Here is a 144,179-nt window from a genome sequence, read left to right as displayed (position 1 = left end):
TACTGCTGAAGATGGAGCTACCTTGAGATAGCCAGGTCGCAATGCCGGGGGAGACTGCACTTCTCCAGACAGTCATAGACATCTGTGCCCCCACTGCTGAAGACCCCACACCTTGCAGCACTGGTTTCCAAGCCCTGACAGTAGCCGTCAAAGTCACTGTTGCCTTGAACTTCTTCACTTCTGACTCCTTCCAAGGAACAGTTCTGGACATTAGTGACATCTCAAAAGGGGCTACAGGCCACTGCACCTCGCTGACCACTGATATCCACTTTGCCAGAGCTGGATAGAACATTCATTGCATGACAGCCATGGCTCTCACAGGGACAGAGGACATTGCTGGGTTCCCTGAGGTGAGGGGCATCATCGATTGGTTATCAAGGTACCCAGTGACTGACCAGTGAAATCCATCAACTGGAAGGGCTTTCATTTTGTCAATGCACAACTGGTCTGCGACCATAACAAGAACTTCCTCCACATATGCGCTCACTTCCATGACTCCTTCATCCTCTACTAGGCCAATATTTATTGTCTATCCCTAACTGCCCTTGTACAGAGGGCATTTAAGAGTCAACCACATTGCTGTGGTTCTGGAGTCACATGTAGGCCAGACCAAGTAAGGACAGCAGATTTCCTTCCCTAAAAAACATTAGTGAACCAGATGGGTTTTTACAACAATCGGCAATGATTTTGTGGTCATCATAAGACTTTTAATTACTGATTTCTATTGAATTCAAATTTCACCATCTGCCGTGCTGGGATTTCATCCTAGGTCCCCAGAGCATTACCCTGAGTCTCTGGAATACTAGTCCAGTGATAATACAACTAAGGGGAGACGATGGTGTGTGCAATCCAGCAATGTGGTTGACTCTTAAATGCCCTCTGGGCAAGGGCAATAAGGGATGGGCAATAAACGCTGGCCTAGCCAGCAATGCCCACATCCCATGAATGAATACATTAAAAAAAAATGTCAACACCTCCCCTTAGTACAGAAGACTTGTGCTCCAGAACTTGCTACACCCCTAGCCAACAACACTGGCATCTACCCAGCAATGTGGAAAATTGTCCAGGAATGTTCTGTACACAAAAAGGACAAACCCAACCTGGCCAATCACCAACCCATTAGTCTACTCTCAATGATCAATAAAGTGATGGAAGGGGTCATCAACAGGGCTATCAAGCGGCATTTGCTTAGCAATAACCTGCTCACTGAAGTTCAGTTTGGGCTCCACCAGGGTCACTGAGCTTCTGACCTCATTACTGCCTTGGTTCAAACATAGACAAAAAAGCTAAACTTCAGGGGTGAGGTGAGAGTGACTGCCCTTGACATCAAGGCAGCATTTGACTGAGTGTGGCATCAAGGAACCCTAGCAAAACTGGAGTCAATGGGAATCAAGGAGAAAACTCTCCACTGGTTGGAATCATGCCTAGCACAAAGGAAGATGGTTGTGGTTGTTGGAGGTCAATCATCTCAGTTCCAAGACATCGCTGCAGGAGTTCCACAGGATAGTGTCCTAAGCCCAATCATCTTCAGCTGCTTCATCAATGACCTTCCTTCCATCGTAAGGTCAGAAGTGGGTATGTTTGCTGATGATTGCACAATGTTCAGCACCATTCGTGACTCCTCAGATACTGAAGTAGTCCGTTTCCAAATGCAGCAAGACCTGGACAATATCCAGGCTTGGGCTGACAAGTGGCAAATGACATTTGCACCACACAAGTGCCGGGGAATGACCATCTCCAACAACAGCGAATCTAACCATTGCCCCATGACATTCAATGGCAATGGCATCGCTGAATCTCCCACTAACAACATCCTGGGGGTACCAATGACTAGAAACTGAAATGGACTAGCCATATAAATACTGTGGCTACAAGAGCAGGTCAGAGGCTAGGAATCTTGCGGTATGTTACTCACCTCCTGACTCCCCAAAGACTGTCCACATCTACAAGGCACAAGTCAGGAGCGTGATGGGATATTTTCCACTTGCCTGGATGAGTGCAGCTCCAACAACACTCAAGAAACTTGATACCATCCAGGACAAAGCAGCCCACTTGATTGGCACCTCTTCCACAAACATTCACTCCCTCCACCACTGATGCACAGTAGCAGCAGTGTATACCTCCGACAAGGTGCACTGCAGAAACTCACCAAGGCTCCTTAGGCAGCACCTTTCAAACCCACGACTGCTACCATCTAGACGGACAAGGGCAACAGATAAATGGGAATACTACCACCTGGAAGTTCTCCTCCAAGCCACTCACCATCCTGGCTTGGAAACATATCGTCGATCCTTCACTGTCACTGGGTCAAAATCCTGGAACTCCCTTCCTAACAGCACTGTGGGTGTACCTAAACCCCAGAGACTGCAGTGGTTCAAGAAGGCAGCTCACCGCTACCTTCTTCTCAAGGGCAATCAGGGATGGGCAATAAATGCTGGCCTAGCCAGCGACGCCCACATCCCGTCAATGAATAATAATAAAAGAAATCGGAAAACAAACCGGGCTCCCGTTCCCCACTTCTATGGTGAAAATTCAGCCTAAGGAATTCCCAAGTCGGAGATGGAAGGGAAATTCATCCTGGGCTGTTTCTACACACTCCCAATGGTCAGGTTTCACAATAGCATGACCACAGTTCCCACATGTGGGAATAACTTGCAGTGATACTGGATAGAGGCATGGGGAAACAAGAGAGAGGAGGAAGGCAAGGTGAAAATTCCTTCAATAATATACTAATCTACACATATATAGTATTCCATCCAGGACATTTGCTGCAGCTCAAAGTTTTTCAAAGGGAATGCAGGCTTTGCAGATGATATATGCCAAAGTATGTTCATAGAACAGCAAGAAATCATTTGATCATAAGAAATAGGTGCTGGAGTAGATCATTCAGTCTACTGAGCCTGCTCAGTCACCCAACTAAATCATAGCTGATCTGATTGTGGCCACAACTCCACTTTCCTGCCTGTCCCCCATAACCCTTAACTGCACTGTTGACAACTCAGTCTTGAATATATTTAATGACCCAGCCTCCACTGCTTTCTGTGGAAGAGGATTCCAAAGACTAATGACCTTCTGAGAGAAGAAATTCCCCAAATCCATCCTAAATGGGAGGCCCCTTGTTTTTAAACTGTTCCCCCTTGTTCTAGATTCCTCCTCAAGAGGAAACACCCTCTCAGCATCTACCCTGTCAAACCCCCCTCAGGATTTTATATGTTTCAATAAGATCATCTCTTATCCTTCTAAACTCCAATGAGTACAGGCTGAGCCTGCTCAACTTTTCCTTGTAAGACAGCCCCTTCAACCCAAGAATCAACTTAGTGAACCTTCTCTGAACTGCTTCCAATGCAAGTACATCCCTCCTTAAGTATGGAGACCAAAACTTTACACCGTACTCCAGGTATGGTCTCACCAATACCTTGTACTGATGCAACAAAAATATCCTACTTTTATACTCAATTCCCCTTGCAATAAAGGCCAATATTCCATTTGCTTTCCCAATTCCTTGCAGTACCTGTATGCTAATTTTTTGTGATTCATGCACAAGGACACCCAGATCCTTCTGCATTGAAGCAATCTGTGGTCTCTTTGGGGAACCTACTAATAAATGGCATATCTTGATAAGCAAATGTTAAAAAAAGCACGAGAAACCAGTTATTTCCTACAGCATTCTTCTGACTTTCATAACCTCACCACCTTGTGGGCTTTTTATACGTAGTCATTAATCTAAAGCTAAAAGTTCCCTAAACAAGACCAATTAGCCTCTAAGGGACCTCAAGATATATCTAATTATACCTTGAACAGTAAGGGACCTAATACTGAGGCCTGCAGAACCCACTGGGAACAGCCTTCTAGTCACAAAAAAACCCGTCAGCCATTATCACTTTACTCTCTCCCACTGTGCCAATTTTGGATCCAACTTAGCACTTTCCCTTGGATCCCATGAGCTTTTAATTTTCTGATAGTCTGCCATGTTGGACCTTATCAAAAGCCTTGCTAAAATCCACGAAGACTGCATCACACATGCCACCTCATTGAACCTCCTTGTTACCTCATCAAAAAATTCAATCAAGTTAGTCAGACACGACCTTCCTTTAACAAATCAACGCTGACTGTCCTTTACTAACCTGTGCTTTTCATAATGATGATGTATAGTGTCTCTCTGAATTGTGTCAAATAATTTGCTAACCACTGACGTTAGGCTGATTGGCCTGTAATTACTCGGTCTATCCCTTCCCCACATTTTAAACAACAGTACAACAAAGTCCTCCAGTCTCCCAGCACCAGGCCTTCAGCCAGAAAGGATTGGAACATGATGATCAGTGCCTCCACTATTTCTTCCCCTGCTTCTCTTAGTAGTCTGGGATACATTTCATCTGTGCCTGAATATTAATCCACTTTCAAGGATGTTAAAAACCTTAATAATTCATCCATCACTATGCTTATCCTATTCAATAGTTTACACTCTTCCTCATCATCTACAATGTCTGCTTCGTTTCCCTCTCGTGAAAAAAGGCACAAAGTGTTCAAAAAGAACCATATCCACACATAAATCACAGTCTTGGCCTCTAATCAGGCCTATTCCTTCCTTAGTTATCCTCTTGCTCTTTATATATTTATAAAATATTTTTGGGTTTTCCTTGATCTTACTTCCCAATATTTTTTCATGCCCTCCCTTTTCTTTCCTAATTTCATTTTAATTTCACCCCTGCACTTCCTCTCCTCCTCTAGGCTTTCTGCAGTATTAAAACTTCTGACATCTGACATAAGCTCCTCTTTCTTCCCTTATCTTGTTCTGCATGCTCTTTGGCATCGAAGAGGTTGTGGTGTGGTGTGGGGGGGGCCTAGTGTCTTGAGTTGTAAATTAAACCTCTTTATCTCTTCCACTGAATGCCCACTGCTGGGATACTGATTTACCTTCAAGTAGCTATTTCTAGTCCTCTTTTGCCCAATCACTTAGTAAAACTGGCCTTTTTCCAATTTAAAATTCTTAAACTTGATCCATCTTTATCCTTTTCCATAACTACTCTAAACCTAACTGAATTATGATCACTTACCACTAAGAGGCTCTCCCACCAATATCCCTTCCACTTGCCCAACTTCATTCTCTAAAACTTTATCCAGAACTATCCCGTCAAACACATTCCAACACTATTCCAACAAACTACTGAGTGCCTCTAATGTTTTATCATCCGTAAACTTTATGTCACCCAAAACCCTGGATGTGTCCTAATTTGAACCACGTTCTGTTCACCCATCATTCCCAGCGCTCACTGGCCTGTACTGGCTCCCAGTTAAGCAATGTCTTCTAAAATTGTCACCCTGGTTTTCAAATTCCTACATGGTCTTGTTCCTCTTTATCTATGTAATGTCCTCTGACCCTTTAACCATCTGAGATGTCTGTGCTCCTCTAATTCTGGTTTTTGACCATCTTCAATTTTAACTGCTCCACCATTCAGTTGCCTAGGCCCTAAGATCTGGATTCCCTCCCTAAACATCTCTAACTCATTTTCTTCCTTTAAGATGCTCCTTAAAACCTACCACTTTGATCAAACTTTTAGCCACTTGCTTTAGTATCTCCTACGTAGCTCGGTGACAAATTTTGATTTATAATGCTCCTGTGAAACACTTTGAAGCATTTTATTCCTTTAAAAGGAGCCGTTGAGACTGCTTTCCTCAAAGAAGTCCTTTTTCTTATTGGAAGTGAACTATCAAGGTACAAACACTCCCCTTATTATATTATGCATTATGTGTATTATGTTAAGCGTTTTTACTATTATCCAGTAATGTTTCCCCAAACTTACCACAACCAACGTTACAGGAGATCAAATAACATACAGGCAAATGAAATATCTCACACTCAACAGGTTAAACTATAAAGGATTAACATGTAGATTACTCACGTAAGGAAGCACAGGAAACTAACAATGGCAATGACGACAGGAATAGAGTACAGCACTGACCGAGGCATTGAAATTTTGGAAGATTGGGCGAGCATGTTAAATTTGGCGCTTCCAACTTTAAAATGTATTCCTCGCTTTGTTCTGTGAGATGCTATGATAATCAGAGGGAATTACAAGGATGCAAAGTTGTTAACATCAAGAGCAAAATGACTGTCACACTTTCAAAATAAAATATTTCTACCTTGTAACAACTTCAGGAATACTTAAATATGTCTGTCACTTTGTTGGCACACTGATGACCTCACTACACGTAAGGAGGAACAGCACCTCATCTTCTGACTAGGCACTTTACAGCCTTCCGGACTGAATATTGAGTTCAATAATTTTAGATCATGAACTCTCTCCTCCATCCCCACTCCCTTTCCGATCCCCTTTTTTTCCAATAAGTTATATAGATTTTTCTTTTCCCACCTATTTCATTATTTTTAAATGTATTGTTTTATCTCTACCTTTTAGCCTTTTCGATTCCTTCACCCCACCCCACCCCCACTAGGGCTATCTGTACCTTGCTCATCCTGCTTTCTAGCCTTAATGTCACCTATTAGCACATTTCTTAGCTAATATCACCACCGTCAACACCTCTTTGTCCTTTTGTCTGTGACATCTTTTGGCTATCTCCACCTATCACTGGCCCTCTATCCAGCTCTACTTGTCCACCCCCCTCCCTCTTAAACCAGCTTATATTTCACCTCTCTTCTATTTTTCCTTAGTTCTGTTGAAGAGTCATACGGACTCGAAACTTTAATTGTATTCCTCTCCGCAGATGCTATCAGACCTGTTGAGTTTTTGCAGGTATTTTTATTTTTGTTTTTGTTTTGGATTTCCAGCATCCGCAGTTTTTTGCTTTTTTCTTTTTGCATGTTGGGTGACACAGAAATAGATGAATCTGGGAACAACTGTATTGACAACTGCCTCACAAATTTTGTCCTGATGCACGTTAACAACAGAAATAATTTGAATTGGCGTACCAATGGACAAGTTACTGATGTTCAATAGCATTACAGATGCTCAACTACTCCTTGTTCACTAGGTAGTGCTTAAGTCTACACCAATACTTATTTTGTATTTGAAATAATACAATTTGAAAGGGAGACAGCCCAGGAACACTGTTGGCAAAAGGTTGACAGACAGGAAAATGGAATTTGAAGCATTGTCATTCAGTATCCTTTACAGCCTACACACATTGACACAGAAGTTTGTGGCGCACTTGCTTCAGATGTTGTGTTCCAGGCATAAATATCCCTGCAGCATATGTTGGTGTTTGTCGCATTTGAGTAGTCTGGGGGCAACCTGCAGGGGAGGCAGCTAGACACATACTCAGAACTCCAACACATGTTTTATTGATGGTGATGAGATGGTGGAAGGGGAGCCTCAAGGTGTCGTGGCCAAGAGTCATCTGCTGGCCTCGGCGCCGCACATAGTTGCGCCTCCTTGCCATGGGCGCTAAGACCCATGTGTTATTCAAAGTGATGGACGCCGAATGTGTCCAAGGTGTCCGTTGGGGGAGGGGGTTGGGACCAGCTGTACTATCTTCAGGGGACTGATCACCAGTAGTGTGGATAGGAGCCACTGGAGGCCTCAGATGGACCACTATGGTTGGGGTGCGGCGTGCGCGTGCAGAGTACACGAGCGATCAGCCCCAATAAATCCTTTTCTCTGTTCTGCAGGCAAAAACCAAGAGCAATATGCAGGAGCGACAGCGGACTGGTGGTGGGCACGCCGTGCTGCAGCGCCTCACCACCTACGAGGAGCAGGACATGGAGCTGGGGAGGAGGCAGGCGGCCAGGTCGGCAGGTGTCGGTGAGGCTGGGGTGCAGCGGCCAGGTATTTGAGGGCCACAGTCCCATCTACTCTGTCTCTCCACCATCCAAAGCACTGATGATTGCTGCAATCGTTAATGTAGCAACACTGCTCATTCACAGACAGTCAGATGTGTGGGTCATACACAAAGGTCCCTCGGCCCCTTGAGGATGCACGTCTCTAGCACCTTCCAAAGTCGCCTAAATCCCATTTCTGACCACTATCCCCATGGCCTAACATGCCATGGCATCGCTGCTGCACATCCAAAGACTTATTGCATCTTAGGCGGGTTTGTACCTCCACCACCCTTTCAGCCAGTGCGTCCCACATTACTCTGTCCAAAAGGTCCTCAGCACCTCACCTGTCAACCTCATGGCACTCAAATAAATGCCACCATGTTAGTCATCCCTGCGCCAAGGGGAAATGTTGCCTTCTGTCCACCCGTTTTATGCCCCTCATAACAGTATGAAGGTCAATAATGTGACCTGTCAATCTCCTGTGCTCCATGACAAATGTCGCAAGTATATGCGATGTTTCCTCATTTCTCCAACTCTCCAGGCCAGCGTGCATCCAGGTCAGGTACCTCTGCACTCTCCCCACTCCAATGCCATCCCTCCCATGAAGCGCAGGTCACAACTGGACGCAGAAGTATAGATGTGGCCTCGACAGCGTTTTCTGCACTTGCAACATGACCTCTCTTTTCCTACATTCTATTCCTCAGCTAATAAAGGCACGTCTGGCTTCGACCTTGTTAAACGCCTTATGTTCCTGTTCTGCTACCTTAAGGGGTCTGCCCAGCAAGGTCCCTGTAATCGTCGTGTCTTCCCACGGTCCTACCATTACTCATGTATTCCCGTACCTTGCTTGTCTTGCCCAAGTGCCTAACCAAACACTTATCCACATAACATTCCACGTGGCATTCCTTAGGCCATCTGACCAGCCTATCTGTATGCGCATGTAATGTTTGGGCGTCCTCTTGACTATTTACCACCCCACCAATGTTCGTTTCCTTAGGTTCTTGAAGGGTGAGCGACTTATGAGGCGGGGGGTAGGGGGGGGGGTGGGGGTGGGGGGGGTGGGGGGGGGTGGTGGTGGTGAGAAGGGTTGAAAGATGTTATTGACAGAACGCTAACTGATGCACTGTCTTTCTTGTTAATTTCAGCATCACCACCGCATGGCCGCCACCAACAAGTCCGGAGCCCCCCCTCCGCACCTGAGGGCCAAGACTTGCAACTTGCATCACATCCTTTCAGTGAGCCAGGCACCAGCGCAGCGACAAACACTTCGGTGGGGAATATAAGGTCGGCTAGTGTCCCGGGGCACAGTGGAGAGGGCACTTCACAGTCGCTGGAGGAGATGGCACGGACAGAGAGTGCCGATAGCGCCAGCAGCCGGAGGACTGCAGGGAACCAGGCACATGCTGAGTCCAGCAGTGATGATGTGCCTCTGGAGATGTCAGCCATGCAGCAGCTGCAGGACAAGCGGCAGGGTGCGTGGGAGCATCTGGCAGGGTTGCATGAGGGTGTGCTTCATTTAGTCTCTGTGGTGGAGGAGTCCAGGCAGAGTGTAAGTGAAGGCATGAACCTCAGGACAGAGCTTCAGGCTTCCTCCATTGAGAGATTGGCGACTCTCATGGAGAGGGGCTTCCAGCAGATTGAGAATCTTCTGATTGGGTTATGCTCTGACCTGCATGCCCTCACAGCGCTAATGGCTACAGGTGGTCATTCGCAATGTGGGAGATGTTCTGGGCACCAAGTTGGCGCAGCAGCTCCCTGTCATCGTTGCGAGCTCCTTTCAGGGCACTCTGGATGAGGGCAACAGCTCCTCTGCCCTTCTGCCAGTGATTGTTGCATCCATTGAGGCTGTGACAACTGGGGAGGTGCCAGTTCTGGAACTGGCCACTCCCTCCCAGGCGGGGCCATCACAGACTCCACGGGACAGAGGACGGCTGCCAAGGTCATCGAGGCCAACAGGACAGCAGGCTGTCTCACAAGCCACTCCAAGCGATGGGGCGGCACCTAGACGTAGCACCCGCAAATGTAAGCATAAGGCACGTTAGGCACTCCATGGGTTTGTCACTGGTGATTTTGTGTTGGCCCTAGATTAGGGAAAATATAATTATGTACGTTTGAGCGACGTTTGTGTTTTATTTTGGTCAGAATAAAGTCCACTTTTCTGACCATGGCTGAGGGTGTTTCCTTTGTGCTGCATTTGCATGTTTCACAGACATCTCATGAGTGTTTGAGTGGATATTGATGTTTCTGTACTAAGCCCTTAGTTGCAGCTGATGAGGTAGAAGATGTAGCACCTAAGTGCCACATGTGGAAGCGCCAGGCAATACTGGTCCTGCAGATCGATGTGTGTGGAGCTAGCTGGAGGTTCGTTGGATTGAAGTGTCCCGGGTGTCCCTGCCTCCTTGGTGTACTGGCGGGTCGGCGTGCTGCCCCTCATCATTGCCCTGTGCTTCCATCATAGAATTGTACAAAGATTGGTGGCAGGTCAGAAGATTAGACAGAATATAAAAAACAGCAAAGCATGACTAAAAGATTGATAAGGAGGAAAAAAATAGAGTATGAGAAAAAGCTAGCTAGAAATAGAAAGACAGATAGTAAGAGTTTCCATATATATTTAAAAAAAGAAAAGAGTTAACTAAGTGAGCATTATTCCTGTAGGAGGTGAGTCTGGGGAATTAATAATGGAAAATAAAGAGACGGCAGATGAATTGAACAGGTATTTTGCATCAGTCATCATTATAGAGGATACAAATTACATCCCAGGAATAGCTGAAAATCAGGAAATGGAAGGGAGGGAGGAACTCAAGAAAATTACAATCATCATGGAAGTGGTACCGATCAAATTGTTGCACCTGCGGGCTGACAAGTCCCCAGTTCCTGATGGACTTCATCCTATGGTCTTAATACAATTGTCTAGTGAGATAGTTGATGCGTTGGTTTTACTTTTCCAAAATTCCCTAGATTCAGAGAAGGTTCCATTAGATTGTAAAATAGCAAATGTAACTCCTTTATTCAAATTAGGAGAGAGACAGAAAGCAGGAAACTACAGGCCACTTAACTTAACATTAGTCATAGGGAAAATATTAGAAGCTATTATTAAAGATGTTATAGCAGGGCATTTAGAAAAATTCAAGGTAATCAGGCAGAGTCAACATGGTTTTGTAAGTAGGAAATCATGTTTAGCTATTGGAGTTATTGCAGTTCTTTGAAGAAGTAACATGGGGTGTGGATAAAGGGGAACCGGTAGATGTAATGAACTTAGATTTGCACAAGGCATTTGATAAGGTGCCACATCAAATGTTATTGTAGAAAATAAAGCTCATGGTGTAGGGGGGGTGGTAACATATTGGCATAGGTAGAAGATTGGCTAGCTAACAGGAAACAGAAAGTAGGCATAAATGGGGTGTTTTTCTGGTTGGCAAGATGTAATGAGTGGTGTGCTGCAGAATTCATTGCTGAAAGAATTGAAGGTATGGTTGCTAAATTTGCTGACAACACAAAGGTAGGTAGGAAAGTAAGTTGTGAAGAAGACATAAGGAGGCTACAAATGGATACACATGGATTAAGTGAATGGGCAAAGGTCTGGCAAATGGAGCATAATGTAGGAAAATGTGAAATTGCCCATTTTGGCAGGAAGAATAAAAAAGAAGCATAGTATATAAATGGTAAGAGATTGCAGCGATGCAGAGGGATTGGGGTGTCCTTGTGCATGAATCACAAAAGGTTAGTATGCAGATACAGTAAGTAATTAGAAAAGCTAATAGAATGTTATTGTTTCTTTTGAGGGGAATTGAATATAAAAGTAGGGAGGTTATGCTTCATTCATACTTTGTATGAATACATATTGGTGACACCACATCTGGAGTACTGTGTACAGTATTGTTCTCCTTAGTTAAGGAAGGATGTAAGAGTGTTGGAAGCTGTTCAGAGAAGATTTGCTCGGCTAATATCTGTAATGGGAGGGCTGTCTTATGAAGAAAGGTTGGTCAAGCTAGGCTTATAGCCGCTGGAGTTTAGAAGAGTAAGAGGCAACTTCATTGAAACATAAGAACCTGAGGGGTCTTGACAGGGTGGACATGGAAAGGATTTTCCTCTTGTGGGAGAATCTAGAACTCGGGGTCACTGTTTAAAATTAATTTAAGACATAGATGAGGAGAAATATTTTCTCTCAGAGAATCGTGAATCTTTGGAACTCTCTTCCTAAAAGGCAGTGGAAGCAGAATCTTTGAATATTTTTAAGGCAGTGTAGATAGATTCTTGATAAGCAAGGGGGTGAAAGGTTACCAGAGGTGGGCTGGAATGTGGAGTTGAGGTTAAAACCAGATCAGCCATGATCTTATTGAATGACAGAGCAGACTTGAGGGCTCGAGTGGCCTACTCCTGTTCCTAATTTGTATGTTCGTTTGTGCAAAGGAGTCTGCAGAGGGATTTAGATAGGTTAAGTGAGTGGACAGAAATTTGGCAGATGGAGTACAATGTGGGAAAATGTGAACTTCTCCTCTTTGGCAGGAAGAATGGAAAAGCAGCATATTACTTAAACGGAGACAGGTTGTAGAACTATGCGCTACAGAGGGTGTCCTGGCACATGAATCACAACAAGTTAGTATGCAGGTATAACAAGTGATTCGGAAGGCAAATAGAATGTTGTCATTTATTGCAAAGGGGATGTTTTACTGCTGCTGTTGGTGAGACCATATCTGCAGTACTATGTACACTTTTCATCTCCTTATTTAAGAAAGGATATAAATGTGTTAGAAGCAGTTCAGAGAAAGTTCACTTGACTGATATCTGGGATGGGGCGGGGGGGTTATCTTATGAGGAGAAGTTGGGCAGACTAGACCTGTATACATTGGAGTTTGGAAGAATGAGAGGTGATCTTATTGAAACATATAAGATCCTGAGGGGACTTGACAGGGTGGATGCTGATAGGATGTTTCGCCTTGTGGGAGAAACTAGAACTAGGAGACACTATTTAAAAATAAGTGGTATCCCATTTGAGATGGAGATGAGAAGAATTTTTTTCTCTCAGAGGGTCATGTGTCTTTGGAACTTTCTTTCCTGGAGACCGGTGGAGGCAGGATCATTGAGTATTTTTAAGGCAGAGGTAGATAGATTCTTGACTAACAAGGAAGTCAAAGATCATCGGGGGCTGGCGGAACGTGAAGTTGAGGCCACAATCAGATCAACCACGATCTTATCGAATGGTGGGGCCGGCTGGAGGAGCTCAACAGCCTATTCCTGCTCCTAATTTGTACATTTGGATGCCCCTCTCAAACAACAATGTGAGGTTAAGAGTTGGGGAATTGCAGCTGATCAGGAATCTATGCCGATGGGGCACCTGAAATGCACACCTGCTTTTCCTCTTCGAATTGATGTGAGTACTGAGGGGCACATATTGGCTTTAGTGAGATACTTGCGGGACAATAGTATTCTTGAAGACATTCTGTTTTGCCTCGTGCTTCCTGACCATGAAACAGTACAGGGAATATTCAGTGTGTTAGGTGGCTACATGGAGGACAAAAATGTTCCCTGGGATCACCTGGTTGGATCTTGCACTGATGCTGTTCCAGCTCTGGCAGTCCACAAGATAGGCCTGCATGCCATGGTGAAGAGAATTGCTTCATCTGCTATTTGGACTAACGGCATGATTCACAGGGGGCAACTAGCAATGAAAGAACTGAGCAAAGAGCTAGGTGACATATATCGGGTCACGCAAATTGTGAACTACATTAAATCTCACCCACATATTGCACGTCTGTTTGCAAAACTGCGTGTAGACATGAAGTCTGATCACGATATGTTGTTGTTTCACACTGAGGTCCGCTGGTTGTCGAGAGGAAGTGTACTGCAAATGTTTTTTGAACTGAAGGATCAGCTGCTTGCATTTGCAATTGACTGCCAAAAAATTGAATTCATTGATTTTTCCTATGACCAAAACATGATGTGCCTCAGTACTTATATCTCACAGATATATTTGGGAAACTAAATGAATTGAATGCAAAAATCCAAGGAAAGGACACAAACATTCTGCAATTGAAAGATCAGTTCACAGAATTCCTGAAGAAAATTGCATTTTGGAAGAGTAATATCCTGAAGTTGAACTATGACTCTTTTCCCCGACTTTCCAAATTTCTCTCTAACAATGAAATCAAATCCATTCATGTGATGACCAACCGTCTCAGCCAGCTGGAGGCCCATTTCCATCCTTTATCCCTGATTTGGATATGGCAACATTTGCTTGGGGGGGTCCAAAACTCTATTTTATGTCAGCCTGAACAACTGCATTTGCCTGCATGTGAAGTTGAACAGCTCATTGAAATTTCATGTTTTTACAACAAACATTTTCCAGAGTTTCTCTGACAGAATTCTGGTTTGGTGTGAAGACAGACTATCCTGTTATCGCACTGTGCCCATTGCAAGTGATGGCTTCTTTGCTAGTACATGTTTTGCTGGATTTAGCGCACTGGTCGGCACCAAATCTCATTTTCAATCATACTCGATGTTACTTTGGAGATTATATGTGAACTATCAACTACATTGCCAGGTTTTGAGGGACTGTGTCACAACATGCATGCCCATTTGTCTCATTAGGGTAGGCCCAGTTCCATTTAATAATACAGTAGTGAAGGTTATTATCATGTTGTTTTGTTTTATTTTGGCACTTTGATATAGTAATAAAGGTTTTTATCCTGCTGCTTTGTTTCATTTTGGCACTTCAATAATAAATAAGATAATGAAAGTTAATATTCTGCTGAATTGTCTTAATCTTGCAATCTCCCTGCTCCAAAGCCGAAGCCCCCCACCCCATCCCACAACCCTCAGCTCACAACTATGGGGGTGACAGCATGCCTAAGCCAATAAAAGTTTGGGAAGTACTGCTCTAGGGTAACTAGTGCTAGGTGTTATCCTAAGATGCTTCCTCATTACCCATGCAGAAACAATTGACTTCCATTCAACATCTTCTTCCTGATAGTAGCTTCTGCTTAGGTTAGGAAAGTGATAGGATCTGGTTAGGTTAGGTCAGGGTGGAAGAATGTTTTAGTTGGGTTAGGATACTTAAGAGTGAGCAGAGTAGGCTTAGGTTAAACATGCCAGCTGTGTATGTGGACACCAAAATGCAAAGCCAAGTTATACAACTCATAAAAACATAACTTTTTTATGTAGATTTGTCTACTGATAAATTGTACTTCCCATGTAGTCTGTCTGGCACATGAGCCACACCTAAAACACTGCCAACTGGAACCCCATAACCAGCCAGCAGCAGAAACAGACTTTCCCCTTCAATATTCCCACTTCCACTGCAAGGAGATGTCTCCATTCCATGGCTCTGAACATTTGTGCTCTAACCCTCAACACCATTATACTGTCCAAAAAATCATCTTACAGTTGATAAGGTTTCAGCTACTCCCTATAAAACAGTGATATTTGAACAAGAACAGACCTGACATAACAGGCTTCTGAGCGAGCTGTGCATATCGCCTCACCACAGCTGTGATGGTGGTCCTCTCTGTAGGTGAAATTTATCAAAATGAAAATGAATACTCAAGAAAGTTAACAACTAAAAAATATTTTTAAATGTGTGTTATCAATGATATTTTTGTAAAAGGGAGAAATGCAAAACTAAGAACTTACTTTTATTCTTAAAATTATTTTTCAGAAAATTATGTATTTCATTTCTTATGGCAGTAAGAACATTTGCAGCTGGGACAAAAGAAAGTGGAAAGAAATAAGGGTCTAATCAACAAGCACAGGAGCAAATAATTAAACAGATTATCATGACTTCTGACTATAGACTGGTCTGTACAGGACAATCATTAGCAATGGGAAACAAATTACTATCATTTGATGTTGAATTTGGTACAAGACTATACAGACTGCAAAGGTCAAAGGTTTGATCCTTGGCCATGGTTGTGTTAGCACAAATTAGCCAGGGTGACCTTAGGGATACTATAATTGACCTTAGCAGTTCTGGCCTGTCCGGTGAAGCTGTCTGAAGATACAACATGGACACAGGCAAGGACTAGATCAGAATCAACTCTGATGGATCCATAATGGAAGTCTGCTGAGCTATTTCGTGAAGTGCTGCAGCACTGCTGATGCTATGGAAAAGATATTATCCAGACAAGGTTGATGCTACCATGGCATTCTCAAATTGGAAACTGTTCCTTTCTTCAACATTAAAATCCCTCACCTTCATGAACATAAAATGAACAAAAATATCCTTAAAGAGTTAAGTCCCATTTGATTTGTGTGAGTGATTGAGAACAAAACATAAGGTTTAGGAGCAGGAGTAGGCCACATGGCGCCTCGAGCCTGCTTTGCCAATTAAGGAGATTGTGGCTGATCATCTATATAAACTCCACTGTTAGTGGACTTCTTAGTGGTTACCATCACAATAAAGCATTGAGAGTCCGGTGACACTATCTCCACTTATGATTCACAAAGGAACACAGGAGTTAGGAGTAGGAGTAGGCCATTCGGCCCTTCGACCCTGCTCCACCATTCAATAAGGTCATGGCTGATCTGGTTGTGGTCTCATCTTCACTTTCCTGTTTGCCACCCCCACCCCCCGCCCCTACCTCCATAACTCTTGACTCCCTTGTCTAACAAACATCTATCTAACTCAGCCTTGAATAAATTTAAAGACCCAGCCTCCACTACCTTTTGGGTAAGAGAATTCCACACTCCACTGAACCTCTGAGAGAAAATATTTCTCCTCATCTCTATCTTAAAAGGGATCTGTTTTAAACTATGTCCCTGAGTTCTAGTTTCCCCAAAAGAGGAAACATCCTCCCTATCAGTTCCCTCAAGATCTTATATGTTTCAATAAGATCATCTCTCATTCTTCTAAAATCCAACAGGTCTAAACCTGTTCAACCTTTCTTCATATGATAAGCCCTTCGTCCCAGGAATGAATTGAGTGAACCTTCTCTGAACTGCTTTCAATTGAAAAGCAATTACATCTTTTTCAAATAAATAGAACATAACTGTACACAATAATCTACATGTGGTCTCACCAAGACATTGTACAGCTGTAGTAAAGCATCCCCACTCACATGTTCCATTCCTCTTGCAAAAAACACCAACATTCCATTTGACTTCCTAATCAGTTGCTGTCCCTAGATACTAACTTTATGCGATTCATGTACCAGGACACCCAAATCTGACTGTACCACCAAATTCTGCGAAGTCTCTCCATTTAAATAGTACACTGCTTTCCTATTCTCCCTGCCAAAATGGACAGGTTCACATATACCCATGCTATACTCCACATGCCAAATTTTTGCCCGCTCACTTAACCTGTCTATATTCCTTTGCAGAATCTCTACTTCCTCTTGACAACTTACTTTCCTACCTACCTTGTTGTTATTGGCAAATTTTGCTACCATAAATTCGGCCCCTTCATCTAAGTCATTGATTTAAATTGTAAGTAGTTGAGGACCCAGCACTGATCACTAGTTATAGCTTGCCAATCTGAAAAAGACCCATTTATTCCTACTCTCTGCTTCCTGTTAGCCAACCAATCCTTTATTCATGCTAATGTTACCCCCTACACCATCTGCTCTTCTCTTGTGTAGTGGCCTTTGATGGCACACCTTATCAAATGCCTTTTGGAAATCCAAGTACACCACATCTACCGGTGCCCCTTTATCCATCTTAAATGTTACTTGTCAAAAGCTCTAATAGATTAGTTAAACATAATTTCCCTTTCACAGAGCCTTGTTGGTTCTGCCTGATCACATCATGGTTTTCTAAGTATCCTACTATAACCTCCTTAATGATGGATTCTAGCACTTTCCCTATGACAGGTGTTAGGCTAACTAGCCTATAATTTTCTGCTTTCCGCCTCCCTCCTTTCTTGAATAAAACTATTTATGTATAGTGTTTGCTACTTTCTAATCTGCTGGGACCCTTCCAGAATCTAAGGAATTTTGGAAGATTATAACTAATGCATCTACTATCTGTGCTGCCGCTTATTTTAAGACCATAGGATGCAAGCCCTTTGGTCCTGGAGACTTGTCAGCCTTTCGGTCTAATAGTTTTCCTAGCACCTTTTCCCTGGTGATGGTGATTGTTTTAAGTCCATGCTTCCCTATCACCTCTTGATTTTCAATTATATTTGGGGAGTTTTCTAAGTCTTCTACTGTGGGGACAGACACAAAATGCCTGTTCAACACCTCGTTTTCCATTAGCAGTTATTATCTTTTTAGTCATTCTTTGCTGGTTCTTAAAGTCTGTCCAATCCTCTGACCTATCACTAATCTTTGCAGATTTGTACAGTATTTCTTTCAACTTAACACTATCCTTGACTTCATTATTTAGTCACAGGGGATGCAAGTGGTTTTTATAATTACAAGCTTTACTGCAGTGACTGATTTGGACTTCCATTGATATAAAATGTCATGCAAATAATACAATCTGGCTCCCAGGCTCTGACTACCTCCCAGCACACTCTCTGTTGTCAGAGAACTATACAAGTCCTGGGATGACCAGCTCCAACCTTCCAGACCCTCCGTGTGGCTGCATTGCTTCTAACCCTCAAGAATGCTCTGCCTTAAAGGAGACCTAATTCCATTCTTACAATATGACTTTATGTAATACATAGATTGCATATTTAGCTGAGGCCACATTTTTAGATAGGAGGTCTTGTGGCACAATGGGTAGGGTCCCTGCCTCTGAGCGAGAAACTCTGGGTTCAAATCCCATCCCAGGACTTGATGGCCGAGAAAAAAGTGTGTTCACCATGTGGTTGAAATCAACCTGCAAATCCTTCCAACACACGCCAATGACAGATGGTAAAAGTGGGAGAGATTCTTGGTCAGCTGTGTTATTCACAGCATGTTAGAGCCTCTACCATCACTATCTATAGCTCCAGACTACAACAGCTCCATGCACACCAGGCTTATGTTCTCAACACCTTCCTTTACAGTAGTGAGGCATGGGCAATTTATGCAAGCCAAGAAAAACAGCTGAACAGCTTCCACCTCCACTGCCTCAGACAAAAATTGGGCATCTACTGGCAAGACAGAGTGCCAAATATGGAAGTACACAAGAGTGCAGGGATCCCCAGCATGTTTGCCCTCTTGAATCAGCAGCGACTCTGTTGGCTGGGTCATGTGAGCCAAGGGTATGGAAAAAGCAGAGGACAAAAGAAATCCCACCAGAAGGGAAAAAACATCAGTTGACCTTGGGCTAACTCTATTCATCTGTGCCAGCTATGGAAGGGACTGCTACTCACCAGTACGGCCTCTACAGCTGCAACAGACGATATTCAATGCAGCAGTGACATGGAAACCCGGGCACAGTCCATCATTTCCTAAGATGGACAGATGTCAATAGTTGGTTGTGGTTACAACATGCATATAAAAGTGCATGTTGCCACAGCAACTTGGGCTTCCTGTGTGAACTATAACATACCATTGCATTTTTAGGTGTTCATCCAGCCAATAATCTTTACAGCTTTTGCCTCTGTACTACAAACTCTGTTAATGCTTCAGGTGAGTGTGTAGACTATATCTTATCTCTTGCTGTGGTATGTGCTGAAACTTGAACTATTTGTTGTATATATAAAGAGGTAGGATTAACCTTATTCCTTTCTACCATTTTGTTAGAATAAGAAACTTAACTGAAAGGATGCTTGGATAGATTTTAAAATCATCTTGAAACATCCTAACACACCCTTTCCCTGCATCTCTTGATTCTGTTAGTGCCCAAAAATCTATTTATCCCAGTCTTGAATATACTCATCAAGTGACAACCAAAAACTAAATTAGTATGTTGTGAGGTGTAAATAATTTATTAATAATTTGGAATTAAAATTTCTGATCAGAAGTTGACTTAACCAAAACACAATTTAGGGTGAGAGAGAGATCCCCATCCTGTTTAAGGTCATTACAATGACAAAATCTTATTCGATGATCAGAGAAGTATTGGAGGCAACCTTCAAATGAATCATTTCAAGCACAAGAGGAGAAAAGATATGTTTAATTTTAAAAAAAGAATCAGAACAATACTTGTAAAGGTTTACCTGCTAGAATGGATTGAATAGTCCATATATTTTCCCTAGTATCTTGGGAGAGTTCAAGTAGGATTTATCAGTGCAAAGTTGCTTGGCTTATGGAAAGTTTAGCCCTTACTGCAAATCACAACTAAGGGAAATTCATATTTCTAGATATATACTAAATGTCAACCTTTGAAGCTGATGGTGTATCAAAGAATCAGCTTGATGGCAGTTCACAAGGAAAATCATTTTTTGTCTACTGAAATTGGAATCTATCAATTAACCAGATCAATTGGAGGACAGAACTGGATGCTGTCAGAACCTATCAGATATGCCATTTATTTTAAAAGGTTTAACAATTACACAATTATTATCAACAGTAATTTATAGCCTCATATTTTGATTTTAATAGCAGAAAATATTTGAAGTCCACAGCAGGTTGAAAACATGTAGTTGCTTGAATGTCACCCTGCCATTGAATTTGGTTCCATATTTTCCTTCAGTAATAGTTATTATCCCAGCTGATATTAATACTGGATAAGTCACATCCCAGAGTGAAACCTGGCTAAGTAGATCCTAACTTTTTTTTGGAAACCATGGGAGTCAGTTATTGAACACATTCAGAAGAGTCTGCCAGTATATTGCTAACACAAAGAATAAAATATTTATTAATCAAGAAAAAGGAACAATATTACACTAGACAAAAAGGTTGGAAAGATTTCAATACAGATACCAGAAATGATTCAAACTTACACTATTTCTTTTATCCCAACAACCCTTACAGACACATAACCCCAGTGAAGATTTACCACTGTCTCAACACCAAGATTTCTTGCTTGGGTTAGTTCAGTTTCAAACAGTTTTCTTCCGGCGGACTTCTGAACATTCACTAGACGCTATTCTTCAGCCGGTATCTCTCCCTGAGACACCCAAAACTGCAATCTAAACTCACTATTACTTCAGCTTCAGAGCAAACACGTGAATTCCTTAAACTCAGTTCCTCAGTAGGCTTGCAGGATTTCTTATTAGAGAGATTGACCTTCTGCCTGCATTCTGTGGTATACACACACTAACTGATCACTCTTCTGTGTTTCCCTGTCTTTCTGTGTCTCTCTGGACTCTGTTGCTAGGCAACAGCACAGTTTTTTTCTACTTTTTTTCTAACTTCACTAAATTACTGGCCCCTTGGTAACCCATCTTTTCACTTGAAGAGTTGTAAAACCTCACTAAAAATGCATATAAACAGGGCCCCAGACTTCCCGGCACCCAGCTCACAAAAACTTCTGAATGAAACTAAAACCAGGTTTCACCTTAACACCTAAATACAAAATATGAATTAAACTTAAAGCTATACATTGTTCCTAGCAATGCAGACTTGTTTTTATTCCTCCTGAAGCTTCTTTTTAAATAGTTAACATAATGAAATTTATCTGATTAGAGTAGGTGGACCAAGGTAAGTGTTCTAAGAGTATATGATAGATACTGTATCAAACATATACAATTCTGAAGAAAGGTCAGTGACCTGAAATGTTAACTGTTTGTCTCCCCAAAGATACTGCCAGACCTGAGTATTTCAAACATTTTGTTTTTATTTCAGATTTCCAGCATTCACAGTATTTTGCTTTTCTATCATCAGTGGCATGCCTTTCCATGTTCAATATTATACTGCATCGGATTTATTTATATGTATATAGGTTTCACACAACTAAAAGTTCCTTCAGCTTCATAAGCGCACAATCTAATTAGAACTGGGCGTATTTCTACTGCAATTCTGTGCTGCAGGCAAATTTTAATTTTAGATCATCTTCTTATAGAACATTTGGACTTGACCTAAAAACAGATGCAAATATTTTCCTAAATCGACATGAAATGAGGAAGATTTATACACAAATCTAACGGATACAGCTGATTTTATGGTACTGATGGGACAACCATAGCTGTAAAACAACAAATATATTTGTTCTCTAAATATACAATAATCTTTAAAATCTGAAGCAGTGGTACAACATTGTGGTCCATTCAGGTATCCTGAAAATTACTGAAAACTATAAAGGAATTCCTTCAAGCTCTAATTACTCACATAATTCTGTAACATTGGGAAGTTCCTCATGAATGTTTTCTATGAATGACATGTCCTGTGAAACTGGAGGCATTTTCTTCCCTTGGAGGAAAGCATTAATGAAGGTAAGTTGTGCCACATGATTACTACCCTGTGGATATGTCTGGATCTGATAATCAATGAACTTCAGGGTGGAGTGAATTTTCTTTTCACATTTCAAACAGGAAGTCCCCACAGTTGTCACTGAAGATAATCCAATGATAGAGACCCATAGCAAAGGAAGGTGTCCAATGCTTAAAATAATCATTGTCTGTTGGTAGTACCGAGTCAATGGATGCAGCCACATTGGAGCTGTTTCTCCAGTATTAAGTCTAAGTGAAGTAAATTATTCCTGCCTACTTGTTTTTCTTGCCAGTCTTGATCTCAATCACAGGAAGCTGTAAAGATTCATTTTACTTTGCATGATTTAAAGGCAGTCTTGGTCCTGTTCCTTCCTCACTCTCTTTACCAGGGGATAGATGTGCGTCAATTACAATAAAGGAATTTTATTGCAGAGCAGTGTTTCCTTATGGCCACACATGGCGGATTCACCCATCTCAGTCACATCCGGGCATTTTCCGCACGTGGCCCCTCTTGTGACGTCAAAGTCCAAAGCGCGCGATCACTGTGGGTGAAACTATCCAGATTGGTGTGGGGGGTGGGTGGGGTGTAGAGGGAGAAAGCTTTTACCCAGGATGGCATTTTCCTGACTTTTTGCAATTGGATTGATGATTGTTTGGAAAAGTAAATGTATTATATTACAGTCCTTGAAGCCTCGTGTTAGCAAATGTAGCAATACCATTTTCTTCTATGCCTATGTATTACCCACCATATCTACCTTTAGTTTGTCCCAGAATATATATATATATAAATAGATGACGTCAGCTGGTTAATGGGCGGGAGTTCGAGGCTGTGGAATGTTGCAGTTTGTAGCGAGTTTATCAGCTGAGTGAATTGATAGTGGAAAAGCCTGGCTCACTCCTGCTGCTCGTTCCCTTTGGCGAGAGCGAAGCGGGTCCGGGAGGTTAACCAGCACAAGGTCAGCTGGTATAAAATTGAAAATTTAACTAAGTCAGTTTTGGGAGAGATGCCCGGCTGGTTTGCACCAAATATGAAAGGCAGGACTGGGGGATATGTTAGACTTGAGGATCCCCACGTTGTTGGCAGTACATAGTTTATGATATTCTTGGTTGTGTTTGATTTTAGTTTGTGGTGACTAATCCATGAATTGCAACAAATGTTAATAACATATGAAATTGATAGGCGGGAAAAGATCAGTTGATCCAAGCTTGCCCCAAGACTCATGATGGCCCGAGTTTCATGCCTAACCACTTCCTTTCCCTCCGCGTGTGATCTCGCGGGATAAGCATAGAGCAAAGCCAAAATGGAAAATTCCAATTTGCCCCTTCAATCTGGGAGGTCATATGGATTCATGTTATCCTTAAGGGAATGTATGTTCTGTATGATATGATCTCTGAACCAGTCAAGAACTGGCCCAGCTCTCTCTTGGAAGAATATCAAGAGTCAACACCACAACACCAGCTATATTCCAGTGGCTCACTACTCTCCATTGGAAAGATCTGCCTAACATCCAGTCTATTCCTATTCTTACATGGTTTAAACTTGTTCTCTGGTTCTTCCCAACCTGTTCAGCTGGAATAAATATTAATAAAGAGGCTATCCATCTCTTTAATTATTTTTTGGCTCTCTATCAAAACTGAGCACAGTACTTGAGATACAGTCTGACCAGTGGCCTGGAGAGTGTTAAAATGGTGTCCCATGGGGCTCTGAAGAAAGGTGATGATCTGAGACATTAACTCTGTTTCTCTCTCCACTGATGCTACCAGACCTGCTGAGTATTTCCAGTACTTTCTGTTTTTATTTCAGCATTCACAGTATTTTGTTTTGGGTTGTATGCTTTATGCTGTTTCTATTAATACAACCCGATAGCCTGTTAGCTTTAGACATTGTTTGTTTACATTGGCCAACCTTCAGTTATTGATGCATAATAACAAGTAGATCTTTCTCTCTTAGCCTTTTTCATTATTTTCCCTGCAAATGAATTTTTCTGTATTGGCCCTACCAACATACGTGACACTATTTATCGAGATTAAATGGCATTTGCCATTTTGTGACTCATACTAGTAAAGAATAAATCATTTTGCATTTGATTGCACTCCTCTACTGTCTTGACTCCAGCACAGATTTTGGTGTCATCTGCAGATTTACTGACCATACTCTGAATATCAGTGTCCAGGTCATTTTGCTAACAATATACTTCATCAAAGTTCCACATAATAATAGACTTGTTTGCAGATTGAAGTTCATGAGATTAAAGGGACAGTGGCAGCATACAAAATTAGCTAAGCGACAGAAAGCATAGAGCAGTGGTGAATGTTTTTTTTCGAGAATGGAGGGAAGTACACTGTGGTATTCTCTAGGAACCTACTCTTTTGGTATGTTAATCACCTGCACTTGGGTAAATAGGGCATATTTTGCTGATGCTACAGACCTCAATGATGTATGTTGAGAATAGTAACGACTTCAGGAGAACACAGACAGATTGGTGACATATAGCAGATGAAATTTAACAGACATGTGAAGCGATACATTATAGGAAGAATGAAGAGATGCAATATAAATTAAATGGTACAATTTTAAAGTAGGTGTAGAAACAGACAGACTGAATGGTAGTATGTTCATAAATCTTTGCACATGACAGGACAAGTTGAGAAGACTGTCACATGGACTCCTTTGCTTTATTCATGGAGGAATACAATACAAGAACAGGGAAGCTATGGTAAACCTTTATAAAACACTGGTTAGGTATTCTGTTCAATTATGGACATCGCTTTAGGAAGGATGTGGAGAAGGTGGCAAAGAGATTTACTAGAAAGGTACCAGGGATGAAGGACTTCAGATACTTGGAGAGACTGGGGTTGTTCTCCTTGGAGCAGAGAAGGTTGAGAGCAGATCTGATACAAATGTTCAAAATCGTGAATGGTTTTCATAGAGTAAATTTTTTTTTTAAAAAAAGCTTCCAGTGGCAGAAAGGTCAGTGACCAGAGATTTAGGTGATTGACTAAAGAACCAGGGATGAAATGAGTTTTTTTTTTACATAGCAAGTTGTTGTGATCTGGAGTGCACTACCAAGAAGGGTGGAGAAAGCAGATTCAATGTTAATGTTCCAAAGAGATTTCGATAAATACTTAAATGAGAGAAAAAGTTGCTGGGCTATGGGTAAAGAATAGGGAGTGGGACTTATTAGACAGCTGTACCAAAGTGCTGGCACAGGCGCAATAAGTCAAATGATGACCCTCTCTGCTATATCGTCCTATCGTCGATATTCTATCATAAATTAATCAAACATAATTTGCCTTTAACAAATCTGTAATCGCTGCAATTTATTAACCCACATGTTTCAAAGTGAGAATTCATTTAATCCCAGATGATTATCTCTAAAAATTTCCCCACCACTGACTTTAGGCTGAGTGGCCTATAGTTGCCAGGTTTATTCCTCTGCCCTTTTTGAACAAGGGTATAACATTTGCAAAGTTCCAGTACTCTTGCACAACACCCATTCCAAAGGAAGAATGGAAGATTGTTACCAGAGCTGCTGTTATCTCTTACTTCCCTCAGCAACTTAGGATGCATTGTCCCCACCCAACCTTTAACCAGCATTTTACTATTAATATGTTTATAAAGACTTTTGAGTTTTCCTTTATGTTACTACTAGTTTATTCTCAGACATTGGGCTGAATTTTGCTGTCGGCGAGCAGGGGGCGGGGCCCGCTCGCCGATGCATAAAATGACGCGGGATGAGTTTGGGCGGAACCCCCAACGTCATCCCGCCCCATTTAAATTTTTCAGGAAGGCGGGCCCGCAGCAAACTCAAAATTGAGGCCATTGACAGGATCATTGAAACAATTAAAGGACCTGCCTGTCCAACCTTAAGGTTGGCGGGGAGGCCAGGAGCCCTGGCGGGAATTAGAAAAAACATGAAACCTCATCCACGGGCGGGATGAGGTTTCACGTAGGGATTTAAAAAGTTTAATAAAGTTTTAGTGTAATTTATGAACATGTCCCATCTCATGTGACATTGTCACATGAGAGGGACATGTTAAGGATTTTTTTTTCTCTTTTTAACGTTTTTAAAACTGTCAGCGATCTCACTGAGGCAGCACTTAGCCTCAGGGAGATGTGTGCTCTTTCGTGCGCATGCGCAAAAGAGCGCACTCTCGCTTTTGGGGAATCCCCCCGCCGGAACAGGAAGCGCATAGCGCTTCCCGCCGGACGTCACGCTAGGCGGGCCTTAATTGGCCCGCCCACGTAAAATGGCAGCGGGGCCCGCTTCTCCGGCAGGAATCGGCTCCCCGCCCGCCCGACAGGTAGAAAATTCTGCCCATTGTCTTTGTTGTTTATATTTCCTTTTTCCATTCTTCTCAGTACTTTCTTTATTCAGCTTGGTTTCCCACTGTAAATATCATAAGTGTCCTTTATCTATTTAATTTTAATCTCCATAGCTTTAGTCATCTAGAGAGCTCTAGCTTTTGATGTCTCCTTTCCTCCTTATGAGAATATCTCAAGCCTATACTCAAGCTAAATCTTCTTTGAAGGCCTTCCATTGCTCATTTATAAATTTACCTGCCAGTCATTGATTCTAATCCACCTGGGCCAGATTCCTTTTCAACTCACTGAAAGTAGCCCTCCTCCAATTTAGTGTTTTTTTTCACATTTGATTGTTCCTTGTCCTTTTTCCTAACTACCGTAAGCTCCATTTTTATCAAAGGGTTTCTAAGATCCAGATAAATAATGTCCACCAGATTTCCCTCATTCACTACATTCTTCATGCCTCGGGACCCCAAGAATAAAGTCCTATATGTGAACAACAGTATAGCAACTTCCAGGATTTCCATTACATCACTGACAAAATGTATATACTATCACAACACAAATAGCTGGCAAATTTCGAAGTAGCAACTTTGAGACTGAGATGGTCTTTATCTAAACTAATGTTAGTGAAGGTTGTGTGCAAAATGTCATTTTGGGTTTTTTAGGAGTATAACTGAAGGCTTGAAGCAGAAATTTCAGGAAATATTCGCCTCCCTTGCAAGATTAAATACATTGTGGAGAATTCTTGATGATGTATAAGACCTCTAAGAAGAAGTAGGTTCAATTGGCCAATAGGAGTTTTTTCATATTTAAGGAAGTGATATTTTTGGTTTTAAAAAACTATGCTCCTGCTGTCTTGTTAGGGTTGTCATTCCAGCGGGGAGGTGGTGGCATAGTGGTATTGTCACTGGACTGGTAATCCAGAGACCCAGGGTAATACTCTGGGGACCCAGGTTCGAATCCACTATGGCAGATGGTGGAATTTGAATTCAATAAAAAATAAGGAACTAAAAGTCTAATGATGACCATGAAACCACTGATGATTGTTGTAAAAACCATCTGGTTCACTAATGGGAAGGAAATCTGTTCTGGCCTACATGGCAATGTGGTTGACTCTTAAAATGCCCTCTGAACAAGGGGGCAATAAATGTTGGCCTGTCCACATCCCATGCTAAATGACTTAAGATCACCCTTCCTGACACAGAGGGAATGGGGACCAGGTGGCTTAGAAGTGCACTTTCTCCAAAATAAAAAATTACTCAGTTAATTAGAATGTTTGAGGCATTTACTAAAAATTGGGATATTTTCATATTTTAACACATCCATTCAGATGATATGTTAAGTATCAACTATCCACGTGTCTGTACATTTATACATAATCATGCACTATGCACATACATTTCCATGCGTAGAGATAAATGCACCCTATTTGGACAGTTAAGCACAAGTACACATACTCTATTTATACAAAGAAATGAAGGAAAGTCAAACTTGCCAGTGACTGGCATGCCATGTAGTTTCTATATACATCTTGAAATACACTGGACTACTTGTTTTATCTTCATGATGAACTTCAAATATTGGGTGGTACCAGTAGGTAGTAGACTATGTAACAGGACTGGATAGCATAAAGTAAATTTTGTTTGCTTCTGAATTAATTTTATGGAACACATTCATCTAAATAAAGGAGTGTGTTGCATGGCTATGGATTGAAGTTTCAAATATGATGGCATTTTACTTGCTATTCACAAGTAGTCGGTCTTTGCTTCATCTGTATTACTGAAATCCTTAAAGAACACATGTAAGAAGGAGAGATTTTATGAAGTCTGGATACTTGTGGGATCATCTAGTAATATTGATTTTTATATAATTGTTACTCATGTTTATTTAATTAATGCTCTGACTGCACTCAGTCTAGGAGGAGACAGAGTAAATATACTGTATAATAACCTTATGACCAACATCCCAAAGGGATGGATGAATAAGTGATCATAATCATAATAGACTCTTAAGTAATTGCCACATTTACATATATATATTGACACGATACACTGGAAGAGAAGCAGAACTTGGAAGTCTGTATTTTTATTATTACATTTTCTTTCAAAAATCTTAAATATATTTAATTTTGCTCATTTTTAATACATTTATTTTGACTTTAAAGTCTCTGTTCTGTCTCACATCCCAATACCTCGACACGTAGGGCAATATTTCGTTGCCAGGTTTGTGGAAGAATTCTCAAATACTGAGCAAATATGGGAGGATCAAAGGTGTTCTGAACTTGGCTTTTACTGTCCACATTCCCTTTAAATACCTGTGGAATAAACAGTTCAAGATGTATATCAGCATCTGGTCATGGAACAGAAGATGAATTGCCATTAGACTGACAGCTGAACCTTGTAGTGGAGCTGGGAAGAATATTTTACTCTAGCCAGATTGTGAAAAAGAATTTATGCAGTGCCTTTCACAACATCAGGACACCCCAAAGCACTTTATAGCCGATAAAGAACTTTAATAGCCAATAAATATTTTTGAAGTATAGTCACTGTTGTAATGTGGAAAACATGGCAAACAATTTGTGCACTCCCACAAAGAGCAATGCGATAACGATCAAATAATCCGTTTTGTTGTGATGTTCATTGAGGGATAAATATTGGTCAGGACACTGGGGATAATTCCCCCGCTCTTCTTTGAAATAATGCCATTAGTCACTTACATCTGCCTGACAGAGTTCTGGACAGTGCAACACTCCCTCATTACTGCAAGGTGTGTCAGACTAGATTTTGCCACTCAAGTCTCCAGAGTGGAATTTGAACCCTCAATCATCAACTCATCCTAAAATATTTTTGTTTTACTTTCATTTCATTCTCCCTGCCAAATGTGAGGGACATAGATTTTGGGGATGAGAACACTATTTGACTGTAACACTAAATTATGTAACATTCCTGAGGCCAAATTTGGAAAATGGTCAGATATAATTCATTCAAACGGACCTTGATTAATTAGACAATGCCCAGGAAAGATCAACAAGCATGAATCCAGGGCTGGGGTTATGAAGTCTCATAGAAATGACCTTGTTTTTGTTAAGTCAAGAATGAGAGGCAATATCATACTAGTTTTTTTCAGTGATGAGAATGGATAATGTGGCTGCAAATATCTTAATTAGCTGAGTGCAAAGACCAGGTTTTGACAACATGTCAAGATAAATTTGAGATTAGAAACAAGGTTTCCCACCCACTCACTAGTACAGAATAGATCTCTCTTTAAACAGTGAATAGTGTGTTGACTAACACAATTTAAAAATTGATGCATGAGTATTTGGTTAGGAAAGGGATTATAGGTAAAAGGGATCATTGCAGAAGAGATCATAAAATACAGTATGAAAAGTGAAAGTTCTCAAATGCCTGACACCTTGTTAATGAAGTTAAATGGTTAATGATGAACATTAAAGACTTGAGACTGGACCTGATGGATATGTTTTTACGTCATTTACCTTTGAATGAAGGAAATCTTTTCTCAGCAGTTAAATGAGTTGTGTAACGTCCACAATAAAATGTACTGTGGGTGGCCTGTAGAAGGAATAGGCTTGGCAAGTGACATAACGTTGTCTTGTGCAGTGCTCTCTTAAATGTTTCCTCTACTGTGCTCTATCAAACATTTTCAGGGCAGTTAGAATGAAGCCCCTTCTACCCAAACAAATGCCTGAACGCAGCAGCACACTTGCTACTCCACCAGGATGTTATTTTCCATTTCCTACACCATTCTATTGTTTAGAACTCTGGAGTGAGTTTTCCGAGTTAGTTTCAATTAGTACTGAATTATTGTATTGTGCCCACAAATGACAAGATTATAATATTCAGAAGGTAAAATTAATTCCAGCCCAAAAACAGGCCTGGGAGAGCAATGTGCAACCAAACCACACCTGTTGTTTACAATGCAGGCGATAGGCAAACTTCATGCAGCCTACTCATTTAGATGTTTGCGTGGTGCAGCCAGTGCTGTGTGCTGCTGCATGGCTACATACTTTAGCAATGGACATAAAATCATGAGAGCCTGACATGCATTCAAGCTGGATTGTGCTACTTAAAGCCAACCTGCAGCTCTGAAAGGGAAAGTACATTTTGGCTGGAGCATGTGATGTAAGTCATTCTAGAAGTCAGTTTCACCTTGGAAAAAGACAGGAATGGCACAACATGGCAGAGAGTGGGCTACAAGGTTCTCCAAAGCAACACCGGAGGCCTTGGTGCAAGAGGTGGACAGGAAAACTGATGTCCTCTATACACGGGAGCCAGGGTGGCCCGTGCCTTTCTCATTTTGGATACCCAAGAACTGTCACCTGGCCAACCATGGCTGCAGGAGCATGAAGTGAAAGAGGAAGAAGATGCTAATGATAATGCAATGGCAGACCCGCCAAAGAGCCTCTTGTCACTCAAGGAGCATGGAGGATTCCAGAAACAACCTTGCACATGGCTTTGTGCAGAGCTTGGAGCTCATCCTTTCCAGTGTGGAAGTGGTGGTCTTCTACACTTGCGGTCCCAACGATGATGCAGTATCTGATGGCCAATATCACAGCTTCCATTGCAGCATATGTAGAAACCATCCAATGTCTGGTTAGTGTTGCAGTGAAAACTCAGGGAGATCATACAAGTTCAGCTTGCTGTCACACAAGTTCAGATTGCTGCTACACAAGTTCAGACTGCTGCTATCATGGCTGCAGAAACCAGCATTCAAAGGGGCGTACTTTGTGCTTTGCTGCAGTCTAGCAATCAGTCCTGCAACTGGAGTTGTCCGGGAGGCATGGCAGTGCTCTGTGGAGCATGAACCTGCTGTTTCTTTCAGGAATAGAGCATGCATACTCCCATTTTGCCAGTGCCCTCGCTGTTGCCTGTCAACCAGCAGTACAGACTGCTGCCATCCATGCTGAGGTGGTGCAGTGTAAAGCTGTGTGAAGTCTTGCAAGGCCCTCTCCCCTACTGATAGCAGCTTTCTGCCAACCACTGTGGTAGAACTGCATAGGCCACTAGGACAGGCAAAGGAATAGGGGGAAAAGGAATAAGGGAATGCACAAAGCTGATTAGTTGACTTTTTAATGGATTATTGGATGGTTTCATAAAACTGGTTTTAAATGTTTATTCTGTGGTGGCTTTTATTTCAACATTGTGGCTAGAAGGTCACTGTGATGATCAGTAAGAGAGGGATGGTAAGGTGTGTAGGACTGTTGGGGAATGGGGAATTGGAGTTGTGTTCACTGGTATAACTTCCAGATGAGTCGATCACAGACAGTCCGGCCAGAATGGGAAGTTGTAGTTTGCCTCCTCACTTCCTCCTCCTCTTCCTTCTGAGCTGCTCACAATATACCCAATGACAAGGGCTGTGCCCTCTTGTTGGTGAGATTGTGCAGGATGCAGCAGATCATGACAAATTGTGAAACATGCTCTGGGGAGTGCTGCAAAGCTCCTCCAGTGTGGACCACACAGTAAATGCACTGCATTAGCGGCCCAATGATCTGCTCGATGATGCTCTGTATGGCAGCATGTCTCTGTTATATGCATTTTTCCTACACATGCGTGAGTTGGACACGGAAGTCATAAGCCCAGTGCTCAGCAGATAACCCTTGTCATCCAGTAACCATCCTCTGTACTGTCAAATGCTTATGGAACAGTGGACCAGTGCAGAAAAAAGACATCATGACTGCTGCCAGGATTGTGGACAATGATCTGCATGATGCAATGTACATCGTCATACATCAGTTGCACACTGAAGGAATGGAATCCATTGGATTTGCAGTACAGCTCTGAATTTAGATGTAATACCTGCAAAGCAGCATGTGTGCAGTCAATCACACCCTGTATCATGGGGAAGCTTGCTAACCTGACAAAACCATATGCCTGCTCTACCTACTTCTCTCTGAAACGAGAGAAGGTAATGTATACTCCTCTTTATACAACAGTGGATGCAAACTGCAAGATGTTGGAGCTGACACCCTCCTCCAAACTGAAAGGAGCCCGATGTGAAGAAATTCATGGCCACAGTCATCTTCACAGCCCCTGGCAATGTTCACCTTGCCCTGCCCTGGGACTGCAAGTCTGCGTGCAACAGGTGACAGATTTCAGTGAGATCCGCCTAGTGAAACACAAGTGTCTAACTCAATCTCCCTGCTATTCTGCAGGCCAAGGGCGATGATAACTACAGCATTTATGACTGGGAGCAGTTGATTTGAGCAGAAATCTTGTAGTCAAAGCCAAGGCCTTCAAAACAGAGACTTTAGCAACTTTAATAGCAATACAAACATCTCTACTAATGCAGTATCAGCCAGTATTAATCAATTAGCAACTAACTTGAGAGTTATTAATGATCCCTTTAAATGATGCTGGTGGGTAGGGGTGCGGGTGGCCCTTCCTGCTACTGAACACATGCTCAGCTGTGTGAGGTTAAGAGATGGTGTTAGCTGGAGTGTTGAGGTTCAGAATGGCACAGCTACACCAACTCAGTGAAAAATGCTGAGTAATATCATAATCTGCCTACTCTGATACTTCCAATGCATGCCCAAAATGGCACTAGAAGCGACCTACCCAAAATGGCGCTAGAAGTGTCCAAATGCCTTTTTGGATGCAAAATGGCACTTGTAGCGCTGAATATACAAGTGCTAGCTGGATTGTGTGTCCCTAATCTCATTTTGCAGAACTCTTACCACAGGACAGAGAGTTTGAGCAAGATTTAAAATAGTTTACATTTGTCAAACAAGTGTTCTAAGTAATGACATGCCATAGTTCTCTTGTAATGATAGCTATTTAAAGACCAACAGCAAATATATTTTTAAGTATAATTTCTTGAGAAGGAATCAGTTATAGTTTGGAATGACAGGCGATCAGATCTATATCCTTCTTTGTCTGGAATAGGAACATAGGAATATAGGAACAGGAGAAGGCCATTCAGCCTGTCGAGCCTACCCCATCATTCAATACGATCATGGCTGATCGAACACTTCAATGCATTTTACCCACACTATTCCCATAACCCTTTACATTATTGTTAATCAGAAATCTATCAATCTCCACCTTAATCTACCTTAAACATACTCAATGATTGAGCTTCCAAGGCCCTCTGAGGTAGAGAATTCTAAAGATTCACAACCCTGAGTAAAGAAGTTTCTCCTCATCTCAGTCCTAAGTGGCTTCCCCCTTACTTTGAAATTGTGTCCCCTGGTTCTAGACTCCCCAACCAGGGGAAACATCTTACCTGCATCTACCCTGTCTATTCCTTTAAGTATTTTATGAGAATGAGAATGAGAAAGCCTCTTATTCTTCGAATCTCTAGAGAATACAGGCCCAGTTTGTCCAATCTCTCTTCATAAGACAGTCCTGCCATCACCGGAACAAGTCTGGTGATCCTTCGTTGCACTCCCTCTATGACAATAATATCTTGAGTTAAGGGGACCAAAACTGCACACAGTAATCCAGGTGCGGTCTAACTAAGCTTCTATACAATTGAAGCAAGACCTCATTACTCAAATCCTCTTGTGATAAAGGCTATCATTCCGTTACCCTTCTTAATTGCTTGTTGCACATGCATATTAGCTTTCAGTGACTTATGGACAAGGACACCCAGGTCCCTTTGTACATCTACACTTTCTAATCTCTTACCATTTAGGAAATAGTCTGCACATCTGTTCCTTCTACCAAAGTGGATAACCTCACATCTTTCCACATTATATTCTATCTGCCATGTTCTTGCTCACTGACTAATTCTGTCCAAATCCTCCTTTAGCCACTTCACAACACACATTCCCACCTAGCTTTGTATCATCCACGAACTTACATTTGGTCCCCACATCCAAATCATTGATATATATTATGAACAGTTGGGGCCCAAGTACTGTTTCCTTGTGGTACCCCAGTAGTCACAGCCTGTCAATGTGAGAATGACCCGTTTATTCCTACTCTCTGTTTTCTGTATTTATTTATTAGTTCATGTGATGTGGGCGCCGCTGGATAGGTCAGCATTTATTGCCCATCCCGAATTTCCTTTAAGAGGTAGTGGTCAGGCACCTTCTTGAACCACAGTCCATGTGGTGTAGGTGCACCCACAATCCTATTAGGGAGGAATTTCCAGGATTTTGATCCAGCGACAGTGAAGGAACGACGATATAGTTCCAAGTTAAGTTGGTGTGTGGCTTGGAGATACACACTAGGCACCTGCTGCCCTTGTCCTTCCAGGTGATAGAAGTTGTGGGCTTGGAAGGTGCTATCGAGGGAGCCTTGGTGAGTTGCTGCAGTGCCTCTTGTGGAAAGTACATACTGCTGCCACTGTGCCAGTGGTGGAGGGAATTAATTTTTTCTCACAAAGGTTCCCTCGACAGCACCTTTTTTTAAGGTGGTGGATGGGGTGCCAATCAAGTGGCTGCTTTGTCCTGGATGGGGTCGTGCTTCTTGAGTGCTCTCCAGTCAGGTGGAGAGTATTCTATCACACTCCTGAGCTGTGTCTTGTAGATGGTGGACAGGCTTTGGGAAGTCAGGAGGTGAGTTACTCGCCACAGAATTCCCAGCCTCTGACCTGCTCTTGTAGTCACAGTATTCATATGGCTAGTTCAGTTCAGTTTCTGGTCAATGGTAACCCCCAGGATGTTGTCAGCAATGGGTATGCCATTGAATGTCAAGAGGAGATAGTTAGATTCTCTCTTGTTGGAAATGGTGATTGCCTGGCACTTGTACGACGCTAATATCACTTGCCACTTATCAGCCCAAGCCTGAACGTTGACAAGGTCTTGCTGCATATGGACATGGACTGCTTCAGTATCTGAGGAGTTGTGAATGAACATTGTGCAATCATCAGCGAACATCCCCACTTCTGATGTTTGGCATAAAGAGACCCAAGATAAACTTTGGCATAAAGAGACCCAAGATAAACTTCATATGGCAGCAAAGAAGCTCATTGGCAGTGATTCAATGATAAAGAACTTCAGGTTAAAAGCATCTGAAGAATGTAGTTGTCCAGATTGGAGGGAATAGTTTTGATAGGATAGTCTTGTGTATTGCGCAGTTGATTTGTACTATCCAGGCCTCAAAAAGTCTCAATTCCAGTACTTCTGAGCCTTACCTCAACTAAACGTACAGCAGTGCTGGTATTTAGTTAAAAATGTAGATGTTGCTGATGGCAAATTAGGAATCTAGGTTTTTTTTCATGCATTGATGTCAAGTTGAATTCACTTCCATGTCTGCTTTATTTGATGGGAGGGGGAAGAAATGAGAATGAAGATGGACGACATTCTCTTGGGTTTAGGAGGCAGTCAAGTGTATGAATAAAGCTTCATACTTACAATACAGAAGGAATTCCTCATAACATGTCCAGTTTTTAATAATAAACAAAAACTTTGATTGACAATTATACACACGTTCCAGAAATTGTGAATAGTTTGATTTGAAGTCTCTTATTACAATTTTTTTCAGAACCTACCTTTTTCTTCAAGTTTCGTCTATCTTTAATTACTGTCCAACTGTTGCGATCATCACTGTACGAGATAATATACTCCTTCACAAACATAGCCCGCCCCAGGTGTTTGGCACCCTGGGTTATAATTCCTGTAATTTTTTTCCTGTATTGAAAGTTGATCTGAAACCATTCATGTGGATTGTTCCTCTGTGAGTAGAAAACAGTTTGTGGTACTTTAATTTCACAAAATTGTCTTTTTTTTTTGATTATATACTGCAACAGAAATAATATGGTAGCAATTCAAATAGTGCAGAAAGATTCAAAAAATTGCAGACAGTTAAGAATCTGATCTCTGAGATATAAACTACTGGAATAATTTCATAAGATACCAGCTTGTAACTCACTCCTGAGTATCCAACACTCTTTAGTTTATTTGTTTTCTTTGTTACCTTTGGTACCCATGCATTTGTGAACCCTTCTTTGTTGAGGCGAGCCAGTGATGGAACCCATGCACTCATGCTAACCCAGAATGAGGAGGCAGTGAGTTGATGGTCTGCGATGACCATACTCTCCATCCCTAATGGCAAAGAACAACCTGGAAAACAAAAGGAAAGACATCCTGAGGCACAGTTTTGCGGTGTTGCTGAGAAAGCCTGGTAAACTCATTAAATCTTTTTAAGCAAAGGGAAAGCCATCCAGTCACAAAAACACCCATTGACCATTACTCTTTGCTCCTTGCCTCTGAGACAATTTTGGATACAACTTGCCATTTTGCCTTTGATTCCATGGGCTTTTCCTTTCATTACCAGCCTGTCATGTGAGATCTTGTCAAAAGCCTTGATGACATCCATATAGTCTACATCAAATGCACTACCCTCATTGGCTCTCCTTGTTACCTCCTCCAAAAATTCAATCAATATTAGTTAGACATAACCCTACCTTAACAAATCCATGCTGACTGTCTTTGATTAATCCATGTCTTTCTAAATGAAAATTTATCCCATTCCTCAGAAATTTTTTCCAATAATTTTTCTATCACTGAAGTTAGGCTGGCTGGCCTGCAATTACTCAGTCTATCCCTTTATCCCTTTTTAAACAATGGTAAACATTAATTGTCCTCTTGCACCACACCTGTTGCCAGAGAGGATTGGAAAATTATGGTCGGAGCCTCTGCTATTTCTTCTCTTTCTTCCCTTAAAGCTTAGGATATATTTTGTACAGCCAGAGCAAGCTCAAAGGGCCAAATGACCTACTCCTCCTTTGATTTCTTTTGTTATGTAGATATGGATTCAGATGAATGTTCACTCTTCTCCTTATTTAAGTACATCGTTCAGTTTTACCCCTTTTAGCCCTCCCACAGCACGCCTATTTCCAACTGATTAGGGCATTGAGCAGTCTATTGTTCAGATGGTACTTTGTAAAGAGTAATGCGTACGTCGATGTTCCTCAAACCTCCTCTCCATCCATGTGGAGAAATGTTTCTGCTTGTCTTTATTTTTCCAAGAGGTATAGCAGAGGGAGAAACGAAGTTAATGTGTGAAGTATTGTGAACACAATCCAAATCCTACTACTTGTTATTTGATTAACAACCTCCCATTGTTATGTTATCTAATAATGATTATGGACTTTGTGAGGATAGCAGAGCTGTCTTCATATTATTTACTAAGCTCCAACTTAGTATGAGGTCAGCACTATCTGTGCCTTCATCCTATTGATGCCATTTTACTAATTCCCTAAGGGGGAGTTTAAGCAAATAAGATCAACGGAGATTGTTTTCAAAACTGTAACCTAGCTTTACAAGTGAAACAGAAATACCTGGAAAAACTCAGCAGGTCTGGCAGCATCGGTGGAGAAGAGTACAGTTGACGTTTTGAGTCCTCATGATCCTTCAACAGAACTAAGTAAAATTAGGAAAGGGGTGAAATATAAGCTAGTTTAAGGGGTTGGGTGGGGGGGGGGGGGGGGGGGGTGGGTGGTGTTGGGTGGGGGTGTTTGTTGGGACAAGCAGCCAGTGATAGGTGGAGATAACCAAAAGCTGTCACAGACAAAAGAACAAAGAGGTGTTGAAGGTGGTGATATTATCTAAAGGAATGTGCTAATTAAGAGTATAAGACAGGACAGACAAGGTACAGATAGCCCTAGTGGGGGTGGGGGAATACTAAAAGGTAGAAATAAACAATGGTGGAAATACATTTAAAAATAATGGAAATAGGTGGGAAAAGAAAAAAATCTATATAAATTATTGGAAAAAACAAAAAGGAGGGGGAAGAAACGGGAAGGGGGTGAGGATGGAGGAGAGAGTTCAGGATCTAAAATTGTTGAACTCAATATTCAGTCCGGAAGACTGTAAAGTGCCTAGTCGGAAGATGAGGTGCTGTTCCTCCAGTTTGCGTTGAGCAAGCAAGGACAGACATGTGGGCAAGAGAGCAGGGTGGAGTGTTGAAATGGCAAGCGACAGGGAGGTCTGAGTCATGCTTGCGGACAGACTGAAGGTGTTCTGCAAAGCGGTCACCCAGTCTGCATTTGCTCTCTCCAATGTAGAGGAGATCGCATTGGGAGCAATGAATGCAGTAGACTAAGTTGAGGGAAGTGCAAGTGAAACGCTGCTTCACTTGAAAGGAGTGTTTGCGCCCTTGGACGGTGAGGAGAGAGGAAGTGAAGGGGCAGGTGTTGCATCTTCTGCATTTGCATGGGGAGGTGCTATGGGAGGAGGAGTAGGGGGTGATGGAGGAGCGGACCAGGGTGTCACGGAGGGAACGATCCCTACGGAATGCCGCCAGGGTGGGTGAAGGGAAGATGTGTTTGGTGGTGGCATCATGCTGGAGTTGGCGGAAATGGCGGAGGATGATCCTTTGAATGCGGAGGCTGGTGGGGTGATAAGTCAGGACAAGGGGGACCCTATCATGTTTCTGGGAGGGAGGAGAAGGCGTGAGGGCAGATGCGCGGGAGATGGGCCGGACACGGTTGAGGGCCCTGTCAACTACCGTGGGTGGAAAACCTCGGTTAAGGAAGAAGGAGGACATGTCAGAGGAACTGTTTTTGAAAGTAGCATCATCAGAACAGATGCGACGGAGGCGAAGGAACTGAGAGAATGGGATGGAGTCCTTACAGGAAGCGGGGTGTGAGAAGCTGTAGTCGAGGTAGCTGTGGGAGTCGGTAGGCTTGTAATGGATATTGGTGGACAGTCTATCGCCAGAAATTGAGACAGAGAGGTCAAGGAAGGGAAGGGAAGTGTCAGAGATGGACCATGTGAAAATGATGGAGGGGTGGAGATTGGAAGCAAAATTAATAAATTTACAAGTGATATGGGTTGACTTAACATTTTTTGTTGATGATTCAATTCAGGTGATCAGTTTGAAAACTATGGGGAATTTACCTCTGCCCATGATATTGCATCAACATGTTATATCATTAGCCCCATTCCTTAAATTTATCTCAAAAAGAGTGGCTAGCTCTTAGATGAAAAGCAGCATCAGCTGAAATGGTGCAGGAGAGGAGGCAAGGTAGTGAGCACTGCCAATTGAGAGATGATCAGCAGTTACAAATGCAGAGAAAGTCTGCTTGAAGACATGCAACAACATCAGGGAGAGGAGGTCATCAAGTGATAGGTGAGGCACAGAATCAGCACGAAGGAAAACGGGATCACCAAGAAATGTAAGGGCCAAGACCTTTGCTCCCAGGTCGGGTGTGCAGATACGGGAGAATTTCCGGCTTTGCAAACATGACCTTTAAAAACGGCCGGCCGCAGTTGGAATTATCTTTCCAAGGGGATGGGCTGGATTAGAAGTCGGGCCCGCTGGCTCCAGGATGGGCGCAGAGGCAGGCTGAGCTGAAATCCTGTATCTGTGCTCTGGCACTGTGTTGAATTAAATTTTAAAAAATAATAAAATAAATCACTCCAGCCCTCACCCCCCCACACACATTCTCCATGCCCTATCCATGCCATCCTATGCCACCTCATGCACCCCCACCCAACCCCATGGCCCCTTATACTCCTATATCAACCCATTCCACTTCCCCCCCACCCTCCCCCCCCCATGGCTCCTCATACCCCCAATGTCAACCCATGCCCCTCTACCCACTCCCATGGCCCCCCATACTCCCTATGCCAACTCATGCCTCTCTACCCATCCCTCATGGCTCCTCATACACCCTATGCCCCCATATCCTCATGGGCCCTTATAGCCTAATGCCAACTTAGTGCTAACTCATGCCAACGCAACCCTAACCCTGCCACCCACAGACCTTTCACCTTACCCCTTCCATACAAAGTCACCTAGCATCCTTTGACAGTTTGACAGTTCCTCGAGAGGTTGATAGTTCTTTGTTTGTTCCGTAACAGCTTGACATATCCATCTGACAGGATGAAAGTTAGCTCTTCACCTATTTAATACAACTCGGCAGAAATTTCTAAATATAACCACACTAAGTTATTTGGGCCAGGATCTTCGGGTCGGCGTGCGGGGGCAGGCGCTGCTTGCCGACACGTAAAATGACACGCGGTGATGTTGGGCGTGCGTCCCAAAGTCACCGCACATCATTCAGGTCTTCAGTTCGGCCGGCGGGCGCACAGTGAAGTCGGCTGCGCACCTGCCAAACTGTCAAAGGCCTATTAAGGCCATTTAAAAACTAATTAAAGTAATTAACTGAGCTGCCCGTCCAATCTTAAGGTTGGTGGCCTTCGCATTTATCATGAAACCTCATCCACGGGCGGGATGAGGTTTCATGAAGTGTTTATAAATTGAATAAAACTTTTTATTACAGTTCATTGACATGACCCAGCTCATGTGACACTGTCACATGAGGGGACATGTCTTAAAAATTTTTTTTCTTTATTAAAATTTTTGACAATCAAACTAATCTCCGAGGCAGCTCTGTGAAAGAGCGCAGGCCCTGACTCAGCCTACTCCCCCCGCCCGCACAGGGAGCGCACAGCGCTTCCGGGTGCGTGTCACGCTGGGTGGGCCTTAATTGGCCCACCCATGTAAAATGGTGGCATGCAGCCGATTGCGGGTGGCGATCGGCTGCGTGCCCGCTCCTACTCAGGTCCCCCCCTCCAACGACGGGGAGTAAATTCTCTCTTGGAGTTCTAATTTTCACCCAATTTTTAAAGTGTATCTGTATTTACTTCCTTTGTAAGTCCCTATGTACCATACCTTAGCCATAAGGATCAGTCTATTAGAGAACTTACCCCAAGGATCTACTAAATGCTGTTTATAATGTGGTGAAAGGAAGCATGTGAGTACAGTCCAGGATAACTTAATCACCAGTTTTCATCAGCTCTTCCTCTCTCTTCACATTTAAAACATGTCAGATACTTGCTTTCGTAACCTCTGCCCCATTTTGTTTCATTTTTCTTGGTTAGTTTTAGGTTTATTCTCTTTTTTTCCCTTTAGTTTGCTGTCAGACAACAGCTGTTCATGATTCTGCCATTCACACCTCCACTGAACACACCATTTGTTTCTATATTTGTCCAATTACCACTCCCTTTGACTCTGTACTACCAACCCTTTGCCACTTAACCTTGCTTGCCTTCCACCCTATTAGAAAGTTTTCTTTTTGTTCTTCCCCTCTCCAACTTGCTTAAAATCTATTACATTTCTAACTTTTCTCAGTTCCAATGAAAGGTCATCGACGTGAAATGTTAGCACTGTTTCTCTCTCTCGACAGATGCAACCTGACCTACTGAGCATTTCCAGCATTTTCTGTTTTTATTTCAGATTTACAGCATCCACTATATTCTGTAATTGTTTTCCCTTCTTTCAAGTCTGACTATTCTGGGATGAACTTTCAAAATCATTGGGGTTATGTCTCTGAACTTACTCTGTAGATCGCAACCCAGCAACTCCATTCGTAGTGCAGAGTCTCCCATGCTTGGCTTAGGGTACACTCTGATATACCGGGCTATGATTGGTGGATTGAAATCGTTTCTCACCTGTCCTATTCCATCAGTGTTTCCTGTAAATATCTGGAATTAAAAAGTGGAAATGTGTAGTCTTGCAAATATAGATGTATACAGGGTTCTTAACAAAGATGAAAGAGACCTAGATCAAATCACACAGTTTCAAAATGATTTGGAATGGACCTACTGCTTACAACTTCACTTAAAATAATGTTTGTCTTGAAACTGATTTCCATTTGCCTTCTCATTTCTCTTTCTACAGGCTCTGAGGTTAGGAGTTTTATTTGCAACTATGCTTGAAGTGAGGAAATCTGAGTGTTCCTTCAATGATCTAATATCACCAGCACTTTAAACCATTTAGTGTATTTTTTCCAAAGGCACTGTGGGAAAGTTAGTCTACTGATCTTTGGTCTAGTTCTCCTCATTGTTTGATTGGAGTTTATCCTGAAGATTTCCCCCACAGGCTTCAGGACCCAGTCGTCAGGCTCAAGCGGGGGTCAGAAGCCTGGACTGTGTGGGGAACAGACACCTAACTGTGAATTTCCCCGAATTGGCCAATTAATGGCTAGAAGGCATGCATGCCATCCAATTAGGGATAGTGAGGGTCAATAGGATGCCTTTTCAGGTAAATGAGAGAGATGGTGCCCCAAGATGGAGGTGCAGTCTCTCCAACATTTTCAAGTTTAAAATAAAAGAAGCCCTTAATAAGCAGCCAGGCCACCATTGTTGAGGGGGAACCCCAGGTGGATATAGCTGCAGACGAAGTTAGGCAGGTGGGGAGGACCTCATAGCCTGTCAGGTCTGCCCCTGGAAGGCCACCTGCAGGCAGCTGGGCTGATCCTCAATGCCTCTGGAGACCTGGTGGTCCACTGTAAAATCCCAGTTGGCCTCTGTTAACAGGCCTAAATAGGCCAACAACCAGCTGATTTGGCTATCTGCTGCCTGTGGACAAATAGCCCTACTACACCCCCCCATCCGACCTCCTGCAAATTGCCAGCTGTGGAAATTTATGTGCCCATCTGCCTCTATGCAGCCCCCGTCAGGCCCCATCAAAATTCAGCCCCTTCATTCTCAAAGTCAGACAAACAGTATTCTACTTCATGGATTTTCATTTCCATTGCAGTTAATGGGCATGAAAATTGGGATAACAAGGGGCTAAATCGATCTCACCCATTTTATACTATCACCCAAATTACCCTCAGTGAATCCATTTTCTAGTATTAAGGTGACAGGCGAAATTACAGCACTATAACTACTTGGAAAAGGCAAAATTCTGACCTTATCTGAGGCACCAATTCATTTTGCTTTTGTTGTAAGAAAAAATGTTACTTACTTTAATGTCTAAGGAGGTATTGCTTTTGTAGCTTTTCCAGTCATAGGTGTCCATGCTATAGGAAATATAAAAGTGATCCACATATAGGTGCTTAAAATAGTGGCGGGCTCCCTGTGTAATTATTCCATGAACTAACATTGGTGTCTTTAAATCAACCTGGAAGCATATCACCAAGGCAAAGGTTAGAATTCAATCAATAAATTGAGAAGCTTTATTTTGTTAAAATGTTTGAAATCTTGAGGTGCTACATAATGTATAAAGTATAAAGTAACACTAAGTGCCTATCCTACATTACAAATGGAGGTGATGCAAGTACAGGTATGGGCAGAGAGGTGTCCAAGGTGTCCAAACATACCTCAAAGTTTCTGTTTTTAAATCAGCTCACGTCCTTTTTTGAAAGAATGTGCCTTAGATTACTTGATAAAACACAAAAACAAAGAGTGTTCTTCTAGGGTTAGTTAGTTCTCCAATTCAAACTGTGTAAAGTGATTAGCTGAGCTTGTGCATCTCAATGTTCACTGGATATGTCAATGAATAGTCGCAAAGTTACTGATAAGACTATTGGGACAAAACTGACACTTGGGCATGGTGCTCATATTAATGCCTGAAAAGATTTGTTTCTTTCCATTTGCTTTATTTGAATTGTTATATTAGTGGAAGTAATAATGTTTCTATTTGAATCTATCATCAGCTGTTGCTCCTATTTGTATTAGCAACCTAGGGCATTATCTTCCTTGATAACAAATTGTTAGATGCAGGTTCAGCATATGTGTCTAAATATAGCTTACAGTGAAATAAACTCAGTACAATTTCCTGGTGACAATTGTACCTGAATCCACGGTCGACTTCCTTTGGCCCGCCATGCATTAGTGAATCCAGAGTTGTGTAACCTTGCCAATTGAGGTCTCCATTTCCCTACAAAATCCAAAAAGAGAGAAGCTCAGATATTGATACCAGCCTTATTGACAGCTTGCCAGTTGGAAAAAGGTCATGTAATGGAGTTAGATAACAAGCTACCTCTTAAACCAGGAAGGATGGACACAGAATTTACGTTTGTAAATTAAAATGTAAACAAAAACCAGGAAATATAATTAAGGGAACAAGGACCCTGCTCTGAATCCCCTCCAATCATAGGAATGAATATCTACCCATGATTGTTCAATCGAATTATAAGTCTAACTGCATTCTTAGTGAAATCAAAATATTTCCAAATATCTTTGTTACGAGTTGAACGTGTTTGATCTTCACATTTGTGAATGGACATTCATATTTGTTTATTTGAGTCTGTTATACAGACACAACTTTTCTCTCCTTCTGAAGGTAGTGTTCCATGAGGTTGCTACCTTGTCCAAAAGTGCATGTTCTTCACATTCAAAACCTAGATGATGAGTGCTAGTGGACTATGAAACTCATAAGTGCAATAAGCAATGAGGAAGATGGTAATAGTCTTCACAAGGAAGTAGGCAGGCTGTTGGAGTGGACAGACATATGGCAGATGAAAATCAGTGCAGAAAAGTGTGAAGTGAAACATTTTAGTAGGAAGAATGAAGAGAGACAATTCATGCTAAATGTTACAATTGTAAAGGGGGTGCAAGAAGAGAAATCTCGGGCTGCTTGTGCACAAATCTTTGAAGGTGACAGGACAGATTAACAAATAAATTAATAAAGCATATGGGATCCTGGGATTTATAAATAGAGGCATTGAGCATAAAAATGAGGAAATTATGCTAAACCTATGTAAAACACTAGTTTGGACCCAGATGGAGTATTGTGTCCAATTCTGGGCACTACACTTTAGGAAGGGCATGAAGGCTTTGGAGAGGGTACAAAAGAGAGTTTACTTGAATGGTTTAGAGATGAGGGATTACAGTTATGTGAATAGACTGAAGAAGCTGGGGTGTTCTCCCTGAAGCAGAGAAAGCTAAAATGAGATTTGAAGGAGGTACTTAAAGTCATGAGGGGGGTTAGATAGATTAATTAAAGATAAGGGGAGTTTGTTAGCTGAGATGGCTAGTGTGGTGCAGAATAACACCAATAGCATGTGTTCAATTCCCGTACCAGCTAAAGAAGTTCCTGGGCCTACTTCCTCGCCTTGCCCAGTAATGATATCATGGCATAAGTCATAAATAGCAACCCACAGACAATGAGGACACTACATGAAGAAAAGAGAGAGAAATATAGAAAAAACACTTTCCAGTGGCTGAAGGGTTGATAACCAGAGGGATTTAGCAAAAGAACCAGAGGCGACATGAGGAGTACCTATTTTATACAACAGAGAGAATTTTACCAGTCTCCACAAGGCAGGAACAAGTCAAGGGACTGGTGAAAATTGGGGGAGCTGTGGTGGATCAGCTCCCTAACCATGTCCTGTCAATGGGGAGCTTTAATTCCACAAGGTGGCCTGTCAACGGCCATTTAACCAGGCTGTTGGCATTTTGCAGTGGGAGGATTGACGAAAAGTGTTTCTTTAGGCAAAGAGGGGGCTGTGGGCAGGGAAGGTGGCCTCCAGAGCCCAATACTGTCCTCAGAGGTGTTTTCCCTCCATTTTCAAAAAAATTATCTTTGGCCTACCTTCTGTAGGCTGCAGGACCCCTTCCTTCCTCAGCAGCGCCACTAGAAACGATGGCCCCTGCTGAGGCTCCTGAGCTGCTAGCCAATCAGATTGGGCAGGCAGCTCTCTGAGGCAGGACATCCTCCTGAGTGAGCTGTGGAAGTACTGCCTCCAGCCAATTAAAAATGACTGTGGAGCTGCTGACATTTTGGTGTTTGGGCAGAAAACTCCACTTTCCAAAAAATCCTGCCCAATGGGTGGTTATGATTTGGACTGCACTGCCTGATAAGGTGGTAAATATAGATTCAATTGTAGCTTTCAAAAGGGAATTGGATAAACACTTGAAGGAGAAAAAAATTGTAGTGATGTGGGGAAAGAATGGGGGAATGGGACTAACCAGATTGCTCTTTGAAAGAGCCGCACAAACTCTGAATGACCTTCCTGTATGTTGTGATTCTATGATTCTATTCTATGGTGTGAAGAGGACAAAGGAATCAGCAAAGAGATATAGGCAGGTTAAGTGAGTGGACAAAAAATTGGCAGATGGGAGTATGATGTGGGAAAATGTCCACTTTGCAGAAAGAATAGAAAAACTGTATATTATTTAAATGGAGAGAGATTGCAGAATTCTAGTCCAGAGGGATCTGGGTGTCCTGGTACATGAATCTCAAAAAGTTAGCATGCAGGTACAGCAAATGATTAGGAAGACAAATGAATGATGTTTATTGCAAGGGGAATGGAATATAAAAGTAGAGAAACTTTGCTACATTGTACAGGGTCTGGTGAGATCATATCTGTAATATGTACAGTTTTGATCTCCATACTTTAGAAGTCTCAAGTCTGGCTGTCTAAAAACTGGACATCTTTACATGTCTTGCATCAATTTTAATTGAGTAAAATGAGCAAATAACTTAACTGGACAATTTGGCTATTCACTATACTGGTGCAGTGTGACGCTGGACTAGTTATCCGCTTTGCCGCACTCCAAGTGACTCTTGACCCCACCCAACCCGGTTTGGCCCGAACCTCTCACTGCCCGAATCGCCCGATCCAAAATCTGGTAAAATCCGAAATCCAACATGTCCTCGGGTTTTGAGACAGTGTACTATAATTACATTAGAATCAGTTCAGAGAAGGTTCACTCAGCTGATTCCTGGGATGAAGGAGTTATCTTATGAGGAAAGGTTGGACAGGTCTGTCCTGTATCCATTGAAGTTTGGAGAAATGAAAGGTGATCTTATTGAAACATATAAGATAGTGAGGGGACTTGACAGGTAGATGCTGAGAGGATGTTTCCCCTTCTGGGAGAGACTAGAACCACGGGACACAGTTTTAAGACAGAGATGAGGAGAATTTTTTTTCTCTCAGACGGTCATTAGTCTGTGGAATTTTCATCCCCAGAGAGCAGTGGAGGCAAGGTCATTGAATATTCTTAGGGCTGAGTTAGATAGATTCTTGATTGACAGGGGAGTCAAAGGTTATAGGGAGTAGACAGGAAAGTAGAATCGAGGTCACAATCAGATCAGCCATGATCTAATCAAATGGTGGAGCAGGCTCGACAGCCGAGTGGCCTACTCCCTTCTCCTAACTCATATGTTCGGATGCTTTTACCTTAAGAGATAGCACAGCCAGGCCTGATCTGTCCACACATACTAGGCAGAATATTACGCCCGGCGTGTGGCTGCGTATCCGACATGCCCAAGTGTAAAATAACGGTTGATGACTTTGGGCCTGTGTCCCGGCGTCATTGCACAGTCTCACGGTATTTCGTTCCGCGGGCGCGCCGTCAATAATTAAAAGGCCTATTAAGGCCATTAACAATCTAATTAAATTCAATTTACGCTGCCCGTCCAACCTAAAGGTTCGGCGGGCAGGCCAAAAATGCCAAGCAGCCTTTACATTTTTTAGGAAACCTCATACACGAGCGGGATGAGGTTTCCTAAAGCAAATAAACATTAAATAAACACTTTATTTTTGAATTAAAAGCATGTCCCAGCTTATTGAGGGGCTGAGTGGGAGCGGGCGCAGGCGGGCGCGCAGCCATTTAATGTGGGTGGGCCAATTAAGGCCCGCCAAGTGTGACGCTCACCTGGAAGCACTGCGTGCACCTTGTGCGGGCGGGGGGGGAGGAGGCTGAGTTGGGGCCTGGGCTCTTTTGCGCGCATGCGCGCAAAAGAGCGCAGAAATCTCCTGAGGCACAGAGTTGCCTCAGGGAGATAAGTTTCATTATGAAAAATTTAAATAAAGAAAAAAAAAATAATTCAGACATGTCCCCACATGAGCTGGGACATGTCAATGAATTTTAATTAAAAAATTCATTTGATTTATAAATCATTCATGAAACCTCATCCCGCCCATGGATAAGGTTTCATGATAAATGCGAAGGCCGCCTGGGCTCTTCACCTGTCCACCAACCTTAAGGTTGGATGGGTAGCTATGTTAATTATTTAAATTGCTATTTAAATGGCCTGAAGAGGTTTTTGACAGTTCGGTGGGTGCGCAGCTGACTCTGGTGCGCGGCCGCCGAACTGAAGATCTGAATGATGCACAATGATGTTGGGACGCACGCCCAATGTCACCGTACGTCATTTTACACGTTGGTGAGCAGGCCCCATCCCCGCACACCGACTTGAAGATTCTGGCCTGTGTGACAGAGTCACATGAAGGGATATGTTTTATTAAATTTTTATTCTCTTCGTTATTTTTTTTACACAGCGCTTCAATTTCCCTGATGCCTCGGAGATTGAAGTGCTCTTTCTCGCGCAAGTGTGAACTGCACGCTAGGCCCAGCTCTCCCTCCTCCTCCTCCCACCTGCACAAGCAGCGCCGAGTGCTGCCACTCGCGATCCACGCAGGGCGGGCCTCAATTGACCAGCCCGTATGAAATCGTGGTGCGGCGCCGATCGCGGGTGGTGTTTGGCTTCCCGACAGTCCCTGCCCGCTGCCACTGAGCATCCCCAACAAGGGCAAATTCCTGCCCACTATTTTCTAAGAGTGGTAAATTCAAGCCCTGGCTGATTTTGTTTTTCATGGTACTGCTGCCTAACTAGGAATTCAACTTGGCTCGACCTGCTTTATGTAGCTACATACCCACAGTACCATTTACCACACAGAGGAAAAGTAGCCCATGCAATCTTGAGTATGCAGCTTTTTTTTTATTTGCTTAGCCAGTGTCATGATCAATTTTATGAATGTACAGCTATCCAATAAACAGAAATCACAAGACTGAAGCAACATTATACTAATTTTCCTCTTCAAGGATGTACTGAAATAATAATTCAAGGAAAGTGAGTTGTATAGATAGCAAGTTCTAGGGGGTTTCCTGTGTGAAACTGTGTAAGTCAGTTTTCTTGCCCGATGGCAGCAGCATGGAGCTAAGGTGAATTTAACCACTGGGCTTGGTTACCATGTTGCCGGTACTCCCTACATCTGAAAAGGCCTGCTTGTTGAGGCCTGATTGAAAATGTCATTGCAGTTTGATTGATCGCACCAGACACCGATTAGCATGTTTAAAGAAAGATCCCATAAGCTTCAGGATGCATGTCTTTACCACCTGCTCACAGGGGCAGGTTAAAATCAGACAGGTGGGGGGAGCAGATGGTTTTCTGCAGATAAATAACCCAGGCCATTTTAATTGTCCACCTGCCTAGTTTCTGTCAGTAAGTAAGGTTAAACCCCGCCCCTCCACCACTTCTCTCCCTTCCCCCCCCCAGTGCTGAAGGATTCAATCTTGTCAAAAATGGAAGATTTCAGCAAAGTTTCACTGACCGATGTGTCCGGAAGCTGTGAGTTGTGAATTTTCTATTCTTCCAGTTGCTAGACCCAGGGGCACTCTGCAGTCTGAAATATGAAGACTATTGTTACAGTATAAGTACCAAACCATTATGATATTTCAGTCCAATTCATATCTTACTTGTTGTGAGAAGCAGTGTCATATTCACAATCTGATTTAAATTAGTTTCTCTCCGTTTCTTATGCCTGGAAATTGACTTCCATGATTCGGAAGGTTAAAGGGCACTTCCTCTTCAGTTAGGGAGCTAAAAAATTTGGAAGAGTTACCCTGAAGACTATTATGAACTTGTCACTTTTTCATGTCAAGAATCTGTTAACACACTAAAGCATTTAATTAAAAATTAACATTTTAGATTAAAATGTCAGTGGCAGCACCTCAGGTATTGTTCCAACCTCACTTTTGGCTCATTTGGCTCTTCGTGTCTGAGGTGGGTCTTTGTTAGCGAACTCTCAAACTAATTCCACTGCCCCTATCTCTCAACATAACTCTGTATTCTCTTCTGCTTCAATCATTCTCCTCAGCAGTTCCATTCTTGCCACTGTTATTATATGGCTCATTGGTCATTTACATAGTGCATGCTGGGTGAATGGGCATGGAAGAGGCATGAATTGGCATTGAATTGGCATGGAGAGTATGAGGGGCCATGGGAAGTGGCTGAGGGGCATGAATTGGCGTTGAGTTGGCATGGTGGCTATGAGGGGCCATCGGAAGTGGCAGGGGTTGGGGAGGTCGGGGGGGGGTTGGTGGTGGTATGAATTAACCTTTGAATAGTTTCCTGAATCCAGACTATGGTTCACGACTCCTCTGACGTGCACATCTTCACCCAGGAGTCGATGAATCATGATCATGAACAGCAACTTTGGCTAATTTAGTTCCCCTTCTAAACCCAGTCCATGGGCCCTGGAAGATCAGTTGTAGGACACCTACCATTGTGATTGAGATGAGCTAACTTCGTCTGACTGGGGATCAATCATGTGACCTTCCTTGTCACTGTTACTAATTATATAAACCTGCTGAGTCATTGTCCTTTTAAGATGTACAAAAAACCCAGAATGTTTAATATCACCAATGTATGAAAGCAGATGGAATGTGTAGATAGTAAATAGTGTGCTATAAAATTTCATCACTGCCAGAATACTAAATTACTCAATGGTCTGACGAATTGAGAGGTGACAGCACCATGCTGCCTATATTAAGACACAGAGAAGTAGACAGTATGGTGTCTAATCCTACAGTTTACAGCGAGGACAAGAGAGATGGACATTGCAGTTTACAGGGACAAACCAGGGGCAATGAACCATGGGCTCATGGAGAAGCTGCAGAGGGCTAGGTGATACCTATCCCTGCATTAGAAACAGCTAGGTCAGGAGTACAGGGTGTGTGCACACTACCCATACCCTTATCATGAGCTGGTGAACATTGCCGGCACCAGGAATGGGGCCTGGAATCTCGGAATCGGGTCCTGCCTGCCATTTATAAATGGCTCCTGGCAGCATGAAAATTTGGCCCAAATTCTCCCTCACCTTTCCCTTCTCATAGAATCTTCAGTCATTTAAAACCGAATCTGAGCATCACCTAATTTACTGTCATTTGGAGCCAGAACCTCTCTCCTTGATTCGTCAATCAAATTCCTGTCACTGTTCAGATAATTATTCAGGTCTTTTGCAATGTGTTAATTGCTGTAACATTATCTATTTATCTTCATTTATGCCATATATCCATGACTAATACGCAGGAGAATAATACCCACAGGCATTGTAGACTAGGAAAATGGCACGCATCCCTGCCTGTTCGTGTTCAGCAGTCTCACAGTCCACAAGCCAATAGCCCACTTTGGTCGGGTACATTTCGATGGTTCCAAATGAACCTATGATAATGAACGTATTAAAGGAATTCACATAACCAAAAAATATGAAAGCAGAAAACTACCAAAAAATACACTAAAGCTACTGGCTAATAACAACAGGATAATATGCAGCAACTTTGGCTAATTTAGTTCCCCCTCTAAACCCAGTCCATGGGCGCTGGAAGATCAGTTGTGGGACACCTACCATTGTGACTGAGATGAGCTAACTCAGCCTGACTGGGCATCAACTATGTGACTGTCCTTGTCACTGTTACTAATTATATAAACCTGCTGAGTGACTGCTAAGTCATTGTCCTTTTAAGATGCACAAGAAAATGGAATATTTAAAATCACTGATTAGGAAAGCAGATGCAACGTGTGGATAGTAAACAGTGTGCTTTCAAATTTCATCACTGCCCTGCCAAAATACTATATCACTCAATCCTATACAATGTGGTCTGACGGATTGAGAGGTGACGGCAGCATACTGCCATGTTAAGACACAGAGAAGTAGACCACTTGCTATCTAATCCTACAGTTTACAGCAAGGACATAGAGGGATGGACATTGCAGTTTACAGAGACAAATCATTCAGGATCTCACACATTAAATGATGATGGCATTAAAATCTGTAATATAGCCTCTTAAGAAATGGTACCTAATGTGTGATGTATCCATGTATACCATAGAGAGAGACATGGAAAATATCAGAGTCTACTACAGTAACGGGTGTAGTGTGTATCAGAGATGATTATATGATGAAGAGGTGAAGTTTATAAGTTATATTTTGAAATACTCACCAGGGAACAGTGTGTAAACACCCATCCTATGCTCTTTGGATCTTCTCATTATAAAAGGTTGGCCATGAAAATGCACACTGTAGATACCAGCAGATCCAACCATGTTTATGAGATGCCAGCGGATTAATCGGTTCTGTGCCATTACCAAACCCGGCAGAGTTTCTGCCACATGCCCATTGATGGCTGCAAGAAAAATCAAAGACTAAAGGAATGTTACTGGATGTCCCTAAAGGACACTCTAGAGTTCAATGGTTAAGCAAATTGGACATTCAACAGCTTATACCGTTACTGTGATAAGTAGAAAGCTGGCTTGTTGTAGAAGAATTGGACCATCTGACCTTCTTCTCTTCATGTGGAATGCATGCTCCCAATTTGTTTACTTGAAAATCAGACACATGGGCCTTAAAAATTAGACTTGTGGTCAAAATCAGAAACTTTATCCAGCAGCCCATGCAACAGCTGGAAAATATGCCCTAATTTGCATCTCACTGACAACCAGCGGAGGGCCACCAAAAAATTTGATAAAAAGGAAGAAAATAGAATATGAGAGTAAATCAGCCATTAATGTGAAAACAAATTGTAAGAACTTGTATAAGTAAGTAAAGAGGAAGAGAGTAGCTAAAGTAAACATTTATCCCTTAGAAGCAGAGACAGGAGAAATTATCATGGGGAATGAGGAAATGGCAGAGGCATTGAACAAATATTTTGTGTCTGTCTTCACAGTAGCAGACACAAGTTTCATACCAGAAACAGACAGTAACCTAGGGGCTAAAATGAGTGATGAAATTAAGGAAATTAACATCAGCAGAGAAAAAGTATTGGCGAAACTTAAGGGACTAAAATCCGACGAATCCCTGGAACCTGATGACCTACACCCTAGGGTTCTAAAAGAGATAGCTGCAGAGATAGTGGATGTGCTGTCTATGATTTTCTAAAATTCCTTAGATTCAGGGACAGTCCCATTAGATGGGAAGATGGCAAATGTTACACCACTTTTCAAGAAAGGAGAGAGAGAGTAAAAATGAACTACAGGCCACTTAGTCTAACATCAGTTGTTGGGAAAATGTTGGAATCTATTATTAAGCAAGTCTTAACAATGCACTTAGAAAAGCATTGCATAATTATAACAAGTCAACATGGTTTTACCAAAGGAAAATCCTGTTTGACAAATTTATTGGAGTTTTTATGAGGATGTAACTAGTAGGGTAGATAAAGGGGAACCAGTAGTTGTATTATAACTGGATATCCAAACGGCATTCGATTAAGTGCCACACTAAAGGTTAATAGGCAAGATAAGGGCTTATGGAGTTGGGGGTAATATTTAGCATGGATAGAGGATTAGTTAACCAAAGAAAGCAGAGAGCGGGCATAGAAGTGACTTTTTCAAGTTGGCAGGCTGTGAATAATGGAGTGCTGCAAGGATCAGTGCTGGGCCTCATCTACTTACAATCTTTATTAATGACTCAGGTGAAGAGACAGAGAATAATGTATCAAAATTTGCTGATGATACCAAGCTAGGTAGGAAGCTAAGCTGTGGGGAGGACACAGAGAGGCTTCAAAGAGATATAGACAGGTTAAGTGAGTGGGCAACAAGGTGACAGATGGACTATAATGTAGGGAAGTTTGAAGTAATTACTTTGGTTATAAGAATAGAAAAAACAATATTTTTAAAAAGATGTGAAACTTGTAAATGTTGATGTTCAAAGAGATTTGGGTGCACTTGTACAAGGAATGCAGATAGTTAGCATACAGGTGCAACAAGCAATTAGGAAGGCAAATGGTATGTTGGCTTTTATTGCAAGGGAATTGGTGTACAAGAAGAAAGAAGTCTTGCTACAATTGTGCAGGGTTTTGGTGTGACCACATCTGGAATACGTGTACAGTTTTGGCCTCCACACTTAAGAAAGGATATACTTGCATTTGAGGCGGTACAGCAAAGGTTCACTAGATTGGTCTCTGGGATGAGGGGCTTGTCCTATGCTGAGAGGCTGAGTAAATTGTGCTCATATTCTCTGGACTTTAGAAGTATGAGACGCAATCTCATTGCAACCTAAAAATTCTGAAGGGGCTTGATAGGGTACACACAGATTGTTTCTGCTGGTCGGGGAATCTAAAGCACAGGGGCACAGTCTCAGGACAAGGGGCCAAGCATTTAGGACTGAGATGAGGAAAGATTACTTCACTCAAAGGGTTGTGAATCTTTGGAATTCTCTACCCCAGAGGGCTGTGGATGCTCCATTGTTGAATACATTTAAGGCAGGGATAGACAGATCTTTGGTCTCTCAGAGAATTAAGGGACATGGAGAGCGGGTGGGAAAATGGAGTTGAAGCCCAAGATCAGCCATGATCGTAAAGAATGGTGGAGCAGGCTCAATGGGACACGTGGTTTACTCCTGCTCCTATTTCTTGCGTTCTTGTGACAAACACCTGCAGCAAAATATTTATCAGCCCTCTTTGAAAGAGCTGAAATCCTTTGTAATAATTAAGAAAAATCTTTGGCAAGTCCAGGACACAATGCTAGAGTTGAATCTTTGGGCCCTGTCAACACCAGGAATGGACGTGGACAAGGCCCAAAAATTTTGAGGCTGGCCAGCATGCCGGCTTGCTGACCTTGTTCCTGCCGTCAGGCATTCTGGCCGACGCGGTTTCGGGGCTAGGAAGGTTATTCACTCCCCCACAAGACAGACAGCCAATAAGGCTCATTAGGAGCCTTGTTAAGGTTAAGTTTATAAGGCCAACTGGATATTGCAGTTGGCCTTCAATTTCCCTACAAGACAAAGGACGGATTGACTACCTGGAAGTGCATACCCAGCGGCAGGCTTGGGTGCCAGCGCTCCTCGTAAGACTACTGGTCCTCGCTGCCTGCTTGTGTGAGTTTACAGCCAAAGGCCACCCTCCTCACCACTATGCTCCCCCTCCCCCGCCACCCCCTCAATCACACTGGCTGCTTTTTGCAGCTTTTAATTAAAGTTTTTCAAAAGTGTCTGAGAGGAAATCTCCCCAGTTACTTACTTTATAATGCAGCCAGGTGCTCCTCAGAAGCTGGAAGGCCTCTCCTTGGCCCTCCAGCTTCAAGAGTCCAACAGCTTCCCTTAATTGGACATGGAAGCATCGCCATGACAACTTAATGGAACGCTCTGGTCAAAGTTTCAGGGCAGTGACAGTTCTACAATGCTGAGGCTTTAATTCTGACCCTTCGGTTCACCTCTGCTGGAATTGTGGTAGGATTGTGCCAGAATGCTTGTGTATTTTTGGCCCCATGTTTTTCATCGATCTTCGTTAGGATAGTTTTGGCTTCGTGTGCACTTGATTTTGTTTTTTTGCCGCATGCTACTTAAGTAGAGAGTAACTCATCATTATTGTCTAACTTTAAACCTTAAATTACAATTCGTTGTTAAAGCCCTGTGAGTTAAAAGTGTGAATAATACAAACTAAGAGCTTTTGAGAGGCCTTCTTTAATTTAATCCTTCAATTACAAAAAAATCTTTTTAATCATAGAAATCAAGGCAGAATTGAATCAGAACAGTTGGGACATTTGGAGAATTGCTGAGGTACGGTGAGTAGCTCCACATTGAGACCAAGCCAAGAATAGAGGCTCTAGCCATGGCAACTAGATTTTAATGATGGGCACATCACAGAACATAATATTAAATACTATGAATTGTGACAGTATGGAGATTTCTTTCCCTTCTAGCACGTAATGTTGACTTCCAGGTTATTCCCAAGATGAATCAAATACCACATCATCTGCATCCTCAAAAAAGAATGCGGAGGGAATTACAATTAAGTGGATAAATTGCATAAGTTGTAATGCAATCAGCTGCCTATTTCAGGGAGTCCTTACAGATGCAGTTGATTGAGGTAGGCGTGACTTATACAATTTTCTCACTACTGGTTGGACCAGGCTGTCATAGTGCTGTCATGTTTTTATAATGATATAATATTTTGGGCTTATTTACTGTACAAGGCACAAAGCGCCAATCGTTCATAAAGGATTTGGTAAACACGTTGTGGGCTCATTTATTAAGACTAGGCACATGAGAACATTTATACATAGGTATAAAGCTTGAAGCGTGTGTGTGCTCTGCTCAAAGCAAAAGAGGAGCTGAGACTGGATCACATGACACATTTCTTTCTAGTGATGTCATGCTGATATCCCTTAAAGGCATATTACAACACCCCCCTTTCTTTTTAAAGATCTCCCCCACTCCTTCCAAAGAAGTATAACCATTTAAGATACATGTTCAGCTTTAGTTACCATTACATAAATGCATAGAACTGATGAATCTGAGGCTCTAAAGTGTAAACATGAGCTGCTGGTACACCCATATCTTGTAATGGTAACCTTGTCTGGGGGTTTCTTTAATTGCTCACAGTGATCAGTGGGATTGCCATTCTTGGATGTTGTTCCTGGTTGCATTTGGGATCTTGTCCTAGATGCAATAGAATTGTACGGTGGTTGAGGAGCTGAAATGGGTCTGATTTGATAGGTTATGCCTCACTGTTGCGCTTTAAAAAACATTTATTCATGGGATGTGAGCATTGCTGGCTAGGCCAGCATTTATTGCCCATTCCTAATTGCATCAATAAGTGAGGATAATGGTCATGTTCTTGCTTCGTTCTTCCAAAGAAGCTGTGTCACCTGTGATACAGATGCATCCTGGTACACTGCATGCATTGTGGTTCATGTGAGTTTGAAAGAGAACCTGGCAACAGATGGCCTGAAAGCAAGTCATTAAAAACAGTATTGTCTGAATGGTGTACAATATGTAGTAAGCTCTTGGGACTTCTCCGTGAGATGTACTGTCCAGTAACCATGCTTGGCATCAAGATTCGAGAAGAATTTTACACCTGAAAATATTGGATTTAACTTTTCTAATGTAGGTATTTTGTAAGGACAATGTTTCAAAGCTGCATTTAAATGTCATGGATTGAAGCATACTTTCAATGATCCATCTTTCTTCATAACGCACGTGATCAAGCTGCCCCAATCTATGTCCTTTTGTACTCTTCTAATAATTCCAGCTCTCTCCGTTTTGTCTAGTTTGACCTTCAATTTGTCTTGTATGTGGATGCTGCATTTACGTGGGGCATCATTGGTGGACTTGCATTCTCCTGCAAGTGTAATGTTGTAGCTCCCTTGAAACTGCCAATTTTGTCAAAACATAGGCCAGGATTTTCCCCTCGGTGATTTGGGAGTGGGGCCCGCTCGCCGAGGGGGAAAATGACACGGGATGACGTCAGGAGGAACCCCCGATGTCATCCCGGTCCATTTAAATCTTCAGGAAGGTGGGCGGACAGTGAAATTGGGAAGGCCGCTGGGCGGGCCTTAATTGGCCCGCCCACTCAAAATGGCGTCTGGCCCCGTTTCGGCAGCGGAGTTCGGCTGCCCGCCCACCGTCGAGCCGGTGGGGCCCGCCCGCCATCCAAGGGCAAAATTCTGCCCATAGAATCGGCACTTTCTTCCTGGATATTTTGATGTTAGGTCATGAACTGAAGTGATAGGATTAGATACTGAGGCTAAACTGCCTTGTGATGTCTCATAGATTGCATGGCTTGTTACTACTATGAGGTAACGATTTGCTGGTAGGCTTGCAATTGCTGGGCCTTTAATTTCCACAATGTAGACCATCTGTGATACCCAAGAGGACTGATTATACTTGCACTCCAGGACTATGGATTCTGCACATGGAAATTAGTGAACTGCTGTATGCTGAAAGTTTCATAGCAGTAGGTTTTGCCTCATGTATATGTTTCTGATAGATACTGGATGGTCATTTTTGTTGCTTGAGGGCATCTGTTGTGTATGGTCTATTTGGATCAGTGCATGGCTCCTTGTGGCTGCATCAGCCTTTGCCCTAGTGCACTGCCACTGCTAATGGCCCTTTCTGCCACACGTCTTGCAGTATTGATGAAGAGCTGGGCATTTCCTTGGTGCATGCAGAAGACCATGTCTTCCGCATGTCTTGCTAGGTTTGGGTGTTCTAGTAAGTGCATCAACAAATCGGGGTTGTACTTGGGACCTGTAAGCTTTGTCAACCTTGAGTAGCTCTTCGATGCTATATGTTTTGGGCTTCTCTAGCAGATCATTCTGGAATGCTTCCATGAATGTGGATGTGATCACCAACTCAACAACTCTGCCTGCTAGTTATGCATTTGAAAAATCACAGAACGTACACTTTTCTCTGCATCTGCTGATGAATATGGATTCTGTAGGCTGTTGTCAAAATGACATGAACTCTAGTTGATGAATACGAAAGTTTATTCTGATTCTGAACTGGTCTTCCAATGTAGTTTATACATTTTGGGGATCCTTTAGCTCTTCTTCTATTAATCCTGACGTGTTTAGCCTGTGTAGACCTTCATTTTCAATTGCTAGGCCAATTTTTATGGCTTGCTTGTCTGGTTCAGACACACCTGAATCAAGAAACCATGGCTCTGTACACTGTTTAAACATTTTGAATTCGGAAAGTAGGTCAGCTGCATTCCAATTCAAACGGAAGAATTTTGCAGATGTTCTGACAATGTTCCTTTGACTTTCCTTCTGTAGTACCTGGGATTAGTATCGCTGTAGCCGCTTTCGCCAGCTTTTCTGAAGTTCCGCTCATGAAGACGAGTTGTGGCAGGAATGCACCACAGAGTAATGACGTCTTTGCTTTTTAATCAATTTACTGTTGAGCAACTCCTGAAGCCGCCCATTATAATCGCAACCTTCTCTGGCCTGATTTTTACGACGGTGTTTTAGTTTTTTTGTTGTTTGACTCTCCCTTGCTCGCTATCAATCTGGCCCACATCCTGGTCACTTGCCTTTCCTGACTGAGCTAACCTGGTGATGATCCTTTCAACACGCTGTTCCACTTGTTGAATTGACAGGCTATGTGCTGCAATCTCACCACAAGGGACCTGTCTGCTCACCAGCTCTTTATTTGAGCACTAGCTCGGCACTGTGTCTTCAAAGCTTTTCTTCACAGTCATGAAGCTGCGTATTCAACACTCTCCGATGCTGACACTACACTTTGGTCTGACCAAGATGTCAAGGGTCTTCTCACACCATGTAGCATGATCTAAGGCTGTTCATCATGTCGTATATGTACTTAATCTTGCTGCCACCTCTCTCACCACCGTTGATCACTATGTTGTGCCATTATAATGATATAATACCTTGGACTTGTTTACTGTAGAAGACACAAGGCACCAATCACTCATCAGGGATTGAGTAAACACGTTGTGGGTTGATTTATTAAGACTAGGCACATGAAAACAATTATACATAGATATAAAGCTTGAAGACATCAGAGCTGTGTGTGTGCTCTGCTCAAAGCAAAAGTGGAACTGAGACGAGAACACATGACACATTTCCCTTCTAGTGATGTCATGCTGATATCCCTTAAAGGCAGACAACAATAAATGCCATTTGATTGGTCGAAGCAGTAAGAAACTGGCTTAATCTCAGTAAGATATTAAGAAGAGAGATATTTTCAACAACCCACTCCCAGTCCCCACCAAAAGAATGACAAAAGCAGGGGTTAGAATAGAAATTGAATAAATATTGATTTATTTCAAAATCTAAAAACCTCGATCAAATCACCCCATAACCTTCTATATTCTAGGGATTACAAGCCTAGTTTACATAATCTTTCCTCAAAAAAAATAACCCTTGTAGTCCTGGTAACATTCAGATGAATCTGTGCTGCCCTCCTTCCAAAAACTTGCACACACAACTCCAGGTCCAATCAGAGCTTCGTAGTGCTGTAGCAAAATGTCCTCCCCTTTATATTCTAACCCTCTAGTTATAAAGGATAACATTCCATTAGACTTTTTGATTTTTTTTGTACCTGACTATTACATTTTAGTGTTCTGTGTACATGGATCCCGAAATCTCTTTGAATTTCCACTGTTTCTAGCTTTTCTCCATTTAAATAACTGTCAGGTTTAACCATTTTTGGTCCAAAACGGATGATTTTACACTTACCTTTATTAAAACTCATCTGCCAGTTTTGCTCACTCTTGTCTCTTTACAATTTTATGCCACCATCTCCTCTGCTTACTATGCCACCAATCTTTATATCATCAGTATCAGACTCTCTATTGTGTTAAATTAGTCTTTAATAAATAGAAAGATTAGGTAATGCCTCAGCACAGACCTTTGGACAGGAGCCACTTCTTTCTAAATCGAGTACAAACCCATTATCCCTACTCTCTTATTTGCTGCCTTCAATAATTTGCCTTCAATTCCATCAGCTTTAATTTTAGTTAACAGTAACTTGCACCTTAATGAGGTGCAAACTACTGAGTGAATAACTGTTTCTACGTGGCGTGTTTAAGCAGTAACTTTGTAATTGAATATAATAGAAATAGATAGTGCTTTTTGGCCAATTTAAGCATTACCCAATTGAAAAGGGACTGTAGCATTTTATAACCAAAAATAGTTTGCAGCTTGTGCCTCAACATCTATTGAGCCAGCTACTAGAAGCTATATTCACTATGTGGATAAATTACAGGCATGATCATATGCCCTTGTGCTCAATGACAATGTTCTGCCCAAGCCAAATAATGTTGTATTCAGTCAAAAGCTGAAATCAATTGATGGATTCTTACCGTGAAATTTATTGCTGTGTTGAAATGCAGGGTCCTCTGGCCTAACATGACAAGGGGTCTCACAGAACATTTTGATGTTGTCTTCTAAGTACCAGCTTTTGTTTTCATCAAAAGTCATGAAAAGCAAAGAGAATTCCTGAATCTTGAGGCTCCCATTAGCGATCTTGTGTAGCGTCCCTCTTTTACAGATGATTATAGGACCAATCAAACCTGTATGGATGTCTCGTTCCTGATTAGAAAAACAGCACAGTTTAACTCTGTAGCATTGCAGCCTGCTCCATGTAACCCTTTCGGCTTACAGTATCAGAACCTTCTTCTCATGAAGCAAGAGATTGTTTAAGTGGGAAGCTGAAAAGCAGAAAAGTTAAATTTAGCTTAAAAGACTTGGGTTAAAACTTCTTCAAAGAATTTCCACAAAGGATCAAAGATAGGAAAAAGCCAGAAAGCTAATTCATATTGCATACAGCTCAACTCGCCAAGAAATCTTTGTAAACTTTGACTTACCGGGTTGACATCTGAGTAATATGTCCAGGCTCTGCAGTCAAAGTCCTTGTCAGTGGGTGCGGATCCCTTCGTTACATGCCAAATGTAAACCTTTGTTTTATTTGGATAAACTATATCATCAGCCTGTCTAGGCCAGTCTATCAGCTCCCCCTCTTCATATCTGTATTCAGAAGGTATCTCACGTGGCACACCATGAGCATGAATGGAGAAAGGTCTGGAGGCCATATTCTTGAACTTCACCTGCATACGTAGAATAGTTTAACACCAAGAAATGGAATAGCTTTCACATCTACATCTTACTTATCCAGTTGTTTTGTCTCTGTCGGACTAAGTGTGTCTTTTCAAGCTTTAAGATCACTCTCCATAAAGTTTGGATCCTGTTTTCCCCTAAAAGGCATAACCGCAAGCATCTGTTTTCCTGAGCTAGCACCTAAATCATAAAATCTTGCAATGCCAAGCAATAATGGCAGCACGATTATTCTAATTAGGTTGTAGTTTCCAAAAACAATGAAATGTTGCCTAACAATAGGTGCACAACTAATGACAGGCAACAAAAAAAAACAATTATATGTATCAAATGGAGAAACTGAGGTTGTTCCCCTTGGAGCAGAGAAGGCTAAGAGGAGATTTGAAAGAAATGGATAGATAGAATAAATAAAGAGAAACTGTTTCCAATAACTGAAGATCAATAGTCAGAGAGCATAGAATTAAGGTGAATGGCAAAAAGACCAGAGATGGTATGAGGAAAATCTTTTTATATAACAAGTAGTTAGGATTTGAATACATTGCTTGATAGGTTGGTGACTACAGATTCAATAGCAGCCTTCAAAATAGAATTGTTGCCTTCAGGGTATAAATGTTGTCTGGTTTGGGTGCCTATGATTTCTGCCCACATTTTGACTCATCCCAATTAATTCACACCTAATGTATTAAACAACATTGTGTTTCTGCTACTTAATTCCTCACCAAGCCCTGAAATAGCAGCAAATACCTGAACTTTGGACTAACTGTTGTTAATATGGCAATCACCTTGTTAAAGGCAATTGCTAGTTAAACAGGTGATGGGCATTGATTATCCCATCTAAATAGACTAAAATGATACAGCTGGAACACTTTGTGTGGAAGTCAGTAGCACTGAGGAGTTGTCTTGAAAATAAACCAGTGTGAACCAAAAGACCAACTTGGATTAATTTTTCCACTGCAACCTCTTATTGTGAGAGTAGGAGATTTTAGTCCATGACTGGTTACTGTGAAGTTTTGGAATTTAAGATAGTACCTTGTGTATTTGTGCATGTCACAACAACAAATTTAGCTCAAATTAGATGAACCAAGTAAACAATTTGACATTTGAGAAACACTTTGCTCAGGTTTTGATTTGACCTGTGCCAGCTGGAAAGGTTGTGGTGTTTCCCAATAGGGGCAGAATGGAAACTTGAAGAAAAATTTGTGCCTTTTTGGTGACAAACAGCCTCCTAGAGACAATGTCAGTAGTGGCCTTGGAGCAGTTTATGTATTTGTCCTTCTTAGCTTGCATGTTAGACCAAATGAACAAAGAATGGGGGAAAATTTACTGGAGAGAAAAAAGAGAAATTTATGCAAAGGCTCAATAAATGAAAGTTTAAAAGTCATGTTAAAAATTCAATGAAGTTAGCTCTTAATATGATGTCACATTTGAAAACTTTTTCTAATAATGTTACAAAATATTTTTGTGGAATTGTTAAATAATTGACTTTGATCTGAGTGCTTGGTTTAGAAGAAAATTACAGCTCAACAATGTAAAACATTTATTCAAAGAAAATAATGGAGAATATGTGAATTGCTTAGTTTCAGATTTGTTGCTGACATAATTTGTTTCTGCCTTTTACAAGCCTTTTGTTTCAGTGAGACAAATAAATGAAAAAAATATCTGGATAGAGCTAGCAATAAATTACACTTATACAGCATCCTAAAAGTAACAAAGCATCTCAATGTGTTTTACAAGGTGTAAATATTTGTGGTTGGGTAATAAGGGCATGCTCAAAGAGGTAGGTTCTATGCAGGCTCCTCTAATTCTGGCCTTTTGTGGGTTCCCAGTTATAATTGCTCCATCACTGGTGGCCATGCCTTCAGTTGCCTAGGCCCCCAAGCTCTGGAATATCCTCCTTCCGCCTTTCTGCCTCTTTAAGACACCCCTCAAAAGCTACCTCTTTGACCAAGCTTTTGGTTATCATACCCAATGGGTGGGTTTTCCACATCTGCCCACTGCTGGGATCTTCTGGCCTCGCCGCAAGTCAATGGACTTCTGGCTGGGGTGCCACCTTGCCCGTGGCGGGTCCCGCCCGCAACGGGGCAGGAAAATCCTGGTCAATATCTGTGTGTGTGTGTCTTGGTGTCATACTTCGTTTTATAATGCTTCTGTGAAGTGCCTTGGAATGTTTCACTATGTTAAATGCACTGTATAAATATAAAAGTTATTGTTATAGTAAGTTGAATGAGAGCTTTCAGAGTGTAGAGCCAATATGTCTAAAGACATTGCAACTGACAGTTTTGTGGAGGGAATGGGTGATGCAACGAAAGCTGAAGAGGTGAAGGATATATAGGTAAGGATGGATGAGGCTATGGAAGGACTTAAATTGAAGAATGAGGCAATATGGACTGCTATGTTGACCGAGCCAACACAGAGCTGCAATGGACCTAGAATAGAAAGAATTGAATAGCTTTGGAGCTGTGTAGGAAGGGGTCATTGGTGGGGTTGGCAGTGGGGGAGGAAGATAGCAGAAGAGGAGCAGAAAGTGGGTTAGGGCATGAGGGAGTTGGTACATGATCGATAACATGATCGATGAAAGTGATGAAACAAGGAGGGCCAGAGCATTAGGAAAGTCCTGAGAAAATTAAAACAAAGTAAAGACTGAGTTCCAGAGTAGACACGGAATTTGGATTGGAACAAATTAGATTGGGGACCTCCTGAAGTCCAACTTAATGTGAAACTTAATTCTGAGTCCATATGTTAGCCCTGTAATCAATTTACAAAACCTCGTTTTAAATCCATATATTTATTTTAAAGCTGGTGACTCACCACAATAATATCATTGACCTCAGCACTGATGACAGGCCCAAGAATGCCCAAATGTTCTTCACTTTCTCCACGGATTACGGGACTTTTGAACAAGTTGTCCTTGTATTGCAGAAATATTGCCTTCTTGAATTTGCTGCCAAGACTCTGCCCCTGTGATTGCTGCTTCTGCCTATGTGACATCAGCATTAGTTTAATATGATATTGAGTTGATTAAATTTTCCCCAGTTAGAGCCATTAATGACTGTGAATTTATATTTAAATATATGTATTTACATTTCAGTGAAATATCTTCAGTCTCTTGCAAATGGCAGTAATACAGCTCTGTACCCAGTAAATATCACAAATACCCAGTAAAGACTCAAAATACCCAGTAAAGCAGAGAACTGCTAATTGTGCTTGGCTCCTTAACAAATAGTCAGTAAATGCTCCAATACTTAATGAATGCCTAACCAGACATGTATTAAATAACAGTAAAAGAACAAAAATTCAGTAACAGATGTAGATGTCTTATAAACCCTCAATTAAAAACCTTGACTATCTTTTTTTGATTTAAATTCATGTTTTATCTCTTTTGCCACTTTGCATCTTTAGTTCCACAGCATTCCCCAGTCAAGAGGTTGGACATGTGACAGAGACATTTGAAATTCATTTTAGAGTAGAACTGAACACTATGCAATGACCACCATTAATACAAATAAAAAGTACTTTCTGCTCATAAAAATATTCATGGATCACAGTCATAATACTATAAATAGCTGGAATTGAAGCTGTCATAATTTGATATGAGTGGAGTACTTTCACTAAAAGTTGAGGATTACATTTTCATTCTGCCAATAATGCTGGGCCACATAAAAAGAATATTGGACAAACAATGTTAAAAATAATAAGCATTTTTGAAAATTGAGCATGTTAAGATTTTGTCCAGTGGTTGGCCTCTACCAGACGAGACTGAGGTGGGCAGTTTGTGAGGCAATGTAACCTTTATCAATCATTCACTAGGAGGCTTATCAAAATAACCTTGAATATGTAAAGGATTTGGGGTGCGAAATTTGGTCCCGTAGCGAATTTAGAGGCCCTCTCAGTGAGACTGCAAATGGTACAGCGCCCCATCCTGGGAATGGTGCTCATGTAGACATCCCGAAGCTCCCCAACTGGCCAGGTGGTGGCAGCAGATCAGCTTTACCAGCTGATTTGAGACAATCCTAAATTTGAACCATGCAGGTCCATTCAACGTATTCACTTGTCACTGACTGAAGAAAGCTGCAGCGCAGGGGAATTTGGGGGTCCTCGTGCATGAATCTCAAAAAAGCTAGCATACAAGTTCAGCAGGTAATAGGGAAGGCAAATGGAATGTTGGCCTTTATTTCAAAGGGGATGGAATATAAAAATAGGGAAGTCTTGCTAGAACTATATAAGGCACTAGTTAGATCACACCTAGAATACTGTGAACAGTTTTGGTTCCCTTATCTAAGGAAAGATATACTGGCATTGGAGGCAGTCCAGAGAAAGTTCACTAGGTTGATCCCGGGGATGGAGGGATTTTCTTATGAGGAGAGGCTGAGTAGGTTGGGCCTGTACTCAGTGGAGTTTAGAAGAATGAGAGGCGACCTTATTGAAATATATAAAATTCTTAGGGGGCTTGACAGGGTAGATGCTGAGAGGTTATTTCCCCTTGTGGGAGAGACTACAACCAGAAGGCATAATCTCAGAGTAAGGGGTCGCCCGCTTAAAACAGAGATGAGAAGGAATTTCTTCTTTCGGAGTGTAATCTGTGGAATTCTTTACCGCAGAGGACTGCAGAGGCTGGTTTGTTAAGTATATTCAAGGCTGAGATAGACTTTTAATTTGATTTTTAATCAATAAGGGAATCAAGGGTTCTGGGGAAAAGGCAGGAAAGTGGGATTGAGGATTATCAGATCAGCCATGAGCTCATTGAATGGCGGAGTAGACTTGATGAGCCGAATGGCCTACTTCTGCTCCTACGTCTTATGGTCTTATGGCAGCTAATTCTGGAGCACAAGTCTCCAATACTAAAGCTGGGATGTTATCGAGGCCTGTAGCCTCTGCTGTGTCTATAAAATGAATCAAATCAGCTGAAGATTGGCATCTGTGAAGCTGAGACCTCAGGAGAAGGCCAAGATGGATAATCCATTCAGCACTTCTGGATGAATATGCTTTGTGATCCGGCAGCCTTGTCTTTGGAGCTAACATGTTGGACTCTGTCATTATACAATATCATATTCATAAAGTCTGCTCCTCCAGTTCATTGTTAAGTTATTCACATTGTTCACAATTGGATGTGACAGGACTACAGAGCTTTGATCTGATCTGTTGGTTGTGGTGTCACATAGCTCTGTCTGTAGGATGCTGCTTCTGCTGTTAGCATATTTGTAGTCCTGTGTTGTACCTTCACCAGGTTGGTACCTCATTTTTAGGTATTGAACAAGTAGTGGGCTTGAATAGGAATGCTACAAGTGCAATCTATTGTTAAGTGACTACATATAGTTATCTTTTTAATATATGCACCTTTATGAAGCAAAATTGATACTCACTTACCTATGCTTGGAAGCTCCAGCAGTTTGGCTGGCTTCATAATCCCATATCTGTTCTACAGCTGCAATGTAATAGTATTTAGACTGTGAATTGGAAGATCGTAGGATGTGATTTGGATCCTCTAGACACCAGTCACTGTTGGAGAAAGTTCTGAAGCTAGTATCATGCAGATCTCTGTCGTTAGATTCCTCACCAGTTCCACTGTTAACTTCTTCTGTGTAGTCGTCATATTCAAGAGTTTCTTCCCCGGCCAGTTGGGAATTGATTGCAGTTTCTGTGGTTGACGTTTTGTTAAATGATGTCCCATTGGGTGTTATACCTACAGATTCCCTAAAGGTTGCATCTGTATCATTATCCCATAATTTCATTCCCTTTGTTCCATTGCTAAATACCTGTTCAAATGTAGATGTTTTTTGAATCTGGGTCTTTGCGGTAACCCCATCATCCAGCTTTTGGCTTTGATTCAATTGCAATTTGTTGGTCAATACAATCTCTTTTTTAAGAACCTGGTTTTCATAGGGGAAGTCTAGTTTTCCATCTGTTCTTGTAAAGGTCAGGTTAGCTTCTGGGTGATCATGTAATGGTATCTCTCTCATTCGATTTGTCTGAACAAGATCATCCGAACTGTAGTTTGTTTTAATTAACTCATCAGCTTCCCCATTCTTATTGTGTTTATTAACTCTGCTGTCCTTGGTGAAGGAAGAGTGCATTTTATCAGATTCTTTTGTATTTTGCTTCTTGCTGGTTTCAGTTGGATCATAGAAATCCTTTCTAATAGTTTGATTCAGTTCATTGGGATCTTTGGACAAATGGTTACCCTGATCCAGAAAATGATTTTCTTTCTTTCCCTTAGTGTATCGCTTACTTAAGATATGTTGTTGTTTTTGCCTACAATGTGACCAGATAGGGTCTTGCTCAGTCATATTTTCCCCATAATCGGTGATGTTCATTAATTCCTCCAGTTCAATTTCTTCTGTTACATTGTTGTTGTTCCTCTTGAATCCTCGTGGTGCGAAAAAAAGTTGCTTCATCTCTTCTTGAAGTATGTTTCCATAAGCCTCATCCTTAAGAAAGTCTTCCACGATTTCTGGGTCATTGTCACAGTTATGAACTCGGAACTTTGCTCTCATGCCCTGAATTTGATAACGATAATTGAGGGGTTCCAGGAGCCACAAGCCTGAAGGTTGAGAGATAAAGTTAGTAACAAAGTAAAACTATAAAATTAGAAAGAATCAATCTTTCCCTCAATTAAGTGCAACCAAGCATAACTAGTTTCATTTTGTAATACTTCAATTCTAAAAGTAATATAAATGGGATGTCAGTCATAGAATAGTACAACACAGAAGGGGGCCATTGGGCCCATAGCCTGTGCTGCTCTTTCGAAGAGCAAGCCAGCAAGTGTCCCGGCATTGTCATGCACTCACGCGATATCTTGGTTGGCGGGTGCGTGCGGCAGTTGGCAGCGGCCCGCTGACAATTAAAAGGCCTATTAAGGCCATTAACAATCTAATTGATTTAAATTTTTCGCTGCCCGTCCAGCCCTACGGCTGGCAGGCAAGCGAAAAGGCCAAGCGGGCTTTACATTCTTTGTGAAACCTCATCCATGGGCAGGATGAGGTTTCGATCCATCATTAAAAAAAAAAATGTTCATACTAATTTATAAGATGTCCCTGCTCATATGAAAGAGGGGACATGTTTTTAAACATCTTACAGTGCTTTATTTTTAATTTTTTATATCTTCATCTCCCTGAGGCAGCTCTGTGTCTAAGGTACCTTTTTCTGCAGGCACTTGTGCGCAGGCGCGAACTTACGAGTTCGCCCTCCTCCCTCCCCCCCCCCCCCACACACACACAGGCAGCGCTGCAGCACATGTTTCACACTGGGAGGGCCTTAATTGGCCTGCCAGTGCAAAATCGTGGTTTGACCCCGATCGCGGGTGGTGGTCGGCTTCACGACCGCTCCCGCTCGCCCTCGCCTAGGTAAAAATTCTGACCAGGGTGTGGGACCTAGGTAGAGAGCATGTCCACACACTGCTTCTTCTGTCGGGAACTCCCCAACACACTGTTGTTGCCTAAATATTATGTAAATGTAGAGTAAACTATTACTTGCTCAACCAAGGTTCTTGTAACATTTATTAGACTGGAAAAGCTAATTTACATATTGATAGTACAATTTAGGAAAATCACTTTGAACCATCAAAAGCAAATTCGGCATATGAATTGTTACAGTTCTGCCTAGTGGTTATAAAGTTCTTTCATTCAGCGAACAATAGTGTTGATATAAAATTTTAAAACTGAAGAATCTTGTACAAAAATAAAATGACTGCCACCATTTTATTTTTGTACAGAAAGTACTTCAGTGATGATCATGAAAGAATCCATGTGAGCGCTTGTTTGTAAACCAACTTACTAATAAAAATATGGTGTACAGATCATGGCCTGTTGTGACTCTAGCAGGAATCCGGCAGGAATCCTTTGTAAGACCTGGTTGTGCCAGCGCTCTGCCACATGCTGGATTCTGTGATGTGCAAAAGGACACAACTCCTAACCAACCTTCACAAGCAGATATTGTTAGGGGTCAAGGGATGGGGACCAAGCCAGCGCAGGGCCTTCCTATGCTAGAAGCTCCCACTTATTTGGATTCAGCATGTAAGCTTCCAGGTGGTCCCACTGGGTAAAGTGGTCTGGACTTTACTCCAAAGGACGGGGGGTGGGGGGGGGGGGGGGGGGGGGGGATGGTTTTGATTTTCTTGGCTCCCTTAAGAGGTCATGGCTGAGGTCGAATTTTCCAGCCGCATGGGACATGTGAGTACTGGAAATGCACCCACAGTGTCTGCTTGCAAATTTAAATATTGTCCCACTGCCCCCTCCACATACTCTGGTGAAGCCTGCACTGGAAGATACAGGAGGGCATGATGCCAGCTTAACTGCCAGGATCATGTCTCAAGGATTTGTGGAGCCTATATGTCCCTGTTTAAAAAAAACTCTGCATTACTGACCAATGTTATCCATGTCCATGCGGATCGTTTGGCTGGAAAATGGGAAAAGAGTTAACACATCTTCATATACCCCATCACACTTAAAAGTTTGTCCATGGAAGTAGATTGAAAGAAAGTTGTCTTGAGCGCCAACAATTACATGCCAAAAAATCACTTCATCCTCGCAAAACTTCAACTTGGGGACATTTTCATAGACAAACCCATTAATACCTGCAAAATAACATGCACATATACAAATCAGTAACTGAAGGATAACAAATACATGTATGTTACTAGTACAGAAAAGCATGCACACGTTAAAACAACCAGGGAGGGATTTCAATTCCTGGGTCAGGACCTCGGCAGCACATTCATTTCCAAGTTTCAACCCTGCACTGTGTGCACATTGCTATTTTAATTGACAATCAACTTAATTGGCCCTGGGCCACATTTGCTATCCAATTTGCAACAGAGGGCACAGAAAAGAGGCAGGTCATATGAAACAGCAGGCCCGAGATAAAGGCGAGTGGCAGTCATTGAATTGGTTGGTGTTTGTCTCAATAATGGAAGGGGGAGTTGAGCAGAGGCTGGTGGATATGGGAGGACCCCTATGCCAGGGCAGCATCCCTACCCCCTCCATTTTAGGTGGAAGTGACTCTGAAGAAGTAGTAGTGGGGAACAAAGAAATGGCGGAAGAACTGAATAGGTACTTTGCGTCAGTCTTCACAGTGGAAGACACGAGTGACATCCCCAAAGTTCAAGAGAGTCGGGGGGCAGAGGTGAGTATGGTGGCCATTACCAAGGAGAAGGTGCTAGGAAAACTGAAAGGTCTGAAGGTGGATAAATCACCTGGACCAGATGGATTACACCCCAGAGTTCTGAAGGAGATAGTTGAAGAGATAGTGGAGGCGTTAGTGGTGATCTTTCAGGAATCACTGGAGTCAGGGAGGGTCCCAGAGGACTGGAAAATCGCTAATGTTAAACCCCCTGTTTAAGAAAGGAGTGAGGCAAAAGACGGGAAATTTCAGGCCGATTAGCCTGACCTCGGTCATTGGTAAGATTTTAGAGTCCATTATTAAGGATGAGATTTCAGAATACTTGGAAGTGCATGGTAAAATAGGGCAAAGTCAGCACGGTTTCATCAAGGGGAGGTCATGCCTGACAAATCTGTTAGAATTCTTTGAGGAGGTAACGAGTAGGTTAGACAAAGGAGAGCCAATGGATGTTATCTACTTGGACTTCCTGAAGGCCTTTGACAAGGTGCCGCACAGGAGGCTGCTCAGTAAGATAAGAGCCCATGGTGTTAGAGGCAAGGTATTAGCATGGATAGAAGATTGGCTGTCTGACAGGAGGCAGAGAGTGGGGATAAGGGGGTCCTTCTCAGGATGGCGGCCGGTGATTAGTGGAGTTCCGCAGGGGTCAGTGTTGGGACCACAACTTTTCACTTTATACATTAATGATCTAGATGAAGGAACTGAGGGCATCCTGGCTAAGTTTGCAGATGATACAAAGATAGGTGGAGGGACAGGTAGTATTGAGGAGGGGGGGGGAGGTTGCAGAAGGATTTGGACAGGTTAGGAGAATGGGCAAAGAAGTGGCAGATGGAATACAACGTGGGGAAGTGTGAGGTCATGCACTTTGGTAGGAAGAATAGAGGCATAGACTATTTTCTAAATGGGGAGAGAATTCAGAAATCTGGAGTGCAAAGGAACTTGGGAGTCCTAGTCCAGGATTCTCTTAAGGTTAACTTGCAGGTTGAGTCGGTAGTTAGGAAGGCAATTGCAATGTTGGCATTTATTTCGAGAGGACTAGAATATAAAAGCAGGAATGTGCTGCTGAGGCTTTATAAGGCTCTGGTCAGACCACATTTAGAATAGTGTGAGTAATTTTGGGCCCCGTATCTCAGGAAGGATGTGCTGGCCCTGGAGAGGGTCCAGAGGACGTTCACGAGAATGATCCCAGGAATGAAAGGCTTAACATATGAGGAACGTTTGAGGACTCTGGGTCTATACTTGATGGAGTTTAGAAGGATGAGGGGGGGATGTGATTGAAACTTACAGAAAACTGAAAGGCCTGGATAGAGTGGACGTGGGGAAGATGTTTCCATTAGTAGGAGAGACTAGGACCCGATGGCACAGCCTCAGAATAAAGGGAAGACCTTTTAGAACAGAGATGAGGAGAAACTTCTTTAGCCAGATAGTGGTGAATCTATGGAATTCATTGCCACAGAAGGCTGTGGAGGCCAGGTCATTGAGTGTATTTAAGACCGAGATAGATAGGTTCTTGATTGGTAAGGGCATCAAAGGTTACGGGAAGAAGGCGGGAGAATGGGGTTGAGAAACTTATCAGCCATGATTGAATGGCGGAGCAGACTCGATGGGCCGATTGGCCTAATTTCTGCTCCTATGTCTTATGGTATGGTCTTATTTTTCTGACGTCTTACTTAAGATGCTGCTGGGGGCAGTGACAGCATGGAGGAGCATCATATTCCCTGTCAGCGGCATGAGAAAGCCTGCATGGCAGAGAATGAAAACATGGCTGGAGGTGGAAGCATCAGTGTAGTTGTGGCATCTGTGTTCTTTAACCTAAGAGCAATCTTCGATTAACATTTAGAATTAAACAAGAATATTTGTATATGCTTCATAGACTTTGAAAAAGCATTTGATCATGTTTGTCACCAAAAGCTGATAGACATGCTGCTGAAATGTGATATTGACAGTAAAGATGTGAGATTTATCCAGAGCCTATATTGGGACCAAATAGCGAAAATCAGGCTGGAAGATGGTCAAACAGATATGTTTCAAGTAAAGAGAGGAGGGTGACAAAGCTGTGTACTGTCACCAAAATTATTCAATCTGCACACGGAACAAATATTCAGAGAGTCAGGGGCACTTCCAGAGGTTAAAAATTGGAGGCAAGAATATAACAAACTTGCGGTACACTGACGACACAGCCTTACATGCAGAATCAGAAGAGGCCCTACGAAATATTGTAGATCAAGTAAAATTAAGAAGGTTAGAATATAGATTGAGTATGAGTAATTAGGCTAAATGTATTAAATACCCTTTTAAAACATGTAATCCTAATAAGCATTCTGCCCTGTGAGCCTATCATGATAACATCCCTGCAAAGCATGGAGATCATTCTCCAATTTTCTTTCAGCCTCCTCACCTTCCTCCTCCTCTGCCATTCCAGTGCTTTTCCCTCTTCAAGATTGGCATCTCTCTGGAGGGCCATGTTATGGAGAACAGAGCAAACAATCACAATATGTGAGACCCTTGAGGGATTGCACTGGAGGGTGCCACCCACCCAGCCAAAGACCTGAATCTCATTTTCAGGGTGCGGATGATCTACTCAGTGAAGACCCTTGTGCTCAGGTGACATCAGATGTAGTGTCTCTCTGCCTCCATGGTGGGCTAATGCACTGAAATCATCAGCTATCTCGTCAATGGATAAGCCGTATCCACTAACAACTATCTATGGTTTTCTGATGGCTCCATGAAGACTGGCTGCCTGCTGGAGGATGATGGCATCATGGCAGTTTTCATGATAATGTGCACACACTTAATAAAGTGCTTGCTGTGGTTTCAGATCAGCTGTATGTTTAGAGAGTGGAATCCCTTCCTATTGAGGAATTTCCTTGACTGGTCAATTAGTGTCTTTATGGTCACATGTATACAATTGATGATCCCCTGCACCTGAGGGAATCCACTACCTTTTGAGCTTGAGTGCTGCTATCCACGTTGAATTCAATGTGACCCTTCCATGTGATGCAAGATGCCACCAATGTCAGCTACCACTTCTTTGAAGGAACTGGTTGCAAAAAATGCAAGGCCTCTGAATTTTACAGCCATGGGAAGGCCTTGGCAATGGTTCCTAAGAGCCCTTGGATGACCTTTACCAGGGCACGCAGGCACTGTCTTCTATGGCGCTAACGCTTCAACATGTTCAGGTAGCTTCTCTTTAGGTGGTATACCCTATGCTGAGGGTATTGCCTTCATTGCCGTCCTGATCCTCATTCCTCACCCTTGCACTCCTGTTGCCCAGGGATCTACTTCTACTCCTTCTGGTGCTGTTCCTCATCACTTATTGACTCCATCCCAGAGTAGCTCAATTCCACTTCCTACTGTGTCCTTTCTTTCAACTGGAATCATATTCCCTTTCAGCGGCATGAGAAAGCCTGCATGGCAGAGACTGAAAACATGGCTGGAGGTTGAAGCATCAATGGAGTTCTAGCATCTGTGTTCTTTAACCTAAGAGCAAGCTTCGATTAATATCTAGAATTAACCAAGAATATTTGTATTTGTTTCATAGACCATGAAAAAGTGTTTGATCGTGTTTATCTCCAAAAGCTGATAGATGTGCCACTGAAATGTGACATTGACAGTAAAGATGTGAGATTTATCCAGAGCCTATATTCCTGAACCACCTCTCATGAACCCGTGAGGCCTGTATGCAGAAAGACCCATTCACTCCCCAAAACAGCTCTCCCAAATTGCCCTTATGAGAAGTGAAGGTATAGTACAGATAATTCTCTTGACACTGTATCATTGGTTGCCTGTGAATGAGGGTCTTCTCTGAGCCTTCCCTTTTCAATGGTGCCTCTGGCTGCTGTCCCGCCATTCTGACTTACTCCACTGTGCCAGTGTCGTCTTCTCCCTGTCATGATTGAAACCCTGCATAGACCCTGTGCCTTATAAAGAAAATGTCAAACTGACCCTTAATGAGCTGACAAGTTCAATAGGAGCCTTAACTGGCCATTTATGCATTTTGGGCAGGTTCCCACTCTCGCATTTAAATCAAAATCCCACCCTTATATTCCAGGAACATATATATCAATTAATAAAGAGTGAGAAAATGCACAGGCACACACCCTAAAGATGGATAAAATGCAAAGTTCTTCCACTAATGTAAACAGTAACAAAGATTAGGGAAATATCCTGAAAATACTGCGGATGCTGGAAATGTGAAGAAGAGTCATATGATCTTGAACCATTCATTCTGATTCTCTTCACAGACACTGCCAGACCTGCTGAGTTTTTCCAGGATTTTTTGTTTTTATATTGGGGAAATAGCCTTCTACCTGATGGAATAGCTCTTTATTGCTCATTCCCTTCTGCCTTTTTTCCAGGAAGTAATTCTGCTGATATCAGTTACAAGTGTTTGACCGAGTAACTCCTTATAGAAATCCATAAAACAGACTGGTCCGGTGTTAATGAGGAGCAGCCTAAGCTGGGAGTGGGAAAAAGTCAGCTGTGTTACCCTCAGATCATCCAAATGCTGCCAATATCAAAGTCAAAGACAAGCTTCAGATACATATCTCTATGAGGATACGTAAAAGATCATTTAGGGTTAGTTTGGATTGTTCATGTTATGGAAACATCACAAATCACTTACTGTGCATGAGGTTGGAATCATAAAATTCAGGATCACTTGGATTCACCCGTGATGGATCTTCGCAGTATTTTTCAATATTATCATTTATGTACCAGCTCTTATTCTCATCAAATATGGAGAAGAAAAGGTATTTGGCTTTGTCAATCTTTACCTATGAAGAAAATAGAAAAAAGATAACATTTAGACTCAATTTTGCCACAGTGAAAATATGTTACTTGTCTTACATGTGAGTTGAGGGTTTAAAATTCTACTTGAGTCCTGTTTGTTCTTTATCTGAAACTTGGCTCTCTGAGAGAATTGCATGGCTGCTGTAGTGATAATATGCTTAGATAATATGTTTCTTTTTTATTTTTCCTGCCAAAATGGACAATTTCACGGTTTCCCACATGATATCCCATTTTCCAGATCTTTGCCCACTCACATACATATCTATATCCCTTTGTAGCCTCCTTATGTCCTCTTCACAACTTACTTTCCTATCTATTTTTGTGTCATCTGAAAATTTAGCAATTGCATCTTCGGTTCCTTCATCCAAGTCATTTATATAATTTGGAAAAAGCTAAGGCCCCAGCACTGATCCCTGTGGCACACCACTCATTACATCTTGCCAACCAGAAAAACACCTATTTATGCCTACTCTCTGTTCCCTGTTAGCTAGCCAATCTTCTATTCATGCTAATATGTTACCCCTACACCATGAGTTTTATTTTCCACAATAACCTTTGATGTGATACCTTATCAAATGCTTTCTGGAAATCTAAGTACAGTACATTCTTTGGTTCCCCTTTATCCACAGTATATGTCACTTCTTCAAAGAACTCCAATAAATTGGTTAAACATGATTAAAACAATGTCGACGCTGCCTAATTACCTTGAATTTTTCCAAGTGTCCTGCTATAATGTCTTTAATAATAGCTTCTAACATTTTCCCCATGAAAATGTCAAGCTAACTGGCCTGTTTTCTGTCTCCCTCCCTTTTTCAATAAATGAGTTAAATTTGCTATTTTCCAATCTAATGGAACCTTCCCTGAATCTAGGGAATTTTGGAAAATTAAAGCCAACACATCAACTATCTCCCTAGCCATTTCTTTTAAGACCCTAGGATAAAGTCCATCAGGACCCGGGGACTTGTCAGCCCGCAGTTCCAACAATTTGCTAAGTAGCACTTCTCTAGTGATTCTAATTTTCCTGAGTTCCTCACTGTCTTCCATTTCCTGATTTACATCTATTTCTGGGATGTTACTTGTATCCTCTGTAGTGAAGACCGATGAAAAATACCTGTTCAATTTATCTGCCATCTCCTTATTTCCCATTATTAATTCTCCAGACTCACTTTCTATAGGACCAATGCCCACTTTGTTAACTATTTTCCTTTTAAAATATCTATAGAAACTATTTCTATCTGTTTTTTTATTTCTAGCCAGTTTTTTCTTATACTCTAATTTTTCCCTCCTTATTAATCTCTTTGTCATTCTTTGATATTTTTTATATTCTGTCCAATCTTCTGACCTGTCACCAGTCTTTGTGCAATTATATGTTCTTTCTTTAAGTTTGATACTATCTTTAACTTTAGTTAACCACGGATGGTGGATCCTCCCTTGGAATTTTTCTTTCTCGTTTGAATGTATCTATTTTGTATATTCTGAAATATCCCCAGAAATGTCTGCCACTGCATCTACATTGTCCTGTCATTTAAACTAATTTGGCAGTTCACTTTGGCTAGCTCTACTTTCATGTCCTCATAATTGCCCTTATTTTAGTTTAAAATATTAGTCTTGGACACATACTTCTCTCCCTCAAACTAAATTAAAATTCAATTATATTATGATTGCTGCTATCTAGGGACACCTTCACTATGAGGTTATTAATTAATCTTATCACATTCTTTTTCAGAGCTTGAGCAGCAGTTGGCGTCACTGCAGCGCATCCATGAGGTTGAGAACTTTGTGGACAGCATGTGGTCACCTTGCAGATGTGGTCACCCTAAGCTTAAGAGTATGCAGGGAAACAGGGAATGATTGACCTGCAGACAATCAAGAAGAAACAGGTAAGTTATGTAGGAGTCACCTGACTACATCTCACTCTCCAACCAGTGTTCAGTTCAGGTGCCGTGTCAACAACTGGCCAACACTTTCTGACTATTCTACCATTTACTAAACTGTAGGTTAGTATGTTATTTGTTATAGGTTGGACACCAATGAAGGGTGGCGCTGCTGCCTCACAGCTCCAAGGATCCAGGTTCAATCTGTGTGGAGTTTGCACGGTCTCCCTGTGTCTGTATGGGTTTCCGCTAGGTGTTCTGGTTTCCTCCTACCATCTGAAAGACATGCTGGTTAGGTGGATTAGTTACGGTAAATTGTCCCCCTGTGATGGACTGGCATCCTGTCCTGGGTGTGCCCCATCTAGCGCCCATTGCCTATTGGGATAGGCTGTGACTTCCCGTGACCCTGAATTGGATGAAGCGGTCCCGTAAAAGTGAAGGAGTGATTACCAATGAGTGAAAAGGGTCCAACAAGCTTATTTCATGGTGTCACTGCTGAAAGCAGCTTCTCTCTACCATTTTCCCATAGTTAGCGAAACTACAATTTGGAAAACATAATCAAATAGCAAACAAAACTCCAGATGGCACATGCTGAATAATCTTGAATTATCAATACATGGCTTCTCCTCACCAATCTTGCATTGATATCAAGCATGTTTTTTGCACAGATCAGCAGAGGCCCAATGAGCCCTGAGGCTAGATCACGATCCATATCCACGTTGCTGAAGTAAAATCGAGTCAGGCAGCCCAGGTCAGAGTCGGTAGGTCCATCACTTTCAGTCACACTCCACAAGTAAGTGACTGTTTTATTGGGCTGAACAATGGGATTTCTTATATTGTGACCTGTAGAGAGAATCCAACCAAAATTTATACAGCATGCAGAATTGGCCCAATAATTGGAGGGCACCTAAAAATATCTTTCATTGTTCATATGTTATGTGTGAATCTAACTGGCATAATAATTTCAGGAAGATGCAATACACAAACTTGTTATTTAATAGTCTGCCTTCTATTCAGAGAAAAAATTCCACTGAGGACATTGTACAGGAGGACACCTAAGGGTGTTGATTAAGATGAAGTGTGGCTGCTGTATAGTATGGAACAGTTCTGGTCACTATTACCTATTGTAGTAGTTAAAATCTATATGGTCTCTTTAAGAGTAACATTTTTATTCTTAATGTAGTTCCAATCTGGATTATGACACTTTTAAAATGAAAATTAGGAGAACTCACTAAGACCTGTATTCAAAATCAACATGGCAATCTAACCAATTAATCTATAACAATAAGTAATTTTAAAAATATTCATTTATGGGATGTGGGAATCATTGGCTAGGCCAGCATTTATTGCCCATCCCTAATTTCCCTTGAGAAGGCGGTGGTGAGCTGCCTTCTTGAACTGCTGCAGTCCCTGTGGTGTAGGTACACCCATAGCATTGTTAGGGAGGGAGTTACAGGATGTTGACCCAGCGACAGTGAAGGAATGGCAATCTACTTCCAAGTCAGTATGGTGAGTGGCTTGGAAGGGAACTTCCAGGTAATGGTATTCCCATGTATCTGGTGCCCTTATCCTTCTAGATGGTAGCAAAATCACAGAATCTCTCAGTGCAGAAGAGGCCCTTTGGCCCATTGAGTCTGCACCGACACGTGAGAAACACCTGACCTACCTACCTAATCCCATTTACCAGTACTTGGCCCATAGCCTTGAATGTTATGATGTGCTAAGTGCTCATCCAGGTACTTTTTAAGGGATGTGTGGCAACCCGCCTCCACCACCCTCCCAGGCAGCACACTCCAGACCGTCACCACCCTCTGGGTAAAAAAGTTTTTCCTCACATCCCCCCTTAAACCTCCTGCCCCTCACCTTGAACTTGTGTCCCCTCATGACTGACCCTTCAACTAAAGGGAACAGCTGCTCCCTATCCACCCTGTCCATGCCCCTCGTAATCTTGTACACCTTGATCAGGTCGCCCTCAGTCTTCTCTGTTCCAACGAAAACAACCCAAGTCTATCCAACCTCTTCATAACTTAAATGTTTCATCCCAGGCAACATCCTGGTGAATCTCCTCTGCACCCCCTCCAGTGCAATCACATCCTTCCAATAACGTGGCGACCAGAACTGCACACAGTACACCAGCTGTGGCCTCACTAAGGTTCTATACAACTCCAACATGACCTCCCTGCTTTTGTAATCTATGCCTCGATTGAAAAAGGCAAGTGTCCCAAATGCCTTTTTCACCACCCCACTAACATGCTCCTCCGCCTTCAGAGATCTATGGACACACACGCCAAGGTCCCTTTGTTCCTCAGAACTTCCTAGTGCCATGCCGATCATTGAATACTTCCTTGTCAAATTACTCCTTCTAAAGTGTATCACCTCACACTTTTCAGGGTTAAATTCCATCTGCCACTTATCTGCCCATTTGACCACCCCGTCTATTTCTCCCTGTAGCCCAAGACACTCAACATCACTGTTAACCACCCGGCCAATCTTTGTGTCATCCACAAACTTACTAATCCTACCCCACACATAGTCATCTATGTCGTTTATATAAATGACGAATAACAGGGGACCCAGCACAGATCCCTGTGGGACACCACCAGACATGGGTTTCCAGTCACTAAAGCAGCCTTCTGTCATCACCCTCTGTCTCCTACAACTAAGCCAAATTTGAATCCACCTTATCAAATTACCCTGTATCCCATGTGCATTTGCCTTCTTTGTAAGTTTTCCATGTGGGACCTTGTCAAATGCTTTGCTGAAATCCATATAAACTGCACTACCCTCAGGTACACTCCTGGTCGTCACCTCAAAAAATTCAGTCAAATTTGTTAGGCATAAACTCCCTCTGACAAAGCCATGTTGACTACCCCTGATGAAACCTTGCCTCTCCAATTCTCTCCTTCAGAATTTTCTCCAATAGTTTCCCTACCACTGACGTGAGACTCATTGGCCTGTAGTTCCCTGGCTTATCTCTACAACCCTTCTTAAATAGTGGAACCACATTAGCTGTTAGCAGCCGTGGGTTTGGAAGGTGCTGCCTAAGGAGCCTTCGTGAGTTTCTGCAGTGCATCTTATAGATGGCACACAGTGCTGCTACTGTTTGTCGGTGGTGGAGGGAGTGAATGCGTGTGAATGTGGTGCCAATCAAGTAGTTGCTTTGTCCTGGATGGTGTCAAGCTTCTTGAGTGTTGTTGGAGCTGCACTCATCCAGGCAAGTGGAGAGTATTCCATCACACTCCTGACTTGTGCCTTGTAGATGGTGGACAGGATATGGGGAGTCAGGAGGTGAGTTACTCACTGCAGGATTCCTAGCCTCTGACCTGCTCTTGTGGCCACAGTATTTATATGGCTAGTCCAGTTCAGATTCTGGTCAATGGTAACCCCCAGGATGTTGCTAGGGAAGGATTCGGCAATGGTAATGCCATTGAATGTCAAGGGGCGATGGATAGATTCTCTCTTGTTGGAGATGATCATTGCCTGGCACTTGTATGGCGCAAATGCTACTTCCCACTTGTCAGCCCAAGCCTGGATATTGTTGAGGTCTTGCTGCATTTGGACATGGACTTCAGTATCCTACTTCAGTATCTGAGGAGTCGCGAATAGTGCTGAACATTGTGAAATCATCAGCGAACATCCCGACTTCTGACCTTAGGATGGAGGGAAGGTCATTGATGAAGCAGTTGAAGATGGTTGGGCCTAGGACACTACCCAGAAGAACTCCTGCAGTGATGTCCTGGAACTGAGTTGATTGACCTCCAACAACACAACCATCTTCCTATGGGCTAGTTTTGACTCCAATCAGCGGAGAGTTTTCCTCCTGAATCCCATTGACTCCAATTTTGCTAGGGCTCCTTGATGCCGCACTCGGTCAAATGCTGCCTTGATGTCAAGGGCAGTCAATCTCACCTCGCCTCTGGAGTTCAGCTCTTTTGTCCATGTTTGAACCAAGGCTGTAATGAGGTCAGGAGCTGAATGACTCTGGCAGAACCCAAACTGAGCATCAGTGAGCAATTGATTGCTAAGCAAGTGCTGCTTGATAGCACTGTTGATGACCCCTTCCATCATTTTACTGATGATGGAGAGTAGATTGATGGGGCAGTAATTGGCCAGGTTGGATTTGTCCTGCTTCTTGTGTACAGGACACACTTGGACAATTTTCCACATAGCCAGGTAGATGTCCATGTTGTCGTTGTACTGGACCAGCTTGGCTAGGGGTGCGGCAAGTTCTGGAGCACATGTCTTCATTACTATTGTTGGAATATTGTCAGGGCCTCTAGCCTTTGCAGTATCCAATGCCATCAGCTGTTTCTTGATATCATATGAAGTGATTCGAATTGGCTGAAGACTGACATCTGTGATGCTCTCTGGAGGAGGCACTTTTGGCTGAAGATTGTAGCGAATGCTTCAGTCTTATCTTTTGTACTGACATGCTGGGCTCCTCTATCATTGAGGATGAGGATATTTGTGGAGCCTCCTCCTCCAATGAGTTGTTTAATTGTCCACCACCATTCACGACTGAATATGACAGGACTATAGAGCTTAGATCTGATCCATTGTTTGTGGAAATGCTTAGCTCTGTCTAGCACTTGTTGCTTATGCTGTTTGGCACTCAAGTAGTCCTGTGTTGTAGCTTCACCAGGCTGACATCTTATGTTTAGGTATGCCTGGTGCTGTTCCTGGCATGCCCTCCTGCACTCTTCATTGAACTAGGGTTGATCCCCTGGCTTAATGGTAATGGTAGAATGGGGGATATGCCAGGCCATGAGGTTACTGATCATGGTTGAGTACCATTCTGCTGCTGATGGCCCACGCCACCTCATGGTTGCCCAGCCTTGGGTTGCTAGATTTGTTTGAAATCTATCCCATTTAGCACGGTGGTAGTGCCACACAACATGATGGAGGGTATCCTCAGTGTGAAGATGGGACTTTGTCTCCTCAAGGTCTATGCGGTGGTTACTCCTACCGCTGCTGTCATGGGCAGATGCATCTGCGGCAGGCAGATTGATGAGGTCAAGTATGTTTTTCCCTCTTGTTGCTTGTTTCACCACCTGCCGCAGACCCAGTCTAGCAGCTATGTCCTTTAGGACTCAGGCAGCTTGGTATGTAGTGGCGCTACTGAGCCACTCTTGGCGATGGACATTGAAGTCCCCCGCCCAAAGTACATTCTGTGCCCTTGACATCCTCAGTGCTTCCTCCAAGTGATGTTCAACATGGAGGAGCACTGATTCATCAGCTGAGGAGACAGGGGGATGGCGATACATGGTAATCAGCAGGTTTCCTTGCCCATGTTTGACCTGATGCCATGAGACTTCAAGGGGGTTGGAATAGATGTGGAGGACTCCCAGGGCAACTCCCTCCTGACTGTATACCACTGTGCCACCACCTCTGCTGGGTCTGTCCTGCTTCTGGGGCAGGACATACCCAGGGATGGTGATGGTGGTGTCTGATATTCACCAGAACTGCTTAATTAATAAAATAAGTAGGGAAAATCCAGGGAGATTCATCCAATTTTCTTCACATGTAATTCCTAGCCTTTACCTGAAAAAGAAAGGCCCACATCGATATAATATAATGTCATTAAAACATCTCTAAGCTTTCATATACAATGAATCACTTTATGACTGTTGTTATGTAGGCAAATGTAGCACCCATTTTGTGCACAAGGTTCCATCAACAATGAAATGAAGGGACAATTACATTGTTTTTGGTGGTGTTGATGGGGATGTGAAAACTAGAACATAATAATAAAGCAACACTAATAGGAGCACATCATATCCATATTTTTTTTTGCCACTTATGGAGCAGTGCAAGGGAGCAATAGGCAGGGAAAAAAGCTTCTATATAAATAAAGGTAAAATTACTGGAGAGAATAGATCTCACATAATTGTGAAAAATACATTCCTTACATACTTGCAAAAAGCACAATTTATGTATGTATAACCTGTCCACTGTTTGGTAGCATGATACTTTTTGTAAGAGCTTTGGCTTGCAAATAATAACTGAATTGATCTGCATTTCACACACATCATTAGGAACTGTTCCAGTGTGTGAGAACAATATTCAAGGGAATGATAACCCTCTAAGCAAAGGCTTTCACTAAGAAATATGTAGGTGGGTTCTTCTCTGATCTTAAATCATTTTTCTTGATTTATGAGGTTCTTCATTGTCAGTGGTTCTTCAGCAGTTCAAGAAGGCAGCTCACCACCACCTCTCAAAGGCATTTAGGGATGGGCAATAAATGCTGATCTAGACAGTGACACCCACTCCCATGAATGATAAAAAATGTGCCACTAGCCAAAAGTAGAGGGAAAGACAAAAGTGATTTGCTCTTCAAAGCACTCCACTCTGCAGAACATGTGTGAAAAATTTCTATAAATGAAGCAAATGACTAGTTAATGAATAATACCATCTCAACTATATATAACTATGTAAGGTGTTCAATGTAACAGTCTTAAGCTAAATAACACTGACAGCGCAGATCAAATTACAGTAAGGCAGGCAGAAATTTTTGGCGCCAGTTTCATGCTATACACATGATTCCAATAGTTGCCTTCCAGACTCCAGAAAACAGAACGTGTATTTGTTTCAAATCCTCAGAGTTCCCACAACACCTGTGACATGCTTCTGGTGTCTTTTGCATTTATATTTGTAAATTTCAGTTAATCTGTAAAGTAGAATGCAGCAGATTTTTTTCTGCAACATATGAAAATACATTGATTTTTATTATAGATCACAGAGGACTTCTACAAGCCTTCAGTGTAAACTCAGGACAGTACTTCCCCATTATGGGTTACTTTGACTTTCTCACTCTAACAATGTTCCTTCTTACCTTCAGCTTTGTCCACCTTTATTTCTGTCAGTCCATGTGGATTAATATTGTACGGTCTGCTAGCAAGATTCTTAAAGATGATCTGTATTGTACAGAAAGGACCAACATTTATAGATGCAGAGTGCAATTACTGTTAATAATGTTTCCATAAAATGGGTGTCAATGGGAAATGTGAGATGGGCTCTGACAATACTTGACCATAGCATGAAGTTAGAGGTTGGAGGCTGACGAAGCTTAGGATAACATGACAGCATTGAAGAGTTATATCCCAACCAATGATTTGGTTAGGACATGTGTTCAATTCTTCTTGTCAATATGCAGCTTGGTGGGGAATATATGAAAATCAGGCAACTGTGGGTAGTCCCAATATTGATGCACTCTCCAGCTTGGAGTTGACATGGCTGAGGGGTCTTGTTAATCTATAGGGAACACAAGTTGTGTCAGGGAGTGATATAGCAAAAGAGGCAATATATCAAAGAATGTTACAGTAAAGAATATGAATATATTATAGAGTTTTGCAGTGAGAAACATATGGGGTGTGGGATGCATTAAAGTGAGTTATAAAGAGGTGCATGATATGTATATATTGGGCAGATGGTGGACAAGCATCAGCTGAGCTGGAGCTAACTGTGCTCTTTATAAGCAGCTTGCCAAAGGGAGGGTGGAAATCCGGCAGGTCAGCTACTACTTAAAGTCAGCTTGCAGCTCTTTATAGCAAGGCAAACAATTCAAGGCTGAACTAGAGAGAGCAGGTGTTATTGAGGCAGCACGACGCTGTCCAGGGTTCCCAGATTCTCTGACTTTGTGGAGCATGAGAATCAGGAGGAAGTCCTCTTCCCCTGCAGTGGGTGACAATGGCCCATATAATCATGCATCACCAGTGGACAGAGGTGGTTGATCAGGTCAATGCCAGCCACATTGCTCCAAGAACCTGGCTGCAGTGCAAGAAGAAATTGAATGACATGACCAGGATTGCCAAGGTTGGACTTCCCATCGTATCTCTCTTAATATAAAAGCAAAATACTGCAGACGCTGGAAATCTGAAACAAAAACAGAAAATGCTGGAAAAACTCAGCAGGTCTAACAGCACCTGTGGAGAGAAAATAAAACAGAATTAATGTTTTGAGTCCTTATGACTCTTCTTCAGAGCTAAAGAGAAGTAAAAATGTAATGAAATTGGTAATGTTTAAGGGGCGTGAAACAGGTGAAGCTGGATAGAAGGCCAGTGATAGGTGGAGGCAAAGGAGAGATTGCCAGAGATGTCATGGACAAAAGGACAAAGGAGTGTTAATGATAGTGGTGCTGATGGCGGCATTAAGGTCAGAAAGCAGAATGTAATAATAACAGGATAAGGGTAAGCACTCTGGAAAGAACAACATAAACAAGTGACAGATGGCCCTTGTGTTTTTATTCATTATTTTATCCCCACCTTTTATCCTATTTTCAATCTTTTTTTCCACCACCATCCTCTCCCCCACCCCACCACCCACAAGGGCCATCTGTCATTTGTTCTTTCCAGAGTGCTTACCCTTGTCCTACTATTATTACATTCTGCTTTCTGACCTCTATGCCACCATCAGCACCTCCTTTAGCCAATACCACAATCATTAACACTCCTTTGTCCTTTTGTCCATATCATCACTGGCAATCTTTCCTTTGCCTCCACCCAACACTGGCCTTCTATCCTTAAATACTATAAATTTCATTACCTTTTTACCTATATCTCTTAATGTTAATCACTGTACTATTGGTGGTGATGCCTTCAGTTGTCTGGCCCAATACTCTGGAATTCCCTTCTTAAATCTCTCTGCCTCTCCACCTTTCTTTTCTTCTTTAAGATGCTCACCAAAATCTGGATTTTTGACCAAGCTTTTGGCCATCTGCTATAGTACCTCCTTATAGGGCTTGGAGTCAAATTGTGTTTGATAACACTTTTGTTAAGTGACTTGGGACTTTTCATCCACATTAAAGGCAATGTATAAATGCAAGTTGTTGTTGATATCAGCGGCAGTTGTGCAATGAAAATGGAACATGTTGCCCTCTCTCAGGATGACAGCACAGCTACACCTTTGTTACCCCCAACCAATGCCTACACCGGTGCCAGAAGGCCAGCTGGCCCAGAAATTGATGAGTGACTGTACTTTGCAGCTGGGAACATTCATGTACCAACAACTCGAGGCCATCCATCACAAGCATCTCAAGAGCTTTTAATTGAGCAGCCTTCTACCTGCCATGCATGGAAAATTATGAAAAAACTGAAAAGAAAGGAGAGCCCAGGAGAGGCTATTAAATTCTCCAGAACACAAAATAGGACAGAGTGTTTGGAAAGGGCTAGGAATCTAACTTCAAGCACATCAGATAAAGGGACGACAATGAGAAAGGGGATGGGAAATACAGGACTGAAGGTGTTGTATCTGAATGCACGCAGTATACGAAATAAGGTAAATGAGCTTGTGGCGCAGATTGAAATTGGCAGGTATGATGTGGTGGGCATCACGGAGACATGGCTGCAAGGGGATCAAGACTGGGAGCTAAATATCCAGGGATATACATCCTATTGAAAAGAGAGGCAGGTTGGCAGAGGGGGTGGGGTTGCTTTGTTAGTAAGAAATGAAATTAAATCAATAGCAAGAAACGACATAGGGTCAGATGATGTAGAATCTGCGTGGATAGAGTTGAGGAATCGCAAAGGTAAAAAAACCATAATGGGAGTTATGTACAGGCCTCCGAACAGTAGTCAGGATGTGGGGCACAAGATACACCAGGAGATAGAAAAGGCGTGTAAGAAAGGCAAGGTTACAGTGATCATGGGGGATTTCAATATGCAGGTAGACTGGGAAAATCAGGTTGGTAGTGGATCCCAAGAAAAGGAATTTGTGGAATGTCTACGAGTTGGCTTTTTGGAGCAGCTTGTGGTGGAGCCCACTAGGGAACAGGCAATTCTAGATTTAGTGATGTGTAATGAGGCAGATTTGATAAGGGAGCTTAAGGTGAAGGAACCCTTAGGAGGAAGTGACCATAATATGATAGAATTTACCCTGCAATCTGAGAGGAAAACGCTGGAATCAGATGTAACGGTATTACAGTTGAATGAAGGCAACTACAGAGGCATGATGGAGGAGCTGGCCAGAATTGACTGGGAGATGAGCCTAGCAGGAAAGACAGTGGAACAGCAATGGCAGGAGTTTCTTGGGAGACACAGCAAAAATTCATCCCTAGGAAGAAGAAGCATACTAAGGGGAGGACGAGGCAACCATGGCTGACAAGGGAAGTCAGGGACAGCATAAAAGCTAAAGAGAAAGCATACAATGCAGTGAAGAGCAGTGGGAAACCAGGGGATTGGGAAGCCTACAAAGACCAACAGAGGACAACTAAAAAAGAAATAAGGAGGGAGAAGATTAAACATGAGGGTAAACTAGCCAGTAATATAAAAGAAGATTGCAAGAGATTTTTTAGGTATATAAAGGGTAAGAGAGGGGCAAAAGTGGATATTGGGCCGCTGGAAAATGTTGTAGTGGGGAACAAAGAAATGGCGGAAGAACTGAATAGGTACTTTGCATCAGTCTTCACAGTGGAAGACACGGGTGACATCCCCAAAGTTCAAGAGAGTCGGGGGGCAGAGGTGAGTATGGTGGCCATTACCAAGGAGAATTTGCTAGGAAAACTGAAAGGTCTGAAGGTGGATAAATCACCTGGACCAGATGGATTACACCCCAGAGTTCTGAAGGAGATAGTGGAGGCATTAGTGGTGATTCTTCAGGAATCACTGGAGTCAGGGAGGGTCCCAGAGGACTGGAAAATTGCTAATGTAACCCCCCTGTTTAAGAAGGGAGTGAGGCAAAAGACGGGAAATTTCAGGCCGATTAGCCTGACCTCGGTTGTTGGTAAGATTTTAGAGTCCGTTATTAAGGTTGAGATTTCAGAATACTTGGAAGTGCATGGTAAAACAGGGCAAAGTCAGCATAGTTTCATCAAGGGGAGGTCATGCCTGACAAATCTGTTAGAATTCTTTGAGGAGGTAACGAGTAGGTTAGACAAAGGAGAGCCAATGGATGTTATCTACTTGGACTTCCAGAAGGCCTTTGACAAGGTGCCGCACAGGAGGCAGCTCAGTAAGATAAGAGCCCATGGTGTTAGAGGCAAGATACTAGCATGGATAGAAGATTGGCTGTCTGACAGGAGGCAGAGAGTGGGGATAAGGGGGTCCTTCTCAGGATGGCGGCCGGTGATTAGTGGAGTTCCGCAGGGGTCAGTGTTGGGACCACAACTTTTCACTTTATACATTAATGATCTAGATGAAGGAACTGAGGGCATTCTGGCTAAGTTTGCAGATGATACAAAGATAGGTGGAGGGACAGGTAGTTTTGAGGAGGCTGGGAGGCTGCAGAAGCATTTGGACAGGTTAGGAGAATGGGCAAAGAAGTGGCAGATGGAATACAATGTGGGGAAGTGTGAGGTCATGCACTTTGGTAGGAAGAATAGAGGCATAGACTATTTTCTAAATGGGGAGAGAATTCAGAAATCTGGAGTGCAAAGAGACTTGGGAGTCCTAGTCCAGGATTCTCTTAAGATTAACTTGCAGGTTGAGTCGGTAGTTAGGAAGGCAAATGCAATGTTGGCATTTATTTCGAGAGGACTAGAATATAAAAGCAGGAATGCGCTGCTGAGGCTTTATAAGGCTCTGGTCAGACCACATTTAGAATATTGTGAGTAATTTTGGGCCCCGTATCTCAGGAAGGATGTGCTGGCCCTGGAGAGGGTCCAGAGGAGGTTCACGAGAATGATTCCAGGAATGAAAGGCTTAACATATGAGGAACGTTTGAGGACTCTGGGTCTATACTTGATGGAGTTTAGAAGGATGAGGGGGGATCTGATTGAAACTTACAGAATACTGAAAGGCCTGGATAGAGTGGACGTGGGGAAGATGTTTCCATTAGTAGGAAAGACTAGGACCCAAGGGCACAGCCTCAGAATAAAGGGAAGACCTTTTAGAACAGAGATGAGGAGAAACTTCTTTAGCCAGACAGTGGTGAATCTATGGAATTCATTGCCACAGAAGGCTGTGGAGGCCAGGTCATTGAGTGTATTTAAGACCGAGATAGATAGGTTCTTGATTGGTAAGGGGATCAAAGGTTACGGGGAGAAGGCGGGAGAATGAGGTTGAGAAACATATCAGCCATGATTGAATGGTGGAGCAGACGCGATGGGCCGAATGGCCTAATTTCTGCTCCTATGTCTTATGGTCTTATGCTGAAGCTAAAGAAGGAGCACATTGTAGGAGCATTAGAGCAGGTGAGCAAGCATTTAAGACAAACACCATGAGCTCACACCTGGGTGATAATTAGTGTAGGCATTTGTGTAAGCCAAGAAAGTTATAAATCTTTTTGAAATTCTAGTGCAGTATATTTCTGTGTACCTGGTGACCTTGCAATGTTAGCTGACATGAATACCTATGTTGATCGTTGGGCAGATGCAATTTATTCAAGGATGGAAGGGCTGGGACAGATGTTAGGCATGACTATTAGTGCAAGGGAGCAGGGATTAATCATTTTTTTAATGAGCTGCTGCTGAAGAGCTCTGTCTATTTCTGAGAAACTATGAGATGTCACCTTCGACAATAGCATAAGATTTTTTGGACTGTGAATAATGGGCACCTAGTCTCATAAATCAATTGACACTTTAGACAATTATTGCCATAACAAACTCACATCTTAAAGAAAATCCAGCAGATAAACTGACTCAAACTGAAGGTTTGCTGTTGAAAAGAATAATTAGTTTTCCCTTGGGGATTTACCTGGCTATGGACCTTTTTGACTGAATAGCGCGTTTCTATGCTGTACCTTCTATGTAATTTTATGTAACTGCCTACAAGCTGCGTCTAGTTAAGCAAAATACAAATTAAAAATTAATACAGATATAAGAAACACTTGTCACAGTCTCAGTTGATATGTGCCCCAGTAGAATGTGCAATGACACTACCATTCCATTACTATGACAAACCAACCAAGTATATTAGAACACTTTACCTTAAAGCGATCTCCAACCTCTCCACGTAAAATCGGGCCCAGAATTCCCTCTGAAGAATCTGGACTTGGTTTGTGTTTTACAGCTGTGAAGGTGCTGTCAGTATACTCCACATAAACAACCTTTTTATACTCCTTCCCAATTCGGTCTGGACCCCTTTCCAGAAACTTGCCTCTTAACTCACTGAAGGGAAGAAAAAAATATGAAAAGGAAATATTTGGAAGTAAATTTCATCAGCAAGTTGTTTCTTTCATCATAGGCCCCCATCCTTTAGCTATTTCTTATTTTTCATTTAAAAAAAATGGTTTTCTGTGGAATCCCTTGTTCCATGGCTGAGATCAGATGAGATATATACTTGGCCAAAGCTGCTTAATGCCAAACTGCTGAGACAAAAGTGACCTGCAATATGAGGATCTGCTTATTGGTTTTATCTCCCTCCATATGGAGCAATGGTTTTTCTTTTTTCAATATCATTCACTTTCAATGGTGGCTACTGAGACATATTATTATAAATAATTAATAGAATAATAATTATTATCCTAGATCATTACTGCATTATTCTACAGTGGCACATTACACTGATAACTAATTGAATATGTCAATAGATACTCTCAACTATTTCACATTACCGTGCGGTGGGTGTGTCTGCTCTGCATTTACTCACTGAGCGCTGATGCACTAGACCCTGAAGTTGGGCATTCTATACAAGACTGATCCACAGAACAGTGACCTAGTCTTGAAGACTCCCTACTTTAGGCTTCTTTCAGCAGATGGTATTACTAGAGATGCTGTTGTAGGAGATGCATCCATTGAATTCAGCTCTATTAGTGATACTCCTGCAGAAAATATCAGCTCAGAAGCCACCTCAAGACACATCAATAAGAGAATGAAGACAAGAAGACTGTACCTGCTCATATAGTCTGGAAGAGTTGGAGCATAATCCCATTTACCCTCCACAGCAGCAATATAATAAATCCATTCCATTGACCTACTTTTGGTAACAGTTGTCCGTGGTAAGTAGTTAACTTGTATCTGAATGTTCTCTTCATCCTCGTTCTCATTTTCATAATCACCATAATCACTGTCTTCCTCCTTGTCCTCCACTTTCCCAGTTTTCCAAACAGAAGCGTTTTCTTCTTCACAGATTCCCTCTATATTAAAGTGAGCCTTCATTCCAGCTATTGTAACAGACAGCAGCAGAAAAAGAACTTGAGAATTCCTCATGTCTCTCTGATGTGGCAAGCAAAACATTCCCTTTAACCAAACAACCCTATTAAGAAAACCCAATTCACTATATGTGGATGTATCAGTAAACCTGTGACTTGTGAATACCCAAAAACTAAAGTTATTGACCTACTTCTATCAGTGAGCTTATATTAGGCAATTTGAAGTTATGAATTAGCTCACTAAGGGCCTCGGGGATTCATCTGTTCCCCACAAAAAGCACAAGGTTATGTAAAATATCGTGAAAAATCACATTCTTGTTCGAGTTCCAATGTTAAAGTTTGTGGGTTTTTTGTAATAAATCTGATGCCAGTCTTTCTAATGTAAAAATGAAAAAATATATAAATGGATCCAATGTCATGCTTTCCTAGCTGCTAAAAGCATAAGATTGTATAAGTAGTTTGATTCTTGCCACTCCTTGACTTTATGGGCTTGACAATAAAGACTGAGGGCCTGGGATTGATGCTCTGCTATTGAAAGCATAATAGAGAAGGAACTTGACCCCAATGCCAAATCCTAATAACAGGGTCATTTTATATAATTGGGGCAGGCAATCCATGCCTTTAATGGTGTCATGGGGTTGCCCAATCTAAAGAAGTACCCAGAAACCAGGGCAAGAGAGTGCTGTTCTTGAGGCATGCCCCTAATTTCTCACCTAGATGTGCAGGAAGCAGGTGAACAATTTACCCACCCTCCTTCCGCAGGTTGCCCAGAGTAGAAATCATGGCAAAGGGAGATCTGGTCCAAATTCTTGCCCCACCCACATTCTTTACCGTCTGTGTGTTCTCAGCATTCAGAGATGCTTATCTTCATTGTTTTGAGTGTGAATCCAACTCCCTTACATTGACATTTTATTTTACTCACCAAAGTAAGAGATGTAAGTGTTGGGGATTAGAATACATTCTGATATTTCAAATAGTACCAGAAGAAGGTAACACAAGTAAAGAGCCATCATTTTCTGCACTGCCCCATTAAGCACTTCTAGGTCCTGTATTATGCCATAACTCTAGCAACGGAAGAACATCGGTATGACATTTCCATTATTTTTATGATGTCTGAGTGAAAGTACCGTGAGCAGTTATGGGTTTCTTTGTTAGATTGCCTGAAACTTGTTTCATGGTCAGATCTGGCCTTGAGTAAAGACTTTCATTTAATTCTTCTGAGTGACAATCAGACTCGTGTTCCAAGGCTGAAGGGATAGTGTACAATTGCTAAATAAAGCCCTGTTTTTTTAAAGACGAGAATTTTAAACTTTACAATTCCTTTACAAGAAGTCATAATGGTGAGGCTCCTTCTATTTAAGCAGCAGGTATTTTACATACTGGATTCACATACTGACATTGTCACCATAACATAATCTTGCTGTCACTCTTACCTTGTTGATGGTTTGGGTTTTGACAGCTGAGTAAACATTTGTTCTCATGACTTGGGATCATTTCTGCAGTCACAAATGCTGTTGGAGCCAATTCAACAGAGACAACTCTGTGGCCACGTAATAGGAGCCCATATCCATCGAAGTAAATGGAGTATAGCTCTGGGGTGGAGCCCATGGCTATTAGATGCCAGCTGACAACTTTGGTTTTGCAAATATTCAGATCTGACAAGCAGTAATAGCAGAGTGATAAATGTCTTTTGAAAGGCAGATTTTAATGGAGTAAAGTCTTATGCATTATAGTTGTTAAAGAAGAGGAACTCCACACTGAAAGCTTGAAAGTTGAATTAGATCCATATCAAATAAACCAAAATGCACTGAACATGAGACTGAAGTTTAAACTTTTCCAACATCTATTTCCAGCCACAAAATCAAACAGTATCCATGCTAATCTTTACTAATTAATGATCCCTATTTAGTTTTAAATTGTTTCTGAAATCCTATATAATAACTAAGTTTTTTCCCCTGTCTTCCCTTCTTGGGATTTTGCCACCTAACAGTGCTCTTATTTCACTGCAAAACCTCTTTGTTTCCGGTAGAATTATTTTAGTGAGCTCACTAAATCACTGATGTAATCCCAGGGTAAAAGTCAGCTGAATTATTTTTGGAGAAAATGACAAACCCTCACAACTTTAATCCAAGAAACTAGGTGTTATTATCTCATGGCATAAACTAATTAAACTATCAAAGTCTAAAGAGACTTGAATGCCAATCTGGCACTTGCTCTCTGTCACTTTCCCCAACCTTCACCTCCTTTGCAAGACTATATTGATTAGGAATTGCCCAAGTTTTATGTGTTTGTGGGCTGCATAGGTATAACATGAGCCACGTTCAAATGATAAATCAATGTTCCCAATAATTTGCATGTATGTCTAGCTTCTGATACTAATCGATCTTGATGTTCATATTTAGAATGAGGCATCAGTGCTAAGTACAGGTCTTTACAAACCTGATATATGAAATTCAAGCAAAGAAAATCAGTGAATAAGAGATGTTAACACAAATAGAGCATAAGATCAGGAATCAATTTAGTCCCATAAGCCTGTTTCATCATTCAGTCAAATCATGGCTGATCAGTACCTCAGATCCACGTGCCCACCTTTGATTCATATCACTTGATGCCCTTACCTCACAAAAGTCATTCAATCTTGGTATTGAAAATTTCAATTGCTCCGGCATCTGTAGCCTTTTAGAGAGACAATTTCAGATTTCCCCCATCCAGTGTGTGGAAAATTGCTGATTTTGCTTCTGAATAGTCTAGCTCTAATTTTAAGTTTTTGCCCCTTTTTTCTGGATTCCCCCATCAGAAATAACGTATCTACTCTATCAAATGCTTTACACTTATTAGCACCTCAATTAGATCACCCCACGGTCAAAAATGGGAATACAAGCCAGGTTTATGCAACCTGTTCTCTTAATTTAGTCCTCTAAACCCCAGAATCATTCTGGTGAATGTGCGCTGTAATTCCCAAGTTCAACATAATCTTCCTGAGATGCGGTGCCCAAAGCTGGACACAGGAATCCAGATGGGCCAGACCAAAGCTCCATGCAACTTATATCACTTCCTCACTTTTGTATTGCAACACCCTTGCAATAAAGGCCAATATTTCATTGGCCAGAAACTTCCCTATGTCGGGTGGGCGTGGAGCCAATCGCCACCCGCGATCGGTTGCATGCTGCCATTTTATGTGGGTGGGCCAATTAAGGCCCACCCAGCGTGCTGCACGGCCGGTAGCGCTCAGCGCTACCTGTGTGGGCGGGGGGAGGAGGGAGAGTCGGGGCCTCCGCTCTTTCGCGCAAGCTTGAAAGAGTGCAGCAATCTCCCTGAGGCACAGAGCTGCCTCAGGGAGATTAAGTTGATATTAAAATAATTAATTAAAGCATTTAAAAAGTTGCCTAAACATGTCCTCTCATGTGACATGTTTTTATATTTTGGGAATTTAAAAAATTTATTGAATAAAACTTTCAGGAAACCACATCCCGCCCGTGGATGAGGTTTGCTGGAAAACGCGAAGGCCGCTTGGGCTCTTCGCCTGCCCGCCAACCTTAAGGTTGGACGGGCAGCACTATTAATTGGCTTAATTAGTTTCCTAATGGCCTTAATAGGCCTTTGACAGTTCGGTAGGTGCGCAGCCGCCTCTAGTGCGCGCCCGCCAAACGCAAGATGTAAATGACGTGCGATGACGTCAGGACGCACGCCTGACATCATCTTGCATCATTTTGTGCGTCGGCATGTCGGGCCCATCCCCACACACCGACGGCAATATTCTGGCTATTAGCTTTTTTAGTTACTTCTTGTGTTTGATTGTAATTTCACACATTAATAATAATCTGCCAACATGAACAACTAAGCACATAGCTCTCAGGAACGTGTTTGTACCCACCTGGTAAAGAGACATTGATATAGCCATTTATTGAGTACATCTGCCCTTTGATATTCTGAGGGCCACGAATCATATATCTGATCCTGTCTGTTTCAAGGTACATGCTTTTACTTTCATCAATGATCGAGAACAAAAGCACAAACTCCTGTCGATCGATTTGATTTCCAAATTCATTTAGAGTCCCTGAAGTGACAATGTTTACAATTTGGAAATAAATATTTTATTCAAATAAGAAAATGTTTTAATTGAAAATGCAGAACAAGTTTAAAAAAAGAAAATTGTTAAACAAGCTTTATACATATTAACGTAGAAAATAGGTTAAAGAAATTAACTGTACCTGAATATCTGCAGCTAATCAACAACAGACTATTCAGTCAGAAATAGTTTTAGTAAAATCATTTAGTAGAGGAATTAAAAATTGCTCAGCAATAATAGAGTTAGAGAATGGGGAGAGCCGAACTTTACTATAACAATTTCGCCTGGTAATATCAGAGAATGGAGGGCGCTGTCTCTGCTGCAATATACCTCTCAAAATAGAGACAACAAAATTTAACTGTAAGACAGTTTAGAAAGTGAAAATTGGCTGGAATTTTACTTCCCTCCCAGGAGTGGGCTGGCAGGCAGGGGTGGGGTAGGGGGCGGGTGAGGGAGCGCTGTTAAACTGAGTGCCATGGGTGAGTGCCATGCCCATCACCTACCCACCTCTGCTGGAATTTTACCAGTGGCTTGGTAGGTGGTGGGTGGCCTGTCTGCCTTTGGGCCAATTTAAGCCTTTAAATGGCCAATTAATGGTCATTTGAGGGTCTCCTGCTGCCGCTGGGGGGGTCCCACATCACATGGCATGACTGCCAGATAAACTGTGGTGATCTGGCTGTGGCATCGGAGGATAGGGCACCCTCCTGTTCTGGCACCTTTGCTGAATGGAGATCTCGCCTCAATGGTAATCGCCATCCCCGCTTATTCCCCCTCCCCTATTGCAGACCTCCACTACCCTTGCCTGGGCTTGCCAGACTGGTCTCGACAAAGCTGACCCACTTATCTTTCAGTCCAGCCACCTCCATGGCTCCTCATTAGGGACTGACTACAGACCTAGCAGTGGTGACCGCTTCGGTTGGTGTTGCTGGGACAGGAGAGCTGAAGGCCAATTGACTGGCTAAAAGCTCTGGGAAGTGGTACATCCTCCCAGATAGGGCTGGAAGCTACAACCTCAGGCAGTTAATAGTCTGACAACTGTAAAACCTGGTCCTTGCTTCCCAGCCTGGTGGTGGTGGGTTCTTCCCCAACTCTTTCACCAGGGGGCAGTGCCACTGCCTCCACAAAAAAATCCAGCCTTATTCCTGCACCTTATTCACACTCACCTTGTTTACATATGAGCACTGCTCCAATTAATCCTGAGTTGAAATCCCTCACAGGGTCCACATGTGAAGAATAGGCATAGGTAAGACAATTGGAATCACCATTCATTGGGCCAAGATTCTCAGTTATTTCCCAGACGTATATGTATTCACCTTTGGGTGCCACAATGTCATCTTTCTTCTCGGGCATGGATGTGCGGTCATTGTATGAAGCTCCTTAGTACAGAATGTTCTTAATTAGTAACAACTCACAAAAAGGTGTAGGGGAAGTGCAGATTAAAGGAATTGTAATGATCACTGTGGTAATGTTCAGCGAAATGTCCGTAACTATTAAACTGTCGAATATCAGATTATATTTAAAATATTTGGTTAATTACTATGCACAATGGTTTATGATATATTTATAAATATTAAGAATTGTGAGCTAACTTAAATGTCTGAATGTAGTGATCTGAATTGACCTTTATGAACTAATCTTCATTTAGGTCAACTTTGTTTCAATCTTCCTGTGGACAGACAGTGCAATTTCACCGCCTCTGTGGCAATTAATAGACTTGTTTGTTTTTTATTGAATTTCATTGTCATTGAGCCAAATGGTGCTTGGAGAAGACAAAAGTATAGCACCGGTATTCCTGTGTCATTTGGGGGTGAGGTGATGATTTTGATTGCTGATGGTCTAGTGGAGTTGGTGCATTTATATTCCCTAACTGAATGGGGAGGGTTGATCTGCATTCTTTCATACTGTAATCAGAAGGGCCGTGGTTCTGTATGTATTATCCATTCATTTAACTTGAAAGCAGGTAGCCCTTTCTTATCAGTGCAGTGGCGAAGAGGTACGTCCATGTTTCTGCTATTCCACTGGTAGGTGCTCAATTTCTGGAGTATTCTGCTCCAATCAGTCTAATGACCTGGGTTTCAGGCTTCATAGATTCTACAATATTGGCCTTGTGTGTTCGCATCTTCTCACGTGTCTTTACTCTGTTAAGTTGTGCGTATACAGACAGTGGTTCCTGAGTAATCACTCTGTTCTGGGATTAGAGTATAATGGTTTAACATGTAATTGCAGAGAGTTTCTCTGCGCTTTGTTTATGCTCACATATATACCAATCTGAACAAAGTCACATTGGCACTCCTTAGTGTAAGCTTGGTTCAGAATCAGGAGGCTATGGGTTCAAGCCCAACTCCAGGACTTGAGCACAAACACTTCAGTGCAGAATGGCGAAGGCTTGAATATTTTTAGCAGCACTATCTGAAAATAATGAAGCGAGTCTAACTTATTGACACAGAATTGACACCTCATTGACATGTATTATTATAGCAATAGCATTGCTTTGTAAGGCCAGTACTTATGCTGAATAAAGTGCAAAATGAGTTTTGCAGCAATGGTGCTTCTTGTTGATTTTCACATATGTACACATTTAAGTATGTAAGTGAACAGAGACTTATAACAAATGACCATGTTATGGATATACAATATATCGATATACGATTAACTTTGTGACAAATGCCTTTTAATGGAAAAGTTATGCTGCTAATTATTGCAAAGCCTATCATAGAAATAGCTATTTTGGGCTCACCTTCAGACATCTTCCAGTAGGAGATTCCAAATGGATGAATGCTGTAAGGCCGTGAGGCTAGGTTCTTAAAGTGGATTATTACTTTGTCATTGACTTCTGCTCGAATTGTGGGACCAAGAATTCCTAGGAGATACAATAATTTGTGAGCCACTTACTTCTAGCATTGTAGACTGATAAAAAGTATATTTTAATTGATGTATTTTATTAAGCCCTACTTGATCAATGAAAGTAGGGTAGAATTCCTGTATTGCCTTATTTTATTTGTTCCTTTGCGTTCACTGGACAATGTCCAATATTCCCTATGAACTTGCATCAAAAGAGTAAACAGGATTCAGAAAGTATTGTGTCACACCATCCAGTCCCTTAATCTAAATAAAACCTTTAATACGCCAAATATTGTCCTATGAACTCTAATAAAGAAATTAACCCAAATAAAATATATTCTTGATATTGTGATGGACTTGTAAGGAAGGTGCTGCTACAAACTACAATGAATCAGGGCAGCAGAAAACCAGAAAAATAAGGAATGAAAGATCAGAAATTGAGTATGATTTGGGATCAATGATTTTGTGTTACAGCTCATACTCATTGTGCAGTAGACTTTTCCAGACATTCTTGCAGATTTTTCTCAGTGTCACCTTTTCTGCACTCTTCTGAAAATAACCAGTAACTACCTGACAGATCACTTATCTCTTGCAGGAAGACACAGTGCTGCCCTCCCACTCTGGGCCATAAATCCAGAGCAAGGGAATCATTGTCCAAGTCCAACACAAAGAGGAAAGACTTCCCAAATGTCACAGGGATAACAGCCATCCATCATAAACTCATGGGGTACCAGTCACATCAGGAACTCCAGGTTAAGTTTCAACATGAACTTTGGAGAATTCTACATCATTGTGTAGACTTCCGTATTTTTGTGAGAGTTATTACAATAAAAGCAAAGACCCACTGATCAGAATTTTTTCAGACAAATGTAACTGATCCAGTCACATTCCTGGAAAGCTCCTTCAGTCTGACATCTCATTGTACTGCTGTTTTCAAATTGAATTACTTGGCATTTTCTCAAAAGGGTCGGATATGCAATTGGCTGAGTTAGCTGAAGTCAGCCAGGGTAGCAGCTAGGGTATTGAAATTGGTTTCAGCACCCATGGACTAGGGAGTCAAAAATGAGCTTGGGTTCCCTCTCCTGATTAATATCCAGTGACCCTGCTGGAAATGCACATGTCTAAACAGGCTTGGGCTCATCTATAATGTCCTTCATGTTTGATTAGACCAATGACTATTGTTATCTAGGTTTAGACAATGACAACTTGGGTAGGGTATTAGAGGGCACACCACACACATTGGGAAGAATTTTATGTCCTGCGGGCAGGCATGTGCCCGACCTGATCAGGAGTAAAATAGTGCGCGATATTTTGCTCGATGGGTGCGTGCGGGTGCCAGAGCAATACCCGCCATTAATTAAGCAGCCACTTAAGGCCCTTAAGAGTCCAATTGAATGTGATTTTTCCTTGTCCGTGTGATTTCCAGCTTGTCGCATGGGCAAAATGGGCAGCGGCCACCCAATGTTTTCACAAACCTCATCCAAGGGTGGGATAAGAAGGGTCAGCCGCATTGCCAGTGTGAGTAGTGAGGAGTTTTGGAGATAGTTTGATGCCGGTTGCTTATTGGTACTTGGCAGCCTCATCTCTGTTCGGGGCTTCATTCTTAGCATTTCCAGGTTTCATTTCAGGACTCATTACTGTCTGCCAGGCCCCTGGAGGATTCAGATCGTGTGGACCCTTCCAGGTATCAGACAGCCTTCCCTTACCCTAGTAATGGAGATTGTGGTCTCCGCTGGGGGCACCTCCTCTGAGGAGGAAGAGAGGGGCAAAAGGGAGAGGAGGCCATGTGTCCCTGTGCAGCTTCCAGGGGAGGGACCTGTTGGAGGACAGGCGCAGGCGCAAGGGGCACAGGGCCAGCAGGAAGTCCAAGGCAGAAGGGGCCACAGAAAATGACACTATCCTGCTGCCAGGGTTTACAGGCGTCAATGCAGCTACCTCAATATGTCTGAGGTGAAATGCCGAAGGAGGCTCCGCCTCTCAAGGGAGACGGTGACCTCCATTTGCCAAATGATTGGGCCTGAAATCCGCTCTGACTGTGTGGGTGGACACCCAATGCCAGTGTCTCTGAAGGTCACAGCGGCCTTCAACTTCTATGCCTCCAGTTCTTTCCAGGGGTCAGTGGGGGTATCTGTGTGGAGTCTCCCAATCAGCTGTCCACAGTTGCGTCAAGCTGGTGACAGAAGCTCTGACCTTTATTCTTTACCGTACGGATAAGGCCAGCCAGCCTGAGCGAGCCAGAGGCTTTGCAGTGATTGCTGGGGTCCCCCGTGTTCAGGGTGCCATTGACTGTACACATGTGGCCATCAAGGTGCCAGCAGGTGAGCCGGATGCCTTTGTCAACAGGAAGGGCTTCCACTCCTTGAATGTGCAGATAATGAGTGACCACAGGATGCAGATTCTGCAAGTCTGTGCAAGGTACCCTGGCAGCTCCCATGATGCATACATCCTGAGACACTCCCAGGTGCTGGGGCTCTTCAGTGCTCCAGCCCGAATGGATGGATGGCTGCTGGGTGGCTCATTTTTTTTTGTTTGTTCATGGGGTCTGGGCATCACTGACTAGGCTGGCATTTATTGCCCATCCCTAATTGCCCTTGTTTAGGGGGCATTTAAGAGGCAACCATATTGCTGTGGGTCTGGAGTCACATGCATGCCAGACCAGGTAAGGACGGCAGATTTCCTTCCCTAAAGGACAATAGTGAACCAGATGGGTTTTTCTGACAATCGGCAATGGTTTTGTGGTCATCATTAGACTTTTAATTCAAATTTCACCATCTGCTGTGGTGAGACTCGAACCCAGGTACCCAGAGCATTACCCTGGGTCTCTGAAATACTAGTCCAGTGACAATACCACTATGCCACCACCTTTCATGATGCCTCTCCGCCAATAGAGGCAGAGCAACGTTATAATACGAGTCATGCCTCCACAAGGGCAGTGATAGAGAGAACCATAAGTCTTCTCAAGATGCGCTTCCGATGCCTGGACCGTTCAGGGGGTGAACTACAATATCCCCCAGAGCGGGCGTCACTGATAGCAGTTGCATACTGTGCTCTCCACAATCAGGCACTGACAAGGGGGGGCCCACTGTAAGAAGAGGATCTTGACACAGCTACACAGGCCACAGATGACGAGTCCAGTAGCGAGTCAGAAGAGGAGCACGATGAGGAGAACGCAGAGGGGCGCTGGGACGCCTTGATCCAACGCTCCTTAAGCTAGGCTACTAAAGATCAGCTTCAAGCGCATGCCAGGACTGCCGCCTCCATCCTGGATGTCTGAAAGGACCCTTTCACTTGAACACAAAGTACACTTGGTGCCTGTGCAATAAAGTTCAGAGCAACTTATGTCCAGCATTACATACTGGCGTACCCTGCACCAACAAACTAAAAAGGTGAAGCGTACTCAGGCCATGATGACAATAGCAAAATTGGTTTCTTTTTGACAATTCCTAACTATTTACATCAACTTCTTGTGGTCTTCCCAGGCCAGCATAGATAAAGTAAACATAAATTAACCTAAAATCACCCGTGACCTGTCCTTCTTGTGCTCATGGTGCCTTTAACTTATTCTTGTGAGTGCTACGTCTAGGTGTTTTCCCCCTCCCCCCTCGCTAGCACCGGCATTGCAGACAGCCTACTGACCCTGTTGTCTTGTTGGCCTTGATGACCTTGGTGGTTGTCCTCTGGCCAGTGGAGCCTGTGCTGGTTCCGCCTGGGAGGGAGCAGCCAGTGCCATTGCTGGCATCTCCCAGTTGCCGCAGCCTCATCAGATGCCATGGTCATGGGCAGAGGGGCGGGGGAGGTGCTGCCGTCATCTAGAGCACCGAGAGGAGCCCGCAGAGATGACAGGCAGCTCATGTGCCAATGTGAGGTCGCTCTGGACCTCCCTGCGCACCATTGATGGATGGGCACCTAGCTGGGATACTGAGTGCCTCATCCATCTCCCACACTGGCACTGACCACCTGAGGTCATTGCCTGTGTGAGGACTTGCAAGTCTGAGTGCAAACCCAGGAACCTCTGATTCTGTTCCTGGAGCAGCCTCTCCAAGAGAGTCACCATTCTCTCAATAGAGGAGGCAGTGCGCTCGACCATGACGGCCTACGCAGTGCTCATGCTCCGCATGGACTCCTCCACAACAGAGACCATGGCACACATACCTTCATGGATATCTGCCAGATCCTCTCGCATATCTCGCAGGACATCCAGCATCTACTGCCTAATGGACGATTCCAGAAGCACATCGTCAGCCTTCGACTGAGCATTGTCCTGGTCCCCAGCAGCCCTCCGACTGTAGGCACCCCAGGCACTCTCTGTCTCCGCGTGCACCTCAAGTGATTGTGAAGTGCCCTCACCAATGTGCACCGAGATACTAGTCGCTGCTCTACTGCCCACCGAGATGTTGGTATCTGTGCTGGTGCCTGCTTCAGAGAGCAGGTGTGATGCAGATGCAAATGATGCCCAGTGGTCCTCTGGTGTTAGGGGTGGCCCTTCGGGGTCTGGAGATCAAACGCCTGCTGGCGAACCTAAAAGGGAGAACAAGGACATGTCATTAGTAAAAGTCATCACACTGTCACTGTGCATGCCAGGCACCCTGGTGAGACCATGTAGATCTGCATCATGGTGCCCTTGTCTTCCAATGATCAATGGGGACTCCAGGTTCGAGGCTCATATCAATGAAGAGACTACACTAGAATGGTTGCACAAGCTGAAAATCTCACCTCTGTGCACTGCACTATTAACTTCATCAGGCACTCCTGCCTCTCCATGCCCGGTTGTAAGTGGGGCGTGTTGACTCTCAAGATCCAGGGTGTCTTGCTCGTATCTCGCAAGGGTTAGGAGGCTGGTGGGGCCTCCGTCGGTCTGTGACTTTTCTGTATTGTTGTGGGCCATCTTCTCCTGAAACAACAGAGCAGCATTGATTAGCCCACTCTCTACCTGCAGTGCCATTGCAGCCAGTTGAGGAGCACCTGGCAGGGCACTTCCAAGTCATGGCCTTTGAGCCGCGAGGCACTCAGTCCAAGCAGCCAGGGCTCACCCCCTTGGCCAGCTCCGGCGTGATTGACAGTTGGCACTCAGACTCTAGCCCCCCGTGAAGTCCACGGGGGTCGGCCACACCTTAACACATCTGCACACTGACCCATACCAGCATGGTACTCACCCTTCCTGAGCGCAGTAGGTCATTGAAATGCTTATGGCACTGCACCCGTGTGCGCTGTACCACATCATGGCTATTCAGCATTGCTGCCACTTCCTCCCATGCCCTCTTGGTGAGTTGCGATGGCCTCCTCCTCCATCCCTGGGGACAAGGGTGTCCCTCCTGGCGGCCACCTCCTCCAGGAGGATGGTGAGGCACTCATCAGAACAGCGGGGGGGCCGAGTGCCTGCCCAAGCTGTCCTCCCGCCTGCCATGTCCAGCCACTCTAGGATCCATCGCAAAGGTTCAGGGGGACGTCCTCCATGGCAGCTTTCCTGAGCCACTTTTAAACCGGCCACTGGGTCGCCATTGGGCCTGGCGACTGCCAGGCTCCCACCCTCGCTCAGCCCTTCCCGGCCAGTACAGAGTCGTGTTTCAAGCTGGGTGGGCCTTAATTGGTCTGGCAGCATGAAATCGCAGTCGGAGCCCGATCGCGGGCGGCGGTCTGTTTTGCGGCCACTCCTGGGCCAACCTGCTGCGCTCACCCGACGAGGGGAAACTCCTGCCCATTGAACCATATTCCTTGAGCTCCACAAATTCAGGACAGGCTGAGAGATGAGGGTCAAAAACTGAAGGGCAAGAAAGGTTCTTGACATCAACTTTAGGTGACTGTGTAGACAGAAATCAAATTCACATAGAAAAAAAAAGTCACAATATGACCCTTCATGACATCTTCCAGCAAAACTAAGATATATAGTTGAGTTGTTATGCTTGTTTCTTCTGGCTGGTCTGAGAGGAAATGCTGTTAGTTTATGGATCTGCCTGATAACTGACTGAGAATGGCAGGAGACCTGAGCTGTTTTGTTTGGCAATGCCTTCCATTAAGAGCTGAGTCACTCAAAATAGAATGTGAGAGAAGGGAGAAGGTTACGTTCAGGCCATGTGCTTTGGAGATTTCTGGGTGCATGTGATGGATCAGCGCATTTCACGCTAATCCGATAGAAGTGATTTTTCACAGACTTACACATATTCACACTGGGATATACAACAAATTCTGGAACCTACTGAAAACAAATTCACTGTTGAAGAAACCTCACATTGAATTAAGGACTCAAACAATCAATGACAGAAAAATCTGGGCAGTGCCATGGCACAAGTACATTGGGACAACCACACTGCCATCTACCATCTACAAGATGCACTGCAGGAATTCATCAAGGCTCCTTAGACAGCACCTTCCAAACCCACAATCACTAGCATCTAGAAGGACAAAGGCAGCAGATACATGGGAACACCACCACCTGGAAGTTCCCCTTTAAGTCACGCACCATCCTGACTTGGAAATATATCGCCGTTCCTTCACTGTCACTGGGTCGAAGTTCTGGAAATCCCTCTCTAACAGCACTGTGAGTGTACCTACACCACACGGACTGCAGCGGTTCAAGAAGGCAGCTCACCACCACCTTCTCAAGGGCAACTAGGGATGGGCAGTACATGCTGGCCGAACCAGCGAAGCCCACATTCCCTGTATGACTAAAAAAAAAACTGCCATGTAGATTTGGAAGTCTGACTTCTGCTGCTCAGTCACTGATCTCAGTTAAATCACTGAGAGAAGTTCAGCAGAGTCATTTTTCCCTGGGGGAGAGAGGGTAAGAAATACTAGAGGGAAAGTTCTTCTCTGCTTGATGTCCATACCTTCTAATGGATAGTTAGAGCTGTATTTGTAAAACCTGAGAACAGGTTACTAAATTTGAGTTAGTATGCAGCCTGAAATGATTAGAGGGAAAGAAAAGTAGGAATTTACCTCTAATCAAAAAGAGAAAAATGTAAATAAGATTCTGTAAAAACAAAAATATACCATAATGGACTCCAACTTTTCTTATATATATATATATATATATGTAAAATATATAATTTGTATTTTATTTATATGTATCATTCTTATTAAATATTAATATTAAATATTTATTAAAATATTTTATTTTTATATACATTTTTATATGATGAGTTTCAACTATTGAAAGTGTTCTTTTCTAAATCACATAGAACAACCTTAAGAGAGATTTTCTTCAGCAATTACTTTTTCTTTCCAACGATCTCAAGACTCCTCCTATTCTTCTTCACCTAACTTGATCAGTTTAACCCTCTATCCCCTTCTCTCTCATATGTTTATCTCTAGCTTCCCCTTAAATGCACCAAAACTGTTCCCTACAACTACTCTCTGCGGTAGTGAGTTCCACATTTTCACCACTTTTTGGATAAAGAAGTTCCTTCTGAGTTCTCTTTTTGATTTCTTGATCACCAACTTATATTGAAAACCTCTAATTTTGCTCTTCCCCACAAATGGAAAAGTTCTTTCTGTGTCAACTCTTTAAAAACCTTTCATAATTTAAAAGGCATCTATTAGGTCACCCATCAGCCTTCTTCTTTCAAGAGAAAACCAACCCAGACGATTCATCGTCTCCTGATATAACCTTGTAATTTTGGTATCATTCATTGTAAATCTTGTTTGCACCCCTCTCCTGTGCCTCTATATTCTTTTTATAATATGGTAATCAGGATTATACACAATACTCCAACTGTGGCCCAACCAAGGTTCCAAACAAGTTCAGTATAACTTCTCTATTCTTCAAATCTATCCATTTAGAAATAAGCACCAGTACTTGGTTTACTTTTGTTATGGTCTTTTTGACATGTATCACAACTTTAATTGATTTGTGTATTTGTACTCCCTGATCCCTTTGCTACAGTATTTAGATTCTATTTTTCAACAAGATGTGACCTGCTCATTTTTCTTACCAAAATGAAATACCTCACCCTTATCTATGTTGAAATTAATTTGTCAATTATATGCCTTTTCGCAAGTTTATTAATATTGTCTTGTAATTTGTTGTAGTCCTCTTCAGTATTGACTATCCCTCCCAATTTGGTGTCAACCTGCAAATTTAGCCATTCAGTTTTTGATTCCAAAGTCTAAATTATGAATACAAATTGTGAACAACAGTGGTCCCAGCACAGAATCCTACGTCCCGCTGTCACCAATCTGAATAGCTACTCTTTACCTCAACTCTCTCTTCTCTGTCTCTCAGCTAATTATCCATTCTGTTACTTGCCCCTGACTCTGCATGCTCTGACCTTATTCAAGCAAGATGTGACCTTCTCATTTTTCTTATCAAAATGAAATACCTCACCCTTAGGTATATTGAAATTAATTTGTCAATTATATGCCTATTCTGCAAGTTTATTATGTGATATTAAGCAATATCTTATCAAAGGTCTTTTGGAAATCTAGATATATTACATCTACTAGGTTACCCTTCTCTACTCTTTGAATTATTTGAAGAGATAACAGAATGAGTTTGGCAAGACTTTACCTTTTGAAATCAATGTTAAATATTCATTATTACATTTTTGTTTTTTAGTGCCACAAAATTAGGTTGCTGATATTTTCAGTGCTACAGGTGCCATTTTTGTTGTAAAATGTCTGCAGCACACTTCTGGTGTGAGTCATGGTGGATGCTGTTATGCGTAGTATGGGCGCAGGAAGCCTGCCCCAGCAATACGCAGAGTAGGTGGATTATGATGTCAATCTCTGTGTAATGCTAATTTGATGATGCTACTTCATCATCGCTGGGTCAAAATCCTGGAACTCCCTTCCTAACAGCATTGTGGGTATACCTACACCATATGGACTGCAGCAGTTCAAAACGTTGGCCCGCCACCATCTTCTCAAGGGCAATTAGGGATGGGCAATAAAAGCTGACCTAGCCAGCTACGCCCAAGTCCCATGAACATAGAAATAAAAAAAAGCTTGGAGCTCAATACTCCAGCTAACACCCTCTCTTAACCTTGCACAGTTGAACATGCAGTCAGGAAGGACCCCCACCCACCACCTCTCAGCAGTGCTATTTAAATGGATTACCAATAACTTTCAGATTAGTTACTGATTGATTTCTACTAGTTCTTGCTGAGTTTGTAGAAGTATTTGGTGTTTTGTACATGTTTTTTTAAAGCTGCTGAAGTCTATAGGGAGTGGTGTCCCACACTTGGTCTGACTGCAAGGATTCTGCACAGATTACTTGCTCCCAGTTATGGGTGAGGTAATTTTCATACCCCTTGACTTATACAGGAGGACAACCTGTTGGAAGATGGAGTAAGGGAAAGGGGAAAAGGACCCTTAGCAGGAGGACATATCTGCCTGGGGTCTTCAGGGAGCAATCCTCATACCTCAAACCTCAGTAAGGAACAGTGTGTCAAACATCTTTGTATCACCGATGAAGTGTTCACTGAAATCTGCCACCTGTTGCCACCACATCTGAAGAATCAGAGCAGGGCAAGGGTGGCAGTGGCTGTGAAGGTGAGTTTTTACGTGTCTGGCTCCTTATAGACTGGAGCAAGCAACTTTGCAACATCTGTTAGTTCACCATCCACTGTTGAATAAGGAAGGTCATTGAAGCTCTGCATGCAAAGCGAATGCTTCAATTCAATTCTCTGTTAACGCAGAGAAGCGGGCAGAGTTAAAATGCAGTTTCACAAAAATTGCTAGCTTCACCATGGTGCACTACATGGCATAAATGAAATGAGAAAAATACTTACTACTCAAATCCGAAGCTCAGAGAATGACACATGTCATCAAGAATAAGTGATGGATAGAGAAAGCCACTGAAATCCAAATCTAGCAGACTTGCATGTCATTTTTCCAGATCACTGCGACCATCTATGGACCATAAACAAATGGTCCCTCCCCTCTCTGAGCTGAAGAAGACAATACTCTTCTCAAAGATGATGCAGCTATCTGAGACAGTTGGAAGGAGCATTACCGGAAACCTCTCAATCAGGAGTCAACAGTATGACATAAAACTTTCAAAGCAATCCCTCAACAGTTTGAGAGATTAAATTTGGATATACTGCCAACACTTGCTGAGATACAAAAGGCTATCCAACAGATGAAGAATAACAAAGTTTGTGGTCTGGACAACTTTCCTGCAGAAATCTATGAAGCTGGTGGTCCTGAACTCTCAGTCAAACTCTCAGACCTTTTTATAAAAATTTGGGAAGAAGAGGTACTATAGACTTCCGCAATGTAATCATTGTTTCACTTTTCAAGAAAGGTAGTAAATCAATTTGTGGGAATGATAGAGACCCCCTTCTGTCTACTGTGGGGAAGATACCCACATGAATCCTCCTGAATCACCCCCACCCATCAACGAAGACATACTTCCAGAGGCCCAATGTTGTTTCTGATCATCCAGTGGAACATATCCATGACTTACAATTTACTGTGCAGTTGTGGCCCACAATACAAGTGACATTCAGACCATCCTCAATCTCTTCAACTCCACATACAAAACGGTTGGTCTCTCTCTCAACATCAGCAAGACCCAAATCCTCCACCAGCCCTCTCTTGGACAAGCACCAACACCTCCAGTTGTTGTTATTGATAGTGAGACTTTAGAAGTCATTGAACACTTCCCATATCTCGGCAGGTACCTTTCTTACCACATTCGCATCGAAGAGGAGATCCAGCACAGAATCAGCTGTACCAGTGCAGCCTTCCAAAACTGGATAACTGGGTCTTTGACAACAGAGATATCCATAGAAGGATGAAGGCTTCAGTCTACAACGCTGTTGTTGTCACCACCCTTCTACCTGGCAGTGAGACTTCAGTTAACAACTGAAGGCACCTTGGATGCTGGAGAATTCCCACCAACAGTATTTTCACAGGATATTCAAGGTGAAGTGTGGAGACAGGTGAACAAACTGCAGCATCCTTACTGGAACCAATTCCTCCAGCAACCATGATCATACAAAATCAGCACTACTTGTGCCAAGTAATCGGTTTCCGAAACAGATCCTCTTTTCACAACTTAAGGATGGTACCCAATCTTGAGGAGGACAGAGAAAACATTTTAAGAACGCTCTGAAGGTCTTGTTGTAAGGGGGAGAAATTGATCTTGGTACGTAGGAGGAACTTGCCTCAAACCATGTGGCGGCATTTCATTCAACAAGCTGCAGCACAGTCAGAAACTGACTGCATAAACTCAGCTGTGGAGAAGAGATAAAAGCAGAAGGAGAGAGAGCAGAATTCTAGCTCAAGAATCCCCCTTCCTCAGGGCAACTCATGCCCTCTCTGCACGATGACCTGTGGTTCCAGGATTGGCCTGCTGAGGACACACAAATCATGAAGCCTGGCAATGTCGTCCTCATTTTGAGGACTGGGACAATGACAGATCCTAGCGGCGATGTGCAAGATGTCATTGACTCCACACACATCAGTTTGCAAGCGCCACATGTTAATTCTGAAATATACCACAATGGTTTCTGCTCCCTCAGCATCCAGTTGGTGTGCAATCATACTCAGCACATCACTCAGGCCAATTCAGGAACTGTGTAGAATTCCTCAAAATTGATATGCTTCTATTTAGTGTCAATTATGCATGCTTAGCTCAGACCAGACATCCATTAGTCTGTTGAAACAGATGCACACAAGGGAAAGCATTGCTCAATTGACAGCTTTTTTTCTTGGATCTATTTTGCCAATGGCTCAATATTTAATTAGACAAATAAAGAGGCGTCAAGCGTATATAGTTTAAAGGTCTCCAAAGATCTGGTTGATTGACACTTTTATAGGATTGTGGTAACTGTAGGTTTTTTTGGAAAGTTATGAATTAATGGCTGTTTTTAAGCTTTTCCATACATGCCATTGTTACCATAGGGTTCATTGGTTCTGTACAGAATGTATACTGTGTGAATGGGCTTGCAAGTGCCACGAGTTCTTTTTTATATTCATTTACGGGATGTGTCACTGGCTCGGCCAGTATTTATTGCCCATCCCTAATTGCCCTTGAGAAGGTGGTGGTGAGCTGCCTTCTTGAACTGCTGCAGCCCATGTGGTGTAGGTACACTCGCAGTGCTGTTAGGGAGGGAGTTTCAGGGATTTGACCCAGTGACAGTGAACAAACGGCGATATACCTCTAAGTTAGGATGGTGAGTGGCTTGAAGGGGAACTTACAAGTCGTGATGTACCCATGTATCTGTTGCCCTTGTCCTTCTGGATGGTAGTGGTCATGGGTTTGGAAGGTGCTGCCTAAGGAGCCTTGGTGACTTTCTGCAGTACACCTTGTAGATGGTACACACTGTTGCCACTGTATATTGGTGGTGGATGGAGTGAATGTTTGTGGATGGGGTGCCAATCAAGCGGGCTGCTTTGTCCTGGATGGTGTCAAGCTTCTTGAGTGTTGTTGGAGCTGCACTCATCCAGGCAAGTGGAGAGTATTCCATCACACTCCTGACTTGTGCCTTGTAGATGGTGGACAGGATATGGGGAGTCAGGAGGTGAGTTACTCACTGCAGGATTCCTAGCCTCTGACCTGCTCTTGTGGCCACAGTATTTATATGGCTAGTCCAGTTCAGATTCTGGTCAATGGTAACCCCCACAATGTTGACATTGGGGGATTCAGTGATGGTAATTGAATGTGAAAGTATGATGGTTAGATTCTCTCTTGTTGGAGACGGTCATTGTCTGGCACTTGTGTGGCACTCATGTTACTTGCCACTTGTCAGCCTAAGCCTGGAAATTGTCCAGGTCTTGCTGCATTTGGACATGGACTGCTTCAGTATCTGTGGAATTGTGAATGGTGCTGAACATTGTGCAGTCATCAGCAAAAATTCCCACTTCTGACCTTATGATGGAAGGAAGGTCATTGATGAAGCAGCTGAAGTTGGTTGGGCCTAGGAGACTACCCTGAGGAACTCCTACTGTGATGCCCTGGAACAGAGATGATTGACCTCCAACAAGCACAATCATCTTCCTTTATGCTAGGTATGACTCCAATCAGTTTTCCCCCTGATTCCCATTCGAGTTTTGCTAGGGCTCCTTAATGCCACATTCATTCAAATACTGCCTTGATGTCAAGGGCACTCTCATCTCACCTCTGGAGTTCAGCTCTTTTGTCCATGTTTGAACTAAGGCTGTAATGAGGTCAGGAGCTGAGTGGCCCTGGCGGAACCCAAACTGAGCGTCAGTGGACTAGTTATTGCTAAGCAAGTACCAATTGATGGCACTGTTGATGACCCTTTCCTTCACTTCACTAATGATGGAGAGTAGTCTGGTGGGGCAGTAATTGGCTGGGTTGGATTTGTCCTGCTTTTTGTGTACAGGATATACCTGGGCAATTTTCCTCATAGCCAGGTAGATATCAGTGTTGTATCAGTACAGGAACAGCTTGGCTAGGGGCACGGCAGGTTCAGGAGCACAAATTTTACTATTGCCTGAATATTGTCAGGGCCCAAAGCGCTTGCAGTATCCAGTGCCTTCAGCCGTTTCTTGATATCACGTGGAGTGAATCAAATTGACTGAAGACTGGCATCTGTGATGCTGGGGACTCCAGAGGAGGCCAAGATGAATCGTCCACTTGGCACTTATGGTTGAAGATTATTGCAAATGCTTCAGCCTTATCTTTTTCACTGATGTGCTGAGCTCCTCAATCATCGAGGACAGGGATATTTGTGGACAATCCTCCTCCAGTGAGTTGTTTAATTGTCCACCAACATTCATGACTGAATGTGGCAGGACTGCAGAGTTTAGACCTGATCCAAAACACAAAATGCTGGGGGGGGCTCGACAGGTTTGTCTGCGTTGGTGGAGAGAGAAACAGAGTTCCTCAGAGCGTCATACGGACTCAAAATGTTAACTCTGTTTCTCTCTCCATGGATGCTGCTGGACCTGCTGAGTTTTTCCAGCATTTTCTGTTTTTGTTTCAGATTTCCAGCATCCGCAGTATTTGATCTGTTGGTTGTGGAATCACTTAGCTCTGTCTATCACTTAGGCACGTAAGTAGTCATGTGTTGGAGCTTGACAAGTTTGCTTTATTTTTAAGTACACCTGGTGCTGCTCCTTGTATACTCTCCTGCACTCTTCATTGAAACAGGGTTGATCTCCTGGCTTGGTGGTAATGGTGGAGTGGGGGATATGCTGGGCCATGAGGTTACAGATTGTGTTCGAGTACAATTCTGCTGCTGCTGATGGCCTTCAGTGCCTCATGGATGCCTAATCTTGAGTTGCTAGATCTATTCAAAATCTATCCCATTTAGCACGGTGGTTTTGCCACTCAACACGATGGAGGGTATCCTCAGTGTGAAGATGGGACTTTGTCTCCACAAGGACTGTGCAGTGGTCACTCCTACCAATATTGCCTTGGAGAGATATATCTGCAGCAGGCGGTTGGTGAGGATGAGATCAAGTTTGTTTTTCCCTCTTGTTGGTTCCCTCAGCACCTACTGCAGACCCAATCTAGCAGCTATGTCCTTTAGGATTTGGCCAGCTGGGTTTTTGAAGTCCTCCACCCAGAGTACATTCCGGGCCCTTGCCACCCCCAGTGCTTCCTCCAAGTGGAGTACTGATTCATCAGCTGAGGGGGAAGTGTGATACGTGGTAATCAGCAGGAGGTTTCCTTGCCCATGTTTGACCTGATGCCATGAGGCTTTATGGGTCTGGAGATGACATTGAGGACTCCCAGGGCAACTCCTTCCCGACTGTATACCTCTGTGCTGCCACCTCTGCTGGGTCTGTCCTACTGGTGGGACAGGACATACGCAGGGATGGTGTTTGAGGTGTCTGGGACATGATCTGTAAGTAATGAATCTGAGAAGATGACTATGTCAGGCTGTTGCTTGACTAGTTTTTGAGACAGCTCTCCCCATTTTGGCACAAGCCCCCAGATGTTAGTAAGGAGGACTTTGCAGGGTCAACATGGCTGGGTTTACCTTTGTTGTTTCCGGTGCCTAGGTTGATGCTGTGTGGTCCGTTCCGGTTTCATTCCTTTTTATTGACTTTTTAGCAGTTTGGTACAACTGAGAGGATTGCTAGGCCATTTCAGAGAGCACTTAAGAGTCAATCTGCAGATCTGGAGTCACATGTAAGCCAGACCAGGTGAGGACATATGAACAAGGAGCAGAAGTAGGCCATTTGGCCCCTTGAGTCTGCTCCGCCATTTAATAAGTTCATGGCTGATCTGATAGTAACCTCAGATCTGCATCCCACCTACCCCCGATAACCTATCAACCTCTTGCTTACCAAGAATCTATCCAACTCTGCCTTAAAAATATTCAAAGACTCTGCTTCCACCCCCTTTTAAGGAAGAGAGTTCCAAAGAATCAAGAACCTCTGAGAGAAAAAATTTTGCCTTATTTCCGTTTTAAATGGGCGACCCCTTATTTTTAAACTGTGACCCCCAGTTCTCGATTCTCTCACAAGAGGAAACATTCTATCCATACTCGCCCTGTCAAGAACCCTTGGGATCTTACATGTTTCAATCAAATCGCCTCTAAATCTTCTAAACTCCAGCAGAAACAAGCCTAGCCTGTCCAACCTTTCCTCATAAGACAACCATTCCAGGTATTAGCCTGGTGAACCTTCTTTGAACTGCTTCCAATGCATTTACACCCTTCCTTAAAAAAGGCGACAAATACTGTACACAGTACTCCAGATGTGGTCTCACTAGTGCTCTGTATAACTGAAGCATAACCTCCCTACTTTTGTATTCAATTCCCCCCGCAATAAATGATAACATTCTATTAGCTTCCCTAATTACTTGCTGTGCCTGCATTCTGGCCTTTTGCGATTCATGCACTAAGACACCCAGATCCCTCTGCATCTCAGAGCTCTGCAATGTCTCACCATTTAGATAATATGCCTCTCTCTTATTCTACCTGCCAAAATGAACAATTTCACATTTTCCCACATTATACTCCATTTGCCAAATCTTTGCCCACTCACTTAACCTATCTATTCCTTTTTGTAGCCTCCTTATGTCCTCTTGTCTAAGGCATTTGACAAGGTCCCACATGGCAGATTGGATCAGGAAAGTAAAAGCCCATGGGATTCAGGGTAATGTGGCAAACTGGATAGAGGGTTGGCTTTATAACAGGAAACAAAGGGTAATGGTCGATGGATGCCCTTGCAAATGGAGAGTTGTCTCAAGTGGTGTTCCACGGGGCTTGGTGTTGGGACCCTTGCTGTTTGTGTTATATATTAACGATTTGGACGTGAACGTGGGGGGCACGATTGGGAAATTTGCAGATGACACAAAGATTGGCCGAGTAGTGGATAATGTAGAGGATAGCCATAATCTCCAAAACGATATAGATGGTTGGTGGAGTGGGCGGTAAAGTGGCAGATGGATTTTAACATAGAGCAGTGTGAGGTCATACATTTAGGGAGGTCAAACAGTTACAGGGATTACACAATAAATGGGAATATACTCAGAGGGGTAGATAAAGTGAGGGATCTTGGCGTACAAGTACACAGGTCCCTGAAGGCAGCAGTTCAAGTAGACAAGGTTGTAAAGAAGGCATACGGAATGCTCGCCTTCAATGGCAGAGGTATAGAATATAAAAGTAAGGATATAATGTTGGAATTGTATAAAACACTGGTGAGGCCACAGCTGGAGTATTGTGTGCAGTTCTGGTCACCACATTACAGGATGTAATAGCTCTGGAGAGAGTGCAGAGGAGGTTTACAAGAATGTTGCCAGGGTTAGAAAAGTGTAGCTACGAGGAGAAATTGGATTGGTTGAGCTTATTTTCCTTAGAACAAAGAAAGCTGAGAGGTGCCTTGATTAAGGTGTACAAACTTATGAGGGGAATAGATAGAGTGGACAGGATAAAATTGTTTCCCTTGGTGGGGAATTCTAGAACCAGGGGACATAGATTCAAGATAAGTGGCAGAAGATGTAGGCAGGACATGAAGAAGAGCTTTTTTACGCAGAGGGTAGTGGGTGTGGGGAATTCGTTGCCCAAGTTGGTGGTAGAGGCAAAAACTCTAAATTCTTTTAAAAAGTACTTGGATCTGCACCTTAATAGTTGTAAGCTGCAGGGCTATGGGCCGGGTGCAGGAAGGTGGGATTAGAAAGGACACCTGGGTGTCCTTGCATGAACAAGATGGGCCGAATGGCCCCCTTCTGTACTGTAACTTTTCTATGGTTCTATGATTTCCCTCGGAAGTTCCTTTTCATTCTCCTTTTTTGTAGCTCTTAGGATCGGATTTTCCAGCCCTGCCCACCGGCAGGATCTTCTGGTCCCGTCGGAGTCAATGGAGATTTGAATGGCTTGCCGTGTCTGCCACGGGGAACCCGCCGCAACGAGGCCGGAAGATCTTGGCCTTACTATTTATCTTGTCACCCTTTGATTTTTCTTCGTATCTTTCCCATTTTCCAGGGTCTGCACCTTTTTTTGCATTTCTGTATGCTTTATCTTTTGGTTGAATGTTGTCTCGTATCTCTTTAGACATCCCATGGCAGTTTTTTTTTGGCAAGTAGAGCTCTTGACCAATACGTTCTTGCCATATTAATTCTTTTTTTTCAACATCTCCCACTGTTCTTTTGTCATTTTACAAATTAACAGATTTGCCCAGTTTATTGTGGACAGTCTGGACCATCTTATTGAAGTTAGCTTTACCTAAATTTAGAATCTTTATAGATGTTCTGCATTTCTCCCTTTCAGACACTACATTGAATTTGTTCATATTATGATCAGTATTAGATAAATGTTGTACAATGTTAGACAGTTAACTAAATCTGGCTCAGTGATCATTTCTAAATCTAGTATGGCTCTAGGATATTGTTTCAGAAAACTATTCTGGTCACACTCAAGAAATTAACCATCTTTCTGATATGTGACAGATTGTTTATCCCAGTCTATATGAAAGTTTAAAAACTCCCATTAAAACCACACTGCTTTTGCTCCATGCTTGCCTAACCTCTGCATTTATGTAATTTATAACTTTACTGCTACTGCCAGGGGTCTATACATGGCTTCCACTACAATCTTCAATCCTTTAGTATTTCTTAATTCTATCTATAAAGCCTCCACTGTCTGCTTCTCATTCTATCCTCTCTGACGTTTGAACTGATTTATTCTTTATTCACTAACACTACTCTCTCTTCCCCACTACCATTTTGCCTATCTTTCCTGTAGACCTTATAACCTGGTATATTTCCTTCCCAGTCCTAACTGTCTTGCAGCTATGTATCAGTCATGGCTACCATGTCATACCCTCCAAGTTGAATTTGTGCCTGCAATTCATTCAATTTGTTTGTTATACTTCATGTGTTTGTATAAAGAACCTTATTTGATCCACACACCATAACCTGTCCTTTAGCTCTTACACTTTTTTCACATGTTTATTTCTCACACATGGTTTAATCACTTCACATTTTTAAAATTTCTCTTTACCTGTAATGCATGTAGCACAATTTCTGATTGTTACTCTACTCTCTTCCTTTCCATTTATTCTTGAACTATTATTTATACTACTTTTTCCACCCGAGTCTTCCACCCCACCTGCCATTTACTAGTTAAAAGACCTTGACTGCCCTATTTATCCTCCACTAGGACCTTGGTGCAAGCCGGTTCAGGGCCGAGTTCCTCCTTTTCTCAAAACCAGTGCCAGTGCCCCTTGAAATGGAACTCCACTTTCTCACGGTATACCTTTAGCCACATGTTCACCTCTCTAGTCTGCTGGTCCCCATGCCACTTGCATGTTGCTGAGGTTATAATCCAAAGATTATAATCCTTGAGGTTCTGTTCTTTAATTTAATGCTAGTTCATGGTGCTCTCTAAACAGGACCTCTTGCCTACTCTTCCCTATTTTCTGGGTCCCAATATGAATTACAATGACTGGATCCTTCACCCTCCCTCTCCAATGTTCTTTCAAGCCAGTTCAAGAGATCTGTCACCTGGGAGGCAACATACATATGTGACTTTTGACCTGTTTATAAATGATCCATCCTCCTAATTATTGAATCCTTACAACGAACACATCATGCTTCCCCTTCCTCCTTCTCCCTGCTTTGGACAGCCTCCTGCTCCAAGGTGCCATGGCCTGCATTCTGGCTGTTCTCCTGGCAGTCTTTATCCTTATCCTCACAAGTAGCAAGTACTTTATATCTGTTAAATAAAATCAGGTTCTGCAGATCCTCAATGTTTATCTTACCTAGATTTCCTTTACTTTGCACACTATTGGTTACATCAACCCGGTTCTGAACCTGCACCTCTTTATGAGATGTGACCGAGGTCTGAAACAAACTGTCCGGATATTGTTTCCTTCTCTTATGTGTCAGAGTCTCTCCAACATGCCTCCAGCTCAATGACTCTGAACCAGAGAGATTTGAGTTGGAGATAACTACCGGGGATTGGATCAATATGAAGCCTCTCTGTCCGCGAGCTCAGACTTGCAGCAATTCAGACACACATGCTGCTCTACCATATCTTAGTCTAGGTTATTTATATTTACTTTTTAGTTTGTTGTAGGCTCTTCCTTTTTTTAAACACTAATTTGCAAATGAACACCAAAACACAGGATAAAAATGTTAAATATTTATGGTCTCAAGATTACATAAACTAGTACAAATATTGGAAGTAAAAAGCAGCACCTCGTTCCCCCACTGCACTGAGTTCACACTTGCACCAAACTTCCAACTTTTGCATTCTGTTTATGTTCACCCTTTTTACAGTCACTCAGTGGTGATCACCTTAACCAACCAGAGGGTAGCTTAACAGGAGCTATCTGATGAATGTGTAGCTCAGAACTCCTGTGTGCAACCCACACAGATGTACACGGCCAGCATGCAAATAATGAAAGTAACGCTGCCACATGAAAAGTGATGGCGCAGACCACTGGGGTGCTGAAATCAAGCTTCTGTTGGCTGGAATGCTCTGGAGTAGCCCTGCAGTAATTGGCAGAGCACATATCAAGATTTGCTGTGGTCTGCTGCATGATGTGCAACCTCTCCATCATGAGGGCACAGGCTTTGTCACTAGGTATATGATGAACAACTGAGGAAGAAAAGGAGGAGGAAGGCATGAGGCAAACACATCCCATTTCTGGTCAAGCTATTTGCGGTTGACTGCGGTAACAGTGAACGCAACCCAAATTCTCCATTCACCAGACGTTCCATCTTACATTCCCTGTGTTATTGAATGTCATACCCTCCTCTGTATCACAACATAAAAATAAAAGGTACCATAAAGCAAACATTTCAAACCAAATTTATAAATCAAACAATCCAATATTCCATACAAAAGTCAAGGAATCGCCCTTGCCCATTCCCTTAGTACCTGTCTTGCATGTGGTTTTGCCTGAACTTGTGCTCCAAGCAGTGCTACCCATTGGCTGCAGAATGGCAGGTAGAAGGCTGCTGACTTTCAGTGGGGAAGACTGCAGATAGCCTTGCTGGATGTTATTGTGAAGCTCTGGCCCTAGAGGACCTGGTTTTGGACCATACCACATCAGCATGGGTGGCAGTGATCTGGGCTGGCTGGCTGATGGGCAACAGTGTGGCCATTGGTGAAGCGGGAGGATGGATGCTGTTATCCTGAAAAAGGACAACAGGCTTCTGCTGCACGGTGCCACTGCCACTCTCATGGAGTATCATAGCAATGGGTTGAGGACAGGTTGCTGCACTGCTGTGGCACCCTGCTATCCCCTATGCACCTTAGTATATGCAACTATGATGGCAGCAGTCTGAGAGCTTGTGTGACAGCAAGTTGAGTTTACATGAGAACAATCTGTGCTTCCATGCAGCCACTGAACATAGGGTGGGATTTTTGGGTCCTGCCAACAGCGGTCAATTGACTTTTAGCTGCTCTCGAAATTTTCCCCCCATCGCATTTGCAACGATGCCTGCCACTGGTGGGACTGGAAAATCCCAGCCATTGTGTTTAGCACAGGGCTCAACACTATCATCATTTAAATGAGTAGATAGCTTGAAGTCTGGGAAGTTTTGTGCTCATTTTCAGGGGCTATCCAGTTTTGCCCCTACACTACTGCTCCCCCCACCGCCCCATGATCTTTTTCTATTTTTTCCTTTACTCCATTACTTTTCCTAGTATTGATATTAAGCTGACTGGTCTATAATTCCCTGGGTATGTTTTACCTCCTCCTTAATTATAGGTATGAAAGTAGCGATGCGCCTGTCCTTGTGAACTACAACTTTTTCTAATAAACTATTACATTTATGCAACATTGCATCTTCCAACTCTTCCCTAGATTCTTTTAAAAGGCATGATACAATCCATCTGCACCAGAGAGTAGATGGAAATGAGTCTGGGATCCCCACCACCAAGCAATCAGTATAAAGTTTCCACTCCAATACCAGTTAAACAGCAATTCCTTGTCATCAGGGAAGGAAAACAACCCAATATTACAGCTAAATTGAGCAGACCCATGAATACCTGGAACAGAAGCAAAAGAGGAAGACTGACAGAGTCAATTTACTATGTCATGTTGATGCTCATGACAGAAAACATCTTTCTTACCCATCCACTTGGGCTTTGGTTCTGGTGTGAGGAACGAAGAATCCTTGAATTCCACAAAAACTGCCTTCCTGTACTGAGGAAACGTCCTGGAAGAATATTGTGACCTGCACAGGAACAAAATTTAAATGTTTATTTAGTTTATCATTTTGTTGGGTTATCCTGAATTCTTCATTAGCTCTGATTAACTAGTAACTCCAGAAAAGCTGCTCTAAACTGCAAGGCTGTGAGGATATTAGCTCCAGACAGAGCTACCTCTCCTATTCTGTGTTTCATCATGGTGGCATCACTGAGATCAGAGCTCAAGGTAGTGCCACAGCACTACTGAACTGCCCTATACTGAATAATACTTAATATAAAGATAAATTCAGTTGCAAAACCCTAATCAAATTCTTAACTGCTATATTTGTCAAAAGAAGGATTTCAGAGTTGAGGAATTAAACACTTCAGTTTGTGCCAGGCCGTGCCTTGATTAGGTAAAACAGGAATTAGTGCATTCATTTCACAGTCCATCAGACTGCAAATCAGTCTGCAAATTTGCACTATTCTCCAAGGAAAAAATGTGAAAGTACAAAAATAACGACCACCATTTAAATCAGTAGGTCCGGGAAATATTGTAACAGGTATTTCATATTGATGATATTAGCTGAGAACAAACAAAATTCTCACCTCACGTTCCCAGCTCCCAGCCCTGACAGGAGATTGCTGCTCCTGTAATCCCAGTTAAACTCCACTGCTGCAATGTAATGCTTCCTCACTGTCATTGAAGTATCTTTGATAAGAAGGACCAAAAACACACCGAAAGCCAGGGCTCTCATTCTGTGTTTGGCAGTTAATGCTTGGAAAACGGTCCCGTCCATGCCACAGTTTCCTAGTTGTTTGCTAAACCCGACAGTCACACTACAATCAATTTAGGATGGATTACGGAAAATTACACTGATTCTTTGAAGAAAGCAAAACATCCCCAGGAAAGCAATCTAATGGCAGGAACTCTTAAGGAACATTGGGTCAGCATTTTGGCATCAGCTCAAAATATATTACAATTTGCAATTAACAAGAAATATCCAGAAATTGACTCAAGCCACCAGGAAGTGTCTAATGCACCATTGCTTACACACCATTTAGTCTTAAAACTCCTACTGAACTCTTACTGTGATGCAAAGGGGAGGGAATGAATGCAATTCTAGCTCACAGTAAGAATGTAACTAGGGTCTGTCTTGTCATCAGTAATTCATTACAAAATCACAAGCAAAGAACCATCTTTCTATTTTATGAATTTTCAATCTATTAAACTGCTGAAGTATAATTCCAGGAAGGCCAAAATGGATGCAGAGAACTTGGTGCTGCCTGCTCATTTGAGTGATTCCTGTGGCCAACCAGTGCTCATCCTTCTGTTCAATGTCAATCAGAGGGGGCCAATATCATGAGTGGCTTGCACCACTTAAAGCTCACTGTTTAAAGTTAGCCTGCATTTCTTAAAAGGGATTTACATCGTGGCTAAAACAGGTGCTAGAAGTCATGGTTGAAGAGAATCTAATCTAGGGAAGTGAAGAATAGCAGAATAGGGGAGAGAGCAGGCTCCAGGGTCTTGGTGGAGAAGGTGGAAAGAAGGAGAGATGTCCTGAATTTGCAGGAGGCCATCCAGGCACATTGTCAAAAGGTCTGGGAGCTGATAGCTGCAGAAGTCAATGCCAGGAGTGGAGTCCCAAGGACCTGGAGAAAGAGCCTCAAGACATTCAATGACCTCACATGAGTAGTCAAGGTCAGTGAATGCATTTTCAAATGCCATATCCCACCAAATGCACCATCAACTCAAATTGCCACATATCAACCACTCATCTACCAGCAATCTCTATCAATCAGGACTTGTATCTAACATTCATACGCTCCCCCTCAGCTTCACATACTTAACATTGCTGAAAGCTTCCTTTCCACACCTCACAGCTTGGACACACTGACAGCTATTGAACCATGATAGTTACATCCCCAAAACACATTGTACCATATTCAAGGACACACTACCTCTCCTGCATGACAAAGTGGCACACAACTAGAGGCAGAAGGAGATAAACAAAGGGAGACATGTATGCCTGCGTATCCCAACCCCCATGGAGGAGATGGTACTGGCTGTTATAGGAGTGGCCATTGCTGAGCCTGTGGCCAGCAGTGGGATTGCAACCATTAAATATGATGGTATCCTCATACCTACTCCTCTTTCCCACATCCCACTTCCCCCTCATCTCATACACTGTTCTGAGTTACAAGCTGCAAATTGTGGAAGCATATCTTCTTAATTTCCCCACTTTCCGCTCCACAACCTTTCCCTTGTGCCTTTTTCTGTTCAGATATCCAAGTCGTGCAACCTGGTCAGGCAATGGAGGAACACAAGACGGTGATGATGAAGTTGCACCATCACTTAATTTGACACACACAGTCACCAGCTCAGATACTAACATTGGACATATCTTAGAAGAGGATATAGAGGTGGGATCTGCAAGTGGGCTACAGCTTGGGCATGGGACAAGGATACTGAAAGTGCCAGCTCACTGGAGGGCAAGGTCCCACAGAGATTCCATTGCAGAAGACTCAGATGAGCACTTTGATGGAGCAGCCTATGAAAGAAGGCTGATGGATCTGCACAACAAAATGCTTAGTGCAATGGGAAGCTTGCCAGAAAGCCTGCAGTCAAATGTCAAGGAGCATGGAGGAGTCCAACACCAAGTTAGAACAGGGCTTAGCACAAAATTTGGACCCCATATTTTCCAGCATGCAAGTGATGGCCAACTCTGCTCGTACACTTGTGGAGTCATCCATCACGCAGCGTCTGATGATCGATCTTGCAGCTTTCATTGCAACACAAGCGGTAGCTATGCAATGAAGACATCATGACCAATGGCAGGATACAAGGCATTGACCTGCATGGTTCACTGCCTATGATCACACATCAGCTGGGTGTTGAAGAGTGGAACCCTTTCAGTTCCCACACAGGGCAGAATTGACATGAAGCATCTGTAAATTTATGAGCATGCATCAATTGCATCCTGCACCATGGGGAAGCCTGCAAACCTAGTGAAGGCACATGCTCACTCTCCCTGCTTGTCTCTGGTAAGAGAGAGTGAAATGGAGTTTCCTCTCTTTGAATATGAAGTGTCAGTAATGTCTGTTGTGCAACTGAGAACTACAAGCTGTTGCAAATATCGCCTGCTCCAGTCTGGAAGGAGCCACGTGCAAAAAAATTCATCACTGCAGTCACCTTCACAGCCACTGGCAATGCAGTCCTTGCTCTGCTCTGAAATTAGGGTTCTGGGTACAGCATATAGCACAATAGAGAGAGGATGTGCCCACTGAATTGCAGACATCTCACACATTGTTCCTCATTGTCCTAGGCCCAACCATCTTCACCTGCTTCATCAATGATCTTCTTTCCATTATAAGGCCAGACATGGGGATGTTTGCTGCTGATTGTACAATATTCAGTGACTCCTCAGAACTGAAGCAGTCCATGTCCAAATGCAGCAAGACCTGGACAATATCCAGGATTGGGCTGACAAGTGGCAAGTAACATTCACAAGTGTCAGGCAATGACCATCTCCAACAAAAGAGAATCTAACCTTTGCTGCTTGACATTCAATGGCATTACCATCACTGAAACCCCCACTATCAACATCCTGGGGGTTACCATTGACCAAAAACTGAAATGGATTAGTCATATAAATACCATGGCTACAAAAGCAGGACAGAGGCTAGGAATCCTGTGACGTGTAACTCACCTCCTGACTCACCAAAACCTGTCCACCATCTACAAGGCACAAGTCAGGAGTGTGATGGAATACTCTCCACTTGCCTGGATGAGTGCAGCTTGAACAACACTCAAGAAACTCAACACCATCTAGGACAAAGCAGCCCGCTTGATTGACACCCACCCACAAACATTCACTCCCTCCACCATCTACTGCAGAAACTCACTAAGGCCACATAGGCAGCACCTTGAAGGACAAGGGTAGCAGACACATGGCAACACCACCACCTAGAAGTTTCCCTCCAAGTCACTCACCATCCTGACTTGGAAATATATCGCCGTTCCTTCATTGTTGCTGGGTCCAAGTCCTGGAGCTCCCTCCCTAACAGCACTGTGGGAATACCTACACCATGTGGACTGCAGCTGTTCGAGAAGGCAGCTCACCACCACCCTCTCAAGGGCAATTAGAGATGGACAATAAATGCTGGCCTAGCCATCAATGCACACATCCCGTAAATGAATAATAAAAATAAATTGAGGTTCAAGTAGGTGAATTGCTCCTTGAATGCCTGGGCAAATACCAGCTGAAGGCCCTTCTCTTCCTCCTCCCTCTTCTAGCAGCTTGTCTTGCTCTATGTGATCTCTGTTCATTCTCCTCATCTGCTGTATTCCAAGGGAATGCCTATTAATGCACCCATGTCTGAAAGCAACTGGTTTGTGTAAAAGCCTTGAAGTCAGCAAGAAGAGCTTCAGCACCTGCTGTACCATTCTCTGTAGACTTTTACAACTTGAAACAACTGTAAAAAGTAATGGCCAGAAGAAATCAATCAAAAACTAACCTGTAAGTAATTAGTGATCATTTTAAATAGTGCTAGTGGATGAGGGGGAGGGGTCCCCCTGCTGCTGAACTTGTGTTTAGCTGTGTGAGGTTAACAGCTGGCATTGGCCGGCACATTGAGCACCAAAATGGCATTTTTGGTGTCAAATCAGCATTGCGTGCTGATCAACAACATGTCAGCTCTGCTTACTTACCATGGCATTCACTGTGTCCACTACTGCCTGCACAAATATGGTGCTCAGAGAGATTCACTCCATAAGTGTGTATGTGTACCATGGACCCACTTTTGAGTTTTAAGGGCAATTGTGGTGCCCAATGCCCTCAGGAGGTGAGTTACCTGGTTCAGAATTCCCAGTTGGCAATGAGCCCGATAATGGTCTTGATTTTATGGTCAGTGGCAAAAGAAGAGTGCTCATTATGCTTTTTTTCATTCTTTCACAGGATATTGGCATCACTGGCAAGACCATCATTTATTGCCCATCCCTAATTGCCCTTGAGGAGGTGGTGGTGAGCCGCTTTCTTGAATCACTGCAGTCCATGTAGTGTGGGTACACCCACAGTGCTGTTAGGAAGGGAATCCCAGGATTTTGACCCAGTGACAGTGAAGGAATGGCGATATATTTCCAAGTCAGGATGGAGAGGAACTTGCAGGTGGTGGTGTTCCCATGCACCTCCTGCCCTTGTCCTTCTGGGCGGTAGCAGTTGTTGGTTTGGAAGGTGCTGTCAAAGGAGCCTTGGTGATTTGCTGCAGTACACCATGATTATAGTACATACTGCTGCCACCCTGTGTCAGTGGTGGAGAGGGTGAATGTTTAAGGTGGTGGATGGAATGCCAAACAAGCGGGCTACTTTGTCCTGGATGGTTTCCTGAGTGTTGATGGAGCTGCATTCTTCCAGGCAAGTGGAGAGTATTCCATCACACTCCTGACTTGTGCCTTGTAGATGGTGGACAGGCTTTGGGGAATCAGGAGGTGAGTTACCTGGCTCAGAATTCCCAGTTTCTGGCCTGCACCTGCTCTTGTATCCACACTATTTATATGATTTGTCCAGTTCAGTTTCTGGTCATGGTAATCCCAAGAATATTGACAATGGGGGATTCAGCAGTGATAATGCAACTGAACATAAAGGGGAGATGGTTAGATTCTCTCTTGTTGTAGATGGTCATTGTCTGACATTTATGTGGTGCGAATGTTACTTGCCACTTATCACTACAAGCCCAAATGTTGTCCAGGTCTTTCTGCATGCAGGCATGGACTGCTTCAGTATCTGACGAGTTTTGCGAATGGTATCCACGAACATTGTGCAATCATCAATGAACACCCGCACTTCTGACCTTATGATGGAGGGAAGGTCATTGATGAATCAGCTGAATATGGTTGGGCCTAGGACACTACCCTGAAGAATTCCATCAGCAATGTCCCAGGACCGAGGTGATTGGCCTCCAACAACCACAATCATTTCCTTTGTACTAGATATGACTCCAACCAGTGGAGTGTTTTCCCTTGTTTCTCATTGACTTCAATTTTGCCAGGGCTCCTTGATGTCAAGGGCAGCCACTCTCACTTCCCCTGTTGAGTTCAGCTCTTTGTCCATGTTTGGACCAAGGCTGAAGTCAGGTGCTGAGTGGCCCCGGCAGAACCCAAACTGAGCATCAGTGAGCAGATTGTTGCTGCCCACAAACTTTTCACAGGCTTTTGAGCAGCTATTTATGGTTCCTGGAGATTGTAAGGTGATTAGGTTACTAAAAGAATACCTATTGTTAAAATCTAATTTTATTCTTAGAAACTAACATCTAACTTCATTAAGAACTTGTCTTGATAGTACAGTAAAGTGAGAAAACTTAGGAAATAGGGCACACTTTAAAAGGTGTCAATGTAGTGGAACCATGGGAAGTTATGTCAAGTTTTAAAAGAGCAAAAAGACTGGGACTTTGAGGCTGCCTGTGAGAAACTGCTCATGTGAAAATGGAATGTAGACGTCTCTCTTTCTGAGTTAAGAAACCACGAGATGTAAAAGCCTTGAAATACAGTAGTAAATACAAAGGGCATTACTGTACATATGTAATGTTAGCAACAGCCATATAAACTATTTATCGTTGATCAGGAAAACATGTTCAGAGTTGGAGCTAAAGATGATTGAGGAAAGGAAGGAGTTAATTGGATAACACTGAGGATAAAAGGTGTCTTGACTTTATCTCTGTAGGGTGGAGTGAAACCATCCAAGGTGAGAACAAGCAAGAAAAGAGACAAGGGCAAGAGAGGGAGAGAGAGAAACAGAAAAGAATAAGTGCTAAAGCTGCAAGAAGAGAAGTCATTGTGTATTCCCCATCCTGTCATAAAACGGGAAGTATATAGTCCGTGTTGAGGCATTCAAGAGGGCATTTGATGATTATTTGAATAGAAACAACGTGCAAGGGTATGGAGAAAAGGCAGGTCAATGTAATGCTCATTTGGAGTGCCGATGCAGACACGATGGGCCGAATGGCCTCATTCTGTGCCGTTAAAATTCTGTGATTCTCTGGCCAGGATTTTTGAGCCGGTGTGTGGGGGCGGGCCCGACACACTGGCCCATAAAATGATGCGGGATGATGTTGGGCGTGTGCCCTGGCATCATCGCGCTGTTGCACGATGTTTTGTTTGGTGGGTGCACGCCGGAGTCAGCTGTGTGCCTGCCGATAATTGAAAGGCCTATTAAGGCCATTAACAAAGTAATTAATTTCAAGTTTACGCTGCCCGTCCAACCTTCTGGTTGGGGGGGCAGGCGAAAAGGCCAAGCGGCCTTTACATATTTTAGGAAACCTCATCCAGGAGCGACTGCCCCACCTGCTCCCGCTGAGCCCACCTGACGCGGGAAATATTTAGGCCTGTGATTCTGTGTTGGACTGAAAATCACCGCCTGACTTTAATGCAATAGTTTATCTGAGAACTTAATAAACTTGTTCTGATTTCATCTAATTAAAGTATTCTTATGACTGAACTTTTTTGTCAGTCCGTTCCTATTAGAGGTTTTTAACCCCAACACGATCTTTTTCATCATAGCATCGTCTACAGGGATCTATGGTATGTGCAAACAGGGCAAACAACAGTGTGGCTCTTCAACCAATCAGACTGAAGAATCCTCACTGAGCCATGCAGAGTCTAAACTAGGAAGTAAAAATCAGAATGTTTAATTCACTGTAAAATAATGTACAGAAAGTGAAATAGAGAAGGAAAGTAAGATGCTATTAAGAGAGATAAGAAAAAGTATAAAAAATTAAAACATGTTTAAAATCTCCAAAAATAATTAAATTCTGGAGGAATGAGATTCTGCACTTCTAAAATTAAATTTTCAGGGCAAGAAAGGTTGCTTGGTAGTAATTAAGACTTCTCAAGCCATTAAAATTTGATTTACATTTGAATGTCAGCCCTAACATTTTGCTGTGTTAAGTGGTTAGTACCACAAATTTATGCCCTTCCATTGATTTCAATGCGAGTCTACCAGCAAGGTACTTTTATAACACAGCATGTGAATGGGCATGGTAACTCAGACTTCCTGTTTCCTGCCAGCCTGGAATTCTGGCCTCCTGGCCTGCCACCAGATGCCCACCTCCAGGCACTAAACTGGCCACTGCCAGTGCGGGAAAGTAGAGATGATTGGAAAATCCCACTTGGCCTTCTTTAATTGCCATTAATTAGGTCCATATCGAGCATAATTGGCTACCTGTCAAGTGGGTGCTGGTAGTCTTACAGGCTTCAATCCTGGCTTTACCAAAATGGCCAGCACCAAGAATGACATCGAGAAACAGGCATGCCAGATAGCACCAATAGTTTCGGGCCTGCCTGCCTCCATTCCCACTTCTGATGAGGCCAGAAAATTCAGCCCTCAAAGTAAATTGATCTTGCTATCTAGGCAATATTATTCTGAATTTCTCCAACTCTACATGCTGAACTCAGGAGATGGAAACTGTCGCAGTTTGATTCCATGGGAAGGTATTTTGGTAAAAGGGTGAAAATGGGTGCTAAATGGGTGTTTTGTTTTTAGACAAGCCTGTTTGAAAGTCTGGCTTTAGCGTGTGATTTTGGTCCTAATTGCTGATTGTTATGATTTGAGCTTAAGTGCTGATCAGACACAATTTGTGCGGAGCAGTATATGTGGGCTCCATGCACCTACTTCCCACTTCCATATAAGGTGTGAGATGGGTTGCCTAACATGCAGTGGCAGGTTTCAAGGTGGCTCAGGAATTGAATGACAGGGAATAGAGATTCTTGGATGTTGCACTCAAGGTCCTGGTGTAGGAGGTCCCGAGAAGAAGAGAGGTTCAGTACCCATGGGCCAGGGGCAGGGTGGTGAGGAAGGACTCCACCTTTTCATCCTGTCCCTCCCTCCTGCAGAGCAACTCATGCTGCTCTGCTTACTCCAGTAAGATACCGTACCACAGCACTCACTCATTCTAGGTGAAGTCCTGAGATAATTTCCAGAATAAACATTGATAGAGTGTTGGCGAAGTCTTGACTTCCAGTTTTATTTTTCTTATTCATTCACAGGATGTGGGTGTCACTGACAAGGCCAACATTTATTGCCCATCCCTAATTGTCCTTGAGAAGGTGGTGATGAGTCCTGCTCTTGAACCGCTGCAGCCCATGTGGTGTAGGTGCATGCAAAGTGCTGTTAGGGAGAAAGTTCAAGGGTTTTGACCCAGGAACAGTGAAGAAACGGTGATATATTTCCAAGTCAGGATGGTGTGTGACTTGGAGAGAAATGTACAAGTGGAATTGTTCCCATGCACCTGCTGCCTTCATCCAGCTACACAAGTGAAGAGCACTCCTGACTTGTGCCTTGTACATAGTGGACAGGCTTTGGGGAATCAGGAGGTGAGTCACTTGCCACAGAATACCCAACCTCTGATTTGCTGTTGTAGCTGCAGTAATTATGTGTCTGGTCCCGATAAGCTTCTAGTCAATGGTCAGCTGCCAGGATGTTGATGGTGGGGTTCAGTGATGGTGATGCCATTGAATGTCAAGGGAGGTGGTTAGATTGCCTCTTGTTGGAGAAAGTCATTGGCAGGCATTTGTGTGGCACAAATGCCACTTGTCAGTCTGAATGTTGCCCAGATGTTTGAAAAGCCCTCTTCAAACCTTCAGCATCAAGTGAATATTAAAAATTGAGATACCTTTCAGAAGCGCTCAAAATCTTCAGCAATGACTTATTTACTCCCAATCAGCTGGTAGCTGCAAGGAGAAGGCGTTCTGTCAATCTACCAAAATACCATGCAGCTTTGTTAATGTGTCCTAGCAGGAAGGTTAAGTGGCAATTAGCCCCTTAATGATCCTCCAGGTGGCCGTTCCTAGTGTAAGCTTCAATTCTTTCGTCAAGATAGGGATCATGTACTAAACATGGGATAAACTGGCATTTCAGCTAAGTCCCCATCTTGACCACCTTAGAACCTGAAGAAGCCTTCGAAAATCAGCCTCCCCTCGCCCCATATCGTTCCCTGTGACTCTTAGAGCCAAGGGTTCCATGTTTTGCATGTAAATTATTCTGTAAGAGAATATACATCGCTGAAGTTCCATTGTCCAGCAGAGGGTGCTCTATTAACCTCAAAATCCCATACATGTGAAATACATTGTAAAAAACTGTATTGTTGGGAATGCTATAGTCCTGGTACAAGTACGAGTGTCAGCTAACCTCACTCTCTCTCTCTCTCTGTCAATGTATTCGAGCATAACTCTCAATGGAGTCCCAGAATGTAGCCGGCCTGCTTCGTTTAAAGTGTGTACCTTGCCTTGTGTTTCCAGTGTCGGCTTTACCCTGGACTACCAAAATGACACATCTTACATGACAAATGAAATTTTGCTTTATTCCTTTATTTTGTATTGTGTTTTTTATTCATTCAGGGATGTGAGCATCGCTGCATAACAAGGCCAACATTTGTTGCCCATCCCAATTGCCCTTGATAAAGTGGTAGCTAGACACTTTGAACTGCTGCAATCTGTTTAATTTACTCCCATTGTGTTGTTAGGCAGGGAGTTCTAGGATTTTGATCCAGCAATGATGAAGGAACAGTAATATATTTCCAAGTTAGAATGTTGAGAGACTAGGGCATCCATTGACAGAGCTCTGGAAAACCAGACATTCCCATGCAAACCCCCACTCACATATGCAAAAATAATCACCAATTGAAGACTAATTCCCAATATCAAGGATAAAAATCACAATCTGGGAATTTGGAGCATTTTAAATAGTCCTAAAATACATTGAGAAGGCATTTGCCTGGAAAATGCCAAGAGCTTTTGTGTAAAACGGCCCTTAATAGCTTGAAAATGTAGCATATAATTCTTTTGAAGGTCACAGAATTTTCTTAAGCAAAAGTTTCCCGTTAATTGCTGTAGGTTTACAGTACAAAATTCATGAAACATAAAGATCATAAACTTTAATATGTGCAGTCCTGTTTGCTGCGAGTTAACCCTTGAGTGCTATACTGTGTTCATCCAAAAGCTGTTGAATTAAAACTCCCAGCTATCCTATTGAACAGCAATATTCCTGGATTGACTTTACCACAGCACTTAAATCAGCAGTTTTGTACATCTTACCTGAGGGTGTATCATTCACTGAAGGTGCAAATTATATACAGAACTGTGACACGAAGTGCTCAGCATATGAACCAACGCTGCACTGATGAAGCCTCGTTATCACCCACATATGCTTTGCCCAGATGTATAATTTTTCCTTAAAGACTTCACAAACATCGCCTCCTGCAGATTTCTTAGTTGTAGAATCCAACGTGGCCTGACTGTGACAGTGCTAACTTGGGCATTTGGTGCAGGTGGGTATTCAGTGCAGAGGGTGGAGGTTGTGCAGCTTTTTAAAAATTTCAGCCTCCAGAAGCTGGTGAGTGTTCAAGGGATTTAATTAGGTAAGCAGGTAGGTGATTGTTTGTAGAGCTTTAAAGATTTTAACCCACTAAAACGCAGGCAGTAGTTTAAACCACTGCGGAGATATAAGTATTACATTAAATTTATAGCTTAACTCGTTAACCCACTTGGTATAGCTGCAGACAACACTTGAGTGATATTTCTAAACTTGAAACCTAATTAGATAAATTAAACATAATAAAGGTGGCAGGGCAGGTGATGTGTTGCAGCTGTGGCATGTGGGAACTGGTGGACACCTGTGTGATCCACAGCAACCACATCTGCAGTAAGTGTCTGCAGCTCAAGGAACTTTGGCTCCAAGTTATGAGCTGGAGGTGGAACATCAGGCACTGCATTGCATCGTTGGGAGGTGGGGGTAAGTTACCTGGACACTTTATTCCAGGAGGCAGTCATACCCCTTAGACTAGGTATTTCAGATTTGATCTGTGGTCAGAGACAGGAGGGTATGGCTACGAATGAGGCAAGTGTGGGGATCCAGAAGGTGGCTGTGGAGGAGCCTTAGCCCTGGCAATTGTCCAACAGGTTTGAGATTCTTGCAATTTGTGTGGAAGAGAGCAGGGACTGCGGGGAGGATGAGCAAACTGACCACGTCACTGTGGTTTAGGGAGCCATTCAAATGAGGGGAATAAAAAGTAATGTAGTTCTAGTAGGGGACAGATACTGTTCTCTGCAACTGATAGCATGAGTCCAGAAGGCTGTGTTGCCTGCCTGGTGCCAGGTTTAAGGACAACTCCTCAGGGTTGGAGAGGAACTTGAAGTGAGAGGGAAAGGATCCAGTTTTGGTGGCCCGCATGGGTACCAACAACATAGGTAGAACTAAGGAAGAGGTTCTGCTGAAGGAGTATGAGTAGCTAGGGACTAAATTTTTTAAAAAACGAACCATAAGGATAATAATCTCTGGGTTACTACCTGAGCCATGAGTTGAATGTGTGATTCAAAGATTGATGTTGGAGAAATAGGTTTTGTTTCATGAGGCACTGGTACCAGTACTGGCAAAAGTGGGAGATAGATTCAGAACAGATCTAATAGCTCAAAACTGGACATCCATGTTAGTTTAACCTCAGAGGTGGTGAAGCTTTAGAAACAATGGGACAAAATTGATAGTCACTTGGGAAAGTGCAAGTTAATTAAGGGAATCCAGCATAGATTTGTTAAGGACAAATCGTATTTAACTAAGTTGCTGGAGTTTTTTGAAAATGTAACAGGGAGGTAATGTTGTGGTGTACATGGACTTTGAAAAGACATTTGATACAGTGCCACACAACAGACTTGTGAGCAAAGTTATAGCTCATGGAATAAAAGGAATAGTGGCAACATGGATATGAAATTGCCTGAGTGACAGAAAACAGAGCATAGTGGTTAATGGATTTTTTTCGGACTGGAGGAAGGTTTATAATGGAATTCCCCAGGGGTTGGTATTGGGACTTTTGCTCTACTTGACATATATTAATGACCTAGATCTTGATGCACAGGGCACAATTTCAAAGTTTGCGGATGATATGAAACTTGGAAGCATTGTGAACTGTGAGGAGGATAGTGTAGAACTTGGAAAGGACACGCACAAGTTGGTGGAATGTGGGAACAAGTAGTGGATGAAATTAAATTCAGAGAAGTGCAAAGTGATTCGTTTTGGTAGGGAGAACATGGAGACACAAAAGGGTGCAATTCTAAATGGGGCGTAGGAGTAGAGGGGCCTGGGAATATATATGTGCATAAATCATTGAAGGTGGCAGGAAAAGTTGAGAGAGTGATTAATAAAGCAAATAGCATTCTAGGCTTTATTAATAGAAGCATAGAGTACAAGAGCAAGGAAGTTATGTTAAACTTGTATGAAATACTTGTTCAGCCTCAACTGGAGCATTGCGTCCAGTTCTGGGCACCACACTTCAGGAGAGATGTGAAGGCATTAGAGAGAGTGTAGAATAGATTCACGAGAATGGTTCAAAGGATGAGGGACTTCATTTATGTTGATAGATTGGAGAAGTTGGGACTATTTTCCTTGGAGAAGAGAGAATTGAGAAGAGATTTGGTAGAGATATTCAAAATCATGAGGGGTCTAGACACAGTATATGGGGAAAAACTGGAAGAATTGAGAACCAGAGGGCACAGATTTAAGGTAATTAGCAAATGAAGCAATGTTGAAATGAGGAAAAACTATTTCATGCAGCAAGTGGCTAAGATCTGGAATGCACTGTCTCATAGAGTGGTGGAGGCAGGTTCAATCGAGACATTGAAGTGGGAATTGGATTATTATCTGAAAAGGAAGAATGTGCAGGGTTACGGGAGAAGGCAGGAGAATGGCACTAGGTGAATTGCTCACTCAGAGAGCTGGTGCAGACATGACAGGCTGAATGGCCTCCTGTGCTGTAACAATTCTGTGATTCAGTTAAGAATCAACCATGTTGCTGTGGGTCCGGAGTCACATTTAGGCCAGACCGGGTAAGGACAGTAGATTCATTCCCTAAAGAAAATTAGTGAACCAGATGGTTACCATTGTTGATAATAGTGTTTTAATCAAGATTTTTATTTAATTAACTGAATTAACTTCCCTGCTGCCAAGGTGGGTTTTGATCTCAAGTCTCTGGATCATTAGTCCAATGCTGCTGGATTACTTATCCATTAACACAATTATTATGCTACGCTGTCAGTGACTGGCTCTATTTTATTTGTGTATCTGAGGGAGAACACAAAAATCAAACATCAGAAAAAGGGATCACATGATGAAGGGTTCTTTGAACAAGAAAGGGTAATTTGGATAGAAATTCCTGAATTTGAACCTAATAAACAGAGGCTGTTTGATAGCATCAAGTAATGTTGCAAGGGTGTTTGGTGAAGAGGGAAAGATGTAAGTGAAGATTAGCTGCTTCTTAAATTTGAGGGGTTTTGGTTCTTAAGAATATGCAGTTTGCTTTTCTGACATCTTTTAAGTTTATAAATGTTATTACAAATTTTGGGTCTGCTCTGTGGGTTCTTGTATAGTGGGATCTGTGACTCTTATCATTAGGAGTATACTGGTTAATATGTATTCATGTGACAGTAGTACCTGAGAGGCGGTAACAATGAAGCCTTTCGTTATATGAACTGGATACTGAAATCCCATGTGTGCACCATGCAAGAATCTCTGATTATCCGAAAGGCAATCCAATGAACAATTTAGTGAAATGAGGCTAATTATAAATTACTGGCTGATTTATTTTACAAAGAATAAATCATTGAACAAAGTAACATTCATTATAAGTCTCACCTTGCTTTAAATGATTTCCACTATAATGTGCAACACACGCTCTGAAGAAGAGTCATATGGACTTGAAACGTTAACTCTGTTCTTCTCTCCACAGATGCTGTTAGGCTGAGTTTTTCCAGCATTTTCTGTTTTTGTTTGCAGCAAATTTGTGGCCACTCTGCTGATCAGATTTCCTGAAAATGTTTAGCCTTGAGCTTGAAGAGAGCAACTTTACTCCCTACAGGCCTCATTCCCTTCCCTGTCAGATCAAATGAGACTGTCCTTGACCATGTGTTTCTTTGCTTCCTTATTATTCCCTCAGTTAGACATGCAGTGAAACCACTTACTCTCTCCCAGCTTTCCATCTGCAGTCATTGCTCAGTTGAGTCACCAATCAAACCATCTACTGCCCTCCTAAGTGAGGGTTTGCTGGCAGATAATCTCTTAAATGAATGGACCCTTGTCGACATAATGGGTGGAATTTAATGCCCTCTTCCTTGGCAAGTTTGGTGGTGGGGAAGGAATTTAAATGGATAGGAGGGTGGAGGGTGGGCACGTTGCTGCCTTCCTGCTTCCATCCTGATTAAGTCCATGGCGGGAAGGTCTGAGGATGAGCTTTCTCCCCCACCACCAATTAAGGCCCTTAAATGGGTAATTAATGGCCACTTGAGGGCCTTATCCTGTTGCCACTGGTGTCATGACTAACTGGGGATAGTGCGCTGTAATATCAAGCCCCACTGTTCCCTGAGCCGCAACAAATGTGAAAAGTTTGATCAAACCGCCGGATTGCCTCAATTCTACCTAACTGTTTAATTTAGGTTAATAGAATACGAGAACCAGATTTGTAAACTTAATAAGTAAATAACTTTTTGTTGAACAAACTGTCGTTAACCAGTGGCAAAACAAAGAAATATGAACTGTTAACTCCTAACTCTATAACCTAAACTCTACCCCTTTTTAAATCCCTATACACACACATACAAGACTTACAAAAACATGGATTTTAAGGGTGGGATAAAACAGTTCAATAGCACCAATTCCGGAGTACAGGATTCGATGGGTTGATTTTGATTGATGTCTTCCAAATTCCTCTTAGTTCTTGTTGATGACACGAGGTGGTCTTCCAGCACTTTGAGTGTTTAGTTCACTGGTTGAACACTTGCCTTTCAATGTCTCTAACAGCGATTTTCCCCTTTGCCTCTTGACAGGGGTTTTCAGAGAGAGAGCAAGTTATAGAGATATGAGGAGAAAAAAAACAGCTAGCTATTATTGTGCAATTACTGGAATCTTTCACTCACGGGAGAAAGAGGTCTTAGGTCTTGTTCCTTTCAGGCTACGAGCTATTCTGCTGCACTCACACAAAACCTGGTCACCTGGTCAAGAGCCAATTAAAATACTGTTGCCAGGCAGCTCCCTTGGTCCAGCACCTCTCTCTGGCATAATCCTGTCTTTCATGGACACACTGTTCCAGGACTGCAATATTGTATATATCTTTCGTCCTGTTCTAGAGGACATGTCTTTCAGCTGCAGCCATTGTAATTTTACGAGTCCAACAAAAAATAAAAAGATATGTTTTTTACAACAGTCCAACAGAAATAAAAAGATATGTTCCTTACATGCCTCCACCCTTAAAAGAGATGAAACACCATTTCAAAAATGCTTTTCTTCACAAGGTATGTGACGCATGGACAACAAAACACGAGACTTACTTTCATTCATCCTTCCTCTCTCTTATACAAACTTATACAATCTTCAACATTTCTTACCCCTTTAACTGACTTTCGTATTTTACATCCGGGATAATGCATCTGTGATCACATTATCTTTACTGGCAATATGAACAATCTTTATGGTTGAAACAATAGACTCCATCTAAACAGTCTTGCATTTCAAGTTTTAACTTTTCAATGAACGCCAATGGATTATGGTCAGTGTAAATTAGTGTTTCTTTGTTATTGTGTCGGACATAAACTTCAAAGTGTTGAAGAGACAACTACAATGCTAGAGTTTCTTTACTGTAGAGTACAAAATCTAGTGGATCCATCCTGATCCATCCAGCTTAAAAATCAATACTACTGGTGAACTCCAGCCACTTTGGCTAGGCTCCATCAATTGACTGTCTAGCATAGATTGGATCTCTTTTTCTAACTGAGCTTATTTTTCTGGGCTCAACCGATAATGATGTTGTTTTATCAGCATTGAGTATCCTATGTCCACATGATGTTTCGTGAACGTAGTACACCCAGATGTATCCCTACAAATGCGCTTATACTTCCTAAATAACCTTATTAGATTTTTCCTTGGTCCTTCCTCTAAATATGAAAACACAGTGTCTAACTGTCCCAGTATTGTCGTATTGGCTAGTCGAATTGTAGGAGGTTCGCTTTGGGCACTGTCTATTTCTTCTACCTTGCCCTTATTCTCTCTGTCATCCTCCACTGCTCCTACCACCTGGCACACTTGCTCTGTCTTATCATCTTCTCTGCGATGATATTGCTTCAACATGTTTATGTGACATAACTGTTTCCTCTTCCTACGTTCAGGAGTATCTATCAGATAAGTTACTTTACTAACTCTCCTAACTATCTTATAGGGGTCACTGAATTTCACTTTCAGGGGTTCACCCTGCAAAGGTAATAATGCCAATACTTGTCTCCTGCTTGGAATGTTCTAGTTGTAGCATGTTTGTCTGCCCATTCTTTCATTTTGGCTTGGGAAATTTTTAAGTGCTCTCATGCTACTTTACATGTTCCTGTAGGTCTTTCTAGAAACATGGACACGTATTCCAACATGGAGGGTTCGTCTTTCTGCTTTAGGAACTTTTCCTTAATCAATTTTAATGGACCTCTTATTTCATGACCATAGATCAATTCGAATGGATTAAATCCAGTGGATTCACTCAGAGAATCTCCGGTAGCAAATAATAAGAAATCTAATCCTTTGTCCCAATCCATTGGGTATTCGTGGTAATAGGTCTTAATCATGGTTTTGAGAGTCTGATGATATGTCTCTAAAGCTCCCTGTGTCTGTGGGTGATAGGTGGTAGACTTTAGTTGTTTGATACCCAAATTGCTGATTATGTCGTGGAAAATTTTAGACATGAAGTTAGAAAGTTGGTCAGATTGTATCTCAATTGGTAGGCCATAACGAGTGAAAAATTGAGTTAACTTTTCCACTACCACCTTAGCTGTAATTGTCCTTTAAGGAATAGCTTCTGGAAATCGGGTTGTCACATCCATAATTGTAAGGATATACCGATGTCCTTTCATTTTGGATAATGAACCTACACAATCTACTAATACACAACTGAATGGTTCTTCAAAAACTGGTATGGGTTTGATTACATTTTGAAGTTTGCCTACTACCTGACATGTATGACACGTTTTACAAAATTCCACTGCGTCCTTATGAAGTCTTGGCCAGGTAAAATGCCTGTTTATTGATGCTTGGGTTTTCTGTATTCCTTACATGTCCTGTCATAGGGATTTCATATGCTACTCACAATATCTCCTTACGATATTTGGACGGTACCACTACCTGATGAACCGCTCTTTCCTTATCCGCAGGTCCGTGAGGGTGTCTCCACTTCCTCATCAGAACTCCGTTTTTAAGGTAATAGCACTCTGGAACTCCTTCAGCCTCAGCTTCAGTGTGAGTTGACTGTGCTAACTTGTTTAACTCTGGATCTGCTTTCTGAGCCTCAATTAATGAAGACATGCCAAACACTTCCTTTGAATTATCCTCATCCTTGAAGAAAATTTTGGCTACTCTAACATCTGCTCGTGGTATTACTTTGACCTCTGGTGATGGACTTTGTTTAGCCATTGCTCTGGTCACCACACACGATGGAAAAATACCAGGAACTTGTAACTGTTCCGTCTCTTTAGCCTCTCTCAGACTTCCGTAATTATGGGGGAAGCTATAATCTTCACTCCTGCCAAATCATTTCCCAGGAGTAAATCAATTCCATCCATGGGTAACTTCTTAACCACTCCTACAACCACTGATCCAGACAACAAATCACTCTCCAAATGCACTTTGTACAATGGAACCGGGATATACTCTCCACTTATCCCGTTTACCAATACTTTAGATTTCATTGAACTCTCTGGAGGGGAAACTAGGTCCTTCTCCAGAAAAAGAGTTTGAGTAACTCCTCTGTCCCTTAATATAGTTATGGGTTTAGCTGCATCATTTGATGAAAAAGGGGTTACTTTTCCTTTAGACAAAAGCCCTTTATATCTCTCATCTACCTTATTCACTTCACCTGCATTCACAGCAGAAATTACCCTCAGATCTTTATTTGTAGTTAAAGCTACAGTTTGATTTGTGGCATTTTCTTTTTGAGTTCTCTTTCTGGACTCACTCTTATGAACTCCAATAAGTCCCATGGGCTTCCCTCACACTTCCAGCATTCTGAATGAATGTATCCCACTTTATTACAATGGACACACTTAGGCCTATGAGTTTCACCTCCACCCTCAGTACCTTCCTTCCTGATCTGGGGAGGAGATCTCAAGGTATTCCCAGCTATCCACTCTTTACCCTGGCTACTTGCCTTCCTTTCACTCTCCCACTTTCTATCATTTTTAAATTTATGAGGGTGATGGAAAAAAGGTTTAGTTTTATGGATCAGCTCATAATCGACAGCCATTACTGCTGCCTGTCTAGCAGTTGCAATCCTTTGGTCTTCAACTTGGGTTCTTATTACAAAATGTAGGGAGTTTTAAAATTCTTCTAAGAGAATGGTCTCTCTGAGAACTTCATAGGTAGTTTCAACTCCTAATGCTCGTATCCACCTGTCAAAACTACTTTGCTTAATCCTTTCAAACTCAATGTAAGTTTGCCCGGGCTGCTTCCTTAAATTTCGAAACTTTTGTCTGTATGCTTCAGGGACCAAATCATATATATTCAAAATGACCTTTTTCACCACATCATAATCCCTAGAAACCTCCTCTGACAGTGAAGCATAAATTTCCAGTGCTCTACCTGATAATTTGCTCTGCATGGGCAATGTCCAGTTTTCCTTTGGCCAGTTCATCTGTTTAGCTAACGTCTCAAATGAAATCAGGAATGCTTCAACATCCCTTTCGTCAAATTTGGAAGAGCTTGCACAAATTTAAACATCTCCCCTCTGGGTTCTGATCTGGAAATACGTCCTGCCTCACCTACATGTGTCTCTTTTTTAACTGTTGGCATTTTAAGCTGGAATTCTCTCTTTTCTCTTTTCTCCTTTTCTAATTCCCTTTCTAGTTTTCTTTCTCTTTCTTGCCTTTCTGCCTGTTCTCTTTGCAAATCAAGTTTTCGCATTTCCAGTTTTCTTTCCTTTTCTGCTGCCTCTAGTTCCAATTTTTTAATTTGCAACTGAATTTGATCCCATCCCAATGAACCACCTCTTAGAGAACTCGGTCTGTCGGATATTCCTTCCAATTTCAAATGCTGTGCCATCTCTTCGATTATCTCTGCCTTCCTAGCTTTGGCAGGCAATCCTACTCTTAATTTACTTGCCAATTCAATTAACCTGGCCTTTGGGATCCCTTGAAAATCGTCAGGGACATGTCTTCCAATTGAAGGAAGGCTTTAGCAGTTTCCAGTGCCATCTTATTTTTGACAGTACAAACCTGGTGTTTCCTTTTAGCTTTTATTACTAACTAAATCTACATCCAAATTGTCATTATCCTTTGTTCCAAAATATCCCGGACGAGCCCGCAAACTTTGTCAGGACTCACTAGGGATAGTGCGCTGTAATATAAAACCTCACTGTTGCCCGAGCTGTGACAAATGTGAAAAGTTTAACCAAACCACCAGATTGCCCCAATTCTACCTATCTGCTTAATTTAGGTTAACAGAATATGAGCACCAGGTTTGTAAACTTAATAAGTAAATAACTGTTCATTGAACAAACTGTCATTAACCAGTGGCAAAACAAAGAAATATGAACTGCTAACTTCTCACTCTATAACCTAAACTCTACCCCTTCTTAAATTCCTATACATGCACATACAAGACATACAAAAACATGAATTTTAAGGTTGGGATAAAACAGATCAATAGCACCAATTCCGGAGTACAGGATTTGATGGGTTGATTTTGATTGATGTCTTCCACATCTCTTTTAGTTCTTGTTGTTGACACGAGATGGTCTTCCAGAACTTTGAATATTTAGTTCACTGGTTGAGCACTTGTCTTTCAATGTTCTGAACAGTGATTTTTGCCTTTTGACAGGGGTTTTCAGAGAAAGAGCAAGTTATAGAGATATGAGGAGGAAAAAAACAGCTAGCTATTATTGTGGAAGTACTGGAATCTTTCACACACAGGAGAAAGAGGTTTTAGGTCTTGTTCCTTTCAGGCTAGGAGCTATTCTGCTGCACTCACACTCACTCCTGGACAGGAGCCAATAAAAATGTTGTTGTAAGGCAGCTCCCTTGGTCCAGGACTTTCTCTGGCACCACCCTGTCTTTCATGGCACACACTGTTCCAGGGCTGCAATATTGTATATGTCTCTCATCCTGTCCCAGTGGACATGTCTTTCACCTGCAGCCATTGTAATTTTCAAATCCACATTCCAACAGAAAATAAAAAGATACATTCTTTACAACAGTCCAACAGAAATAAAAACATACATTCTTTACAACAGTCCAACAGAAATAAAAATATATGTTCCTTACTCTGGTATTAACCTAGCAGTGGGCAGGGGGGAGTTTATCATGTGGGGAGTATGACGAGTTAACAATGGAGAGGGTGGTCCCATGTTCAAAGGCATGGTGCCTTGGTATTTGGAAGGAGGGGGCCTATTGAGAGCCATGCCCATGTCCTTGCAGCCAACCCCCTCCCCTCCCCCTCACAAATACTCTCCCACCACCACTCATCTCTGGCTGGGTCCATTCACGATCTGAGGTTTCGGACAGGTATCATATTGGCAGCAGCTGCTGCCCCTTCCGTGGTGCTGCTGCTCAATAGAGCTCCCAGCCTCTGATTGGCTGGTAGCACTCGGTGGGCAGGACCTCTGCCCTGGCGATCCCTGATCTCTGCGAAGGCCTCCTGCTGGCCTGTCACGTTTCTGAGTGGCACCTGATGTGGCAGACTTTCCCAGAAAGAGGTGATGTGGGGCTCTCGCCAGCTCTCCAGCTGGTGGGCAAGACCCCAGTTGCCTCCATTAAATGCTGTCCAATAAGCATCAACATTTACTGGAATGTCTACATGAACCTTCATTGTTTTAAGTGATATGTATGAACTACCATTCTAGACAGATGACTCATCTGCATCTAATCAATCTTTCTCAGAAACAACATGTTATGGAACTAATCTCTTGTGAACTGAATTGAACTTAATGCCATGATGTTAATATAAATTACACCAAAATACTTCTGTGTCCAATGAGTCATAAATTATGAAGAGTAACAGTTATTTGGCCTTAACAGAACCACTTCTGTGGTAAAATAAAAATCTTTATATTTCAAAACAATCGTTAAACCCCTGTTCCTAATTGGAGAGAGGTGGTAGCATAGTGGAAATGTCACTTGACTAGTTATCCAGAGGCCCAGGCTATTGCTCTGGAGACATGGGGCAGAATTCTCTGGTCAGCGAGTGGGGACAGAGCCTGCTTGTCGACAGGCAAAATGATGCACGGTGACGTTGGGCGGGTGTTCCGACGTCACCGTGTGTCATTTAGATCTTCTGTCAAAGGCCTATTAAGGTCATTTAAATAGTCATTAATTCAATTAGCTGAGCTGCCAGTCCAACCTTAAGGTTGGCGGGCAGGTGAAGAGCCCAGGCGGCCTTCGAATTTTTAATGAAACCTCATCCACGGGCGGGATGAGGTTTCATGAAGTGTTTTAAAATCTAATCAAAATTTTTAGAAAAAAATCATTGACATGTCCCAGCTCATGTGACATTGTCACATAAGGGGACATGTTTTAAAAGTTTTTAATTTCTTAATTTAGATGTTTAAAACTTAAACAAATCTCCCCGAGGCACCTTTGTGCCTCAAGGAGATTTCTGGGCTCTTTCGCACACATGCACAAAAGAGTGCAGGCCTGGACACAGGGAATCCACCCGCCGCCCGCGGAGGGAGCGCTCAGTGCCTCCGGGCAAGCGTCACGCTGGGCAGGCCTTAATTGGTTCGCCCACGTAAAATGGTGGCGCGTCCCCAATCGGGGGCGCTGATCGCACAACCCCCCCCTGATGGGGGGAAAATTTTTCCCATGGGTTTGAATCCCAGCATGGCAGCTTGTGGAATTTAAATTCAATTAATAAATCTGGAATATAAATCTAGTCTCAGTAATGGTAACCATGAAGCTATAGTGATTGCAGTAAAAAACCCATCTAGTTCACTAATGTCCTTTAAGGAAAGGAAATTTGCCATCCTTAATGGGTCTGGTCTACATGTGACCCTGGACCCACAGCAATGTGGTTGTCTCTTTACTACCTCTGAAATGGCATAGCAAGCTACTCAGTTCAAGATCAATTAAGGATGGGCAGCAAATGTTGGTCTTGCCAGTGATGCCCATGAAAGAATAAAAATAATGAGAGAGAACTGCTTGCATTTATCTACCCTATTTTGCAGCCTTAATTTAAGGTAACATGAAGGGAGTCAGGTGACCTGTGCTGAAGTCTGCTGGACAACAGGCCTGGGTGAGGGGACTGTTAAAGATTAAACGAAGGCCCAAATTGTTTTGTTGGGAAGAAGGTGTAAGATGTTCACACTTGGAGACAATGGCAGCAGAATCTGCATTTACCGTCGTTAGACTGCTAGTCTCCAAAGTACCAGGAAGGTGTTCAGAATATCAGGTTGTAAACAGTTATGCTTTAAACTGTACATTTACTTTCAAGATAAGAGAGTTGGGGGCTTAAGGATACTTCTACCTGGGTACAAGGTCGATGTGACTCGTGTTGCCATGGAGATGGGCTTTGAGAGGGGAAGGGTTTCTAAGTTATCCCTGAAAAGTCACAGACACAGGCAGTTTGCCAGGATCCGGGAGAGAGAGAGCAACTAGAGTTCAAAAGTCTCTGTGGGTCACCAGGCAGGAATGCAGGTGGGAGCTCACACTCGGATTAAAAAGACCAAAATCATGAGGAGTTAAAACAAAACTGAAAGATTTATCTAGCTTGAGGAGGAATCTCCAGAAAAACTCTCACCATGAAGGACAGTTCTGAGGTTAAAAGTTCCCAGGCTGAGAAAAGAAAAGAACGGAAGTAAACCATCATGAGCTAGGAATCACTTTAGACTGGTTCCAGGAAAACTGGATGTCTACTTAAAGAACAGTGTAATATGTACCAGATAGAGAGATTTTTGGTTGTGTTAAAAGTTCTGTTCTGTAGTTTAATGTATAAGTTGTCTACAGAAAATAGTATTTAGTCAATAGTACTTATAGTCTGTTTGTTACAGTAAAAGTCTTAAAACATGAAATCCTGTCATGACATCTGTTCAGCTATTAAATGCAAGCTCAAATTTATTTTTAAAAGTTATCAGTGTCTATGGGGATTATAGAAAAATTAGAGGTTCTTGTGCGGTTTTGAATGCACAGGTTGAGACGAGTACACTGTGTTTGGTCAAAGTTTAAACAAACAAGATTTCACAGTGACTTTGGCTGTATTCATTGAAATGTTAAAATGGCTATATCCATTGCTGAAGCTTTTCTCAAAAGAGAGGAGTTGTCTGTGAGTCCCTTGCAATAGTTAACAAAAGTTAATTTAAAAGCAGTAGCAGAAAAGTTGAAGATAGATTTAAAAGTAGGTGCTCAGAAAACAGAATCTGAGCGGAATCTTCTCTTCTCAGTGGGTGTCTCACTCGCTACCTGATAAAGCGGTGAGATGCCCGCGCTGGCTCTGAGGAGGAATCTCCAAGTTGTATCTTTTACCCATCAAGCAGTTGAGTGGACAGCGGCGGGACTTCCACCAGACTGAGGACCTCAGAAGACAACTTCCCACCTGCCTAGAGCTGCCAGCCAATCAGAGGCCAGAAGCTCTGAGGAGGCTGTGACAGCTGCCAGGACACCCCCCTGCCCCTGTCCCCCGGATTGCCAGGATCGCAGTGTGACCCAGGAAAA

The 144,179-nt window shown here is 42.6% G+C and overlaps 1 protein-coding gene across 1 annotated transcript; it reads right to left on the bottom strand.

The window, feature by feature from the left end:
• Nucleotides 1-27,532: 27,532 nt before the first annotated feature.
• f8 (coagulation factor VIII, procoagulant component) lies at nucleotides 27,533-120,343 on the bottom strand. The gene is made up of 25 exons (XM_078547163.1): nucleotides 120,089-120,343; nucleotides 119,423-119,526; nucleotides 97,873-97,995; nucleotides 96,299-96,511; nucleotides 94,941-95,123; nucleotides 92,500-92,721; nucleotides 90,808-91,078; nucleotides 89,903-90,083; nucleotides 83,877-83,958; nucleotides 77,676-77,887; nucleotides 75,004-75,154; nucleotides 69,628-69,837; nucleotides 66,633-67,806; nucleotides 64,077-64,245; nucleotides 61,022-61,261; nucleotides 60,518-60,746; nucleotides 51,920-52,102; nucleotides 51,024-51,140; nucleotides 49,249-49,320; nucleotides 43,759-43,844; nucleotides 42,930-43,085; nucleotides 41,518-41,662; nucleotides 36,144-36,289; nucleotides 35,719-35,901; nucleotides 27,533-28,579 (listed from the first exon to the last, which is right to left on the bottom strand). The coding sequence occupies exons 1-25, from the start codon at nucleotides 120,277-120,279 to the stop codon at nucleotides 28,424-28,426; spliced, it is 5,199 nt and encodes a 1,732-aa protein (XP_078403289.1). The 5' UTR covers nucleotides 120,280-120,343; the 3' UTR covers nucleotides 27,533-28,423.
• Between the last annotated feature and the right edge of the window lie 23,836 nt (nucleotides 120,344-144,179).

Source organism: Cetorhinus maximus, chromosome 8 (genome assembly GCF_964194155.1).
Source record: "Cetorhinus maximus chromosome 8, sCetMax3.hap1.1, whole genome shotgun sequence".
NCBI classification, from domain to species: domain Eukaryota; kingdom Metazoa; phylum Chordata; class Chondrichthyes; order Lamniformes; family Cetorhinidae; genus Cetorhinus; species Cetorhinus maximus.
This window is presented reverse-complemented; position numbering and strand designations above follow the sequence as displayed.

Coding starts and splice junctions, on each gene's coding strand:
- f8 (XM_078547163.1), bottom strand. CDS start 120,279: ATGGACGGGACCGTTTTCCAAGCATTAACTGCCAAACACAGAATGAGA. Junction 95,124..96,298: donor AGTGCTCATATGTAAACAAG/GTGAGTGTGAAT, acceptor TTGTCACTTCAG/GGACTCTAAATGAATTTGGA. Junction 64,246..66,632: donor GCTGGAGCTTCCAAGCATAG/GTAAGTGAGTAT, acceptor GATGTCACATAG/GCAGAAGCAGCAATCACAGG.